General features: G+C 38.7%; 2 protein-coding genes across 2 annotated transcripts; both read left to right on the forward strand.

Moving 5' to 3' along the window:
* Positions 1-51,984: 51,984 nt before the first annotated feature.
* On the forward strand, positions 51,985-87,257 carry HCRTR2 (hypocretin receptor 2; the record flags this gene model as incomplete). Its single annotated transcript, XM_080340918.1, has 8 exons — positions 51,985-52,298; positions 68,712-68,890; positions 70,364-70,607; positions 77,360-77,475; positions 82,753-82,973; positions 84,062-84,183; positions 85,259-85,459; positions 87,064-87,257. Exons 1-8 carry the CDS (start codon positions 52,070-52,072, stop codon positions 87,255-87,257), a joined length of 1,506 nt encoding a protein of 501 aa, XP_080197044.1. The 5' UTR covers positions 51,985-52,069.
* Positions 87,258-92,899: 5,642 nt separating this feature from the next.
* On the forward strand, positions 92,900-120,048 carry GFRAL (GDNF family receptor alpha like; the record flags this gene model as incomplete). The annotated part of the gene is made up of 10 exons (XM_080342149.1): positions 92,900-92,921; positions 95,847-95,978; positions 102,926-103,084; positions 104,558-104,995; positions 105,745-105,801; positions 106,508-106,835; positions 108,960-109,219; positions 111,424-111,522; positions 118,902-118,983; positions 119,961-120,048. The coding sequence occupies 10 exons, from the start codon at positions 92,900-92,902 to the stop codon at positions 120,046-120,048; spliced, it is 1,665 nt and encodes a 554-aa protein (XP_080198275.1).
* Between the last annotated feature and the right edge of the window lie 1,848 nt (positions 120,049-121,896).

The raw sequence follows: 121,896 nt of genomic DNA on the forward strand, positions 1-121,896 counted from the left end.
ATGGTGAACAGCAACAATATTCTTCCAGTGAGAATTTTAGTTTGAATGTTAATCCTACTCCAAGAAATAATAACTGCTGATTCCACACTGATCTGAACATATGATCTGAACATATGACTTTGCAAGTGGTAACAACAGTTTTAATGGGAAAGGGACCTGGGGTTCCTGGTGGACAACAGGATGACCATGAGCCAGCACTGTGCCCTTGTGGCCAGGAAGGCCAATGGCATCCTGGGGTGTATTAGAAGGGGGGTGGTTAGTAGATCAGGAGAGGTCCTCCTTCCCCTCTACTCCGCCCTGGTGAGACCTCATCTGGAATATTGTGTCCAGTTCTGGGCCCCTCAGTTCAAGAAGGACAGGGAACTGCTGGAGAGGGTCCAGCGTAGGGCAACCAAGATGATTAAGGGAATGGAGCACCTCCCTTATGAAGAAAGGCTGAGGGAGTGGGTCTCTTTAGTTTGGAGAAGAGGAGACTGAGGGGTGACCTTATTAATGCTTATAAATATATAAAGGGTGAGTGCCAGGAGGACGGAGCCAGGCTCTTCTCAGTGGCAAACAATGATAAGACAAGGGGTAATGAGATCAAGCTGGAACACAAGAGGTTCCACTTAAATTTGAGAAGAAACTTCTTCTCAGTGAGGGTGACAGAGCACTGGAACAGGCTGTCCAGGGAGGTTGTGGAGTCTCCTTCGCTGGAGACATTCAAAACCTGCCTGGACATGTTCCTGTGCCACCTCACCTAGGCGTTCCTGCTCCAGCAGGGGGATTGGACTAGATGATATTTTGAGGTCCCTTCCAATCCTAAACATACTGTGATACTGTGAAAATATTGCAAATCGTTTTAAGGGTCTAAAAAATGTATTTCATATGAATGTTGACATTTTCCACAATCCATGCAAAAGTTTCCCCATCTTTCAAAAAAATAATTCCTTTATTCCTTAGGGTGTTGTAACAGAGGAGAAAATAACATGGCTTAGATCTTTTTAAGTTTTCCTCATTCCTTTGGCACACAGCTATTGGCGAAGCAGAGATGATGGTGACCACAGATGAAGTGGGAATGAGAAGTTTCCATTGTTCACAGACAGATTGTAACTGGCCCTCATGAAAGAAAGGTTTTACAACAGATCTAGCTAAATTGGGGCCAGGAGATATATAGGTTGGACAAGTTTCTTAATTGTTAATTAAATTTTCCATTACACAATCATGTAAATTGCTAAAACCAATTTCTTTTTAAAACAGACTGAATTGCTTCTAAAGTTTCTGGTTATTTGGTCATGAACCAGCCTCCACAATTCATTATCTGGATATACTGTTTTCTCGGATGTATCTTACTATAATTTCTTTGTACTAGGGTGTTGTTTTTTTTCCATATACTTCTCTGAACTTATAAATGAGCAAATTTAAACATGATAGGTATACAATGAGACAGGAATTACTTGTTCCTCTATCAGAAAGCCTTTGGTAGTGGTTAACTGTCACTGTCCTTGTTGAAAACACATCTCAAATATTTTTAATAAAACATACTGGGAATATAAAAGATCTAATACATCTGCAGATAACTAAATATTCTTCATTAAATACTGATAGAAAAATAGAAGATGTCAGTCTGGAGTTCTGATCTTCTCAGTAGTTTTTTTTTCTAAAATTGCAGATTATTTTCCTTGAATAAGAATGGAAGCAGCTATATTATGTAATAAAGGCAGAATAAACATTCCCATTACAGAGGACATAATTTTAAGCCCACTTCTGTTCCCCAATTGTGGTATGATTCCTTCTTCACTACATGAATTGCTTTAGCTGGTTCTGGAGAGAGTCCAAGACTCAGTGTGTTTTAAATGTTGTTGCTAACAGCTTTTGCTTTTTCTAGTTTCCTCTTTCACTTTTCTAACACCGCATTACTTCTCTGTACCTGCCATCTAATTTCTTGAGAGTAGCTGAATGGGACACCATGTAGTTTTAACTGTGGGGTAAAGATGGAGTCAGGCCTCATGTACTGCTCGCCATACATGACTTGATCTCTTGTGCGGTTGTTGTCATCTCTTGTCCTGAAACAGAAACAAAGTATGCAGATTGACTTTATTAATGACACTTTTCACAAAACTCCTTACATTTGCTGTTGTCTGTGGATATGATTAAATCCTTTCCTTTCTCCTATTTAGCATCTTTAGGACTGCATGCAATGCCTACATGTTTCTGAAAATTAAGTTTTAAGTAACATGCTCAACTGTGCACAGAGTATGTGAGTTCTACCTGGAGTTCTATTCAGTTTGGAACAGATTGCCATGCAGTCTCCATCCCTGAAGGTTTTCCAGACCTGACTGGAATAAGGCCTTGAGCAACATGGTCAGACCTCATAGCCAACCCTGCAGGAGATGAGACCATAGACTCCTGAGATCTCTCCAACTTGAGTTAATCTGCTTAGTTCTACTCCATCAACTCCATTCATTTTATAAGCTTCTGAAGCCTTCTAACACCTAAAATAAAACCTGGGATATGTCCCAAGTAAGACATATATATTTGTAGAATTGCATCTCAGTCTTAATTTTTCTGCTGAAATTATGTAACTATGTAGCAAATAATCTGGTGTACAGCATGTGCTTTTTATCACCTACATAACAGCTCTTGAAGGCAGGTTTCAGTTCAAAACTCCCATTTAGGTATCTAGGTGTGCTGTATGTGTTGAAGTTTCCATTGCAACCAATGGAGTGAATTAGTTGACCAAGCATTACGAGTAGGATTCAGCTGCCTCTACACAGTCCCCTAGTACCAGTTCAGACACACTGGGATGTACAAGACACCTACTGAGGGACGCAGAATATATGTACATCACCTGAAATGGTACTTGACATCAGTGTCTACAGTTGAACTTCTTTGCAGGTCTCTGCTGAAGCATGAGCTGAATTGCTTTCCCTGCACCCATGACAATACCTCCATTGACTGTAATGAGAAATGAGACACTTGATGTGCCTATAGACATTTATTAATTTAGATATCTTCATCACAGACTGAATCCCTGCATAGACAACTTCATCTCAAACTGAATTTCATCTTTATCATAGTTGATGAAGTAAATCTTTGTTTGGGATGAACATATGTAGTATTCATAAGTTGATGAGTCTTTGGGGAAGGTAGGCAGTAGTAACTACAGAGACATGTTAATATATTTCAGTTTTATTTTGTGATTTCTGATCCACAGGAAATTTGTTTCCTGTAATGGGTTTAAAAGGATTAAAAGGGAATTTAAAAGCTGGGAAGTTAGGGAATTCTGAGAAAATGTATTTACATTGACTTATGTTTTAATTCCTTTTTTTTTTCCTTACAAACTTAACAGGAAATTTCTGCATTTCAGCAGTAATCTAGAATCAAACACTGAGATCCTCTCTTTCTCTAGTGAGAGTTTAAGATAGTTACAGCTGTCAAATCCATTCTATTGCATATCCTTTGCATTTGAGTAAACTCTTTGTTTGGAAGGAGGGGTTTGAAAAAATGAAAAACATCCTTGAAGCAATATACATTTGAATTTGACATCTTCAGTAATTTCTTTCATTTTATCATGGCAAATTGTCAAATAATAAGTGGAAATGAGGCAACTATCTCTTCTTTTGGTAACCTATGGGGGAGACTGAGTAAGATGCTTTTCTAACCTCATTACTAGCCATGCATGCAAACTCCCCAAGGGATTCTGATGCTTGTATTTCTGGGTAGATATGATTTGCTCACATCTTCCAGACAGCTACTCACATGCATGGTCTGTGAAAGGCATAACTTCTCCTTCAGAACTGACCAGCTGGTGGCAAGACTCTTATTTTAGCTGAATCCTTTATCCCTTCTCTGCTCATTTAGGCATTCAATTACTTGAAGATTCCAAATCTCCAGTGTCTCAGCATTTATTTTATTTATAAAGCAACCAAACTCAAATAATATTTCCATTTCTTGTTTTAATATAGCAGCATGGACTCTATTTTTATGAAGCCCCTGCTCAACCTTCTGGTTCTTTTTCTTGTTCCTGAGCTTCATCTACTATAAAAAATTGATGTGTTGTCATACTCTTTTAATAACTAGGGTCTTAAGCGATTTCTCTTATATTTTATGATGTTATATTAGTACACAAGCACTCACAGAATGGAAGTCTAAGGCAAAAAGGACAGCTGGGTAGCCTTAAAATTATGTTCACACCTTCTATATCCCTCCCAGTAAGCTTGCTGTCCAGAATAACATTTAAGTTTGGGTCCCCTGCTGTCAACCCGAGAAGTTAAGTCAAAAGCCACACTGGATTTTTTTATAGCACTGTAATTTAGTAGAGCTGTGTTGCTGGTGTTAATGTTTAGCTGCTGAGATACATTGCCTACCTCTATATGTGCATTTAGTTCCTTACACAGGCTAGCACACAGACTCAAGCACCCAGGCACTCTTTTCCTCACTATTAATTACTTAGCATTGGCTCTGGCATAGCTAGACATCATGGCAGGGTCCCAGGCCCAGCTGAGGAGTTAGCACATGCTGTAAATCATTCCTATTGTAGTTCAAATCTGTCTACCTCCTGGTTTTGTGCAGACAAGAACTGAACTTCGTGTGTCAGCTGGGCTTCAGTTTATGTGATGTCAGTCAATCCATGTTATTTATTATTACAGGCAAAACCTCTGAGTTTGCCAAAACCCTTTACTAGGAACCTTGACTAACAGATTGCTAATGGTGTTATGTTCTAGTACAGCCACAATGTGTTGGGGGCTGGTGGGAGGCTTCAGCCTGGATAACCAGAAACATTTATTAGTTCAGGAAGAGATGAGAGAGAACTGGGTTTGGGAATTACATTTTGTAACAACAATCTGCTCTTCAAAGGTCTTCTTAGCAATCATTTAAGTGTTAATTCTAACTCTCCTTTTCACAGCCACAGTAGGGGTATTTTCAGTTGCCTGCCAACAGTCATGAAAAACTCTTCAAAAACATTTGGTTGGTGTTTGGGAGGAGGAGTTGCTGGTTTTTTAACATATGACCGGAGCAGTTATCTTTTGCACATAGATGTGGTAGGAGATAAGCGAGAGCTTCTCAAGCTGAGAAGTCCTTTTGTCCAAAGACTGATGCAAATGACTCTAATAAGAGGAAATTCAAACCAAGCCTGTAATGCTCCAGAACCCAGAGTGTTTGAAACAGGTTAGAATCAGCCCTCTGAAGATTTTCTAGCAGTGTGTGTAGCTTCAAGATGGGAATTGTCTTCCTCTGGTAGCTCCAGAGAGACTGGCTCCTATTAGGCTTCTGGCCAAGATCTGGGCACAGGGCATGACAGGACACACACTGAGGACTCTGACCCAGTTTGATATGTCATGTCATTATACTGGGGCAGCTCAGCACAGAGAAACTCCAAGGTTGCTGTGGGACTACATGGTGATCTTCACAGGCTTGCTCTGAACACTGACTACAGGATTGCTCTCAGGAGATGGATCAATGGCTGGCTTTTAAAATGAAATTCAATATCTCTGTGAGAGCTTAATGTTCACTCACCTCTTTTGATGAACTGTTCCAACGTTTAATTTTCATCCCCAGGGAAGTGGCCTGGCTTCAACTTCTGGCTGTGCTATCTCATGCTCTTGTCTGTAGGACTGAAAAACTTAATTTCCCACACTGGGTAAGTACCCATTACTTGTTATGAACAAATGACCCCCATAGCTTCTCTCAGACTAGCTGGAGTGTCCTTTTCAAGTTTTACATCACAAGGCTCCCTTTTTTTTCCTGAATCTGCCCTCTTTTAAAACAGTCCTTTGAACCTCTTGCAAGGGTTGAAGTGTAAGTATCCAGTGAGTCACGCTGTGCTGGTCACATATGTGCTAAGTCTTTGTTGCTGGCCCTGAATTACCTGTTATGTTATTTAGAAGTGATGATCTGTTTCACCCTTTTTGCTGCATCTAAATATTAGAAATATGTGAGCCGGTCATCTTCCATAATCCTTTTTCATTTTCAAAGATTAATTCCTAATCTATCATTCATTAAACTACATGATGTTCACAGAGATATCTGGCCACTTTCTGTAAGACCTTTAGATGTAGTTTGTCTGGCTGATATGATGTCGTGACCTGAAACCGTTTCATCTTGACAGATCACTTTTGCTTTTCAAAAAATATAAATAAATAAAAAATTATTTTCTACATGAAAATGTAAAGTCTTTTATACTTCAAAGGTGAGGTAGCACTGGCCTACAGACTTTCTTTTGCCTATTTTTTCCAAAGCTTCCTGTTGCCATGTTTCCTACTGGGATTTGTTTTCTTTACTAGGCCTTCTCAGGCATTTTGCTACTTCTATATTAGTAAATTAAGTAGCATACAAAAGGAACAGGCATGGCAACTCAACTGTCTTGCCTATTTAATTGTTATAATGGTACCTGGCAGCCTCGACCAGCCAATATAGCCCCAAGCACTTCCTGAGCACAGTTTGGGATTTAGTCCAGCCCAGACCTCCCCTTCAGAGATATGAAATTTTTAATAAATAGTATGCATATGCTGGCCTTTGAATGTCAAAACTGTTTTGTTTGCTAGTTTAGAGGTATGTTTCAATATGAAAATTAAAAAATTAAAATAATTTCCCATTTTTAATGTGGATATTTAATGCAAAGTTAAAAGTCATGACTATTTTGATAAGAGCTTAATTTTTAAAAATTAATACAAATATTACTGGCTGGTCCAATGACAAGAAAACCTCACAGGAAATTATTTGTCTTTTTTTGCATTTTTTTAATGCAAGATATCAAATTTAAGTGTCTTTCATGTTGAGATCCCCAAGATCATTATCAGTTCTCTTCTATACTTCATGGAGAGAGGTGAAAGACTCATTTTAATCCTAGTATATATGTAGTATGACTATAACACCCAGAAGCCCACATCCACTGTTACCCCCAGGTCCTTTACAGCAGGCTGCTACACTTCCAGCTACTTCTCAACCCATTTTTATTATTATGGGGCTATTCTGTCCCAGGAACAAAATTTTTGCTGAATTTTGTGAGGTTTCTCTTGGCCTAGTCCTCAAGCTTCTCCGCTTCCCTCTGGATTAAAGACCGAGAGCTCAGCCCTCTGCCCAAGTCTCTTAATTTATCATCACCTGCTGATCTACTCACAAGCATGTTGATCAAGCAGGATTTGCAGATGGTAAATTCAGGCTGCCTGTTCCTTATTATATTATTGTCTTTCAAGTATCTGGAAATGGATTTCAAGAAGATGTGCTCCAACACCTTTCCAGGGACTGAGGTGAGGCTGATCAGCCTTTTGTTTCCAAGGTGCTTCCTACTTCTCATGAAGATAAGGATAACATTAAACTTTTTCCAGCTGACAGGGAATTCATCCAGTTGTCATTTAATTCCTGCAGATGATATTCAGTCTCCTCACAGCAGTGTGCTATTTCAACAGCCTGGAATGAATCTCATACAGTTCCATGGATCTCACTACTACCACCTTCTCTGAGTAGTTCTTAATCTGTAACTGCCTCACTGCTAGTTGCCCCTCTCTATCTCAGAAAATTTGCAGGTGACACCAAGCTGAGTGGTGTGGTTGGCACACCTGAGGGATGGGATGCCATCCAAAGGGGCCTGGACAAGCTCCATAAGTGGGCCCAAGTGCACCTCAAAAAGTTCAACAAGACCATGTGCAAGGTCCTGCACCTGTGTCAGGGCAACCCCCAGTATCAATACAGGCTGCGGGATGAAGGGTTTAAGAGCAGCCCCGCAGAGCAGGACTTGGGGGTACTGGTGGATGAAAATCTGGACATGAGCTGCCAATGTGCCCTTGCAGCCCAGAAAGCAAACCATATCTTGGGCTGCATCAAAAGAAGCATGTCCAGCAGGTTGAGGGAGGTGATTCTGCCCCTCTACTTCACTCTGGTGAGACCCCACCTGCAGTTCTGCATCAAGCTCTGGAGCCTTCATCACACAAAAAACATGGATCTGTTGGAGTAGGTCCGGAGGAGATCACCAAGATGACTGGAGGAATGAAACACCTCTGCTGTGAGGACAGGCTGAAAGAGTTGGGGTTCTTCAGCCTGGATAAGTCTCCAAGGAGACCTTTTGAGGCCTTTCAGTACTTAAAAGGGGCCTATAAAGAAGATGGGGACAGACATTTTGGAAGGCCCTGTTGTGACAGGACAAGGGGTAATGGTTTTAAACTAGAAGAGGGGAGATTCAGGCTAGACATGAAGAAGAAATCTTTTACAATGAGGGTGGTGAAATACTGGAACTCAAGTTGCCCAGAGAGGTGGTAGATGCCCCATCCCTGGAGACACTCAAGGCCAGGCTGGACGAGGCTCTAAGGAACCTGGTCTAGTTGAAGATGTCCCTGCTCATTGCCTTTAAAGGCCCCTTCCAACTCTTCTATGATTCTGTGATCTCAGACTGTACTTGACAAGGGCTGCAAGCCAGTTTTGGATGTGAAGACTGAGACAAAAAACAAGTATTGAGCACTTTAGCCTTTTTTGTATCACACATTACTAGTTCTTCTTCCCCATCCAAATCGGTGCCATAGCTTCCCTCAATCTCCTCTAGCACATCTGTGGAGTCTTTTCTTCATACCTTTTATGTATCCAGATAGCTTTCTCTGCAGATGATGTTTGACCTTCCTTTGACCTTCTTTTTGTCCCTAAACATCTGAGTTATGCTTTTGTGACCCACCTTTCATGCCCATCCTTGTTTTCACTTCTTGTATACTCTCTGGGGCTATGTCCAGTGTATACTCTTACTAATGCAGAGTGAAAGATGAATATGTGTTTGGTCATCTTAATGAAGGATGTTGGGAGCTGTGTGACAGACTAGATGCCAGTATCTCAAATAACCTCCAAATTATTAATATTTTTGTGCCTTAAATGGCTGTGGGTGAGTATAAAAGTCCTCCTTTCCATCAAGACTGGATTTGTGAAAACCAATTTATTCGTTCCCTTCTGGAATTGGTGCAGGAGCAATCAGTGCAGGAGATTACATGCCCCTTCTCCAAAGAAAGTTATCAAGAGGCTGGGCATCCAGGGAAAGGTTCAGTAATATGATAGAAATGTGATTAAATGCTGATGCATTTTTTAGCATGGGAAATGTGATAGAAAAATTAACACTAGTTTTCCGATATCCTTCTGAGTTTAGCAGTGATGTTTGTGATATGAGATGCAATATCCTTCACCAAGCAGTCTAATTTTCTTTATGGTTATAACCAGTGCTTTTGTCATTCCACCTCTGTGACCTACTTGCCAAATATCAGCAACTCCAGCCATGATGTTTCTTTTCTTTATTACTGAAGGCCCATATACAATTAAAAATATATTCTGTTGTCATACATTTTCTGTCTTTGTATACAAGTTAAGATTTTTATGGCTATCTTAGTGTATTTTGTAGCTGATGTATTTAGCAGGAGGTAACAGAAAATCAGTTTCTCTGTGTCTGTGAGCAAATGCCATCAGATGGGAAGAGAAAAGGAGTGGCAAAAAGTACATAATGTTCTGCTGTCAATATCTCTTCAAATTGGTTTGGTGAAGGAAAAAACAACAGCAATTTCTGTGCTGATTAATTTCTAGTCAATGGAAGTGGAATTGCTATCAGTGCTTCCACAGAAGGTTAACATAATGATAAGTGCTATGACAGTCATATGTTGTAACATTGTTCACAAAAGGAAAATAGCATTTCAGTTGACCACAGCACTCAACAGACCTTGAGTGAAAATGACAGGCCTGTGTTTTGTTGCTGTTTGTTTTGGTTTTGTTTTGTTTTTAAATTTTTCCATTCTCTGTGAATTCAACTCGACTTATAGACCAAGAGCCTCAGGTTACAGTTACCTTCACATCTGACTCTTTGACTCAACACTCAAGTATACAAACATAAGTGAAAAGTAAGGTAGTCAAACTTATTTCCATCCTTGCTTGCCAAAACAATACTTCCCTCCTTGCCAAGGACAATGAAAGTGGTCTAGACCCTTACCAACTTTCAGTGGCCCAGTCCCCTGAAGGTATTTTAAAAATTTAAAAAAAAAAAAAAAAAGTTAAATCCATAATGATGGTGATAATATAAACAATCTCCCTTTGAACAACCACCTACTTAGGTCCTAATAGAATAATCTACCAGGACAAGTATTGAGTGGGTTATGCCAAATCACCCACCTGGACATGTTCCTGTGCGACCTCACCTAGGCATTCCTGCTCCAGCAGGGGCATTGGACTAGATGATCTTTTGAGGTCCCTTCCAATCCCAAACATACTGTGATACTGTGATCCTTTATGGACACTTATTTGTGGAAAAAAGCCTTTTCAGAAGGGGAAATGAAACTCACTTGTAGAACTCTTTTCTTATGACTACCTTAATGACTGCCTGACAAAGTCATTTCAATAATGCTAAGTGTTTCAGCCTAACCTGAAAATGAAAGCCTTCCAGTAAAAGAGAGTGACAGTGCTGCACCTCAGAATCAATCTTAAGGACACTTCCACAGTAATTCCTTGGGAGATAGGTTATGCTAATTTGAAACAGACTTAAACAGTGGATGAAACTGAACAGAGCTCTTCTGCTTCTTGGAAGAGTGTTCTAAACACTGATCTAACTGCATTAAGGATGACGTTACTACCTCATCCTCTGATGACAGGAACCACATAGATCACATTCAATCCAAATTTGTAAATACTTTCAGAATGTTAGAAACAGCCTTTTTAATAACTTTAACTGTAGAACCACAGAATTACAGAATCACTGAGCTGACAAGAAACCTCTGGAGATCATCAAGTGCAGCTCAGAGCAGGTCATCAGGACTATGTCCAGTCAGGTTTTGAGTTTCCTCTCTGGGCAACCTGTTGCAGTGTTTCACCACCCCCACAGTATTAAAGGTTTTTTCTGTGTTTAAGTGGAATTTCCTATATGTCAATTTGTGCTTATTGCTTCTTGTCCTGAATACCTTCACTGAACAACACTGAAAACAGCCTGGCTCCCTCTTCTTCACACCCTCACATCAAGTTTTTATACACTCCATGATGATGGTGAGACTTCCCTTCTTCACCCAACCTTCTCTTCTTCAGGCTAAACAATCTCAGCTCTCTCAGCCCCCCTCGGATGTTCCTGTCCCTTAAGAATCTTCATGATACTGAACTGGGCCTGTTCCAGTACATCCATGTCTCCCTTGTACTGGAGAGGCCAGAACTGGACACAGTACTTCAGACATGGCCTCACAGAGCTGAGTAGAGAGGAAGGATGGCCTCCTCCACCTGCTGGCAATGCATTTCCCAATGCAGACCAGGATGCCATTGACCTTCTTCGCCACATTGGACACATTGTCAGCTCATGGTCAATTTGTTGTCCTCCAGGATCCCCAGGGCTTTCTCTACAAAACTGCTTTCCAGACAGTTGAACTCCAGCCCTGGTTTTTCTCCTGCTCACGGGTCTCTCCTGCCTCTGCTCCCATGTCTTCTCTTTTCCTTTGGCATCTCTCCTGCTTAGGTATACTTTGGGCCCTGGAATTTCTCCTGTATATCCTAATGGTCACTGGCCTTTCTTAAATCTGTTTTTGGAAAGGCAGTATAAACTAATCTGATAGGTTCTAGTTTTGGCACAAGATGGGTCTATTTTTTCTGTTGCTGAGCTGTCTGGAACCAGCTGACCAGCACAGGACAGTCCTTGACCTCCTCCTACACAGGTCACCCCTGAAAGCCCTCTTCCTATAGCAAACCCCTGCCAATTATGTTCAGTACACTCCCCAACAGCAGGACCCAGCATTTCCCCTTGTTGAACTTCATGAGGTTCCTGTCAGCCTATTTATCTAGCCTGACCAGATCCTTCTGAATGGCAGCATGACTCTCCGGTGTATCAGATGCTACTCTATGTTCCGTATCATTTGCAAACTTGATGAGGTAGCACTCTATCCCATCATCTGTGTCATTAATGACAACACTGAACTATACTGGCCCTGGTACTCACCTCTAGGCTACACCACCAGTGACTGGCCTCCAGCTGGACATCATACTGCTAATCACAATCCTTTGAGCTCAACAGTTCACCTCACTTATGTAGCCCGAACTTCACCAGTTTCTTGAGGAGGATGTCATGGGAGGCAGTGTCAAATATCTTAAAAAGAAGATAAACCACATCCACAGCTCTCCCCTCAGCTACTGAGCTAGTCATTTCATTGTAGAAGGCTACCAGGTGTGCCAGGTGTGACGTCCCCTTTGTAAATACATGCTGACTAGACTTAGGCAGATTCTTGTCCTTCGCATGTTTGAAAGTGCCTGCTTTGTCACCTTCACAAATAACTGAGGTAAGCCTGTCCAGCCCGTAGTTCCCCAAATCTTCCTTCTTGTCCTTCTTGAAGATAGGAGTGACATTTGCTCCCTTCCAGTCCTCAGAATCTTCTCATGATTGACATTTCAAAGGCAATTAAGAGTGATCTTATAATAACATTGGCCAGCTTCCAAGTGCACATAGGTGCATCACATCAGGCCCCACAGACTTATGTATGTTCAGTTTCTTTCAATATTCCCCAGCCCAGTTCTCCTCCTCCAAGGGTAAGTCTTCCTTGTTCCAGATTTCCCCACTGGTCTCGGGGGCCTGGGATTTCCTGGGATTCTTGAAGGCCAGTCCTACCAATGGAGATTGATACATTCAGTAGCACTGCTCAGATTCAGTTGGATAATAGTTTTCTTAAATTATAATAGAATCAAACAATCAAGAGAAAAAAATCTTATCTCTGTGTGATAATTTCTTGCAGTAAAATATTAATAAACCCAGAAGCAACAGTGAATGAATCTTATAAAATGTAGGAACTTTCTGTTTCCTATCCTGTTTTGGTGATAATTTCTTACTATAACTCCTCAGCATACGCTGCATTGAGGGCGTATTTATTTTTGATTAAACAGGCATTTTGGAATTTGAGTCCAACACGATCTTAATTAAAAGTTGACATTTCCATTTTCCATAAAACCTTTTTGTAATTAGATCTATTGTAGAAATAATTACTTTTTCTTTTTACTTACGTATATGAAACTGTATAATTATTTCTAAATATAAAAATTATGTGGACTAATGTTTCTCAGAAAGGTTAAGGACTTTATTCCAAAAGTAATTTTGAACACACGTAATTTATAGACTAGCTTAATATTGGTACTTATTTCTCAACCTAGTTGCAAAAGGGAGGGTAATTATTTCTCATATAGTAACAGAAGATTCAATGATCAAAAGTTTGTCTTACAAAATTTACTGTGGTTATTGTTAAGGGTTGTTAGCAGTGTCCACCGCCTCCAGTGGTGCTGGCCAAGGGCTTCTTCCTGCCCAATTGCTGGAGCCCAACCCAGTGCTCCTGAGATCTGCGGTTCCTGCCCAGGTTGAGGGATGTGGATGCCTCTTTCCCTTTTGCAGGGAAGGTGAACATGTGTCCCAGATGCACAGGACACACACAGGACATGGACATGGACATGGCCAGCTATGCAGAGAGGTCTCTGCTTTCAACACCACCTTTATATAGGACTGACTTCAGAGACAAGCACAGAGCCTTGTCCCCTCCTCCCATTGGGCTGGCAGAGACTAAAGGTCACTTGTGTGGGCACACATACGTCACTTTCTGGGCTCACCAGCAAGTCCCCCTCAGTCCATTTGACACCCCTGCTGGGACCCCATACCCTCTTACCCTGTGAGTCCCCAATGTACCAGGTGGTCTGGCTCAGTGCTGTCTGCAAAAATTCAAATGCACTCATACGCTTGTTGTACAGGCACCCCACACCCACCCATCCCCACAGATCCTCCACTCACATGATATTAATGCTCTAACCCAGGGCATCCTATGTGCTGGTGAGTCCAGCTTGGAGTTTGCTATTGAATGACAGATGCTCACCTGGTTTGGGTGTGATACAGCCACTTATCCCTTGCCTCAAGAGGCACCAGGCACACAGGCTGTGAACTGGGGTCCTGTCTCGTCTGCCAGTACTGAGCCTCTCGCTGTCCTCACTCACACCAGCCCCCCAGTAGCTGGCACTCAGTCCTTGCAGCACTCACCCACATGAGACAGAGAGTGAGATCATGCAGAGAACCAGTTAAAAAAGGATGTAAGAACACAGGACAGGTGCAGGGCTCCATCAAACAAGCATGATGATCAGTCTCATTTTACATGCAACCAACCCCTTTTAAACCCCTTTCTCTCAGTTCCCCACTTTGCTCCTCCTTGCTCCCCCTTCCCCTACACATTCCATCAATAATGTGCATAGCTCCACCGACCAGCCTCCAACATCCTTCACCCTCAGGTTTAGAAAGTCTGGGTTTGCTTGCAGCTTCCTGATAGCCCACTAACTACTGTGACTGATCAGGTTTGTTTCTTATCTTTGTCTCCATTACATGTATTTGTCAAGTTTGTATGTCTGTATGTTCTTATTTATAGCTTCCTTCTTTTCTTATGATCCCCTTTTTGCTTTTTAAAGCTTCTTGACCATACACCCGTAAAGGCGCAGATGCTCTCTCCTTCCACACACTCTTGGACTTTATTCCATGTGTTGGCCAGATCACATGTCTACTCCTTGCAGGCTTCTAAAGGAAAGAGTTCAGAACATTGAGTCAGAGTTTAACTCTGCCACGAGGTATGGTGTTAATTATAAAAGCTATATATGTATTTAATTTACTACTGCCAAGTATTTTTGGTGCTTACAGACATGAAAAGAAGCCCCTGACTTGGAGAGCTCACCATTTTTAAACAGAAAGTAATTAGAAAAAAAGGTCCACTTCATTGAAGTGAGGTTAATCTTTCTAGGGACACGCTATCCTCAGCATGTCTCCAGACAGTAAGTAAGAGTAAGTCTTCAGACTTACTCTTAACTGCCCTAGAGGAAATCCTCTCTCTTTTTGGAGAAGGAGTCTTGAAAGATTAAACCATTGTCAACACTACCAAGCCAGTATCAGTAAATTTTGGCAAAAACATGTTCTGTTTATTCTTCTTTCATATTCTCCATTTGTATGCCTTCCCATATTTGCCATAGCCTGAGTGGAGGGCTGCAAGTCTGGATATGAGGAGGCAAATAATGCACCACAAAGGTGGGAAAGAGGAGCCTTGTGAGAGGAGAAAGGAAATTAAAGGGAAGCATCAAAAATATAAAAAAAAACCCCAAATCCAGAACTAAACAGTACCAGGGAACTACTCTGGATGGGAAGGGCCTGTGTAGACTGATCTCGGAATGTGCATCACCACATAGGCCTAGATAAAGCCTTTATCAGGAGATACTTCCATGTCTGTCAGTCTCCATGACCTGCTGAGGGAGGCAGGATTAGAGCACACTGGTGCGCGCTTCAGTTCTGATCTGTAGAGTAACAGCTGGAAAGTAATCTCAGGCTTCTCCATTTACACACACCCTGACTTGATTTCAGAAGGAACCTCCCTCTTCACTAGGTGGGAAATTAATGTGACTACTCTCCTAAAGTAGTTTCGTAAACTAAAGTCAGATAACATGAAAGTTGCCCTTCATTGCCTAATTAAAAATACATTTTCTATTTAACATGTTTTGAAGCAGATGATGTGTTGTGATTATGTGTTTAAATTTAACATACTGATGATTCTGCAGTATTTGCTCTCGGTCAGTCCTGGGGTCTTGAAATAATTCACACTTCTGATGATATTTCTTGGATTACACCACAGGTTGAGGTGAAACACTGGTTGAACTGCAGAAGTTATACTTGACTACATTTGTTGCTGTTAAGAAATTTCAGTGAAAAAATCAATTGTACCTCCCTGCTTAATTTGGCAAGAAAAGTTCTACTATCAAGCAAAGAAAATTACTTGTTATAAATTAATGCATAATTTTTCATACTAGTCATTTGTTCTCGTATAGGATAACTGTTATACATTTAAACTACAGACCTTTTTCAGAAACAGCCTTTATATACATCTGTCTACAGTCAAAACCAGAGTCCAAAACATTGCTCGATGTACCCAAACCTGGTAGTGCCTGAACTTACTGGAGCCTCTGTCAACCTGGCTATGAAATTTTCAGTGTCTAATTTGGCTGTTTTGGGAAATGCTGTAAGTTTTTACAATTTTAGACACTTAATACCAGAAAAATGGTGAATGAAAACTTATATCCAGTGAGGGATCCCATAGGGCAAGAAATTAAAGAACACTCCTTAATGTACATCTGCAGGATCCAGCTCCTTCAATAATACATTTCCTGACATTTTCTCTTAGGTTGGAACTGAAGAATTGTTTTTACTCACCAAAGAATGGGGAGATCTTGCCCTCTTTAGCATGAAAGTTTTCAACTCTGAGTTTCTCTTTGCCAGGATATTGGCTTAAGGAGGATTTTGCTCTCCCTCAGTAAAATTGGGCCATTGCGGCAAACTAATTTGTATCTGAGTGTATCGGAGAGCAGATGAGCAGATGAGATGTGATGAGCAGAAAAGCATGATGATGTAGCCTACTGCTTCAGGTCATCTAAGAAATGGAAATTGTGCCCTTCACTCTGATAGCAGGCACCATCACCACCATCTATGCAGGCCTTTTTAATAATTAATATGGACAACTTGTCTGAAGAGAAGAGTCTAGACTCTGTGGCTCCTCAGTAGAAAAAGGATGAAACTATATCGGTGCTTTCATTCGTACTGAGAATGCACTTCACAAGAGAATCTCTGAAGCTTCCTCATTGATTGGGCTTTGATTCACATCATGCACACACAAACAGAATTTATTTTGGGTGGAACTGAACCGGAAGGTGCACTTCTGATACGCTTCAGGCACTAGTGAGCATTCAGTCACAGGGACCAAGCCACCCTACTCCTAGGGAAAGACCACATGTAAAGTATCAGGTCCTCAGCACCAACTATTTTTCTTGATAACTTTGGGTCTCAGCAGACTTTCTTACTTGCTCATATAGACAGATTCAGAAAAATTTCTGGCTTGATTGTCAAAATTCCAAAAGGGGTATATTTTAAGACCCTTTCATTTCCATAAATTTCTTTTGGGTAACTTTAGCCACTTCTCAACTGTAGGTTTTTATCAGCTATCCTGAAGCACCTGTATCAGTGTACAAGAGATGCGGTGTTGAATTTTAAGTTCCATGTGATGGGCTTAATTTGTAAGAGCTTGAGTTGACAAGGGAGTCTTGAACAAATTACAGGTCCAAGATCTCAATTCATAACTCCTTAGAATGTATTTCTCCATTTTCTAAATAGATTGGGATTTGAGTTCTGTTTTTCTGGTTGAACTCAGTAACACTGGAGGATGCACTTAAATGCTGTTCTAAGTGACTTCTAAATATGATACATACATACAAAACTTTTTTTTACAAATTTTAGCCTGAGTTAACATGCTAATAGGTAAGACAATAAATCAGTTGACCAGAGATATTAACAACTTCGCATAAAGTTAAATCTGTTCGTTTAGAATTTTTATAATTACCACATTTTGAAGAGAAGTTCATACAAACAATAAAATATTGAGTTCTTGTTTGAATGTCAGAGTGAGGTCAGTGTATTTATATCAGAGCCTGTGCAATGATTCATACATCTTCTGGTTCATTGCTTTCTTGTTCACATATACTGTCAGAGGAGTGGCTTGTCCATTGTATTTATCTTGATATTAATCCAAAAATAATAACTAAAATGCCGATTTCTGTAATTTTCCCAGTCCCATTCTGTTAACACAGGGTGACTTCAGTAAAACTAATTCCTAAATATTCATAATTTAGCATAGATTTGTGTTTATAGTGATTAGATATTTACAGCAAAGTCACACACATTTTCTACGTCTATTTCCATTCATTAGTTATTAGTCAATAAAAATGTATAAGTTACCTTTAAAACTATGGGATTATATTCTCTTTCTGTTATGTAAATCTGGTCTGCAAACTCTCAAACAAAATTACCACTTTCCTCTCCTATCTGCTAGTACATTGGATTAATAAACCTTCATAAAATAGGAATTAATAAACCTTTGTAAAATAAGAATTGTCCCTTAAAAAAAATGCTCTTTCAAGGAAGTAAATTCTGTCTTTCTTTGTATGTGTTCCTTCCCTATTTTAATTTTCTAAATTTCTAATACCAGGAAATCTCACCATAGCTATAGCTATCTATACAGATGCCTGTATCTATATGTGTGTATGTAAATATACATAAACCAAATTTGTTTATGCTGTGTCACCTATACATGCTGCACAATAGTTTATTTAATCACCAAACATCTAAAACTTAACATAGTTTTATCACAACAGACAAAAAGTCCAGTCTTGTGTATAGTGTAATCTTCTTGTCTCACATAGACCTTTGGAATTACGCTGGATACATTCTTTTGTAAAATTAATATCTAAAAATTCACATTTAACCAACAGTTTCCAAGGCTTGGTAGCTATAATGGAATGCACTTCTCCTGTTCAAACAGGAGCCAGACTTGGGCTGGAAGACGTGCAGGATTTAGCTGTGGACATTTCTGAGTTTTACAGTCTCCTTTAAGCCCCTGTTAACTGTCATTCTTGCTGGTAGGATCCCCAACCCTTAGAAAACCTCTCTTTCAAGGTTTCTTCGGCTAAAAATACCTCAGATCTGTATTACTCAGCTTTTTTTGACTTACAGATTATTTAAACTTTAAAAAATATAACCACTTTCTAAAAGTTTTCCTAAGATCTGCAATTTTTAATATTGATTTTTTCTTTTGCCTTAAATATGTTGCAGCACTACATCTCATACAATAACTTCAATAGTACTATGTGGTTTTTGCTGCTCTTTATATTAAATAAGAGCAGTGTTCAGAGTTACGCAGTTGCTAAGTTTGTGAACATGTAGTTGTTGCTTTCTGCCATACTAAATGATGCTGTCATTTGTATCTTTGTACATCCACATGTATTAAACTGAGGTCTGAGTTTCATACTCTGAACTCATTAATCTACCTTGTAATCTACCTAGTAATCTAAACAAGCTGAATAATTCACTATTTTAAATGACAAATGTGTTCTCTGATTACTCAGCATTAAAATCTGAACAGACACAATTCTCCAATGTAGACACAAAGCACGAAAAGCACTATATGTTGCTGATGGATTTTCCACTAATTAACACAATTCTTCTACAACTTGTACAAAGGCAGATTTTTTTTTTTCTAGAAAAACTGTGTATCACCTGTTCATTATTATGCAACAGCTGCTCTCTAAATTATTATCCCATAATGGTAACTTTAAAATAGCTATGATTTATATGATGAAAGAAAAAGACCTAGAGTTTTAGCCTACAGTGACCTAGAGTTTTAGCCTACAGGAAGGAAGAAAACTACTCAAACACCATAATGATAGAAGTTCCAAAGAATATAAATTTTGAAAATATCAAACTATTAAGATGTTGGAAGTGGTGTATGAAACAGTATCATTTTTAAAGAAGGGAGAGAAATGTCTTGCAGTTAAACTAAATTTTGAGATAGGAAACATTTTAAAGGTCTGATAAAATCTGTCTGATAACACTAGTTGAAAGACACAAGTGAAATCTAAGCTATACAATCTGGTGTTGCCTGTATGTTTCCACAATTAAGTACCATTTTCAGGTCTGCCAAGAAACCTACTCCCGGTGAATTTACTGAAATTTAGGAACCACATAGAGACTTAGCAAATCACTAAGTCACCTAAGACAATGAACCAAGCACTCTGCCTGAAGGATTTAGAACAAATATACCAATAATAGTGCCTGCTGTAGTTCACTTTTGGCAAGGACATACTGCAAAAGTGATTCCACTGGGCCAGAACTAAATTATGTCAGCTGAGCTACTTCTTGTTTATTTTACCTCCTGCTCAAGGATGAGAGATCCCATAAAATAAAAGAAAATACTGCACAAAGGAAGATGTGAGGGGTCTCATCCTCCCAGTTTAATAGCAGTCCATACTCAGACAAAACACTTAAAATTCAGAGTGTCTTGGAGAGAAGTTGCGTGTGAATATCAGGCAAGATCAGCCACTGATGCCTTGTGGTAATGAGAACTGAAGCAAATCTTTCACAAAATTTTAAGCTTCATGTGAAAACAGCCTTTGATTCTCTATTCTTTCACTGAAGAATCATCACAGTTTGAGTTATGTCGCCAAAGAAACAGAAGAAAATATGTACTGGCAGCCTGCCACATTGGCATAACTACAAGGACAAATCTGCACAATGAAGACATAAGATTCAGACATTACCCTGGGGCAAGGAGTGCAGTTCACAGAAGCAGAGTTATGCTATTGTTGAGGTTGGAAGGAACCTCTGGAGTTCATCTAGTCCCACCCTCTGCTCAAAGCAGGGTGACCTAGAGCAGGTCACAAGGGACTGTGTTCAATCTGGGTTTGAATGTCTCCAAGGACGGAGACTCCAAAATCTCTCTGGGCAACCTGTTCCAATGCTCAATGATTCTCACAATAAATTTTTTTTTTTCTATGTTTAAGTGAAAATTCATATATTTGAATTTACACCCTTTGCCTCTTCTTCTTTCCCCTCATCCCACCAAGAACTGGATCCATCATCTTTATTAGTCCTGACCTACACATTGATATAGGTGTATAAAGCTTCTGCAGTCTTAAAAATCCCAGCTCTCTCAGCCTTTCCTTGGATGACAGATGCTCCAGTCCCTTAGTCATCTCTGTGGTTCTCACTGGACCCACAGCAGTATACATGTGTCACTCCTGTACTGGGAAGCCTAGGGCTGGACACAGCAATCTGGATCTGTCTCACCACAGCTGAACAATCATCTCTCTAGACCTAATGACAACAGTCTTCCTAATGTAGTTTCAGTTGTCATTGGCTTTCCTTGTCACAAGAAAGCTTTATGGTCAGTGACCTCATGGTCACTTTGCTGTCTGCCAGGAACAACAACCCATTTTTCTGATAAACTGCTTTCCACCTGGTCAGCTTCAAGCCTGTACTGGTCCATGAGATTACTCCTTTCCAAGAGCATTTGACATTTTGACACTCTTTTCCAGCTACCACTACCTCTACCATATTTCTTTCATTTCCTGTATCAGACTAAGGGAAATAAAGAGCGTTTCACTGACACGTCACTCAGTTTCTGGCTTAAGCTTTGTGTGCTCTACTTGCAGATTCAAGCCCAAATAAGAAATATGAGGCTTTTCCAGACTCAGTTCCTGCTCTTGGGAGAAAATCTAGGATCTTCCTTCTTTTGATACTTCTTTCAGAGGAGAGGTCTCTTGCCCACCCTTACTTGGGAAAACATCAGGGAAAAATGATGCAGATGATGTTAAGTGCATATGTAATGCATACATATACTAAATTTAAGGTTTTAATTAAAGTAGAATATGCATTTGCTTCAGCATGAAATTAATTTTGAGATCTGTATACAGAAGGTAGCTTCACACAGCTCATACATTCTTGCCCACTGTTGTACCATTGAGTTTGATGTACAGGAGTGGTGAGTGAGAGGCAGAAGACATTCTGAAAGCTAAAAAGGAACCAAAAGGCTTCCCAAATACAGCATCCACATCACCCTGCCTTTACTGCAGAGTATTAGCCAACGTTGCTGGTGTTCAGGGTGCCTATTGTAAGTATCACAAGAATGCATGTTTACTCCTCCACAGTATATGCTTTCTTTGGTGTATCTTCACATTAGTCTATCATCAGTCTATAAGTCTGCTTTACCTACCGAGAGAGAATATGGTTAGTATATCAGGGAGTAATATAGGTCTTTATTATTCTGGGCAAGTCTTGAATAAGTACAGTGCCTAGAAAATGTAAATATGAACATACCACTGTTGAAATACAAGACCTAAATCCATTCTTAAAAATAAGATAACCTTCTTACAAGATGAAGGAAAGAGAAAGGTGCATAGGATAATGTTATATATTTTCTCTGCAGTTTATTTTACACTGGATTTTTGAACTTAACTTTGTGCAATGGAAATGCACATCTTATGGCTGGTCAGCCAAAAATTAGTGAAAATACCACACTGCACTTATTTTCATTCCCTCCTATTTTTGGTTATTTCACTGGATGAGAGGGAATTGATTTCTGGTCAGCCAAATTAAGTAAGGTCTCCCAGAATGGCATTTACATGGACTGTGATCCCAAGCGTGACCTGAATTGCTGTGGATTTAGAATAGCAGTTTGTATGTGGGAGCAGAAGCAAATACTATAAGAGTGTCCCTCCACTGAATAAGTGCTGTTATCAGATGGAATGCCTTATTGTTCAGGTTTAATTATACACTTCTAATTGATAAAAACATGTGTACAGAGAAGAAGACAAAGTAAGGCCATAAGGGATCTTCAGAGGTTGTCTAGTCCAATATCGCCCATGATCAGTTATCCATCACCCTGCTCAGATAAGATTATTAATCTAATCTGGTTTTATAAAAATTAAGAGATGGAGAATTCATACTCTATAAAAATATCTATCCAAATGCTTCTCTATCCTTACGGTAAGAAAATTTTTCCTACTATCTAAATCTTCCTTGCTATAGCTTAAAGTCAATTTTTATTGCTCTATTCTGAGTAAGAAAGAATAGGATAATAGATGCTTCTCTTATTTTCTTTACAGTAGCTTTTTGTGTACTTGAATGCTGTTATAAGGTCTCCTCTAATCTGCTTTACTTCAGCCAGAAAAACTTGTTCAATCTTCTTTCAGAGGCCACATTTTCTAGACCTTTTAATTATTTTATGGTTCTTCTTTGACTCTTCCCAAATTCATCCATTGTTTCTTAAACTGAAGGACTGGGTGCACTTTTCCAGCTGGCATCTTGCCAATAATGAATGGAACAGGTGGATTATTTTGCATGTGGCTTGTGTTTGTAAAATTAGGCTAAAATTATGCCTTTTCTCAGAGTAAGTGTGGGATATTCATAAATTCTAGACCCTTTTTTGAAGAACTGAGGCCTAGTCAGTTTGCTGTTTATTGTTCCTCTTCTAAGTCATTTGGTTTCAATGAATTGCATTGTGTTTATTTTGGATTATTTCTTTATGTTTTTGAGATTATTTTGAATTTTAATCATCATCGCCAAAGCTCCTGAATCTATTCCAGCTTCACATGACCTACAGCATTGACTTCCATGGGTTTTTAGGGACTCACAGTTTATTTCCAAATAGTCTGCAGGAGCAACAATTACAGGCTAAAATTGTTTATGCAGGGCAGTCTCCAGCTCCCAGGAAAAATTTTGGAAGTTCACCAGCTGATTGAAATTGTTGTAAAGAACATGGCTTATAGTTACATCACATGAATCAGCCTCATGTAGTATTTAACTAGTAAACATTGAAATCAACAAACAGACTTCATTTATCAAACTCTATATTCATAAAACCTTACTGTTACAAGAACTTATGGTAAGCCTATAAATTTAACAGGTTCAAAAATCAGTATTGCTAGCTATTCTAGAGAACAGCTATAATGTTAAGAATGACTATGCAATCACAAGGGGATGAATATTTGTAGATTTTTCAGCTGTGTTCAAATGGAAGATTTTACGATTCACCTAAGTGATCATGAGTTCTGCTATGAAAATGAACCAGCCACAAGTTGTTTTCTAAGGGCAATCTGTAACTATATATGCCAAAGTTTTGGAGAATATAATACATTCTGGTAATTTTAAAAATCATATCACACGTATATATGTTAGAGGTTCCTTTATAGTTGTTTTATATATTTGGGCTATTTATGTTGGAAAAGTTTGGGGGGTTTTTTAGAACACATAATTTTGGAGTATTTATCCAGCTCTGATGACAGCCCACAATAATGGCAATGAGGATTCCACCAGATGTAAAACAGATTGTGGGATAAGTAATTAATTTCCTGTGCTGCTAAAATCTGAAAGCGGGCTTGAAGGCGAGCTGGTAGCCTGACAGACACATGGCTAAACGTTGTACAAAAGAACATGCTGCTACAACAAACACTTGCTCAAACAGGCACATAAGCTGTCTGAGGAATACTCATGTGAGAATAAATAGGAATGTTTCCATGAGATTTGATTTTAATTATTTTCTGCCCATCCCCACTACTCCTCCAGAGTTTTTAGAGCTGGAATTAGTTTAGTAAGTAATTATGTAGTGCGCAGTTTAAAAAACAGATTGCACCTGGATGTGAAATGCAAACATTTGGGACAGTACGGTTGTTGTTCAAGGTGTGCAAAGTGCTTGAACAAGTTCTCTGCTGAAGGCAAATGTGTCAATTGTATGTATCTGTTTGCCATAAACAATAATCGGGAACTCTTAAACTAAGTTTTCCTAATTATTCTTTTACAGTTTTTTGTTGTTTTAGGGTATTGGTGGGTTTTGTTTGTTTGTTTGTTTGTCTGTTAGTTTATTTTTTTGAGGAATACAACTCTGCATTCTTTATAATATCAATTAACTATTATTTAAACAAATCAAGGATGAACAACTGAATCAATAAAGAAGTCTTTTTAAAAGACTACTTTTTTGCCAAAGGTGATTCAAAACTATTTTCCCAGTGTTTTTCATACAATATTTGATGCTTTGTCATTTTACATCCATTTAAAAGTATGCAAAACACGTTTAAAGTGTTGCAGCTCTTAGAACAACACAGTGCAAATAAAGGACCTAGAACCATGTTCAGAATATCTTTTCCAGATTCCCCAGCAGGATGATTCAGAGCTTTAAATTTAACATTTTGGATCTCCATAAAGACAATGGAAAGGGATAAATGAGGATCAGAACACTAATTCTCCAGCTGACGGTGATTGCTCACTGAGCAGGGCTCACTCTTCTCTAAGGCAGTGGAAAAGTAGAGGTAGATGCCGCTGATCCAATTAAGTTTGGTGACTGAAATACCTCTCAAGTGAGAAACTTGCTTCCAGTTTCTGTGTGTTCTAAGGAAGTTCAAATTTGTGTATTTGAACACAAATCCACCTCCAGGGAGATCCTAAATAACCTGCTGCCTACAATCTATCGAAATCGGGTTAACAAGTATCCAAGAGCATTAGCACCAGAATGGGTACCAAAAGAAGGAACTTGACCATGCAATCCAGCAGTTTGATGGGAGGTATGGAAAAATCTGAGGTCTGTTTCTGTTACTGTAATTTTTCTAGTTGTTCTTCAACATAAAATGCAGAATCAGTCTCGGCAGCAAGGACTGGAATTAGAGGCTTCTCCTTTGCTTCCTCTATCTTAAGAATCTTGCTTTCTCTCTTTAGCCCCACAGGACAGCAGAATCAACAGTGTTGATCTCCTAATCTGTCAATCTTATTAGATTACTGACCATGTCTCTCTCCTGGGAGTTGAGAAATACCAGTGGAAACCCCTTCAGACAGAAGGAGGCCTACAATGCAAGTTTACCATTAAATGATTGATACTATTATTTAATAAGGCTGGCTGTGCTCTCACGTCCTTTTCAAAGAATGAGTTTTTCTTTGCTTAAGGCACCTGGAATCAGGAGAACGCTCAATCAGTAAATTGTATTTCACATAAACATGTATCTCAGACCTTCAGGGAGAAAAATAGCTACAAGAGGAGACAAATTTCAGAAGCACTTTTGTGCTGATTTTGGCTGGGTTACAGTCAGTTTTCTTCACGGTAGCTAGTATGGGGCTATGTTTTGGATTTGTATTGGAAACTGCATTGATAACATGTGGATGTTTTAGGTACAGGCAAGCAGTGCTTACACAGAGTCAAGGTTTTTTCTGCTCCTCAGACTACCCCACCAGCGAGTGGGCTGGGGGTATGCAACAAGTTGGGAGAGGACACAACCAGACAGCTGACCCCAACTGACCAAAGGGATATTCCACACCATATGACATTATGCTCAGTATATAAAGCTGGGGGAGGAAGAAGGAAGGAACAGACACCTGGTGTTATGGTGCTTGTCTTCCCAAGTAACTGTTACGTGTGATGGAACCCTGCTGTCCTGTCTGCTGATGGGAAGCAGTGAATTAATCCCTTGTTTCGCTCCACTTTGCTTGCATGCACAGCTTTTGCTTTACCTATTAAACTGCTTTTATCTCATCTTACAAGTTTTCTCACTTTTAGTCTCGTCATTCTCCCCCCATCCCACCAGGGAAGAGTCAGCGAGAGGCTGTGTGGTGCTTAGTTGCCAGCTGGGGTTAAACCATGACAACTTCTGAACATTTTTTATTGTGTAGTTTACGTGTTAACTCGGCTCAGTGTGTGTGCTCTGATTCTTCAACACATAAAGCTCCATGGCACTTTCCACACAATGTACAGGAGCTGTAGGTCTTTGAACTTGTCCTGGGGGTACCACCTCAGGCATTAAGAAAGAACAAAGCTGGTTATGTGCCTTGTGTATCTGCCCATACATAAATTCATTGTACATCATCATCAAACAAAATTCAGCTATCAATCATCCCCTTTCAAAGGAAATCTAGTTTAAAAACTTTAAATTGGTGAAGTAACTTTCTACTTTGAAGAATATGGGGAACATCAGTTATTCATGATATGACAATGCACTCATGAGGACTGATCCTCTTTCAGAAAGTAGTGAGAGCTTCAGTAAAGATTTTATTATAGACACTAAACTTCAATTGAGTAATCACAGGCTGATCCAATTGAATGGAAAATAAATAAACAGAATGCTAAAGTTAAAACTAAAGCTTTGTTTACAAGAAGGAATCTGTAGCTAAGGTTTGAGTCTATGTTATAAAGCTTTAAAAACTGACACACTGCTTTAAGTTACATCCTTTTGCCTACATCAGTCACAGATCCATATCCCCTGTCTCATCACCTCCTCATAGAAGTTGGAGATACTGTCACTTGTGCCTTTTAAGCTGATAATATACTTTGCTCTAAACTGGATCTGTAAAATGTCACAATTGGAAAAAAAAGTCATTTTCTTGTTGTTAGAGGGCTCACTGAAGTCAGCTGGGGTCAGGTTGCTCAGAAGCTTAACTGTAATATGGCATATGGACTTTCTTTTAAGCTGAACACAAAACTTGGTAATGCTTGCAGCTCACATCAAGAGGAAAACACATTGAGGCTCTAAGTCTCCACAAATGAAAAATCATTTCATTCAGAATATCAGAAATAAAAAAGAGCCTAAAAGAACAAAGAAGAAAGCACAATGTAATGAAGAAAGCTAAGCTGCATCTTGCAAACTGAAATAAACCACGAAACGCTAATTCAAAAGCCATAAAAAAAAAAATAAATGAAACAGGAAAGAATTAGAGCTGGTCCTACACCAGGAATGAGGAAAATAATCTGTGTATGATGCTCAAACAAAATCATATGATGACTTGGTTTTCAGCAACACTGTTTTTTCAAAGTATTGGACTATTTCTGGGAATAAAGCTATAGAAAGAGAAACACTGAATTTGAGGAACAAACACAAGAGCAATGCATTCTGTAATCTCTCAACCCTGAAAGAAGTAGCAAGTGAAATTAGTACTCTGATAGTTATGATTTTTGTAAATCACTCATACTGAGATTTATGCTGCATGAACATAATGTAAGTCTCATTTGTCTAATGTCAAGTTTTTACAACAAGGTTTAAAGGAAAGACAGGATTCAGTGGATATAGTTCGAGTTAAGCAAGTCCCTAAGCCAGAAACCTGAACACAGTCTAATCTTTGCCTAATCAAGATACTGATCAGAATTCTGTGTCACAAACCCATCTTTAACCGAAATGGATCTCCACAAGGGTTTAAGAAGGAAGGGGGCAAGAAAGGCCAGTGTGGCTAATTAAGGAGTGTGATGCAATAAATCAATAAGCACAAAATGCTCAAAAACCAAAAACTGTTTGAAAGGAGGCAGTGTAACCACAGTGAAGATAAAAGCAATCTTAGGAACGGAGAAGCAAAAAAATCTTTCAAATGGGTACATCTAAACAAAATTTTGAAGCTTAAAAAGATGTCATCTGTGATTAGTGTCCTCCCTGACAATGGTTTAGAGCCCATTATCTTGTATTTATTTGAAGTGATAAAACACTTCCTAAAATGTGCTGAGTTTTTTTGTTTATGCCTGCTGGTTACTTTTTCAATATTTTAGAATTTATGGCAGGTTCTCAGAACTATTAAACCATTTTCTGAATGCTCTTCAACTAGGTCACAGAAGAGGTTAAAGATGGGATGAGTAACCAGCTCTCCACTGTACTTCTGAGCATGCATGGTGCCTGATTTGGATCCCGTAAGAAACCCTCTGACTGACGGGGAACATACCTGGAGAAGCTGGGAAGCTCTGAACCGCGAGATTTCTAGTTTACAGTTTTGGATATAAATGTCTACATTCTATATTAAAGTTACACAGCAAGGACAGAAAATGCCATTTGTAGTGCTAAACATAGAGTTTGGTTTTAAAACAGCAAGCATCTAATGCTCACTGTGAGCTGATGTAGTAAAAAACTCAGAACTAGTAAATGTATTGATATAAGAAAAATAATGAGTAATATCAATGTTTTCAGATGTTGAATGTATTTCTGTCTCTTTGTTCAAAATTTAAACTCCCCAGGAACTCCTGTAATCCCTCAAACTATGCATTTCAGAGTAGTTTGGCAAACCATATATGTCTGAAAGGGACTTTGAAGCAGTCACTAAATCAACTTCTTTTTATCTAATGATAGCTGACTATATTACAGGTTTTCCAGCATATTTCAAAGCAGGTCTCTGGCAATAATGGTAATTAAGAATGTGCTAAACTATAATGATTTGAATCTAACATTGTGCTATCATTGAATAGTCATGGTTCAATGGACCCCTGACTGCTCTTCCTGCTTTCTTGTTAATGCAGGGAAAATTCTGAGCAACAAAGTAGTCTAGTTTAAAGAAAGTTAAGAGTTGTCCTATGAAATTATCTGCTAGTCAAATTTGCATTTTTATCACCTGCATATGTCAGCTATGCTGATCTTCCATTATTTTATTTTCTAAAATAAATCTTTTTGTAACTAAATGTTAGTATACTCAATACCAGAAATGGCAGCTTTTCCATCTCTTTAGGAAAAAAAGAGTGATTTGCAAGCTTCCTCTTTTCATATATTGCAGAAAACAGTTTAATGGGTAGACTGTTTCTTTGCTGATTCTTATTCTTGATTTCATGTTAACTCTAGTAATTTATTCCATTAAGGAGATATGAGACAAGGATTAAAGAAATTAGTTGAAAATATCCAGATAATACTTTTCCACATATTCTCATGGTTTATCCAATGTCATCCTTATAGTAATAGGTATTAATACACAGAGAGATTGTAATACCTTTGGCAGCCATATTGTATTTATTGTCTAAGTATGTACTGACAGCCTTTCTATAAGGAAATACTGACAGGATTCCCACCTACAGTTCTGTGCACACATGTGGGCATCTGATAGACATAAACAAGATACAAATAGGGCATTTAGATACAATAATTCTCAGAGCAGCTTCAAAATTTTTGTAGTTTTATGGAAGGATATCATTCTACCACTCCCCTCAGAGATGGAGCCAGATCTCCCAGTCAAAGTGATTGCTCTCTTTTTACACTAAGTTTATATGGTTTGGATGTATGTCTCATTAAATCAAGACAATCTTAACTAGAATACTCATTCTTCCTAATTTTGTAATTCACATTCATTTGAACCTTTTGGTGACTAAGGGATGCCAATAAATGTAATCCAATTTGCTGGTCTGAAAGAATTATTCTGTTTAGAAAAGTATCACCTTTTCTATGCTAAATAAAACTGCTGAAATCAACTTATTTTTATAAGTATTAATAAGTCACAAATATAGTTATGCTATGATAGAATCACTTTGGTTGGAAGAGACCATCAAGATCATTAAGCCCAACCATAACCTAACTCTAGCACTAAACCGTGTCCCTAAGAACCTTGTCTATATGCCTTTTAAACATCTCCAGGGATGGTGACTTAAGCACTTCCCTGGGCAGCTTGTTCCAATCCCTGACAACCCTTCCCATGAAGAAAAGGGGTTTTCTACCCAATTTCTTCCTAATAATCTAAACCTGTCCTGGCACAACTTGAGGCCATTTCCTCTTGTCCTATCAGTTGCTACTTGGAAGAGGAGACCAACACCCTCCATGCTACAACCGCCTTTCCAGTAGTTGTAGACAATGACAAGGTCTCCCCTCAACCTTCTTTTCTCCAGGCTAAACAGCCCCAGTTCCCTTAACCGCTCCTCATCAGACTTGTGCCCCAGGCCCCTCACCAGCTTCATCACCCTTCTCTGCACTCTCTAGTACCTCAATGACCTTCTTAAGATGAGGGGCCCAAAACTGAACACGATATTGAAGGTGGGGCCTCAGCAGTGCTGAGTACAGTGGCATAATCAGTTCTCTGGTCTTGCTGGCCACACTATTCCTGATACAAGCCAGGATGCTGTTAGCCTTTTTGGCCACCTGGGCACACTGGTGGCTCATATTCAGCCCGCTGTCAATCAACACCCCCAGATTCCTTTCTGCCAGGCAGCTTTCCAGCCACTCTTCCCTGAACCTGTAGCACTGCCTGGGGTTGTTGTGACCCAAGTGCAGGACCTGGCGCTTGGCCTTGTTAAACCTCAGATAACTGGCTTCAGCCCAGCAATCTGGCAGGTCCAGATCCCTCTGTATGGCCTTCCTACCCTCCAGCAGATCAACACTCCCACCCAATTTGGTGCCATCTACAAATTTACTAAGGGTGCACTAAGTCCACTCATCCATATGCATTACCCAGTGAGCCGAAAAGCATAAGTTTTGTCTTTCAGGTTATTATTGTGGCCAAATGGCAACTACTGAATTAAAAACAGTGTTTTGTTCATTAACTGTCCTCATGACAAAGTTAAAACAATCACAAGACAGTATAATTTCACAAAATAAGTAGTCAAATTTTGGAAATCCTTCTCAGAGCAAGCTGTACATGTTGAAAATATACATAGGATTAAATGACAAAATTATGGGACAAAAAACAATATGCTATTGAATACAAATACTTTAGCTCAAGAATCGCTAGAAGCCAGGAGATTATTAGTGGGAATGATCATTACATGCTTGTTGCATTCTTATGTTCTTCCTGGGTATCTGGTGCCAGCAACTGAGGAAGAATACCACACCTGATGGACCTTTAGCTTGCCTCAGCATCGTTGTTTTGCTTCCACTGTACTGTGTAGACCCTAGGTTTGGCATTTAGGCACGTGTATGTATGCAACTGACTGTTCAAATCACTTTCCAAAGCAAGAACACTTACTAATAGTAGCCACACACACAGCTGTGGTCATGTGAGAGTGGACACATAACAAAGCTTGTTAGTAGCTATGTTCAAGTTGTACAAGAAAGCCTGTAGTATATTGCACATATGTCTAGTCATGCACAGCCAGAGCAGAACCTTCTTCCTGGAGACTGGGGTGTGTGCAGCTTGCTGTGCTAATGCACTGTAACTTGTATAGTGTAATTTGTTGCCATTATTGTCTTCCCACTTTATTACAGTCAACCCAGTGGTATGTTAGCTGTAGGGATCAGCTCCAAAACTTCACAAAATAAATGAGCCTCTATCAACCTAGTTAGAGGACCCATCACCATTAGCTGTATCTGAGAAGGGACCAGCTGTCATCCAGCAAGGTCAGAATGCCATCCTGAAACTATTTGATACTGATAAAATTTGCTTTAACTCATGTAATTCATTCTGTTGGCTTTCCCAGCATGTCTGGATGGAAAAGAAAGCAGAATTTGATTCTTGCTTTCATTTTGTGAGTCAGGTTCCATATCTGTGGTCTTTAAGATATTATACCATAAAAGACAAGCACAAGGTCTAAGTTCCATACACTGGAGAGCTATTTCAAACCACAGAAATAGATTTCACGCTAAGGAGGGCTGATGTATTATTAGTATGGACAAGACTTGCCAAGCTACAGATGAATAAAATAGAAACTTTTGTGTAAAAATACATTTTAAGTATGAAAAAAGGCAAGGAAATTTGAAAGAGAATTCTAACCTTTCTCTTGTGGTGCCCTTAAATCTACACATAGCCACTTCCTCAATTTAAAATATTCAAATAGCATAAGACATGTCAGAAAACATTGGTAAGTTCTCAATAACGGTCAGGTATTTACTGACTTTATATTACATATCATGCTTCTGAATACATCAAAGGAGGCAAATATATATATATATATATAGTGTTGATATTGCTTTTTAAAAAAATTCTGGTTAGTTGGTTGTTTTTGTTGTAGTTTGTTTGTTTGTGTGTGTGTGTGTTTGTTTGTTTGTTTGTTTTATATTATGGGTGTAATTCCCTGCCAGCTACCTCTTGATGTCACCTTTAACTCACTGTGCTAATGACACACTTTTGGGAAGTACACTCTGAAACAAACATTGCAGTTGGCACAGAAGAGATTATTTTTCCTCCAGTATTTCATCTGAACAGTAGCTGTTTCTTGATATGAAAATTTGCATGGCTAAGCACAAAGCATTGCCTGTACTGATAAGGTAAGCAGAAACTGAAAAAAATAAAAACAATCATGGATATGCAGGCATATTGGATATATTATTAGTATTTTTCCAGCTGTTCATTTTGCACCTATTTTGTACTTAATTCCCTGGAGTTCTTCTTTTCTTTTCTTTTCTTATCTTTTCTTTTTTTCTCCTTTTCTTTCCCTTTCCCTTTCCCTTTCCCTTTCCCTTTTCCTTTCCCTTCCCTTCCCTTCCCTTCCCTTTTCTCTTCTTTTAAGAAAGATTTTTTTCACTATACGTATTACTTTATCTTCAGGGAACTAGAAGATCACAGCTCCTTTCAAATGCATTACCAGCCATGGATATGTTTAAATTTGTGTAAAGCGTTCCAATTATTGACCATTTTCTCCACCTTCTTATGGTAAAAACTATTTCATGATTCAAGAGCAGTACAGATTGACTATAGCCAACAAAAAGAATGATGAAAACCTCTCAGATATGTGGATACCCACTTGTGTTCTCTTATGTATTTGTTCTGAGTAATTCTGCACTTATTTTTGCTCAGCTGACATTTCTTTTCCAACAGATTTGTAATCGGAAATATTTGCTAAACAAAACCTAGACAAAATATTGAGAACAGATGGCAAATTATTATCTCAGTAATAAAAATAGCAGTAGACTAATCAGAAAGTAAGAGCATGCAACATATTACAACCTAAGAATACTATTTTTAGCCTCCATATATCAGCAACATAAAGTCAAGGAACAAGTTACCAGCTAGGAGTATGCTGTATATGTTATTTTACATTTTAAAGAATTAATACATATTAAATAATTAAAGTCTATTAAGTTGGTTTGTTAATGAGAAAATATACATTTATTTTGTATGGTATTTTGTCTTGTATGCTAATTAAAATTATTTGAAGTAGCAGAGTTAACTTGCATTTAAAATGCAAAATATACTTGCAATAAACAAGTATGTCTAATGGTGCAATGGGCACAGGCTGAAGCATAGAAGGTTCTATCTGAATATGAGGAGAAACTTCTTTACTTTGAGGGTCCCAGAGCACTGGAACAGGCTGCCCAGAGGGGTTGTGGAGTCTTCTTCTCTGGAGACATTCAAGACCCACATGGACACATTCCTGTGCGATCTGCTCTGGGTGAACCTGCTTTAGCAGATGGGTGGGACTAGATGATCACCAGAGGTCCCTTCCAACCCCAGCCATTCGGTGATTCTGCGAAGAAAAGGGAAAATCCTACATTGGCATCTGTGGATTAAACTGAAGAGAATACAGCTCTCATGCACAGAATAGAAAAAGTAATTTCTAAAGGGGATTCAGACGTACATTCTCTTCTGTACCTTAATAGGAAATCTAATATGTTAGTAAACTTCCCCTAACAAAGAATTCATTTGGTAACACTAGAAAGTTCCACCTTCATTTTTGAGAAGGATCTGAGTTACATGTGTCAAGTCCTGGCTGGAATCTAGTGATTACAGTTCACCAAGTTCAATACATCAGGCACACAACAACGCTTCATGTTTACTTAGTACTCATTCAAGCCTCATGCTAAGGTAAAATCTTCTTTCTGACTATTTTTAAGGAATTAGCAAAGACATGTAGTTCAAAACACAGGTTCTTCAAGTTCCTTGTGTGGTCAGGGAAGGCTCCCAGACAAGCCTGTCTAAGATTTTGGTTCTCTGGAGATTTTCTGCCTTGCTCTCTGTCACGGTCCATTTTTGTTCCCAGGTCGGAGAGACCCATGTAACACAATTACTTTTAGGAGGCGGGGACTAATTTGGCTGAGTCAGCAGGCAGAGTCCATACAGCAGCCATTGTTACCAATAGTTCTCCGAGTCGGAGAGACCTGTGCAACACAGTTGCCCTCAGGCTTCACTCCAACTCATTGTCCATCTGTTCTTTCTGTCAGGGCCTCAGTTCTCTCAGGTCTCAATGATGATGTTTCAGGCAAATACTGCTCCATCTTCAGACTGACTCTAACACTCTCCTCATTCTGACTCTAGGAGGATGATGATCCTGACTCGGATGTCTTAGTTCAGCACCTAAATTATTTTCTATAAATGTGACCATTATGCCATAGGTAATAAAACATACACCAAGATAAGACCATCTATTAAACAAGATTAGCATCTGTGCTCTACCTTTAGAGGCATATAGGATAAATAATTCCACCACACATGCGAAGCTATTCTGCAGGTGTTCTGCATTCAATGTGGAGCCAAAGCTAATCCTTACAAAGTTGGGACCATATAAGTAATGAGCCGTTTTTTGTGCTGCATACAATTTCTGATCACTGGGAATGTTAGTATTATTAACTTTTAAGACAGACGCAAATCAGGAGAGTTCCATGACAGTGAACTCTTCCTAATCTCTATGCTCCAGACATTGTTTTTTTATTCTTACTCTTCCACTAGCAGATGCCTACACAGCCTTCAAGGTCAGATAGTTTCCCCAGGGTTTGTCAGCTGACAGCTTCTGAAGCTGATCTGTAGCTAATGTGGCTATCATGCAAACAACAAAATTAGACATACTTCTCATGGTTTAGGCTCACAATGAGAAGTCTGATTTAGCAGAGATATTTTAGTTGATGTGATTTGTGGCTTGTTAAGTCACTGAGGGTACCATTCAAGTAGTCTAGAGTTGAGTTACCATCAAGTCATTTTAAAATGCTAACTGCTAAACCATCAGAACAATATCACTCTTGAGAAGAACATCTAATGATCAGACAGTGAAAAATTCATTGAAATTTAACTATCATCAAGCTTGCAATGGCTTTTTTGCATCATGACTAATCATAGGAAATAATGATAAGAATATAGATATTTCTTGTACTTGGAGGTTTCATTGGTTGATGTGAATGGGTCTTTGATCAACAGACAAAAACAAAAGCAGCTAGAACAAAACAACATCTACTTCAGCTACCTGCTATCTTAAATACATGCAACAAGTAAAACTCTTTTACAGATTAACATCTATAAAAATTAAGAGGACAACTCCGAAAGAATTTAGCCAAATATCAGAGCCAGGGCAGAGATGAACTATGCTTTATGAGAGGTTTCCCTTTGACTGGTTGCAACTGAAGAGGCATTCAGACTATTCAGAAGAATGTACACCCATGAAGAGAAACAGGATGAAAAACAGTTATGCACCTGGTTCTAAGAAGGGAGCTCTGTGGGTGCAAAACTGGCTGAGAGGATGACCAGAGGAAACTAAAAGCGAGGTCCTGTTCCTCATGCTCCAGGAAAACAGGCTTTGTGTGTAGGATGAAGAATTTAATTTTTATCATCCATTTCTTCCCACAATGGACAGTCATGGGAGTTCCTGTCTACTGACTAACAACTCACAAAAGTAATGAATAATGGAAATCACAGAACCTCTCACTAGGCTGTCTAGGAAATCAGCTCTGTAAAAATTGTGATTGTCAGTCAGTGGAGAAAGTAAATGATTTAGTACATACTAGATGTGCTACTGCTTGATTCCTCTCTTTTAAATACAGTTCTGCTGCAGGTGAGAGAATTACAAGAGTTGATTTTTTTCCTATTTAAATGGCATTAGCTTAATGATGTAGTTAGATCCCCTGACATCAGGAGATCTTTTTTCCTCCAACACTAGCATCTTAACTATCAGCTACTTTAACTACTGTTCTCAGATGCTACTCATATATTCACAGGGAATCTGAAAACTAATTTTTCTGTATGTCAATACAAATGGAAGATAAGGCCAGTTCCTAGACAGAATACTTAAAAATAAATCTATATTGCCAATATGTTCAAAATATTGTCACATTACTTCTGTGTTAGCAAAGTAACAATGTCCAGGTTCATTTTCCAGTCTGAGGAGAACTGGCACGGTTTGGCTACATCTGTATTACTAAAATGTCTCCAAGACAGGAGGTTTCATCATTCATAGACTCCATTGGGAATATTCCCTTGTCTATGCTTCCTCCTGAAGTATTCCCAGGAGTTGTCTGGTGGAAGAATTATTTAGTATGGTTGAAAACCAAGTCAAGAACAATTTTCACAACTTTGTATTGTGAATACTCAAGTTCTAGCACCTGGATTCATGCTTTGGCACAGATGACAGATTGAATAATTTTTGTCATGGAGACTTTAGGAAAGATCTTTCTTTGATTTTTAACCAAAAGTTTGATGTTTTTAGCCTGTATCCTAATGTATAGAATAGTTTTTGTTTTCAAATTAAATGGAGTAGTGTTATGTCTGAGATGTGACTGCCATCAGCATGTTGGAAACCTTCCAAATTACTCTCAAGTAGAAACACTTTGTAAACTTCCCATGAGTTGATGATATTTTGTTAAATCTTGGTCTGTACTCTATCTAAGCATCTATAATCTGGGGGGAGATGTTATTGTCCAACACAGCAACACTGTGAGTTGTGAATTTTTGCTGTCAGCCTAAGTTATAATCATTTTGGGTTCCTCTCCTGGTTTGTTTGGGTTTGGGTTTGGTCTTGGGTTTGGGTTTTGGTTTTTGTTGGTTTGTTGTAGGGGTTTTTTGTTGTTGTTGTGTTGCTTTGTTTTTTTATTTGTTTGTTTGGTTGGTTTTGGTTTTAGGTTTTTTGGTTTTGTTTTTTATTTTTTAACCTCGGTTGTCTCTTTCAGAAATAAAAATTCATAAAATAAAAAAGAAAAATAGAGAGTTTATTTCCTTATTCATTCCACATAATCTAAGATCGTCACTTGTACCCATGCAAACATGCTCATTTTTCAGGCTCTGTAGGCTGTTGTTTTAGGGAAGGTGAAGTGAGGAGGAGTAAATCTCAATGTGCTAAATGTAGTATGTATCTCCTTCTAGTGCCTGGAGCTATCTGTTTTATGTTGAAGGTGTGGCTGCTAGCAGTACTCTCTTGTCTTTCTGGTAATGAAGAATTGTGAGGGAGAAGGCTTTTTTAATGGTTTAAATAAGTCTAAAATTCAGTTATTTTTTTCTCTGATTATGCTGCCTTTTTTTTTTTTTCCCCTCCCTTAACATATGCCCTGGCACTTTTATCACCTAAAGTTTTAGAGCCCAGAAATAAGTACATGACTGGAATCAGCACCATCTCCATCTGTGCCAGTGCTTGATAGGGTGAGACCCCTTTTGGCTGGTTTATTTAGCTCACGTCTTTGAAAGAGGTAAACTAGAATCCTGCAACTAATTCAATAACAGTCTTTCGTTTCCTGGGAGCAATTTAAATGCAGGAAATATATGGGTTATAGCACAGATTAAAGTGTTCATTCCTTATAGCTGAAACTACTGCCAGACTAATTTTTTCAAGTGGCTCCCTAGGAACTTCATGACATCTCTTGTCACTTAAGAAAAATTTCTGGAGTGCTTGGGTAGGATCCAAAACCAAGTGACTTTAAGTCAAGATATTTAGAAGGTTTCCTAATTTTTTAAGAAGCATTTTATGGGCACTGCTGGGAAAAAAGGCAATTCCTTGTACTTAACTAGACCCACTGGCATATTTCTGCAATTATAGTTTCTGGCTTTGAATAAACCTTGAGACTTTGAGCAAGTGGAATAATTTTGAATGGCCCTAAGCTATCTCTTGCTCTAAGAACATCACTAAACTACTCCATAGCAGAAATCCTTGAGTTACAGTAGTAGATCTGTCTACTCATGCTCATGTATCCAAGGAAATATTCATGTGATGTTGTGCCACATGCCCTTCTTCAAACACAAATAATTCCTTAGGTTTCATTGACAATGGCATCAAACTTCCATTGACCACTGACAGACAGCAGTTGTACACGTTCAGACTATGCCTAGGTTTATACTAGTGAATCGAAATACAGCTTGGACATGAGTGCCCCAATTTGAAGAGTAAAAGAGTCAAGTAGCATCAGTGCAATTGCTAGAGAATTGTGTCTGGAATACTAATTTATTAGTATAGACATAGCCTCACTTTCATGATAAATACCACTCATTTACTCAGATGGAAGCTCCCACGAGGGGCTGTGAGCTGTTGGCAATGGTAGCTGGCTGTCTGCCTTGAAGCACAATGGGTTTCTGTACCAGCACTTGTGACATATTACATTTAAACATCACCCATGCAAGCACCTGACCTAGACATAGCAAAGTGACTCCCCTGTGTTCCAGGGAGCCAAACTGAGCCTGGGAAAAGCCTTAATAGGTGCTAGCTAAGAGCAGCATCTGTTCAAGCCTTTCCAACAGCCTCCCTTGTCTGTAACCCTCAATAGATATGCAGTATGGGGAACAAAGACTTTGATTAATGCCTGAAATAACAGGGCACACAGTCATAGCTCTGCTGTGATCCACTACTTCAAGGGTTTGTGGATGCCTCTTTTTTTAATGGGTCGCATGGCCACATTGGTCACATTGCTCTGAGGTGCAAAGGTTTGCTGTGCAAGATACAAGGTTTGGAATCAAAAGGTCTGAGTTTGATTTCCAACAGCATGATTGATTTTCATTGGGTCACTAGAAAGATTTGCATATCTCCATTTTCCTGTTTGCCCTTGCACATTTTTCTTTCTTGTTTATTCCCACAATAAGCTCTTCAAAGACGATCAGCTCTTTTGTGTCTTCTAGGTTAGCGTGGTCTTTCAAATTTCACATTTTGGAATAAGAACAAGGCAGTTTGTTCTAACTTTCACGGGCTTTTATTGATTTATAACTGCTGTGATTTATTACCTGTACTGCCTGATTTCATTTAACTAAATATTCAGTCCAAACATAATGCACAGAGCACTTGTCACAGAAAACATCAAAGACACTTGTCTTCCTAGGAAAATCCATCCTAACTAAGTAAACAAAGTGTGTTCCAACCAAAAATAAATATTGAACACTATGGAATGGGCTGCAGGAGCTGCAGCTGGAATCCACAGGAGAGGGAACTGACAGCTCCCTGCTTCATTTTCGGCTCCATCAGCAAGATGTAGGACACATCGTCAACACAATATCTGGGTGCTACTGGATCAACTAGCACTACCAGCTGCACCCAGATGAAAAATGACATAAATGTAGTTCTGATTACTCAAAGAGAACATATACTTTGTTATTTATTAAAGTTTTATGCTAGCTGTGAAGAATTGATGATTCCTGACCTACCTTAAAAAATCTTCCAAAAATCATGAATGTATTTGTACTACATGTGTTCATACTGGTTAAGCCTTTCACATCAGGTGACCATGATCATTTCTATCTTGTCCAGTCCTGAAAGCAGATTTGCCATTGTGTTGAGCCAAATGAGAAGAAAATACAAAGAAGGTGTAAATGGGGATGAGCTGCTTCAAAGAATGTAGAGATATTGTCTAAGCGTGTCAGATTGGAGCTAGGAAAGCCAGAGGTTAGCTGGAGCTGAAACTAGTGAGGTCCACGAATGAAAATTATAGTTTCTTAATGTATAGCAGCAGTAAAGGAAAGCAAAGGAAAATGTGAACTTACTACTCAATGTGCTCACCAAGCAGCAAAGGACACAGAAAAGGCAAAAGTATTCAATAACATTTTTCTCATAGTCTTCACTGGTGAAGTTTCATCTCAGACCACTTGGGTCTAGTAGCAGGGGTGTGAGAATGAACACTACTATAGCAAAAAAAGATTCAGTTAAGGAACTCCTAAGCAAATTCAGCTCCATGTCATGGGAAGAATCCAGTGGTGCAGAAGGAACTGGCTAATTTAATTGAGAGGCCTTTCTCTGTCATTTTTAAAAAGTCCACGACAATCAGTGAAGATTTCTGCTGACTGCAAAAATGAAAATGTCACATTCTTCTTCAAGAGGGGCAAAAAGGATGATCCACGGACACACAAACAAGCCAGGAACCTTCCTCTGATGACACCAGTTGACATGCAATGGCTCATGTCAGCACAGACAAATGCTTTTCTTGGAAAATGGGTGTTGTCCTGAAAACCGTGTGTTGGAAATTATTCCTTCCCTATTTCAACCTCCAAACCATACTTGGGCATTCCTCAAGTTTTGTGTAGTTTACTGTATGGATATAGTCAGTACCAGTAGAAATGTAGTCTAGGAGACCCAAAGATTAGTGCAAAGTAGTGTTCATCCATCTAGTCTGTGACACATTAAGTAAGGACCAGAGAACAGGCTTTGGTCCTATTTAATTAAAATTGCAGATGTATTCATTACTTCATTTATCAGCTAAACACATGCAGAGGCACTCTGGGGACAAGCATGTAGATAGACAAGCAGATCACAATATTTTGCTCAGAAGTCAACTACCAGTCTAAACAGCAGAACTTTTCTGAAACTGGTCAAAGATTGTTTAACAGAACACATGAAGCAGATGTGAACTGAAAGGGTGCTACCCATTGCTCTGCAGTACATCCCTGTGTGTGTGATATACTTCCCAGAAGCCTGTTCAGAAAGCAATTTATTCTAAAAATAAAATTATTTTATTTGAGTAATGTAGTTTTTACTATTTTGTTAATCTTTGATAACTTGTTCGATCTGTTTGTCTTATTTATTACTGTTATTTCATAAATTTTGTCTTATGATAAAAATGCACACAGAATTCAATAAACGTTATTGTAAGTTTCAAAAAAAAAAAAAGTATAGTATAAAGTGAAATTTCCTCAGTATGCATGCTCAAAATTGTTGCTTAAGTGGGAATAATTTCATTATTCTTTAAAAGCAAACAAATAAGACAAAAACCCCAATCAACCAACCAACACTGCCTATGAATGAATGACTAGCAAAACAATATTCACAAACAAATCTAAAATCTAGGCTCAAAAATTGGTCACTAGGAGAGTTTTAGAGTAATAATCTAGTGTATAAAACATAAAATGCTATAGCTTATAGAACAACAAAGAAACCGTGTTTCTTTGAGCATAGGTATGGGCAACATTTGAAGAAAATAAATTATTATCCTACCATTTATGTAGGAAATTCACATCTTTCACTTCAGGCTGAAAGAAAATGTATCAAGAGTAACCAGATACTACAGTGCAGTATTGCAGCAATACAGTACAACACAATCCAAGGTATTATCAACACTGCACTATAATGCTGCTTGCAATGGTATTAATAGTAAAAGGGGGCATTTGGCTGCCACATAAAGTGTATTCCCTCTGTGGCAGTTGCACATCCCCCAGATGAGATCCAGAGCCTTCAATAGGACAGTTGATATCTCTTTAGCACCTTTTGTGCCTCACTGTGTCTGTTCCCCCTGTACACACCTAGCACAGTGCTGGCTGTCATGTCTTCCCCACTAGGGGCAGGATGATTTCACCTCCACCAGGCTGGGGGGAGGAGGGGTGGAACTCTCAGTCAATTGACAGGGTCTTCAACAAAGGAGGTGCCCAGAGAACCTGAGAAGCTTCTGGACCATATTGTAATGATCACAGCCAGATCTGACCAGGCTATAAAAGAGAGCCCCCACCAAAGACCACCTTTGAGTGGTCTTCTAGGAGCAGCAGGTCTGTGAACTGAAGCCTTCCCCTTAGATTGGGACAGCATCTAAGGAGACTACCTTGGACTGGTTGTGCCTCACCTCCTCATCTGGTGAGTGGTTGTTTTTCTCTACTGGATACATCCTTGAATGAGTCCTTGCCTAACCCAGGCAAATGATTGTTTCTTCTGGGTATCCTTGAGTAAGAGGTTCCTAGGTTTTTTTCTTGTGAGTGTATGAGTGCAGGTTGTGGATCTTCATTATTCTTATGTTCTCATACCCCGATAATCTCCTCAACTGATAACCAAACCTGTATTTTATGTTGTCGGAGTGCTAAATAATTATATAAACCCTGTTTCTAGTTGGTTTATTGACTACATCTTTCTATCTAGAATAAAGTCTGTTGTGGAACTTGTTGTGCACCTAAAATTGACCTTTGGGATGCCTCCATGACACCCTCTTAACTGTATCCTTCCTCACGGAGTGGGAAAATATGACCTGACTGATCTGTCTCTAGGAAAGTGAGGGAATCGTTTTTGGATAATGAATTAGATACTAGTTCCCTAGGAAATGGATCGATGTACAGGAGGCGATGTCAGTCCTCTTCTCTGGAGCATTCTTTGCTCCCAGTGTGCTCTCCACCTACAACATCAAGCTCTGTTAATGGATCTGGGAAAAGGAAGCCTCTTTCTGTGTAAATGTCTTGAATTACTGGAGAGTAATTTAGAATAGTGCCCAGGTTACTTATGCTAGCCTCTCATATTCTCTGTAAAATGAGAGTTGTGTAAGAACCAAGTACAGACTTTAAGAATGTATGTGCTACTAGAAGTCTGTGAGGTTATCTTGCTTGCATACACCATGCAGGCACAATTTGAGAGGGCTTAATCTGCATATTTGAGTTGGAATATCTGTATTCTGAGGTGTACATTTATGCAGCTTTTGCACGGATGCTTCAACAGAAAGTGAGACCTGTTAATTAAGCACAGAGAAGGTTACAGTGTTACATTCAAGAAGGAATATCTTTTAAAAATTGTTTTCTTCTAAACTTTTTTTTTATTTGTAACTGATAATGTAACTTGGAAAACATTCAGTTCACCTGTAATCATCCATCTTTGCTTTTATTTTGTGACAACAGTAGATGTATAGTTTATCTGGGGACAATTTGTTTCCTTACAGTAAGCTAGATTTGAAGAGATAAGAAATCTAGTTGATTTTAAGGTGCAGCTTATCACATTCATTGAGCAGATTTCATAGTGCATTAACCTGTGAGAAACAGGATACCAGGTAGTTTAATTTTCCATTGGAAACTTCAGAAATCTCACCTAATCTCTAACACAGGAAAGCTACATCAAATCTTTTGTTACAGTTAACAGTGACAAGCATGGATATTCTTGTTATCTATATGAATGAGATCTTCAAACAGGTAACTATGCTTTTTTACCTTAATGAGTTCTACAGCCTATTTTTACCTTGTTAGAAGAAAAGCTGTTGGATCCATTCTGTATTTCCCACTACTAATTTCAGTTGGTGATACCTTCTTATTCCTTGAGTTAAAACAGCAATGTGTAGTTTGCTTTCCTCTTGCTGTTCACTTTTTTGGCACATTTCTACTGATATACTTTCTGATTTGTTTCTTGCGGTAAAACATCCCCTTTTTTCAACATCTTTTCAAAGATGTTCTCATTATCTGTATCATTCTCACTACCCTTTTCAAAGATCTTCAAAACCTGCTGTGTGCTATTTGTAACAACAGAATGACTAGCACATCCAACAGTATTATTGATGAGACAGCACCACTGATCTATTTAATGATGATATATTATTGTATAAATCTCCAAACTACCCTTTCTCCCTGCACATATGTATTAATTAGAGGCCTTCAATGAACTTTAACAACAATGTAAGTAATAATTTTGATTGCACTTCTAACAGTTCTTTATCCAGTGTAGATTCTCCATTTCAGGGTCCATCTTACTCTTATTCTCTGGCAAGGAGAATAGAAAATGAAGAAGCAATTTAGAAGTCCTATAATTAAATGCATATATCTTTGCCTAGGTTATAAACAAACTCTATTCAGACATTTGTAGATGTGAGTAGATATTCTCAAGCCAGGGTAATTTGAGGTTATTTTTATACAAAATTATTAAGCAAATTTACAGAAAGGTGACAAAACAGGTAAAGGAAGGGACAGATTTTTCAAGTTCTGACATTTAGTTTGGACTTAGTGAACTTAGTCTGGACTTCAGCCAGTGCAACAGTGCCAGGATTTATGCAAGTCATATAAATTTAAGTGCTCAACTTGTCATCCTTCACCTCCTTCACTTATAGCACCTTAAATTTGTGTTTTTACAGACATTCATAGTAAGGAAGCTCTGTAAATTCAATTTACAGATGAGTAACTAGAAGCTGGGTTTAGGGGATGACAGAGTTTTCTATAAGTCATTGCAAGCAATTTACTATGATGTCTATAAGCATAGTGAATCCTCATGAAGTCCATTAAATATAATCCTGCTTGCAGTGAAAATGGTAAGAGCTCAGCTGTGCTTCACAATAAATGGCTTTTCCACCTAGAGTTTTCACAGAATCATAGAATGGAAGGGATTGGAAGGGACCTCGAAAGACCATCCAGTCCAACCCCCCCACCAGAGCAGGAACACCTAGATGAGGTTACACTGGAAGGCGTCCAGGCGGGTTTTGAATGTCTCGAGAAGGAGACTCCACAACCTCCCTGGGCAGCCTGTTCCAGTGTTCTGTCACCCTCACTAAGGAAAAGAGGGTCATCAACATTTTGAAATCCTGAAGAAAAAGCCACTGAAGAAACAGTGCTGAACATTTGAGGAGGCTTAAGCATTTTAAGAGTCAGGAAATCAGGGTTAAAACTGTGGACATAAACCAGGTCATACCTGGTTTGTCTTGTATCAAGTAGTTCCTAAGCATTATATAGGAATGAATATACCAGTAGTTGCCCTTTACATAAAAAGTTTTCCAAGACCTGGTGATACTCACAACATGTGCTAACGGCATTAAAATACTAAATTGTTATCCTAATGACTAAAATAGGTAACCTCCAGATGAAAACAATACAGGAGACATGAAAGGTGTCAAATCCGTAGCCAGACTTTTACAGTATCTACAGATGGTTTTGCAAAACTGGACTGGTAAGTCCATTGTGTATACTTTGCAATTTGGTGTAATAGAGGTAGTAGACATGAATACACACAGTAGAAAAGAATCATCATGTTTTTTGAAGAAGGAAGGTACACATCGCATGCATTACATTTCCCTTAGATTTTATGAAGTGTACTTGTGTTTTCAGAACATTTTCTACTTTCAGGGTCTTTCAAACTCTCTTTATGAAGCTAAACTATCATCTTATAGGTCCTCTTGTGGTTAATAACAGGTTCAAGATGAGAAGAAAAACAGTAGAAATAAAAATTATTTATTAAAAGGGAAAATTTGCCAGAAGAATTCTATTAGTAGATCCAGGGGCCTACACTGCACTTGTGTTACTCAAGATATTCATGGATAATTTAGGAAAGGGTGTGAACATAAAAGGTAACAAAGTTTTCTGACCATTCTGAGTAACAAAAATAAAATTATTGCTGAAATGGACATCCATTAAAGAAGACTTGACGGAGGAAAAAAGCATCACAAGTGGTATGGAAAGAGTGAAAAGGGAAATATTCTATTTTTCACAATATATGAACAACAAACCAAATAAAATTATCCAGCAACAGTTTTAAAGGTAGAAAAGGAGGAACAATGTAACAAACTGCAGAAAACATTGCCTCTAGTTACAGTGGAAGCCAGAGCTTCAGATGAGTTCAGAAAAATATTAAGCAAAATTGTTAGGGGAAAAAACATAAAGATATATTTATGAACTAGACATAATTATTTGCTTCAGGAAGCTGCTGCCTTGCAGATTGCTTAGAGAGGGGAAGTTGTAATGACAGAAAGTATCCTTGCAGACTTGCCTTACCTTTATGTTCTCTATACATTTATTCCTGGCCACTGTCAGAGGGATCTTTGACCTCATGCAATATGATCTGCTTATCTGAGGGATTAGACAACAAAGTAAGAAAGAATCTGATGAAAGCAATAAGATAATATAGTAATTCTGGTCTGATCTTATGTCAGTGGGTCAGTGAACCTGAACACAGAAAATACAGGTCATAGCCTGTGATACAGGTCGGTGTCATTTAGCTCTCATATACTTGAAGTGATACATCACTTAAAACTATCTTCATCACTCTTTTGCTTCCCACTCTTAATCTAACTTCTCTACTTAAAATTTACATTCTGCAGAAGAGAGATTGTTCTTTGCTGCATGTTGTAAAGGGTAGACCCAGGCCTCTAATTGCCATGAAAACCTTTATTATAAATAATATTATCAGAGAATGGTTTGGGTTGGAGTGGACCTTAGAGATCTTTTAGTTCAATCCCCTCTGCCATAGGCAGGGACACCTTCCACTAGATCAGGTTGCTCAAAGCCCCATCCAACCTTGCCTTGAACAGTTCCAGGGATGGGACACCCACAACTTTTCTGGGCAGCCTGTTTCAATGCCTCACCACCCTCATGGGGAATAATTTCTTTCTTATACCTAATCTAAATCTACCCTCTTTCAGTTTAAAGCCATTACTCCTTGCCCTATTACTACATGCCCTTGTAAAAAGTCCCTCTCCAACTTTCTTGTAGATCCTCTTTTAGCTACCAGAAGGCTGCTATAAGGTGTTCCCGGAGCCTTCTCCAGGCTGAACAACCCCTCAGCCTGTCTTCGTAGGAGATGTTATTCAGCCCTCTGATTATTTTCATGGCCCTCCTCTGATCTTGTTCCAACAGGCCCATGTCCTTCTTACAATGGAATATTTTCTAGAGCATGGGATGTTCATGTTAAGTTCATTTGAAAGGCTTTAACATAACTTTTTTTTTTAATATATTAAAAAAAAAAATGTGTGTCTTCTTTCTTATTATTCAAAATACTTAATTTGAGAATATCCATTTTGTCTCATGTCACACCAAAGATCCTGTCCTGTTTCTAGATGGGTCAGAAGCAGATGCTAGGGAAATTAATTTTAAGAAACAGTTTATATTTGGCGATATATTTTCTCTGTCTTCAGGACTCTTGAGCACAATACTGCATCCAAACTGCTTCATTTAACAGCTTTGATGGACTTGTAATTAATTTGCTTTGGCTTCTACAACAATGAGTTCTGGTATTCTGATAAACATGAAGTTAAGAAGACCTTTTTCTATTATACTGATTTAGATTTGCTGATGGAAATAATAACTGGGAGTGCCTTGTCTTGTTGTTTATTTGTTTTGGTTTTTTTGGTTTTTGTTTGGGGTTTTTTTGTTGGTTTTTTTTTTGTTTTTTAAATAAAGAGTAAACAAGCATCCTTCTTTCAGCTTCCATATACAGTTCAGAGACCTCTTCAGGAGAGGTGTAATTTGTTCTATGAAGGTTGGATCTGTGCCCTCATAATTAAATGTGTTTGCTTTAAAATATTCGTAGACTTAGTGGAGGAGTGAATAGTACAGATGGAACACACTCATTTTCATACGTCAAAACCAATTTTTTTCTGAACTCCCTTTAGTACTTGGCTGTTAATAAGCAAATGGCCCAATATAAGAGTGGAGGAGGGATGTATATTTTTTTAATATATATAAAATTATTGTACCACCCTGGTAATTATGCCTGTGACATACAGGAATGATGCCAAGCAATTCTGTTGCAGGTTGCACAACAGAATTTTTACAAAGACTCGAATTCTCATGTTGCTTTTAGTTCATCTGAATCTGCACAACCATGCAGTGCACAACTATTTTAATTTGTATTACAGCAGCATAACTCTACTGACACGATGTTACTCCACATTTACAATAGTGTGAAGGAGACCAGAATCAGACTTTTTCACGTCAAATATGTTCTGCATTGGTGGATATTAATAATGAAGATGGAATGATCTAATCAAGTGCTGATCTTTATCTGATCACTGCTAGAAACAGAGTTAAGTTCTCTTAGCTCTGCCTCATTTTAATGGTGCTAGTGAGCTAATGAATCAATAGAGCATGGCTGATATTATTGCTATATTCAGGTAACGGTATCTTAGCAAGCTCTTGGATTGTTTAAAACAGGATCCTGCTTTCTACACACAAATAGAAAAGTGTCTGAGGTTGGCTAAACAAGATTAATTGCTGGATGTTTCTTATATCACCATTGGTTCAAAAAAATTCAATGGTAGGTTTGAATAACATCTCTCATGTTTAATTTAGTTTTGCCTGTTTAACCTACAATTCACTGCCAAATTAATGCTAAGACAAGAAGGGCCCTAAAGGAAATGTGGTGTTGCAAAATGCAGTATGCAATGGAGCATCGTTATCTACATCTATAAGATTTGCTGATTAATTCTTTCTTTTTTACAAAAAATACAGTATTCATTTTTCTTTTGTGGCTTTTTACACCTTGCTGCCTGGTATTTGCCACCTTTATTATCCCACTGAATTTTATGTCTGTGTAGATTCTCAAACTTGTTTTTTTCTATCAGTCAACTCTCTTGCTCTTAGCCTCTCTCTGCCTGTTCATTCACTGTCTTCCCTTCTTCACTATTTAGTTAATAATAGCCCATCTGCTTCTCAGGAACTACTTTGAGCTGCTGCCAGAGAAGCATCACTTCACCTTGAAACACCACTATAGGAAGAAAGATACTGGAGGGGCTTCACAGACAAAGTCTGGGTCATGACTGAGCAGTTTTGTTCAGGTAAATAAATGGTAAAGATGGTGGTTTTCTATTGAACTGTCATGTGGCATATTCCTTAAGAAAGAGAAAGGGGTCAGAGAAAAGCTGTTAAATGACAGCAGTGAAGGGAAGATGGGAAGGAAGGACATATTCACACAGTCCGTCTCTGCTGCCAATACTGCATAGCAGCCTATTTCTCTTCAGCAGCTGTGCTTATGTGGTTTGCTTCCTAAGAATGAAAGTGCCTGTTGCAATGTTCGGCAAAGGCTGAAAAGAAACCTTCTGGCTCAGCTGCCTCTAACCCAAGTTTGCAAAAATTTTAAAAATCATTCTGCTTTGATAAAAGGCTCTTAATTTAATATGCTATTAAACTAGTATGGAGCTAATCCTCTGAATCAAATAGATTTTAAATGAAAGGGCTAGTCTCTAAGATATGAAAAAATGCTGCCTATTTGTGTGATTAATAAAAACGGAAGTCTGCAATAGAATTATTATTATGGCAGGGAAAATGTGTTTGACAAAGCAATAAACTTGGATGCTGAAGAAGGGTTCTTTTGTTCTCTATGAATGTCAGTTCCTATGAGCTATCAGATGCAATAAAGCATAAAATTGTGTTTGATTTATATTCACATGGTCTAATATCGTATAATAAGTGACATTGAAAACCACAGAACATACCTTCTAGGGCTGATAATTTCATTTCAGTATTTTTGGATCAGTGATGGAAAGTTATGGATTAGAAGAGTTATCAATGTATGCAAACCTTTTAGCTAAATAAAGTACCAGACAGTACTCTCCTGAGATAAGGTTAATAGACATAACCTTGGATTTATGCTTCTTTTGAGTGCTGGGTAGCTGGTATATTCTTTGATTGTACAAGTTTGTGAATCCACACACTAAACAGGTTTTGAATTTGAAAAACAATTAACAAATTGAGAATTACATACTTCTGAGCATTTGCTCTTCACTTGCATATAAAAGGAACAGTTTTATACTTTTGCACTAGTCTTGATGTAATGAAAAGATAAATCAGCACTAAAATTCATCAATCAAATCTATTTTGCTAACACACTTTCACAAATTAGAAAGCCAGAGGGGAATACTGTAGTCATCTAGTCTGACCTCTTGCATACTACAGACCACGTGACTTTTTCTGCATTAATTCCCATTTCAGCTAGCATTGAATCTTGATTTTAAATATATATATATATAAAATATATTTTTTTTTTTCCTCAGTAGCTGAGTTTGTACATGGTGAATATTTTTGGTCAGTCAAATTTCACTCATACTTGTGTATACCATCTCTTTCCACAGGTATACTTATTTATGCTGTTGAGGATCACATGAAGCTTTCTGACTATGGATTCATGATGAGAGTGTGTGTTTAGCTGATTACCTCTGATCTTTGGATCATCTGCCTTCTTCAACACCATTGAGTGAGAACTGAGAACTGACAGTAAAAATGCACAGACTCAATGATAATTCTATGTCTGCCATTTCATGCTGAGGTCTGTTAGCTATTCCATTTTTAATCTTTATAAAGTGTCACATTGATTTTTTACTGTCCTGTCTTCCTAATTAGAATATGTTGTATTAATCAAAGGAAATGTCTTACAATACTCTAGGAATAGCAAATTTGTGAAGTTTATAAATCTGCATAATCAATTATTTATGTTTTTATCAATCAAACTTGTAATCTTGTTGAAAAAATGAGCCCTGAGATGTATTTTTCATAAAACCATGTTGTTTCTTAATATGTATGCCTTTTTCATTCAAGTCCTTACTACTGGTGAGGGAGGAAGAAGAAAAGCACTCTATGACAAAAAAAAAAAAAAAAAAAAAAGGCATTACCTGTTTCGGACTTTATGACAACTTGGAAACAAATATTGGAATTATGGACCAACATGTTAACACATGAAACAAGTCAGATCATGGATGTCTGTTACTGATCACTAAATGTTCATGCCCTCTTTTCATCACTAGCAAAGACCATGACAAACTCCCTAAATACATCTATTTTTGTGTACCAAGTAGACCTGTATTCCCACATTCTCAGGAGAGTTTAAATCACTTCTCAAAACTCATACCCCAACTAATATAACCTTAGATGTTTTCATTAGTTGCAGTATCTAATCTTTATTTATGATGCTTGCAAAGTCTACCTTTCTAATTTATGTAAGATAGATGCTGATCCTACCTGCATATCCAAGTATATCTCACTCTTTAATGTATTCAGCCTAAAAAGTCCACTCAACTTCCCTGTGGAATAGCAAAGGGATAGGTCCCCAAAAGCAACACCAGGTGTAGATATGCTCTTCTGGACTTCAAAGGCAACAGAGAGGCTGCATACCTATAAAGAACGATTCAGGAACATACAGTACTGTCTAGAGCTAAGCACTACGCTGTTTATGAATATCTGCCTCTCTATTATGCTTATGTGTTGGAAGTAGAGTCCCATCAGAATAGTTCCTCCGTTCCTACAGATGTGCAGATTCTGCATCAAAATGCTTAAATGAGAGAGTTGTGTCATTTCACAGTGGAAGTGGTGCTTATATCAGAGTCATTATTCAGCTAGGAATTGAATGGATTGCGTTAAGGTGGTGGGGGTTGGTTGTTTGTGGTTTTTTGCTTGGTTGGTTGTGTTCTGTTCTGTTTTGGTTTTCAGTCAGGGAGGAACAAGTCCAGACCTACCCCTTCTCTTTTTGGAACTGTACGCTGGACAAAGTATTAAAATAATTCAAGAAGCAATGACCAGAAGCCAGGAATCCTATCACACTTTAACTAGCACTTATAGGCTCTCTTGAATTGTCCTCTGCCAGCTCATCTCAATTCACAATAGCTAAAGGGCAGTTGCTGTCTTGAAATCCCGAGCTGGATGTTCGAAACAACCCCAGTGCGGGGAGTCTGCATGCTAGACTCAAGCCTACAGTGAACTCTCACAGTCTGCAAATCCGAGGAAACCCCGCACTTGTCTATTCAGCAGTCTTAGGGGCTTTCCCGCTGGCACTAATTCCTCTGTTTTAGCCCCATACCGAGCACAGCCTTAAAAGGGGCACTGAAGGGAGGCAGCCTCATTAGCCACTCGTTTTTAATGGCTTCTTTTACCCTGTGCTTCCTTCCACAGCAGCCCTCCCTTGCCTTTAATCCACTAATACCTTGAGTATATGTGGCATTTAATGTAGAAAAGTCTAAAGAGAGAGAGAGAGAGAGAGAGAAAGAGAGAGAGGGAGAGATAGAGAGAAGGTGGGAAACCGAGGGAAATCGGAGCCGGAAGAGGGGTAGACGAGCCCGGAGCAGGGTCCGGGGCAGAGATATAGGGATGGGGAGGGGGGCCTGCCTAGTTGCGGGGGGGGGGAGGGGGGGGCGCGTTCCATGTGCACGGTTTGAAGAACGAAAATCGGCGTAGTCCGAAACGGACGTGACTTTTCCGGCGGGGGCAGGTGAAGCTCAGCACCCGAGACACGCAACCCATCCTGACCAGCCTTTTCCCCGGCCGGGGAAAAGGCTGGTCAGAGCGGGTTGGGGACCGACGCGGATCCCCAGTCTGTTCCCGCATTGGCTCCCGTAAGTTCCCGCGTCATTTTTCTCCCCACACCCCACTTTTCGCAGTGGCAACCACAAGCCTCGATGGACGGTGGAGAGAAAGCTCGGATACTCTGAGAGGGTCTTTCTTGGTTTTCCTCTTTTTTTTTTTTTTTGAATCCACAGCCCCACGGACCAACCACCAGGGATGTCCGGGATTCAACCCGAGGATGGTTCCCCTCCGTGCAGGAATTGGACGGCCGGCTCGGAGCTAAACGAAACGAGGGATGTTCTTTTAACCCCTTCCTCCGACTACGACGATGAGGAGTTTCTGCGATACCTCTGGAAGGAGTATTTGCATCCCAAAGAGTATGAATGGGCGCTGATCGCCGGCTACATTGTCGTCTTCATTGTGGCTCTCGTCGGGAACGTCCTGGGTGAGTCGCGCTCCCCCAAAAACTTCCCGTTCCCCCTTGGCGAGGTGGGCTTTGCACGGATGGTGGCTGGAAACCGGGGGTGGGTTTCGCTTCCCCCGCTGGAAATGTGGGTGTCCCCAGCCGCGGGGGAAAGTTAAGGCTGCGCGGAAGGGGCATTTGCTGCGGGATGGCGTGAAACCGGCTCCCCCTGCGCTTGCGAGGCGCTGCCGGGGCTGGGCAGGAGGAGAGCGGCCGGCGGAGCTCAGCGGAGGACGCGGTGGGTGAGAGCCGGGCGCTGCCGGCCGGGTCCCGTCCCTGTCCGCCGGGCCGAGGTGCTGAAACCCCTCCTGGCCCTGCCCGCCCCGGCCGGCGGCTCCGCCTCTCAGCCCGCCCGGGCGGCTGCTGCTCCTTCTCTCACAGCCCCGACCCGCTCGGCGGAGCCGGCGCCGCGCTGGGAACAACCGCGCGGTGTTTGCTGAAGGACAGAGATGGCGGGTGCGGGCGGGGCGAGGAGCAACGGACCCGGGACGGCGCTCGCGCCACGCGCGGACCGGCGGTTGCTGCCCCTGCGCTGCGCACCCGCCTCGGCGGCTCAACCGACACGCTCGCGAGCCGCGCGCAGCGGGGATGGGGGGGGGGGGGGGGAGGCGGGAGCGGGGCGGCGCCCGCCTGGGCTCTCATTGAGGGAAGCGAGGCGAGGCGGCGCCTGGAGCCCGCCTCCTCCCGCTCCATTCATCCGTGAAGGAGCCGGCGGCAGGGGGGCCACCGGACGGCCGCCTCCGTCGGGAGAGGGAGGGAGAAGGGGGGGCGGGCGGGGGTGGTGGGCAGCTCTCACCCGATTGGGGGAGTGTGGCGGGCAGCGAGAGCAAGCGGAGGAGGGCACGGGTGGGCTGGGGCGGCGGGAAGCAGGAGCTTTTACGGGAACAGGTGGGGGCGGCGTGGGGAGCGGCGAGCGGGTTCTGGCCGTCGGGAGCCCGCTTGCCGCTTCCCCCCTCTCCCTGTCCGTTTCCCCTCTCTCCCCTTCCGATCAGACTTGCTCGTCCGCTCCCCCGAGGTGGCCGCTGCAGCCAGCGGAGCGTGACTGCGGGCGGGGCGGCCCCTCACCGGGGGTTGTCGCCGGGCTGTCGGAACAGGCGCTTGTGCCGGCTGCGGGGGGGCAGACACGCGTGTGCACATGCACACCCCCGGGGCCGCCGTGTCCTCGCCGGGCGCTGCTCCGTCTCGCAGCCCGGCTCTTTCAGTTCGCTGGTAGCCGGGTGAGCGGAGAACACGTTGGCCTTCATCAGTTCCGCGTTATGAATGAGCATGAATGCGCTGGGGCCGCCGGGGAGATGGTTGCGCCGTGAGAGCCCACTTAGCTGTAGTCACGGCCATTTGCATTTCTTATTTACATTAGTGACATTTTCATGAACGGAGCGGCGCACTAGCGCGCCCAGCCCTGCCATACGGGTCTTTCATTCATGTTTTTCAGAAGGATTTGTGCATGTCAGGACTGTTATCTGCAAGCGCCCTAGGCTTTCCGAGGCAAGATGCAAATGATGCAGCCGAAGGCGAGATTTTGCAAGACTCTATTTATTTTTTTTTCTCTTTTCAACTGACTGATGATACTATTTTGTTTTTCTGGAATGGTGTGCTAACTGCCTGTAAACGCACGTTGCCGAAACCAGTGAGTTTTCAGCCAAAGCTATTCAGAAGACTGAGCATGTTTGCTCAGTCCTTTGCTCGGCAGCCAGCTTGACAGGCAGTGTAAAGATAATACTCCTCCCAAAGCAGCTGTACTTTAAGCTAGGAAGAAAAGCGTCCTTCCTTCGTTCTCATCTTGAGCAAAGGCGTTTTTAGGAGAACTACCTGTGCTTGCCATAACCCATTCTATAAACAGACAGTCCCTTCTCACCTTTAAAGAGTCAAGGTCAAATTTTCAGCCCTAGGAGCTCTCGCCCTAGTTACACCTTTATTTTCCCCCTGAACCCATGAGAAGGAAAGCTTTCCCCTCTGTGCACTTGCAAATGCAAGATTGTACTGGTGCTGATGTGGAGCCGTTCCTCCCTGACATTTGTGTACGTTATTGTTTTGCTAAGTATGGAAGCTGGCATTTGGCTGTCCACCCACCTTTTACTGGACTGCTTCTCCCCAAGCCATGTGTTCTTTAAACTGCCTTTGTGCATTACACGGACCTCACCTACCCCAACTGCTGCTTGTGTTTATGGGCAAGTTGTTTGTGGGATCTGCAGGTGCAGGTGCTTGGTAGCTGCACACCATCTCATCTTTATGTAAGAAGCTCATACTGCACTGATTGCAGGCTCACGTGATTTTGAGGAGAGAAATGAAAGTGGTTTAAAGCTTTTTCCAAAGTCATATTTGTGAAACTTGGACTGCCAGTGAAAATGTGATATAGAGCAGTGCACATGCTGAAATGTCTGAGAAGATAATTTTACCCGTTTGAAAAATCCATAGTCAAGGTTAATCTGGGATTTAGTCATGGACCTTCTCACAGAAGAGCAGAAGTGGTTCCACAGAGTTTTACTGCCTAATACTGCTTTATGGTATCATCCTTAACAATGCAGTGTGTTTCTCTGCTTAGGTTTGACCGGTGCTGCTGGACTAGTGTGGCATGTGGAGTCAGTGATTTGCTTATATTTTGTCTGTGTCTTATTCAGATAACACTGAGGTAACCAGGAAAGACTATATGGTACTGAAAAATATATTGCAGTCTCTTATTCTGATTATTGCATTCACAGCAATAACATCTATGCAAGTGGAAGGCACAACACATCCCTCAGATGTTAGTAATAAACTAGATTAAATCATTCTGACAGTTAATTAACAGCTGAGGGTTGAATCAGAAGCTTGAACTTTGATTGACATCTACTGGGCTTTTGAGTGAGCAGGAATTCTGCTTTCAACAGTATACAACAAGGACTACATTGCTATTTAGCTTTCAGTTTAATTAGGAGAGTTGACATACACTGTCCAAGCTGCTGCACAGACCAGCTAAAATGAAAGCCATTAACAAGTCTGTGAATTTGAATGCAAGTTTCATTATTGCATTCAAGTACATCATGTTGATGATTCTCATGTGTGCCCACATTGTCTGCTCACCAGAGATTTCAGTGAAAGCCACTGAGAAGAACAGGTTTTAAGACATTTTTAGGATGTATTTACATGAACATTCACAGAATATGAAATCCAGATGATAGCATCAGTATGCTTTGTCCTATTTTTGTGTTCAATCAGCTACTGTTTATCACTAGAAGCAGAGTAAGTGTCAAGGGTAAGATCTTTCCATTTTGCAGATAAGACCACAAGATTTCTTTACCACTGCACAGCAATTAAACTCTTGCAACTTTTTTGCACAGCTACTGCAAAGCATAGAGCTTAAACAAGAGTGTAAGTTGACTGCAGAGTAAATATAATACCTATTTCTTCTTTATTTGAAAACATGACTTAAAAACATAAAACTAGGTTAATAAAGAATTCAAGACACTTTTAGGATGTATGAAGGTCTCTGGTTACTGACGCAGTCACAGTGTCACAGTATCACAGTATCACAGTATGTTTGGGATTGGAAGGGACCTCAAAAGATCATCTAGTCCAATCCTCCTGCTGGAGCAGGAACGCCTAGGTGAGGTTGCACAGGAACATGTCCAGGTGGGTCTTGAATGTCTCCAGAGAAGGAGACTCCACAACCCCCCTGGGCAGCCTGTTCCAGTGCTCTGTCACCCTTACTGAGAAGAAGTTTTTTCTCAAATTTAAGTGGAACCTCTTGTGTTCCAGCTTGATCCCATTGCCCCTTGTCCTATCATTGTTTGCCAACGAGAAGAGCCTGGCTCCATCCTCATGGCACTCACCTTTTATATATTTATAAACATTAATAAGGTCACCCCTCAGTCTCCTCTTCTCCAAACTAAAGAGACCCAGCTCCCTCAGCCTTTCCTCATAAGGGAGGTGCTCCACTCCCTTAATCATCTTGGTTGCCCTACGCTGGACCCTCTCCAGCAGTTCCCTGTCCTTCTTGAACTGAGGGGCCCAGAACTGGACACAATATTCCAGATGTGGTCTCACCAGGGCAGAGTAGAGGGGAAGGAGGACCTCTACTCAGTCATTCCACAGTAACCAGTTGCAGCAGTTAATAATTGGAATAAGACCACAGGGGATTAAGTAATGTACAATTCCATGTATTGAACTCAATTTATACAGGTAAAGAATGGGAATGGTCCTTGTTTAAGTTACTCATTCGGGTCAGAACTTTTCTAATGAAATGGTTTCTCTCAGGGAACCTGCATCCATCAAAATGAAAATATACAGCATAGATTACATTGTTTGATCAAAGACAATGCAGAAAAAGCACCCTTCTGGTGTCCCACCAGCTGGGCTGCAGGGCCTCTTGGCTGCCCACTCCAGAGCTGACAGGAGCTGAGATCCTGAGCATACACAACCTGCCAGAATCCAGCTTGAAAGTCCTCAGCACTGCTGCCTTCCAAGGCTGAGAGACCATGCCAGACACTAGTGAGAGACTTCAGAAAGTTCCTTTACTCATACAATTTGATGATACTTATTTTTCTTTCCAGTTCAGAATGAAATCAAATTTAATTGTCAGATAATTACTCATCTCTGGATAGCTCTATTATGTATTATCTAGATTTTATAGTATCTGCTAGTTGTACTGAAATCTGTACAGAATCCAAATCTGGTCCTTTCTTCAAAGAGGTCATAGTCTGACTCACAGAACTCAACAGCATTAATTGATATGTTCTTATTGTTGTTTGATTTTTTTAAGACTAGAAAATAAAAAGTTTGTGTATAGTTCTAACATCACAGTCCCAGTCAATGCCTATCAATAGTCAACTGTTTCAAATGCTGCTCTGTATCATTTTAAAGCTATCTGGTGAATACTGAGGTCTAGGCATACATGCATGTGTTGGTAGAATTGAATGAACCATGTATTCTTTTAAATGGTGCCATGATTTTCATGAACCCTATTTGATTGCCATAGATGAGGCATATTACATTCAATCATGTTTTAAATTATTTAGTTTTGTACAGATTACTTGGGGAATCTGGCACTGAAAGGGCTTTACTTTTATAATATCAGTATGAGACTCACCTTTATCTGTTGGATGAATAATAACTAGAGTGGCTTTCTCATTTTTAAAAAGATACCACATAGGAAATGATACAATAATTTCATCTACCTAAGATCTAGAATGTATGAACTCAATTTATGTAAGAGTTCGAGTTATTAGCTGAAGTACTTGGGTGTTTGCATTATGTGGGGATTACTGGCAAAGGGTCATGCACATCCTTGTGAGATACACAAAAAGTAGAAAAGCATTAAAAGATGAAGCTGATATGAAATTATGACCTTTTCTTTCTAGATTCTTATATGCAGATGTGTAACTAGTTCCACTCTATATGCTTTCTGACCAGATAGTCCAGAGGGGGAACAGCTCTACTTTCCTTTACCATTCTTTATGTTGAAAGGCAATTCTGCCTACTGCAAATAGTGAAATCCTACAAACCCAAATCTGGAAAAGGGCAATGCTGAAGAATGAAGGAAGGTGAGATGCCAGAGATGCTCAGTATTCTGAATGTTAATACAAATTATGTTGACTTTCATTTGAGTTCTTCCAAAAGAAAGGGCAGTTGCATCTGGCTGGAGGCTACCCTTATAGTTGAATAAAAAAGAATGTCCTTGGATACTGGTTTGTTGTGTTTTTTTTTTTTTTCCAGAGTGAAATAATAATAAGCAGTTTGGCTACCTGTATTCTAACATCATTCCAAAGGATAGTAGTTCTGCTGTGTATTCACTGGATGATAAAGGAGGAGGACTGGAATCTGAATCAGTAGAAAAGTGCTTGGTCTTAACAGTCCCAACCTATTAAAAGCTATCGAAAGAAAAACAAAAATATATTCCTTCACATACGGAGTCTCATTTTCTGTTACATTTATAACTATTTTTGATAGTGTTATTGTTCTTGCTTCTGAGGCTACATGTACATTTTTGAAAAATAAAAATTTAGGACTGTTCTGCTGTCCAATTTTCTTCCTATACTTCTGTCTGTAGCACTACTGATAAAATACTTCTTACCTGATATATCATAAGCCATGGCTTAAAGGCTGACTATACAGCAGCTCCTACAGAAGACTTGTCATCAGTTAGTCAGAGTTCCCCTGCAATGCCAGAACCTTATGGGATGAAGGCAAGTAAAAGGATACCACCATGTATTTGTCAGATTTCCTAAGAAGTGAATGACAAACTTAGTTGTTGCTGGTTTTGTTTAGATTTCATTTTACTTTGAAGATGTACTCTTGATAATTTTGTGAAACTTTTAAAGAATTTATTCCATTTATTTTTATACATTTTCAAAGCTGCTGGAGTGGTATTTCTGAAGACCAGCTCTGCTATTTAGATCCAAAACAGATGCAGCCTTGACGATGGCAGGATTTTCTACCAGGTATTAATTTTATATTGTGAGTGATGTTTGGAAGGAATCATCTCTTTATGGAAGAAGGAAAGTAACTCAGTGGGGATATTCAGCAATAGCACAACTCCAAGGCCAGTGAAAACAGTAAAGCCCTGTCTGCCAGGAACTGAACAGAGACTAACTCATCTTTCCCCTAGGTCAGTGAAGCACTCTTCAGACAGCAGCATCTTTGGGGCATTACCAAATAAAATGAAAGCTGTTATCACTTCCTGCTTTAACTCACTATCTTTCAAAAAATTGGAATGTTTTGGAATCCTGCTTTATTTTTAAAGTGTTGTTTACTTTCTGAGTTGCATGTTGAGTGAAACTTTTTGACAATAGCTGTTTGTTTACTGTACATCTCACAAGTGGATTTGCCAGAGAAGAGCTGGAATGCACTGTTCCCCAGGGAAAGGAGGGCCAGGAGCTGAGAGCAGCAGCAAGATTGACAGGGCAGCGTACTCACTGGTAGAATCCCACAGTGCCTGAGAGCATGGTAGATCTGGTGATGTTTACCAGGGTTCAGTCACCTCCCAGCAATCGCCAGACAAATCCACAGTCATGAAGCAGGTCTGAAGTAAAGCCAGAAAGTAAAGTCAGTGGGTGAGGATCAAGATCAAAATCAGCAAGGCACATGCATACGGTGGAACATGGTCTTTACCTGAGCTAAGTGTGAGAACCTGAGCTTATATACAGCTCCCAGGCAAAGAGGTGGCCCCTAAAAGAGGTGTCTCACATCTTTCTCCCAAAGCTCAGTTTGTAGCAGCCTTTTCCCAGCTTACATGTTGCCTCATACCACAGGTTATCTCCAGCACAGGCAGCCAAGCCTCTGCATGGGTGGCAGGGGTTGCAGAGCCTGGGGTGCATTCAGCCCTGGCAGAACTGCACTCAGTCGGTCTCCTGGTTCTCAGTGCAGTAAAACTGCAAGGATTTCAACTGAGTTTGGGGAATATTGTATTAGCAATGTGCATTCATGATATAGATTCAGGTGTTATATACTATGCAAGATGTTTGCTGTAACATTTTGCTAGCCTAGTGAATTGTATTTTCTTTGTGAGGTCTAAAGAAAAGGCATTCTTATGTCTATGTCAGAAACAGACATGGACATGGAAGGGTTTTTCCTGATGAAACTCCATTTTACAGTGACTGACAGATGCATTTTGAAGGCTATGGTTTCAAAGTTGCACAGCATTTCAACTGTGAAACATACCATGGTTTTAATGAGTCATGCAGGTTTAAATCAAATCATAGTGAAGTGTGAAACCTTTTTATTGTATTGTCATGTGTGGTATGACAGCTATGTTTATGATCCTTCTGCCTCTAACATGAAGTGAGTATAAGGATTTTGTAGGCTTTTTATTGTTACTATGGATAGAAAAATAATATATCAAATGTGATTATGAAATAACCGGTCATTCAATATAGCCAGCTCTGCAGATATGACCAGGGTTACCAATTAATACTTGTAAATATTTGTGTGTGTATGTGTGTCGTGGCATAATTTAAAACCAATCTGTCTCTGTTAATCAGTACAGTTAGCTCAGGAAACTGTGATGATAGCTTTCACTTCCTCCAGAGCTGAACAAACTTGTCATTTTTGGCAGTCTGTTTTATAGCATAGCTGATCTTCTGGTAATAGCTCACATTTCCATAAGATTGTTAACTGTCTAAGATTATGTAATGTGACTTTGAAAATTAATCCTGTGCCAATTAGATGTCTGTGCTATTACTCCCAATTGTAGTCTGTAGAGATAAGCTTCCAACCAGCAGAATTTAGTTCTTGTATTCCTTTCTAGCACCATGATAATGCGGCAGAAAATAAAATATAGAAGTGGGCTGGAGAACAGGAATGTCACACAACCCCCAATTCATAAGTCCTTTTAAAAGTCTGAATACAACAGAGCACTTGATAGCTAGAAAACATCTCAGAAAATACAGTGCTTCAAGCAAACTAGTTGCTGTGTATCTGTTTTATGTATGTATACTTCCATTGTCTTTTGTGTGAGACAGGTCTGCATTTCAGTAAAGCTGATATTTGACAAAATACTTCAAGATTTCATAATGTCAGTGTTATTCAGCTATATTTCTTACAATTTCATTATTTTTCCTTGAGTTTTACAAGAAAGAAGTGATGGAACCTACATGTATATACTTGTTTATGTGTGATACATAGGGAGCATGACCTAACCACCTACTCCTTTTGTCAGGCTTCCATGATTTTGTTCAAACTTGTTGACACATCTAATGTGTCCTATTTATGAGCTATCACTTCACTGGCAGGCCTTTGTGTGTGTAGCCCAGATTATCCATCTTTTCAACAGTCACATCACATATTCAAGGACAGTTCTTATCTGCTGGGCATTATTACCAGCTGTAAGATGTTTTTTTTAGTATTTCCATTACAATAAACATTGTATAAAAGATGCCTTTGTGTCACTCTATTGTGGTTTAACCCCAGCCAGCAACTAAGCACTACACAGCCTCTTGCTCACTTCCCCCGGAGAGATGGAGAGAATTAGAAAAGTAAGAAAAAATGTGGGTTGAGATAAGGGCAGTTTATAGGTAAAGAAAAAGCCTTGCACACGAGAAAAGCAAAACAAGGAATTAATTGACTGCTTCCCATCAGCAGGCAGGTGTTCAGCCATCTCCAGGACACAGGTCTCCATCACGTATAATGATTACTTGAGAAGACAAACACCATCACTCCGAATGTCCTTCCCTTCCTTCTTCACCCAAAAGACATACCAATCATGATGTAATATGGTGTGGAATATCCCTTTGGCCAGTTTGGGTCAGCTGTCCTGGCTGTGCCCTCTCCTAGCTTCTTGTGCACCTACAGCCTCCAGAAAAGTCCTTTACTTGGTATAAACATTGCTTGGCAACAACCAAAACATAAGTGTATTATCAACATTCATCTCATACTAAATCCAAAACCCAGAGCTATCCCAGCTATTAGGAAGAAAGTTGACTCTATCACTGGACACACTCTGTTACTTCTTCAACATAAACCTGGTCTTAAGTTCGACCTATTTTTTTCAGCTAAGATTAGTTATTAGTTACTTCATTAAAAATGAAGTAATGTGTGGGTTTAAAGCTTAATAGTGGGTAAGAGACAGACAGCCTGGGAAGTAGATATCATCTCCCTGTTCACAGAAGAGATCACTTTGTTTTAAGTCTTTTGTTCTTACTGCTGGTTTCAAAAACTTGTCATTAAATATCCTCTGCAGTTTAGTTGAAGTGCTTCTCACCCCTTAATCAAGATCATCAAAAGTTATTCAAAAACTCATGGGAAGTCTTCCTAAAATTAATAACATAAACTTAGTCTTAGGCACCTAATTTTTAGACTCTTAAGTTAAAGCAGAAGAATCCTTAATCAGGAATTGTTCGTAATGAAAGTAGTTTCAATGACAGCATTTCTCCTTCCAACATTATGCATTGATTCGGTGTTTCCACAGGAGCTTTCCAGAATCCAATTTGATAGCCTATCTACTCAGTCTTCTTTTCAACATGGTTGTGTTTCTTGATACCTCACTACCCAGATCTTGATTGACAGTAAGCAATGTCATCACCAAAAAAGATTAGGGGAGAAAATGCCATAAGAAGAACCAATTCGTTGCTAGGTGGAAACGATTTTTTTTATGAGGATAGGAGGTAGAGAATAAATAATAGGTAACTCAAATCCATTTAACATTTTTTGTATCACTGGTTGAAAAATATTATGATGGAGTAAAAGCTCTTCAGAAGCTTTCTGCCTCATCCATTTGAAGATGTTGGTGACCAGTGCTTATAATCACAGCATTACTTCCAAATGACTGCTGGATGGCCATATTATGAAATTTTAGTCAAGCAGCTGTGATACTGAATTACCAAAGCAAAGTAAAATCATTGAAGTTTAGTATAATGGGAAGTAAAATTATAGTTCTTTGTTTACATCCATCTGGGATTTATTAATGAGATAAGAGTTAGTGTCCCTCATTTGTATAAGGAAATGTCAGCTATTGCTGGTTATGGAAATTCTGTTTTTATTTTAGCCAAGAATTCACACCAGAAATTGACCCATTGAATAAGAGGTTGACAAGACTTCTGGAGTGTTAGGGAAATTATTTCAGATTGACATGTAAAAAACAAATTGACAGCTGAACCAGCAGTCCATCAATGGTGGGACTGAAGTACAAGGTTTAATATGCTCAAGACAGCGTACATCTTCCAGGAAGCAAGCAGCTGCATTTTATACCAGCTGGAGCCTTTGTATTGTTTTGTTGTTCAGCTTGAGATACAATGAGCTATGCTAATTGAATAGATGGTGTTACAGCCTCTAATTAAAATTCCCCAGGACACTAAGCTAACAGAGATTAAATCTGTACATGAAAAATACCAATCTCACCATACCATTGTATTTGAGAGGGTTTTTTTCTTCAAGAATATGAGGTCGAGGTAGGTTCTCCTTCCCCTCTACTCTGCCCTGGTGTGATCACATCTGGAATATTGTGTCCAGTTCTGGGCCCCTCAGTTCCAGAAGGACAGGGAACTGCTGGAGAGAGTCCAGTGCAGGGCAACAAAGATGATGAAGGGAGTGGAGCATCTCCCTTATGAGGAAAGGCTGAGGGAGCTGGGTCTCTTTAGTTTGGAGGAAACTGAGGGATGACCTCATTAATTTTTACAAATATATAAAGGGTGAGAGTCATGAGGGTGGAGCCAGGCTCTTCTCGGTGACAACCAATGGTAAGACACAGGGTAATGGGTTCAAACTGGAACACAAGAGGTTCCACTTAAATCTGAGAAGAAACTTCTCAGTGAGAGTAACAGAACACTGAAACAGGCTGCCCAGGGCGGGTTGTGGAGTCTCCTTCTCTGGAGACATTCAAAACCCATCTGGACACCTTCCTCTGTAACTTCATCTAGGTGTTCGTCCAGCAGGGGGACTGGACTAGATGATCTTTTGAGGTCCCTTCCTATCCCTGACATTCTGTGATTCTATGTGAAGCTTTTTTGATGTACTTCTAATAGCATTAGTCTTAATTTTTTAACTTTGTTTTGAATATGTTATGGTTAGTCCTTCCTCGGACTTCTTCGGGAGTGGGAGATCACGAATGTTTGGAAGATGGGTTCAGAAACCAGCTTCATTTATCGCGGAACTGTCCTCGCTTGGGGAAAGCCTGCCCAAGTTTTTATCAACACTCAACCGGGGAGTTGAAGCTGGTTTCCAAGCCTTCACTGACACCGTGTGGCAGAAATAGGAATAGCAACCGGGTTGCTGAAAGCTCTTGGTTCTCTGGGAGAGGAAAATAAAAACACTAGGGGTGACACGGAGTTGTGGGAGTCCAATTACTCAATAACCATTAGAAAAAAATAACTGCTCTCTGTGAAAGCTGGTCTGCATGCTTTCATTTGCAGCAAATTCTTAACTGTAACTTCGAGACATTTTATAAAATAAAAAATAAAAGACAGGAAATTATAAAATACACTGGGCAGGTAATTAGGTTGCAGTAGAGTCCTAGCAGTCAGGAAAACCATGCATAGTAGGAACAGGTTTCTCAGTTTAATTTCTCTCACTTTTTCCTCTTACCTTTTTTCTTTTTATTTCTTTTTGTGTGTGTATGTGTGTGTTTTTGTGTTTTTTTGTTTGTTTGGTTGGTTTTGGTTTTGTTTTTTTTTTTTCCCAAAATTCTGATCCTCTTTTCTTCAACACCTGTGTTAGTACTGTTTTTCTCACTTTCTTCCTCACTCCCATTTATATCTGGGAACATCAAAGGTTGCATTAAAGATTTGTATATAATGTCATATCAAGGTTTTATTCAGATCTGGTTTTACTGTTACATAGATTTTCAGCGGAGGTCTGTCTGAAGAGTGCAGTTTGGGCTGCTACATTGTGTCCTAACTGAACAGGCATTCTGTTAACTCTCTGATGTCTCCCAAGGCTTTTAGAAGGCTGGTGCTGGCCTCATCTCCTGTTTTTATGATTTTTGAGTACTTTTTGGTAAAATACATTCCCAGTTGAGAATCTTTACTACATTTTTCATCCTTGCTTCTCTTTTCCAAGCTGAGCAGAAAGCCACAACACTCTGCTATTTCACTCTGGGTAGGCAGGTGGCATTTCCCACTGCCCTGAGCTTCCTTGCTCTAGCAGGTTTCTTCAGGGTTTATACAGGACCTGAGTGCCTCTGCTTCTTTATAGAACTGCCTGAGATTCAACTGCATATTTAAAGGAGAGTGGAGAGTACACAAAATTATTTTCTCATGATACTTAACTAGTTGTATATATTCAGTGGCATAGTCAAACTACTTTGCACAGCTATAAAACAATAGTTTTTGAACACAGGCTAGAGCATCCTTCTTGATGATCTGCAAGATCACTGGAATATCAATTAAGCTGTTGTCCAAGACTACTGAATAACCCCATGCTGTAGCAGACTCAGAAAGACATGGAGTCTGGAACTAACTTTCTGTCATTTATACCATTCTGCCTTATTCAAAGAAGTCATAGCAAATACTCACAGCTCAGTTTAGCCTTGCACTGAATGAAAACATTACCCATGCTAGGGCAGGCTGAAAATAATACTGCAGCCAGCAGAGGGCAATGCGGGGGGGGGGGGGGGGGGGCGGGGAGGGGCGGCGGGGAAGCTGGTTTTGGAATACTTTACCCTCAGAGGCTTTTTTACACAAACTGTTTTTTTTGTATACATTAATGGAAAAATTTCCTGGTATAATTAATTATTATGTTAGCATGTAAAACCACTAATTAAGATGATCTTGTGCTACGTACTGTATAAAGAATGGAAAATGGTCTGTGCTGCAAAGAAGGGATGAGGTCCAAAGAGGAAACACACAAGCATAAAGAGAAGTTTAAAGTAACATCTTGCACTTCTGTGCTTGTAAATTATTATTTTTTCCACCTTTCAGGTGCCTCCTGCCCCTATATATTAGAATTCAAAGGAATTCAGAGCTACTTTCTGTACCTTGGCTTTCCTGCATACTGCTACTCTCTGAGTAGCACAGGGCATAGTGTTTTGTATTTCTCTGAGGAACAGCAGGTATTGGAGTTCACCTGAACTCCATCCATGTAAAGCCAGTGTGATCTGGAAGGCTTAGTACAGAGCTGAGAATCAGGAATCCATGTTTCTTATTTTGTGTCTGATTTACTGTATGGCCTTTAGCAACTTATATTCTGCACTTCACTTTCCTTGCATCAGAAAAGAAGACGGCTGAAAATGATGCACTTGTCTGAATCAGGTAGAATGCAGGACTGATGGAACTATAACATGAGAACAAAGTAGTCAAACTCTGAGCTTTTAAAACAACATTTTATTTAACCTTTACCTGTTGATGAAACAAATAAGAAGTACAGAAAAAATATTGCCACTTTAAAAACTTTTGCTTAAGTACAAGAGAGGACCATACTTTCAATACAAATTGTACTCAAGACAAAGAACAAGCCAGAAGTAAAAGCTCAAATCTTCAAATTTTTAGTGTTAAAATTATTGAAAGTGAAATGGTGATTGAAATTTTTTTCCCCAGCATTGCATTTCCGACTGTGAACAACATTCCAGAGGGGCAGCAATGTATTATCTTCCCTGTTAGGTGCTGCCTCTGCTTTGTCAGACTATAACTGTAGTAATCCCATGCACCAAGTGACAATAATAAAGATCTGGATAATTTTGTTGTAATTATGCAATGCTATAGAAAAAGTTACTTTAGTAGGTAACTTAAAGAACCCAAATGGGAAGCAAATACAATTAATACGATGTTTCCTTTAAACTTTTGGTTTGTAAGCCTTGCCTTTCAGGTGTCTGAGGCCACAGCTAAGAGAGCCTGAAATTCTGCATTCAGGAAGAAAACACTAGAAGAAATGGATACTGTGGGATATTTTCTCCAAAAACATCACAAGATCAATGAAGAGCTTTGCAGAGGGTTGTCCACTTGTGTTTACAAGACCATGATAGATATATAGCAAAGATTATATTCCTACAAGCTATAGAATCTGGAACCATATCTGCAACACACTAATAGATACGAAGAACAACTTTTGTGTCACAACAGCAGTTTTAGTGAAACTTGGGAGTCTTTATCCAAAAATGGTAGTTGATAAAATCACCTTCTTTTGGAGAAACTGGAGGCCACCTACCCTCTTGCCTCTCTCTTTGTCATAAATTACCCCTAAACGTCTAAACATAACCCTCACAGAGAAGTGCTTCAGTCTCAGCTCCTGGTAGGGAGCTCCTGGTAGCTCTAGTAGGGGTCTTGAATGAGTTTTCCAAAGATTTTGATCATTACATTCTGATCACAAAGACGCTATCTGGTCTAAAGAGTGTCCAGAGAACAACAATGAGGATGGTTGCAGAGATTCTAAAAATGACTAGGAGTAAAAGTTAAAGAGTTCTGAAGTTGTACAGTCTGAAAAGAAAACTAAGGATAGATCTAACAACTGTCTTTACATACGTGGAGCATTGCTGCAGGGAAAAATTCTTCTTCATTTCTGCCTGTGTGCATGAAAAAAAAAATGTTATATAAATAACAGCAAAAGAAAAGTAGATTAGACTTTGCAAGATAGTTAGACATTGCAACACATTTTAAAGCGGCGTGTTATCTTCAAATGTAACATTTTAAAATGCAAATTTGCCAACAATGGTGTAGTGGTAGTCTTGCTGTCATTGTGTTAGTCTAAAGACTTAAAAAATAAAAGATTTGTGAAATAAAGTTATATATTTTATTAGATCCACCAATGCAGCTGGAAGATGGATGCAAGCTTTCAGGTACATCCTCCTTCTTGGGATCTAAAGAAACATCTGAGTATTTTTTCCAGCTGTTTTAGCTAGTTTAGTAAGAGAATGGCTTAACTCTTATTGATTCCATTTTAGACTTAGACAAGCTCTTGAGGACCCCTTGTTAGCATTCTGTGATCTGTTTAGTATATCTAAATTAAGCATAGTGCTATATCCTGACAGATAAAGAAGACTCTGAATCTTCATCTGGATTTTCATGATAGATTAATTGTTGTTTGCAGAAGAACCTTTCATGTGCAGTGGGTTGTGCTGTTGTCTTAAAAGAAGTATTGTGGTGTTTCTGGAAAATTTTGTGCACCAGTTTTTAAAGAGCTTTTGATGACTGAATCTGAATCAAAAGCTATTGACTGCTACTGTATCTCAGGGGTTTACTTCCAAAGTTATTGAAAAACTTACTTTTAGGATAGTTTCTCAGACTCAGTTTTGGCATTTTTAATGCATTAGTGTATGAATTTAGTGCAACCATGTTAAAGAACTGATTTGCCTCATTTCTAAAAGCCTTTCAAATTGGAAAAAAAAGGAAAATATACAAAACAAACTTTAAAGACACATGGCACATCTTATAAGGTGTCTGCCACATGCAGCTTTTGATCACAATAACCATCATCAGAAATATATCACATTTAAAATGAGTAGCGCTTAATACTACAAAAATTGCCTTTATTTACTTACTTCACATCAGTTACCCAGACAACTGTTACAGATTCTCTGCAGATGCAATAGTTATATTATGTCCGGCAAATTATTTTATAAAGTGATTGTTGTCTTGGTATAATTTGCAAGATTGGAATTAGGCATCATGCTATCATAAGAAAAAGATAAGCTTTTACAAATGTACGTGCGGATTGCCATAGACTAGAGCCAATGGATTAAAATAGACATGAGGAAAGTTGTGTGAATAGTTGGTGAAGATAAATTAGCAGAAAAATAAGCTGCTTTATATATCAGGTTATTTCTTGTGCTGTGGTCTGTGGAAAACTATTATTTGTGTACTAAGATTCTCTCTACATGTAGTCTCTTGTTTCCACTCTGAAAGAAAGCACATGGTTCTTATGCTGAACTAAAAACTTAAATATTCTGTGTTAAACAAAGGATACAAACATTTCCTTAATTCTGCAAAGCCAAATGTTTTTCTGTTTAAGTGTTCCCTAAGTCATGTCCATCTCTCTAACTTGTCTTTCCAAATTCAGTTTGCGTTGCAGTGTGGAAGAATCATCACATGCGGACAGTTACCAACTATTTCATAGTGAATCTTTCTCTGGCTGACATTCTGGTCACAATTACTTGTCTTCCAGCAACTTTAGTAGTGGACATCACAGAAACGTGGTTCTTTGGGCAGCCCCTCTGCAAAGTGATTCCCTACCTACAGGTATTATTTTACTGTGTTTGTGTACACATTACCCATTTTATGAAAAAGAGAAAGAACAATAGTGTCTTCTTAATAGTGATAATCTGATGGAAGTCTATCCGTGCTGCTGGAATAGATATCACAGAGTACATTCTAAGAATTAAAGGACTGTTCCACTTGTGAATATGTTTACACTTACACAAATATTTATCTTGGTCCACCTGATTGTTAGACTTGGGCAATACACTTTCTGGAACATTTTTCTGATGCTCTTCACTTTTTTTTTTAATTTATTTTTTAGTAATTCAGAAGGGATATAAAGCAATTAAAATATCCACAAATAGAATTGCAGTCACTTATACTCTTCGTGTGTGGACTTAAAGAGCTACACAAGTGTTCAGGACAGACAATCTGAACTTCTGAAGGGAGCTTGAGATTTCAGATGTGTTTAGTGATTTACTTTGCATATTTTAGAAATAGTCAAAGCATTCCGGTTCACTGGGGGTTGATCAGATTTTCTGCCTTAAGCAATAATTGCCGCCACTCATTTACCAGTCAAGTTAATTAATTAAGAGGTTGTTTGCATCAAAATTATTGACAAATACCTTTTCTAATAGCAGCTGGTTAGACGAACTGACTGGACATACCAGAATGACAAGTGCTTGGCCTTTCAGTCATTATAAATCAAAGCAATTAAGCAGAATTCCGAATCTATGCAGGTGATCAGCTCTGTGCCTCCAGCACAATTTATGTTTTCAGCAGATACCTGTATGGCTGAAAAGCCGCATTGTCAAGGGCAGTCTTTCTCCAGCAGGTATGTCCTCTACTTGATGCAATCAAAAGCACTTTTTTTTTTCCAAGCCTCCACTTTAGTGGAAGAAAAATGGAAGAGAAAGTGAAATTATCACCTAGTATACAGAATGGAAAGATAAAACCAAAGTGAGAGGTTATTTTCTATAGCAAGTAAAATGATGACTTAGTTTGCCTTAAGCTGATTGTTGTCGTCTTTTTTTTTTCATGAGACCTTAATTTCCATTCTTCCTGTGAAAACTGAAAAGGCAAAATGATGGTACTGGTACCCAAATATAATACAGAAAACAAACAAACAGAATTTTTCTACAAAGAAGAAAATATCTAATGAGTTGTCTAATATTTTTAAAGTAGTTTTTCAGATAAAGTTTTGCGAATTCTAAGTTACATAAATTTGCTCCTTCAGAATCTGAACATTCTACACCTACTCAGCTCGGGTAACACCCTAATCTGTGAATTGTCCTGTTGATTCTAGTGAGACTATAGCAAATGAGGATATCTGTTGTAATTCTGTAATAAGTGATTTTAAAAGGAGTCTTTTTCTGGGAATAATTTTTCTTTAGCAATTGCAGATAAAGGGTGGTTAGAAATTGAAATGACTTTTAAAACTCTGGAAAAAATACAATAAATAAATTTTAAATCTCTGAAAAAAATCACATTTACATAATATTTCCTTTTCTTTAGACAGTTTCAGTCTCTGTGTCTGTACTAACACTCAGCTGCATAGCTTTGGATCGATGGTATGCAATTTGTCACCCTTTGATGTTTAAAAGCACAGCCAAGCGAGCAAGGAACAGCATTATAATTATCTGGATTGTGTCCTGCATCATAATGATTCCTCAGGCTATTGTTATGGAGTGCAGCAGTGTGTTCCCAGGATTAGCCAATAAAACCACCTTGTTCACAGTGTGTGATGAGCGCTGGGGAGGTGAGTGTGTCATTGACCATAAAGACTGAATTTGTACTGCTGTGAAGTAATAAAAAGATCAGGTCATATTAATATGCAGTCAAGTTGAATAAACATATCACAAAATGTTCTTAATTACATAAGCTTTCCTAGAACTACCATTTTTCAAATACTGTGAAATCCTATTTTCGTTTCTATTGCTAAGACTTAAAGTCCATTTGAAACCAAGTCTAAACGAATGAGGCTGGCTTGTGCCTTGACCGTGTTAATGTTTCCCACAGGGTAGAAATGTTCCCACCCTTAAATGCTTATGCTTATATAATTTTGTGATCGATGGACATTGCAGGCTTACAAAGACTTCAGTATTTAGCCTTAAGAAATAACTACAGGAGAAGTTCTGTTCACCTGTTATATTGCTTTTGCTAATTGCTGATATTTGACTAGTCTCTATAGATATCTCCTGGGACTTCAGTGCCAATTGGATGCCGTTAAAGAACCTACAGAGATATCATCGATATGGGGTAGCGAGTTAGTCTATGATTTGAAATTTGTCATGGACAAGATCATTTAAATAACTTTGTAAATGTAGTCAGTTGCAAAAGATCGGTAATTCTGCATTTCCAGATTAAATTTGGATCTAACTTGTTCTGTATTTGAGTGCAGCTGTAAGAAGCCAAAAGGGTTGTCAGGGAGTAACTACTTTTTTTGTCTCTGCTCACAGCAAGTGGCGTTAGCCACCCACCCCAGTGGTTGAGACTCAACTCTGGTGGGCCCTGGCATAACTCCAACACTAATAGAGTGTATGAGTTACATGCTGTGACTCTCACACTAGATATAATGACCATCAGTAATACCATTATTCACACACAGGAAAAATAAAGCCAAGTTTGCCAAAACGTATAACTAAAAGGTGCCTGTTTAATAGCCTCAAATCACACTAAAGCACAATCACATTCTCTCCCAGAGCTATCTCTCTAGATGAAGATTCCAGTCCTGTGAACAATTAAGATAAAATACAACTGGATCACTTGTACTAAATTATCATGATAAATTAGCTTCAGCAGCTTGAACTTCTGAGGGCTCTTCTGTGGTCTGTTTTGGAAGTTCTTCCCCTGTTGGTGGCCTCCGCAGGGACACCAGGGGATTAATGAGAAGACACTGGCTGCCGCATTCCCTGTTCTTTATCGCCTCCATTCCAGTTAGTCCTCTGGGATAAGGCCAGGGGCAAAGATGGCCATCAGCTGGCTGGCACTCATTGGAGACAGAGATGTGCAGAAGATTAGAGGAAGCTATGAGTGCTGTGCTAGCTGTTTCACTGGAGAGGACACATCCGCTCGTTACTTATAGAGTTCTTTATTCATCTGGGAACAATTTTGTACCCCAGTCTCCTGCTGGATGCTGCAGTGTTTATGTAACTACTTTCTTTCACAGCGTTCACTCCTAGTACAATTTGTGTCCACTCATGTTGGCTGCAGAACTAATTATCCATTCCTTCATCACTTCAAGGTTAGATCTGCAGCAAAGACTTTTAGCCAATCCAGGAAATGAAAATCATATAATTAATTAAGGAGTCAGGAGAGCATTTTGTCAGGGAAAAAATCTTAAAATTTCAGGAAAATGTTGCTTTTGAGCTTCAGAGTCCGAAGTAGCCTTGGGACTATTTTAAAGAGTACCTTTCATTCAGTGCTGCAATGAATTAGTTGCAGCCCACAGATATGCCTGAGCTGAAGCACCCAGTATACAAAAGAAAAAAAAAGCTCCCCCATGTTTGCAAGGCTATACTCCTATGGAGTGTATTTGTCCAGAATGAAATCTATTGATCTTCAGGTTATGCTGTGAGTCTTCACTTGCATGTTTAGAGCAGTAGAAAGGGGTATAACAAAGGCAAGTACTTGTGCATAGAATTCAGTTCTTTTTGTGTGTGACTTTAGAAATGAAGTGCAAACACTACAACATGATTTTTTAAAAATTCATATTCATCATGAAATGAAAATAATTTTACATTAAAAAGAGTTAAAATTTTCTGAAACAGGAAGCTTTAAATTCCACTGAAAGATAACAATCCTATTTTTATCCTACTGCCTTTTTAATGAATTATTCTTCTAATGATAATGCCCCATCATTGAAAGTTATTCTGCTGGTGCATTTCAGCTTATCCATAAAAAATAATCCTCTCCACTTTCTAATAATAGCTTATCATAGTAACTTGACAGCAGGACCTCTCTATGCATTGTTGCAAGTAGGCTGCTCAAATCATGGAATGACTTAGCAAATGTAGAGTTAATCACATATAAATGAGGATAAAATATAAAACATATATATCTACTATAACGTCCCTTTCAGACTACGGAGAATAGAGTGTCATTAGCTACCAATAATTCTTGTTCAATTGAAAATGTCTGAGGACACTGAACTGGGCCAAAGCATAGAAGATGCAATTTTTCTACTGAAAACTAACATTGGACAATTTTAAGATTCAGCTGGACAGGGTGCTGGGCCATCCTGTCTTTATGATGCTCTTGCCAAGAAAGATTGGACCAGATGCTACTTGTGGTCTCTTCCAACCTGGTATTCTATGGTTTTATGATTCTATGAAATCACAAGGGCCCCCAAACAGAATACCAAAAGAATATGGATAACACAGCAGCAGTTTGAATAGACTGGTGAGCCTTGAGGCCAGAAGAAGAAACAAAAAGCTAATATTTTTGAAGAAAATAATTGCATTTTTATTGGATTTTGTTTTGCCTTTTTTGACTATGGGAATATCAAGAGTCAAATAAAGCTAATTAGGAGGATGTCGAAGGAAAAAGATATTCATGTTCCTACAAATAACCTATATTTTCAAAGAGAAAGTGGAGATGTAGATACTGCACACACTCAAGACACCCAAGCAAATCCTATAGGATAGCCAATTTAGAGGAAAGGGATTATATTTGGGTGCTTACTGCCTTGTGTAGAACTGCATTTAATTTATGCCATCTAAAATTAGGGTACATCTGATGAAATGTTTGCAGAGCATCATGTACACCATATGTCCCAAGGATGTTAAACGGTGCATTGTCAAGGTTGGGACTGCAAAATAAGGGGTGCTTAATGACACTTTCCAAAGTGTTTTGGAAGTCTATTCTAATTCTGGGAACTCAGGCCCGCTGAAACATGAGGTGCCATGAAGAACTAACAGGGAGCCATGTGCAAGAAAGTGTCAGAGATGCCAAAGCAGGAGACAGGACTGTACCCTACCCAGACTTGGGTCCAGCTGCTGAAATCCATACAAGTCTGATGAGTGTCTGGAGGGAAGGTCTGATCAACACCGTGACACTCGGGCTTCTTAATGGTGAACAAATAGTGGCCACCCTGACTAATAAGGTTTAAAGCATGCTGTTGGAGAGCTGCCAGTGACTGCAAATGGAGCAATAGTTCAGCCTAAGTAGGGCTCAATTTCTTTTTAATTGCTTCTGGCATTCCTGACTATAAAATTCATTGCCAATTCTAGGCTGAGGGATTTTCATTTCAAGTACTGTCTAATAACAATATTTTATTTGGGAAAGCAGAAGGATCCAACATGTGACCTATGCAGACTCACTTAAGGAGCCAGTGTTGGCCACAGTTCTATAATAGTCTGTAATTGCTATGTGCTGAATTTGATGATAAAGTGCCAAAATAAAAGAAATGTATATTAAAATGAATTCACCATGTGTCCAAGTCAGCTAAATATATTTTCTTAGAGCTGTTCACAAAAAGAATGTTAGCCAAAGTGTGTTAGCCAACCCCTTTGCAAATGATAAAAAGAATATGGAGATAATCCTTTCCCAAAACTGCATGGCTGAATGGAAACAAAGGGAAGACTTTGTGTTCTATTTCCTCTTAGACTACCCCTAAAATAGTATAAAAACATACTGTCTTAATTCTGGAAAACAAATATCTGGAAATTGTATTATTACATGAAGGTTTATACATCATATTTATCAAAGTATTCAGAATTTAAGGAAAAACTTGTGGGACATTTTAACACAGAAAGAAGTCAAAATATTGTTAATACTAAAATTATGCTTGGTGTTACTATGAATTGATAACACCAGCATAATATGTCAGATTTGAAAATGTTAGTATTAGCTAACCGTAAGTCTGACATATGACCATAGTTTGGAAAGGACCACGTTGTGTGGTCAAATTTGTCTGCTATGAGCACCCGCTTCCTAACATCCTTATTTATTTAGCTTTTTTTTCTATAATTATACTCTTTTAGCTGCATTGCTTCTTTATATTTGTAACTCCAAAACCTCATAGGTATCTTATTGAGACTGGGGAGCCTGGGAACTCTATACTGATGCTCAACAAATTTGATAGCCTTGTTGTTTTTCACTACTCTTAGGGAAGCTGTTGAGAGTACCAAATTCTTTACGCACCAATGGCTCAAGGGGATATTTTCTTTGTGAGACATATCAAAACCTTTTGAATCTGGGTTCTTTTCAGTTTGTATACATATGTATATATATACATTTATGTATATATATTTTTACATAAATATAGGAAAAATCTGGCAAAACCCCAGAAACTGTAGTTTCAGTCTTTTACCTCCTTGCCTCATTGAACAACAGTCTGGGACTGGAACATAGTGCCAAGAAGGAAGGTTTAGGAAAGTTTAACAGTTGTTCAATAAACCCTGCAGCAGACAGAAGAATGCTTGTTGCAGCACACTGATCCTTTACCAGGTGGAGTAATTGTACTGTATGACTGGTGCAGAGTAGGAATGCTGATCTCATCCCAGTCCAATCCCCATGACCACCTGTTTGTTTTTTATCCATTTCCCTCTTTTCAGTAAAATGGTGTCCAGTGATGTGAAAATCATTAATTTATTCTTAAAGAGACGGTTACTCCAGCTAAGAATGATCTCCATCCCAAAGCCCATTAAGTGACCATAGAAGGCAAAGACACTTTACTCCACTTCTGCTTGACAGTAAGAGGTTCAGCAGTTGCAGTCAGGCAGCTGATTTATCACCAGGACCACAGATAGATTGATGCTTTCATTCAAGGAGCCTGGAACTCACCCACTTGATAAATTAACAGTATCCCAAACCAGCCCTTCCTCCTTCTTGCTGCTGTGATTGTCAAACAGCTTTAAAGCTTTTCTTTGGCTTGAGAAGCTAAACAGAGTCATGCTTCTTAGGGAAAAGTTCTACAAAGGGCTTTGCCCTGGGTGGAGGAGGGACAGGTTTCCTTTGATGTTTAGCAGCTGGCACTTTCCAGGTGGCTAAACTTCAAAGGCAAGTGTTAGGATCTTCCTCCAACCTGGTCCGTCAGTTCTTTGTAGATAGCTAGGCTCATTTAATGTTTCACTTTACTTGGAATGCTAAATTGGAAGCCATAAACTCCAGATGGCCTTTTAAATATGTACTGTCCTTCTACCTGAAAGGGGCCTGGCTGCCTGCGGAGCATTGATGAGGCAGGTGGCACCTCCTTCTGAGCAGAAAGAATGTACTTTCAGCTCTGACCTCCCGTGATCCCAGTAAGTCACATTACTCCAGTTTCTCCTTAATCTCTCCACCTGTGAGGCATGCACGTCAGTATTTCCCTGGCTGACAGGACTGCTGTGAGGTTGCATTTTTATGCAATGTAAAAAAAATTCTGAGATTGTCAAACAACATACAAGCCAATTTATCACTATTAATACAAAACCTGCTCCAGATGGGACACTGGCAAGAGCTAGTACCTGCAGCTGCTCAGTTAAGTGTTGGTAAACTGGTTTGCTACAGCATCTTAGAGCAAGTAAGGAGCCAAATGCTGCTTATCTGAATTTTTTGAACCCTGATCCATCGAAGCTGTCAAATGTTAATGGCAATGTCTGTATTTCCTTTGCTGGTGATGACTGTGGGCTGCTGAGCTGTAATTGATACCAACATTTGGTATCACCAAACTATGTTTAATGTTACAAATGTGAAAGCATGTTTTCCAGGCACCCGCTGCACATTCTGTTATAATCTAATGATGAAGCTTATGATACAACATTCTTAGAAACACAATACACTCACAACACTTGTAAGATGTTTATCTCTAAACAAGTAACATTCATAAATTGTCTTTTGAAAAAAGATACACAGAAAACAAGAACACAACAGTAGCAAAGTCATTCTTGTTAAAGTCAAAAATAATCTTGCAAATTTCTTAAGTTTAGGGCATTTTACTGAATTAATTCTACTTTTTTTTTTTTTTTTACTGTAGTTGTAATAATAAATCACTAGGTATACCTTGAAGACACATTTATTTTGCCACCAAAAAGTAATTTAAGAAATGTCTGTCTTTCCTCCCATTAGTATCCCGTGTGCTATAGTCCCATTTTCTGTTTAGAGGTGAGAGACTGTGCAATTTACTGAGGGAATTAATTGCAGAATTAAAACAGTTACACAACCTATTAAATATGTTAAAGGTAGGTTGAATAATTAATTAGCTTTTGTTAGATAGTGAAATGTTCTTTCACTGATTTAATAAAAGCAAAACAAGATTCTTAAGACTTCGTACCTCAAGTAGTAATGTAATATGAAAGCAATAGTGTGATATAAGAGATGCTTGAGATAAAAGCATGTTATAATAGAAACAGAATATATATAGAAGTGATTAAAAATCCATCCTGACCATAGAATTATTAGATACGTCTTCCATTATAACCTATTACATTTGTAAAACATGTACCTGGATATATTAATGATTTGGTTTAAAGTAATTATGAAATATATGTATATTTAAATGCACTTTTCCTAATTGAATTCTCTTTCCAGCTGAGGTTTACCCCAAAATGTATCACACATGCTTTTTTCTTGTGACATACATGGCACCACTGTGTCTTATGGTGTTGGCCTACTTGCAAATATTTCGAAAGCTGTGGTGTCGCCAGGTAAGTCACTTAAAACTAGCTCTGTTTGTTTGCCATTGTGACCGTGTGCAGATTCCTATGTACAACTTTCTTCTCTCAATGCTCCATGTTGACACTTAGGACTTGGAATTTTATATCCAGCACTGTCACCAGGTTCAGTGATACTTCTGGTTTACAGCCACCTTGGATGGGAGCTGTGATGCATTAAAAAATGAATGCAGTCAGGTTCAATGTAAACCCCTTCTTGCTCAGGGCTATGAAATGCTTAAAGGGAGAGAAAGAGAAAAAAGGCAACAGGAAGGTTTATTATAGGGATAAGAAAGATCTCTCTCACCATATCTGAAATGCTTACTGAAATACCTTATTTATACTGCTAAAATCTCCTATAGCAGTCAAAATTGAGGACTGACATTCACATTTTGTTATTAGTCTGTATAATTTTTTATTTTGATGTTTCATTCTGCAAAATCAGGTTCATAGCCAGTCTGATCGGAACAAAAGTCAGACTATTATAGAAAGTCCAATTGTCAGAACTGTGATTCTGGAATTGAAGCTGCCTGTTATCAGTAACATTTCATGTGAATTATTGACAAGTAATTGGCATGATTTCTAAGTGAATATCTGCTTTTTCAAGTTTCAAATTAAAAATACAGGAAAGAAAACAAAAATGCTAAATAAAAGCCACAAGCAGCCAAGCACACAAAGAACATTTGAGTTACAGTGGCAAAAATGATGTGAATTCTTTCAGAAACATTTTCTCCCCTTCCAGTAATTTGAAGTGGTGTCAGCTGGTGAATAATTTTCTGGGTGCAAGCTTTCATCTGTCATGCATCAGTCTATGGTTCCCTCTGCTGTCTTCTGCTTTGTCTGGAATTTATCTGCTATGAGTTTAGTCCCCTGCCGTCCCCTACCCTGTCATTCTGTAAAGGACAATAAACTCATCCTGCTGAAAGCATAATGGAAGATATTCTCGCTCCTGTCCTTTAAAATGGCTCCAAGAATGGCTGACATTTCCATCAAGATACGGGCATGAATCATTTCTCTCTCACCATTGTCTGACACCATCCAAAGTTGAGGTTGTCCTATCTGCCACGTCATGAGCATTTTCCATGCAGTTCAAATTGATCATCGGAGAAATCACAAGTAGATTTCTGATTTTAGATTTCTGAACATACATATGTTAAAAGCAAAAATCAAATCTTAGACTGACAAAACTTCTCTCTTGCAAACAGCTAAAATATAGGGAAAACCAAATCTGCTTTAAGACATTTTTTTATCACTCATTCATCATAATAGCACTTGTTCTCACATCTAATCATATTAAGGTTGAACCAGAGCTGCTGTTGGTCTCACCATTTGTCTTTAAACTATCATTTTTTCTTTTAATTTCTTATATTCATTAGATTAAATAACAAGACAGTTTGAAAGTAAAATATAATCTTTATAATTTGAGGGGACTTTTGACCAGCACAAAGGCTTTGCTCAGTTAGTTTTGAAATTAAGTTTAGCCTAACATAGCTCTAAGATGCTCTGCATTGCTGAATCTGTCCTCTAGCACCCAATGATGCTATCACCATATTCCACCTTAACCTTCTCTTCTGTACTTTCTTTACAATCTACCTAGTGTGTCAAACTGTCCATTAATTAAGCGATTTCTTTTAACCTGCATGTGGCTTGAAAATGCTGGTTCAGATTCAGAGCAGAAGTTGAATGACTGGAAACCAGCCTGGTTTGGGGGCGGGGAGGGAGGTGTGGATTTTTTTCCCCTATTGCATTAGCTAGCCTATTTCTTCTTCACAATGTTTCTTCTCCCTGTACATCTTGCATGCTGTCACGGTTAAAATGATCCTTTTTTTTCAGTGGCAAAAAGAGAAATACTGCCACAGGCTTAGTGCTATCACTGATGTGAAATTACAGATGTCTCTTTTCCTAGCGTAGGTGATAGCACTATGTATAAGAAACTGCACCAAGTGGACCACTGCACATCTATTATCAACTGTGATTTGGCTGCAGACATCAGGCGTTTTTCTATGTGCAGCAGGTGTGCCATAGTCAGTCATGTAGAGTGAATGAATGTAGTGTTCTAAGTGTATTAGTTGATAATAGTTTCAATTAAGAAATCATGCTGCTTATCAGAACTTTGGTTAAATATAGTGATCTTACTGCAGGGTACAATGAGCCTTCCAGATATACATGACAGAAAAAAAAATCCAGCAAACAGTAGAAGCTCTCTATGCCTTACACTTTTTCTAAAGGTTCTTTTTTAAAATGGAGTGTGATGTGCCTGCAAATTTTCAGATGACTAAGACAGATTTACAAGCTATCCTTACTGTACTTTGTGCAACAGCTCTCAAAGTTACTGAGTGTGCCTTTCAAGCAGATCTTTGAGTGTGTGTGAGCTTTACACTCTTTGAATTAGTGATTCATCTTTGTAAAGACAAGAACAATCCTGCCACAAATACCAGGGATTTTGAGCAATTTATTTTAATTATTAGCAAGAAAGTAGTGACTAAGAAGGCTATATTATCTTGCAGAGTTTAAGTTGATTAAAAATAACTTCTGAACAACTAAATAGGACTGAATGGGCTTAGGATAAAAGTGTTGGTACATCATTTGTATTATCAAGTTCCATACTGTATGCTTTGATTTACTGATATCTAAATGCATTGACAGTAGAACCTACTCGTATTAATAACTAGGAACACTATCCATTTTTATTTTGGCAGCTGGAGTATACCCTTCCAATCTTTGCAAGTTATTATTATATTTGGAAATATTTTCTCTGTTTGTAAACCCCTTGATAATAATTTGAGGGGATAGGAAAAAAATAGATAAGAAAATAGCTATGCAGTTTTCAGTACCCGTATGGACACAGCTAGTGGGCTTTTAGTGAATTACATACAGATTTTCCACAATTATCTCTATAACTGACTCATTACTGAAAAGCAAATATATGCATCATGCTGGCATCTGTGTACTTGTACGTATATAATATATGTGTGTGCTTACATAAATGTATATTTGCAAATGTTTCTGTATATACGCACACTTCTGTGGTGTTATGCTCCTTAGACGGTACTAGTTCAGCTCTGCGAGTATACATCTCTTCTTCATCTGTTGTTTTTGTTGTTTTGTTTAGTGTGGTTTTGTTGTTGTTTGTTTTGGTTTTGTTTTCTGATAAAATTCTTGCTGTATTATTGCTTATTGGTGTTACAGTAACAAAGCCCAGGGGTATGCCAGGTAAAAACTGGGGTAAAGACTGTTAAAATAGGGCTCTGTAGAAAGGTTCTCAATACAAACTCCTGAAAATTTATCAATTTAATATATAGTACAGTGAGGCTGTACATTGTATACAATCCCTACCTTTTATCACCTCTTGCTATTGAAGACTGCTTAAATACCAAAAAAACCCTTCTACCTGCACAGATAGGTAAGCCATGTACAAAACCAGTTGTGTCTAACTTTCCTGTAGAAATAGCTGTTCACAACTGTGGTCCCAGGTACTGTTTCTCTTCCTCTAAATTGCATCTACCTACCAAGAAACCTGGTCAAAGAATTCTTCAAGTGAACCTGTGGCCTGATCAGGAGGGAGAGTTTTGAGTTTCTCTGCTTCCATCTCCACTTTCTGATCAGTTCTTGCTACAAATATGGTAATTTAGGATGACTGAAAAGAAAGGAAAACCTTCTTCTTCCAAGTTAGAAGAATGGCATATCAAAGTACCCCTGATAAACCAAAATCAGAATCTTTGATAGTGAAGTATCTCAGTAGTGTGTGGCAAAGGCAGTACTACACCCCTCAACTAAGAAGGGTTAAATTCCTTGCAACAAGACAGATGTGTCCAGGTATGAAACTGATACTACAGATTTCAGCTGAATGAGTGGGAATCCTCAGTAGAAATAAGTGCAAGGGTCTGGGGTTTTTTTTGCTTCGTGTCTGTAGAAACATTAGTAAAAAATAAATGTTATAATGTATCCCTTGTTCTGCTTCATTGATTTCCTGTTCATTACAACACGACTTTGCCAAAATGTTTCAATAGCTGTAAATCAGGTTTGATGCTGCACAGCAATGCTGAGTTAAGGGCTTTTCTGTGCAAGGAAGTTATTCACAAAAGAAATTAAAAACAAAACCAAAAAACACACAATCAAACAAAAACCACCAAAACAAACGAAACACACAAAAAAAACAAACCACAAAAAACACAGCATAGTAGCTATTCTAGAACAAGTCTGCATATGCATGCTTTCATCATAGAACAAATATTTCTATTTTAGCTTACTTTTTATGGAAATAAATATTCAAAAATTTAATTCCCTTCTGGTCAACTTGTTTAGATAAGCCCTGATTTTCAAATTGTTAAAATAGACAATATGAATTCTGCAGATACTTTTAAAAACACATCATTTTACACTCATGAGACTAGTCACCCTGCACACAATTCCTTTATGCATGAATAAAACTATATTTCTACCCAGAAGGTTTTCACAATGTGTAGCACTTTAAATATTATAAATGTCATTGTAATAGACTGCTCTGAGAAAGTCCTTGCCACCTGTAGTCTTTCACATTTGGCAGCAAGCAGGAAATAATTTTGAAGCACTGAAGCGAATTTGCTTTATTTGACTTTGCTTATGTGTGAGCACAGAAAACAAACACACAGATTTTTTTTAATACCAAGGTGCTATATCTACCCATTGCAAAGTGTCTTTGGCTAACCTAATTCTTGGCAATCTTCCATGATCCCTCTCTATTCATCACTGTATATACACTCACTTTAAAGAGCTTTGCAGGGAGATCTACATTTCAGCTGTGATTTCTCTAGATGCTTTATTGTCATCTAGATTGCACATTTGGCAATTTTAGGGCACTTACAGCTATGTAGGCTTTAAATCCTAGTTTTCCAATGCCGAAAAGCTGTTTAGTATCTTAAATTAGCAGCATATTAATGGGATAAACTACTCTGCCATACAAGAAAACATTTAAGGTAGAACTTTACAGCAACATAATTGCAGCAGTAGGATTGCTAAGTGTGATAGTCTGAAGACACAAGCAAGGTACGGTATGTGGGAAGTAAAGATATTTTTAATACATCAGTTGATACTTTTGGGTAAAACACAAATTTTTATTCAGTGCTTCAAGTGTGTCTGAAATCAGGTTTGTTTCTTGCAGTTACATCAATTAATTTAATAGAAAACTTCTCCCTGCAAGCTTACATTTTGTATGTTAACATGTCTATTTTTCATAGTATAGCAATCCACAGTGCTAGGTTTTCAAAGTGCCCCTTATTTTGTCTTTTTTAGATCCCAGGAACTTCTTCTGTTGTTCAGAAAAAATGGAAGCCTCTGCAGTCCTCAGCACAGCCCCGAGGGCTGGGACAATCAACAAAGTCAAAGATTAGTGCTGTGGCAGCTGAAATAAAACAGATTCGTGCAAGAAGGAAAACAGCACGTATGCTAATGGTCGTCCTTCTGGTTTTTGCACTTTGCTATCTACCAATTAGCATCCTCAATGTCTTGAAAAGGTAAAGTTTATCCCAAGATGTAAACACTTGGTAAAGTTTTCTGTCTAAAAACAATTCTCTGCTGGGAGATTCCTCTTATTCTGACAGATACTTTTGAAGGTTAAGCTTACTTATTTCATGATAAAGAAATGGAAAATAAAAATACAGTTTCAAGAAAAAAAATGTATCTAACCTATGTGTAATATCAAAACTAAAGGCCAGATTCTAGAGCCCTTATCAGCAAGCTCTTGCTCATGAAAGTGATCTAGCCTATCTTCTCATTAAAACCTGCAATTTACGTGGGATTACAGCTTGTTTGCTGTAAATGCACCTGTGGAAGTGCAGTTACCTAAAGCAGCAACTGAAGATTAACAGGAGAGTGTTGTGTTGTGTTGTGGCTTGGCCCCCAGGACTCTGAAATGCTGGATTCAAACCCAAGCTCCATCAGATACCCTTTTGAGACCTTAGGTTAACCCTTCCATTTGCCTGTGTAGCTCTGTTTTACTTTTTTGCCTTTTTCTGTCCTGTTCATTTGATTCATAATTGTTTAGACTCTGTTTTTTCATACAGTGCCTGACAAGTAAGGCTTTGATATAGTCAATATCTCTTGAGACCTCTGGAATACCAATAAATAATGGCACGTAGCAGAATATTTGAATGTCCTAAAAAACGGCCAGCCTTTTGTTGGTGCTTGAGGAACATTTCAGGTTTTAAGGAATGTTTTCAAGATGGATATGAAAGCTTAAATACATCCTACTCAATTCTGACACTTCCTTGAGGCTTAACTTAAGTACTTTTCATCCTCAGGCCCCTTGGAACGCAATGTGTAGAAGCAGATCTAACACTTGTTAACTTTGATACTTAGCAGTAAAGTCAGGCATGTGCATCATTGCGAAGTAAAATACTGATGTGATAATAAACCACCAAGAAAGGAGCCTGAGGGATGGGGAGAGGACTTCATTAGCTCAAGAAATTGATGAGTGTTAAATCAGCTTTTCCATGATAGTGAAAATAGATCATCAGGGATAAAATGAGACTAGAAGTTGGCAAATCTTTTTATATGATTTCTAATTTTGCCATCTTTCAGGTTTGCTTTTCTTTTTCTGTAGGGTTTTTGGGATGTTTAATCATGCTGATGACAGAGAAACTGTATACGCCTGGTTCACGTTCTCACACTGGCTTGTATATGCAAACAGTGCAGCCAATCCTATTATTTATAACTTCCTCAGTGGTAAGTTACAGTTACCCAGAATTCAAGTGTAATGTATAGTTTGAATGTAATGAGCCATAGCAAATAAGATTAATGACTGTGTAACATCAGCCCAGCTCCTCCAGTGGGAACTAGATCCTCTTCTTGGAACAAGTCACCTGATGTATTCCATTGCCTTCAGGCTATCTACCTATAACTAAACCAAACAGTGCCAGGGCCTGAGTCCAAGTGCTTGAATTTGACTGTCCATGCCATTAATTTGGTAGAGAAGTCCCTGATACGACTTTGGTCTGAAACAATTACCACTCCCCTGACACTGCCTGGGTAATGTCTGGGGGTTAGCAGAGGTCACGGGCTGTCCCCACTTCTCATTTTATATGCGAGTACTGGGTTTTGGAGGCTGTGAGTCTTTAATAATACTTGTATGACCAGGCTGTACCAACTAGGTTCAAGGCCGAGGACTCGATCAGGATGCTGCTTAATTACTAGTACAGATTTTTCTTGGTTTATATTTGTCTTATTTGGCTATGGACAGCAGAATCAGGACCTAAACTGGAGGTATTACTGGTAAATACAGGGAGGCAGAAGTCTATTCATCCTCACTACACATTTTCCCACTGTACATTTCTTGGTAGCATTTAGTGTGAAGATGATCCGAACAATTTGCTCTGAGCCCCAATAGTGGGCTAATGGGCTGTTGAACACTTTGAATCTTCTCTTAAGATGCATTCAAGATGAAATTCAAATTAGCCATTGGTTCATTTAAGACTACTTATTCACTTGGTTTTGTTAGATATGTTATTAATCAACAGACTATCCACAACATGATTTCATAAATCATTCTAGTTTGTCCATTCTGTCTAGCCAAGAATAATTTAGGTTTCATACCATACTTCATATATCATCTTACAAAAGTTTTATTTTTTCCATCTTTCTCCAAGACATTGAAATTGTGATTTCCTGCTTCTGCATTAGAAGAACATCTGGGTGTTTTGGGTTAATTTTGGTTTAGGTAGCTGCTTTTTTTCTAATCTATAAAGTTTGCAACATGGTTTATAGTACAATTTTTTCATGAGTCTATTTTTGTGGTTGACAGGGAAATTTAGAGAAGAATTTAAAGCAGCATTTTCTTGTTGCATCTTTGGCATTCGCAGTCATCATGATGAACGGCTCACCAGAGGTCGTGCCAGTACAGAGAGTCGGAAATCCTTGACCACCCAGATCAGCAATTTTGATAACATTTCAAAACTTTCAGAACACGTTGTACTGAACAACATCAACACACTGCCAGCAAATGGTACTGCACCTGTTACCCATTGGTAGTATACTTGCCCCTATGTCTTTTAATGCTGTGGAAGTAAAATTTAATTGTGCATACAACAATATTTGAATTTGAGCACAATGCAATGAGAGAAAAGTGTTCACAATTAGGAACTGACTGTAAGAAAAAGAACTTAGAATAAATATTTTCTAGAATAAGCTACATATTTGGTTATATATTGATGAAGCAAAATTTCATCTCATTTATTTTAAAAGTTGAGTGGCTGTTGGGGAGAGAGTAAGGTAATAATATTTAATATAAATATTTTCTTTGTATTCCTACTTCCTTTAGACTACTAAGTCTACATATACATGAAAGCATGAAAATTCACCCTAAAGTTACAATGTGTTTATAAACACCTATATTCTACTCAGAGCTAATTCTCTGAAGTTGTGGTCTATTTTATACCAAATACTATAACAAAAATGGAGTGTACAGATTGTACTACCTGAATGTCCTTGACTATTTCAAATTATCTGCTTACCATGCATTCTGGTGTGAGTTGGGCTGATCAAATAAGAAATTCACATTAGTTTCTTCTCTCACAATTTTAGTTCTTTTTTCTGTTGGGTGGGTTATTGTGTGTATTCAGGAACAGCTGGGAAGCCACTCTTGATTTTTCTCCAATATAGATAGGTTGATAAAAAAAATGAACACAAACTGACATGAAAGACAGAAGTTGTTCAAGCTTTCCCAGTTCTGGGTGAATGCTGAAATGATTGTGCAATTCCCTTACTTTGTGAAAAATGGCATATAGTTTATTATTTTATATTTATCATTACATTATATTAATATGTTATATCCCAGTGAGACTTTGCAAGGGACTGCAAATACAGAATTCATCCATCCTCTCCTTGGGATATGAAAACTGGTTGTCTGGAAGTTATCTCAGACACTAGGACTATATAAGCTGCCTATTCATAATAGAGAAACTGGTATCTCCAAAGACAGCTAATCTGTTTCTAAAATTTATACCCCCAAAGAATTAAATAAATTATCTCTGAAGAAGCCCGTTCTTTTCACTTACTACAGAAGGTATGAATTAATCTTGCTCTTCTCCAGCAGTGTTGCCCTGTATAGCTCAAGCAAGATACAGACATGAAATCCAGATGACAGTGTGGCTGTAGATGATGTTTTACTCTATATCTATTATTTGTCACCATTCTCTTCCCCCTGCCTTATGGCATTGGGGTGGACTAGATGATCTTTGTAAGTCTCTTCCAACCCAAACCATTCCATGATTCTGTGACTGACCTGTGCACAGGCAGCTGTAGTGCTCTACTGGTCACAGTGCCATCTGGGTAAGGAACCACAGGGCAATTTTCCAAATAGTGCATATCGAATAAGCAGTAGAAAACAGTGAAAATATTTAAAAGTAAGAAGATCAATGTTTATGCATCATAAAACCCCTTAGACTTCAGTCAGGAATTCTTCACTTAAAATTTGCAAGTGTAATTTGGAACATTTTCTGGCAGACCATTGCCTACATAGGGTTCAGAGAATGACAATCACAGGGTGAGCCAGTCAACTACCTGCTACAAACAGTAAAATAATCTTAAAAGCTCTAATTTATCTTACAGGTATCCCAGCTACACTCAGCCCATTGAAATCAGTAGAACTGCATCTCCACATACCAGGGATGAATATGACTTCAAATTTAGATGAAGCTGTGAGTGTTTCTGCAGAAGACACTGGCAACACAGAGAATGCAGAGTGGGACAAATTCGTCCCTAGCATAACTAAACTTACCTCGATGGAGTTACAGCAAGGATGACTTTGGCTCAATACATGTAAGACCATCAGAGTATGGCACATGCTTCTAGCTGTTACAGACTACAACTGGACAAAGGGATCCCTTCAAAATGACTGCCTCTCCTATTTCTTCTCAGTCTTACAGAAACCTACTTACCTCAGAATGAGCTAAAGAACATGTCTTTACAAGTCTTTTTAAAGATAGGATTGTATCATACTTTGTAAATACTGTAGATATTTATTTTTATATATTTTAGATGCTGTGGAATGTTCTAAAATGTAACATATAAAGAGCTCTAAGTATTTGAAAGAAGTCTTAAACATCATTTATTTATATCCTGTTTCTATAAATGAGTGAATTATTTACAAGGAATGCTTACTTATGCACTTACTTTGCACCTCTCTTTTTGCTAGTTCACTTGTAGTAATTCTCTGTTCATTATGAAACTTCCAGTTCAGACTGATCTGGGGAGAATCCAGCACAGACGTGCTGGATTTTTTCTAAGCACAGACTTGCTTCTAAGATGTGAACCCGAAGTGCTGCAAGTCACACGTTTTCATAAGATTACACTAAATAGCCAATTCTTTTTTTTTTTTTTTTCAGACTCGAGTGCCTAAAAAGTAAGTAATTAAAAACAAACTACATGATGCTCAAAGGTGCTATAAGTTCAAAATTCCTACTCAGGCCAATAGGAATAACAAGTGTCAGCACCCCTGAAGGACCAGACGTATTAACTACTTTGGCTCATTTTAGTGCATAATGTCTGCAAGTGTTGCTCTGGAAGATCTCTGAGGATCTTTAAAATAGAAAAAAATTGTTATCTTGCTTACTTTTATGATTTCTCTCTCAGCTGCCACTTAATACTAATGATACAAACAACAGATTTATATGCCAAGAAAATGCTGACTTTTCAACAACTAAAATAAAATGTTTCTCTCTGGAAATTATAGAGGTGATATTATCTCATTGGACCAGTAGATCAAGTACTCAGCCTTTTCCATTCATGGGATAAGCTCCCTGGCCTGGGGCTTCATACCATGTGTTGCAATTTTTCTCCTTAAAGAACAAACATGATGCATCACTAGAGACTTAGGCTACTAGGGGAATGTGGCCTCTTGGTTAGAAAGAGGCAGATCTATTAGAACCTGAGCTACAATCCCCCTGTGACATTATTCTTGCATCTCAATTTAGATTTTTCAAAAGAAAGGGTGACATGGGAGGGAATATTTAGTTTTCAGTAAAAAGCATTTGACATATAAAGAAGATATTCTCACACATTCAAATATTTCTGAAAAGCCAATTATTCATAGACAAGGTAGTATTTGGTTAACTTATGTAAATATTTTTTTCTAGGTTTTACCTACTGTTGTGAGATGTACTGTCTACCAGGACAGCTATGGTTTTATCAAGTGTTTTATCACTTTATGCTTTAGCCTTCCCCAAAAATTGTTTTACTTGACATTGTTGCAATTACTCCTAGTTTACACTAGTGTAAAGTGAGAGAAAAAAAATGCATTTGTTTGTATATTAAAGTTTTCTATTAAAAGAGAAAAAGGAGAATATTCTTTTTTCTATTAAAAAATAAAGATAAATACCTAAATGAAAAGGATGTTTAAACATCAAATAAAATCATAGGAATTTCTATATTCCTATGCATAAGCTTAACTTTTAAGTATAGCTATTATTTCATTGTTCTTTCAATAAATTGTTTTACTTTGTGTCTTCTAAGAAAATAAAACCTGAATAGTTGTGGAAAACATGGCAGGATTTGACTTCATAGATGTTGCAATTCCTTTGCCATTAGAATGTTATTTTTGTTCTTCAGCCACAGAAAATGTAGTATTCTTAAACTATATGGAACAAGATGTAATTTGAAAATATTTCTAATGTTTTGATATTAGTAAACAAAAAGTCAGAAAGTTAAAAACTAGTATAGTAATCTGGCTGCAAAATAATTATCAGTAGTAATTTTGTTGTGCCATAAAATGTTGCCTCAACCCACTGCTAAAAAAATGTCAATTATGACAGCATTTTGAAAAACTATACTTTCAGAAAATGTATTTTTAACTTTTTCTTGAAGAGACAGAGCAAGATCATAGAAAGTAAATGGTTATCTAAGAACACTTTGTCAGTATGAAAGGGGAGTATTTATACTTTTCAAATATAAAAGTTTCAGGGTGTCTGTGGGAAAGCAGCAAAATTCAGGTGTGTTGCCCAGATCCCTGTGAGACAAATGGGGAGGGAAAGGGTGCAGTATTTCTAGCACAGGCTAGCTAACAAAGAACTAAAATCTCATTGTTAGTGATGCTCATGGAGAAACTGTAAGTAGCATCTTTCTAAAGGGGGGTTGCATACCGTCTGCAAACATGATTTGACTTCTTTTTGCTGCTACCTTAATGACAGTGGGATAAATTGTGTTAGTTAATCTGAGATGGGAATATCACTAAGGATCATCGGCAGTTTTTAGCTCCTGCAGGCCTCTTGTGACATGTTAGAAATGGAGTTTCTGGCCTTAATTTTCTCTTTTGTTCTCTTTTCTTATTTTCACTTAGATCTCCATAATTAAAATATTCCAGCATTCCTAGGAATTTCTTTTAGCCATAATTTTAACAGTACTTTTTGTGTGGAGAATATAAATAAAAGATGAGACATTCATTGACAAATAATTCTGGGTTTTTCTCTGGCCAGGTTTTTGTTGAGTAAATAGCATATATTTCAGAAACAAGCGATATGATCAGAGCTTATCTAAGATTTGATAGAAAGTGTTAACCAATTCTTTCCAGAGAATATGGTTATCAAGCTAAAGACTGGTTAAATATAGTTATCAAGCTAAAGACTTCATCATTTCGATGAAAAGGTTTTTCATTCAAAAATGTCTGTGTTTTTTTAAATAAATATTTTCATGCAAATATTAATATGTATTTCTTTAGGTTTACAAAATTTGAGAAATACATAGACATTTTCTTCTTTAGCTCAGGTATATTTTCAGGCACAGTTTTATCAGAAAAACTTCAAAGGCCTTTAGAAATCTGTTGGCTACCTGTGTAAAGTAGTGGCAAGGCTTTTGCCAGTTCTAGGGCCTTTTACTCCAGAAAGATCCAAATATTTGGATACATTCAAAATTTTATCCAGCTGGATTTATTTCTGAATGAAAAAATCAATGGGAGTTTTCAGTAAATATAAATCCAATAATGAGCAGTGTCTATTAGTGGGTATAGAAATGGCTGTGAAAAGACAGGGCAAGATTTTAAGGGCAATATCAAATTTAACACCTTTTGCATATGACAGAAAATAAAGAATCTTATAGAAACTTCTGGGCTTCTTATCTATCACAAAAGGTCAGGTGAGGAATGAGCGTTTTTTATCCAGTCTATAAATCTTGAAAATTATCTGAAAGCTGAGCTTTAATTGGGTTTTGTTACCTCTAGCTGCTTTGGTATTCTAATATTTACACTAGCAACACAGGAGCATAGACATGGAGTTCTCATGCCATCATTTCTGCTTGATCACAGTGTCATTAGACATAGAGTTTAAATCACAACAGATTTGTTCCTGCAGATACAAGTTATTGTGACACTATCATTGTGGTACTTTATCTCTGAACACATTTCACAGCCTTGAAGGTCTGATATCTGACCTCTTTCTCCTTTCTTGTTGCTGTAGTGATAAGGTTGTGCTCTGCAGTCACAATGACTGCAAGATAATTTCTCCCCCTCTCCACCTCGAGAAAGGCAAGTCTTTGCTTTTCTTCCAGACTGCATAGAAGGCACTATCTCATTCTCTGATATTAGCAAGACTGATGGATGTCATTAACCTGGACAGTACTTTATGGGAAGGAGAATACACTAAATATTAGCTTAACTTAGCTCTTGCTGTAAGATGCATCACAACCTGCTGCCACATGTTCTAATGGATGAAGGACAAGGCAAATTTAGCCTTCCAACCTGAAATTTGTCTCACAGAGAAAATTATATTAATCTCCCATGCTATTCCTTTTCCCTGACAATAAGGTTTTTCTCTGGCTGTTGGATATATTGGATGAAAGAGTATTATATTATATTTTATTTTATTTTATTTTATTTTATTTTATTGAATACACTTTCAAAAAAAAACCCACCACAACTAGTCAGTAATGTTGGCATAAATGTTCTGAATAAACAATGTAATAAATTAACTAAGTTGAAATCCAAGTCACAAAAAAAAAAAAAATAGTTTAGAGGCAGGCAACAAGGCTGCTGAGGGGCCTGGAGCACAAGTCTGATGAGGAGCAGCTGAGGGGACTGGGGCTGTTTAGCCTGGGGAAAAGGAGGCTGGGGGGAGACTTTATCAGTCTATAACTAACTTTGGAGGTTGTAGCATGGAGGGTGTTGGTCTCTTCTCCCAAGCAACAAGTGATAGGACAAGAGGAAATGGCCTCAAGTTGCACCAGGGAAGGTTCATATTGGATATTAGGAGGAAGTTCTTCATGATTTTCTGGCATTGGAACAGGCTGCCCAGGGAAGTGGAGTCACCATCCCTGGAGCTGTTTAAAAGACGTATAGATGATGTTCTTAGGGACATAGTTTAGTGCTAGATTTACTCTCTTCCAAGAAAAATGATTCTATGATTCCATGATTTTAAGACCGAATTTTCCTGAGCTAAACAAAATATATGCAAAGTCTGGATTTGCCTCAAGTTTTGCTTTGCCAATAGGGACAAGATTTCAACCGCTATATCTCTATCTCTGCTAGCTATACTGGAAGTTCCATGTTCTCTTTTTTTTTAAAGTATTCAAGAACAAAATCCAATTAAAATATTCAGTATGGGATACGCAATTTGTGAAAACAAGTCTCACAAGTAGTGTGGAGAAATCAATAGGGATCTGTTCTTTCCTCCTGCTCCCAATGCAAAAGCAAAGAGCATCCAGTGAAGCCAGGAGTTGTGCGATTGTAGGATTTAAGGTTGATTTTTTTTAAAATTAAATACCCGAGTCAGCTGCTAACTTTTGTATGCCAAATTGTTTTTTGATATATTTTAGTGAAACTCCTGAAGTTGGACCCACAGTTCAGTATTGATCTAGATTATAGACTAGCTATTTGTTCTTCTGGTCTGATATCCAACATGCACCTCTCCCTCCTTAATAGATTGTGATCTTAAACATCTGAGAACAAAAGAAATTAATTTCTAGAATGCACGGGAAGTGCTAACAGGTGATCAGACATAGCAACAGGCGTCTTCTGGAGATGTTACAGGCAGCACTTGCACTGTTAGTTTCTCCGGAAATTGAGTAGGAACTGAATGCAGAGACGATGCCAGGTCGCCGATAAGAAGAGCGTCTCACCTCCACACGGTCCGCCTGAGCCATTACGGCAAATTGAGTAATGCCGGTAAAGGGTAGAGCAAAGACAGCAGAGGAAGGTCGCGGTGGTGCGGGGAGAAACTTCATCCGCTGCTCTGACGGAAGGAGGTGGGCAGAGAAAGACACAATATTTACACCGGGAGTGGACAGACCTGCCCCCGCCCGCCCTTCCCCGACACCCCCCGGTCCGCGCCGAGTGGCCGCGCTGCCGGGGGCGGGGCGGGCGGGGCGCTGTCCCCGCGGCGGGTGCTGAAGGGGCGGTACCGGACCGGCACCTGCCGCCCGGCGCCCCCCGCTCGGCGCGGAGCTGCAGCCGCCAGCGGCCATGGTCGCGCTCCTCTGCCTCGGTAAGTGCCGCGGGTGCGGGGAGGGAGGAACCCCCAGCCTTGCCAGGACCGTCGCCTCGCCCCGGGCCTCCTGGCCTCTCCACGGGGTCCTTTTACAGCTCCATCCCTAGCTCCTTCTCCTGGGGAACCACAAGTAGGGGGCCAGCAGCTGGGGGTTCACACCAGCGTGCAATGTCCGAGCCCTGTGGCTTGGCCCAGACTTCTTCAACCCGGTGCGGGTAGTTTGTCTGAAAAGGGAGGTAAGTCAGGGTAGCAGGTTCAGCCCTGATAAGAAGTTGAGACCCACAGGTGGGATGTCTTGTCTAAATGAGCAGCCACTTGTTTGGTAAGTGGCAAGTATTTAGTGCTGGCAGTGCTACACAGGGGGCTATTGACATTTCCAATCGGGTTTGAATGGAGAAAAAGGGAAAACAGAGAAAGCTGGTCCAGAGGGTAAAAAATATTATGTTGAGACAGGTATGTTAATCATTTTTCAACTATATTCAAACTATATTCACCTATGGTTTGTCTTTCTCCTTCGGAGACAGCTGTCTTGGTGCTCTTTCAGTTGGATAGAAACTGCAGCTTGGTTTCTCACTATTCATTATTATCTGCCAGATAATAATTGTGTAATATTGGAAATACACTGTGATCCTTTCGTTCCTCAGTTCCCAATCTGCAAAGTGAAGGTGCTAAAATGTCCTTTCCCCCCGCTTTTTTCACTTTAGACACCAAATTCTTCAGAACAGTGAATTTTACACCTACCCAGTGAATCAACAGACACCTACACAAAAATGCAGACACCTGTAGAAATATAAATTTATTTGTCTTCCTATCAAAATGGTTGCCTCTAAAGGTTTTAGCTACAAGCTAGCTCTTAGATGCCCTGAACTTTTCTAAGTAGAAAAAAGTCTCTGAGTATTCCAAACATTAGAGTAAATAACTAAAATGAACAACTAAAGTAAAAACTGTTCATTTAAGCAATTGTAAAAGCTACAGTGGACTGGATTCTAAATTAATATAGAACAGTTGTTTCATGTAGGCTTGTCACAGTATGACCTCTGTGTCCTGCTAAGGAAACAAAAGATCCATCCATAATATGTCATTAGCCTTTCTTAGACTGAATTAGCTTCAATCATAGATTATGCCACTGTGCTCTTTAAATATATATATATATATATATATATATATATAAAAAATAAAATAAAAATAAACCTCCTCCTTTTTGTTGGCCCAGTTTCCAGGTGGGTTTGAAATAAACACATGGTGAAATAATCCTAACAAACGAGCAGGAACTGCTAATTGGCTGCTCAATCCTACTTTGACTATTCATTTTCAGCCACTGGTTCTGAAAAGCTGTCTTAAAAGTAGGGGCACAACACAGTGTTTTTGTGCTGCAGTTCCTAATCAGATGTGTGATGTACTTACAAACTAGGTAAACGATCATCCAGCAAAATACCCTTTCTTAAAAAACTTCCTGGGTTTATAATTTTGTATTGTTTTCTATATACAGTCAGATTCACCTATAAAGTATTTGGCAACTTATTTTTTTCTCTGTCATCTGAATAAATAGACAGTAATTTCACAATTAGAAAGAACTTTTGGAGACAGTACAAGGAATAATATCTTTATATAATGAGACAAAATTGTCACTTTGGATGGGCCAGCTGCACATTCCTCAATGTCAAGTGGCACAAGCCATTTCTATCGATCAGTCTCCCAGGCTGACTGACAGAAGCAGCCTAAAAAGGTGCTTCAGGCTGGAAAACACTGATCTTGCAACCTGCCCTGCACAGATCAGAGAACTGGCAGGAATAAGCACAATTGGGGAAGGATTAGCACCAGCTATGGTAAACCCATGTGACCTCTTATGTGTCTCTGAGGCACACTAGATGCTATTGCACCTGCCAGTTATAAAGTATTGAATGTTGATTCTTCTTTAATGACATGTCTTCAGAAAGTACTCCCCATGGCAGCACTATTATATCACAGATAAGCATAATTTCCAGAAGGGATGGCATCACCTCTAAACAATAGTGGCTCTTTAGGATTATTGAAAGTAATATTTGATATTTGATATTGTCCCTGCTCATTGCAGAGGGGTAGGACTAGATGACCTTTGAAGGTCCCTTCCAACCCAAACTGTTTTATGATTTCTTATTTCTTAAATATATCATCGAAAACATTTAATTTCTGTGGATGGGATCTTGAGAAGTCCTGAGGGAGTATTTCATGCCTCTTACAGATTGTGTTTAAGGAATTAAACAGTGATGGAAATTCCTCAGATTCCACACGAACTTGCCTGAAAAAAAGACTTGGTCTGGGAGATGCTGTGTTCTTCAATACCTAAGGAAAACATGCCCATCAGGTGTTCACCAGCTAGTTTGCTAAGGCCTGGAATCAGTGTCTGATACATAATCTAATAGAAAATTAAGACACATGGTTACAAATTAGAGGTTGTGTTACCATGGGAATGTTGATCAAAGAGCTAAACCCCAACTGATTTGTCTTTTCTTAGCAATGCAATTTAATTTTCTACTGATAAGACAGAGGCGGTGCTGATTTAAAATTCTTTACCCTGAAATCTCCATATCAGTCTTCAGTTTCAGGACTTTTTCATGCAGTTAAAATGACCTTTAAGTTCAATGCACTCAGGGAAACAGATTAAGACATATATTGTGGGGTTGCTTTCAAGAAATGATGCCTCTGAAATAAAAACAAAGAGGGTGAAGAGTCTTGTATTATGAAATATAATCTCATTTATTATCTAACAGTTGTGTATCTATCGAAAGTCTTTCATATGGTCTATTCATAGGAATTCCTGTGTGATCTCTAGCTTGACAAAATTGCAGTCCTCTGAATTATATTGTTATAATCTAAATATAAATGAAAAAGGTCAGTACAATATCTGTTGTATTAGATAGTCATTATGTTCTGTTTTTACAGTGTTGTTCATGTACTTCACAAGTATCTCTACTGCCCAGATTGACTGTCTGCACTTGAGAGAGCAATGTGTAAATGCTGCAAATGGATGTGAAAGTGTCTGGAGCATTGTTGAAAATGTCTGCAATATTTCAGGTAATTCTTTATGGTGTACACAGGTTTATTTTGAATTGCTGAATGGTTGCATATTCATAGGTTATCATAATATTGCTGTGGTAACTGAATTAATTCAGTGAGATTTCAAACAGAAAATGACAACAGAGGACAGTCAACTTCTGAAATCCTTGACAGTGGCCAATATTGTTTTCTGTAACAGTCGTACTGTCTCTTCAATAAGGTGATAATGAAATTGCTGGACTATGAACAAAGTCAGTCTAAACCAACTCAAGAATTCTGAATTCAGCAGAAATTAGCTTTTGTGGGATCCTGCTAAACAAAGCCAGCATGCAGCTGGAAAAATGTTACAACCTTGCTTTCCATAATTCGGAGGAGTTTATCTACCACCTCCTTGGAAGTTTTCAAGATCAGGCTGGATGGTGCTTTGGGCAACCTGATCTAGTGGAAGGTGTCCCTGTCCGTGGTAGGGCACTTGGTACTAGATGATCTTTAAAGCCCCTTCCAACCCAAAGTGTTCTATGATTGTATGGTCACACAGGATATGCAAAACAATGTAGTAGTTGCTTAGAGTAATTTTCAAGTATTGTATTAGAATAAGAAACAAATCAAATCAAGCATGCCTCAACGTAAGTTTTGCTGTAGGGAGACACATCATATTTATTCAGTGAATAATGCATACGTGTCAGAGTGATTCACTTGCAGGGAGCGATGGTACAAAAAGTGCAGGTTACATTGTGACTAAGCCTCCTTGACCTGTTAAACAGATTCTCACATAAATGAAAGCAGAAAATCTGTCTCTGTCCCTTGTACTTCCAATACATGGTGCATCATTTCCAAGTAAAGTGTTTTAAGTGGAGGAAGACCAGGTATTACAGGTTTGACCTGAAGCTCATCCTAATCTCTGTTGGTGTTCAGATGAAAATATTCCTTTCTCTGAAGGTCTATTATCTTCTTGAACAAATCTTGGGTGTCAGGCATCATCTCTTTCTTTCTTTAAATCCCTTCAAGACTTTGCTGTTAAATGTTGAGTATTCACTTGCCATGTGCTGTGAATATGGAAGGAAGAAGAGTGGCAGTACAATGTGGTAGTGTCATTAGAACAAGCTAGTAATGATGCCTTTGTTGACTGATAAATGCCAAGGCCCTTGATCTGTCAGGGATACATCAGTACTAGCAAATAAAATGGGCCAGTGACTGTGTTCTAGCCCTGAGTTCAACTGTCATGGGGCAGCATGTATCCATGCAACTAAATTGCCTTACCCCCATGCTGGCTGCAGAAAACTGCCTTTTTGGAGTGACTCCAGCTTCACAGCCTAGCTCGATCATGTACCATGCAAAAGTGGAGCAATATAGACACAGTCCCTTGCCATTAGCCTAGCTCATGCCTTGGTCCTGTTCAGAAATGCAGCCAAGGGTATTTAGGTACATGACTGCCATTTCTAGCAACTTAATTATTAATACATAAGGCAGGTTCTCTGTCACTGGGAACCAGAGGTATCTATATCTTCATGGCAGCCTCCCTTCTCCTTATATTGACATTATTTGAACAAAACCAGCCATGTCCTGATGTCATAATCTGTTCTGAGCCTCAGCTACTGAAGAGTCGATAAACTGAATGTCCCTCTGTCTTGGTATCAGGACTCAGCCTCACGTTTGGTCTGTAATGCTGCCTGACTTCATCCTCAGTAGGCCATTGCTAGAATATTCCCCTGCAGCATGAGCTACCTCAATACCTTTGTCTGTCTGATTTGTTGTAGAGATTTGAATCAAGGTGTTCCAAGTCACAAGGCAGTATTTAAAATACTTAGAACAGAAAATTCTCAGAGGGGTCCTTCCTAGTGTATCCTGTTCCAGAGATGTATCTGCTTTGTATAGAGTGGCTGAATACTTTCAAGAACAGACAGAGTAAATGAAAAATACGTGATAACCTAATGGTTGCAACAGTCCCCAAAGGACCTGGGTTTCAGCTCATGTTCTATTGAGCTTTTAAATATTTTATGTGAAGTGGAACAGTTTCAAAAGAGAAGACTGATTTTTTTAAAAAAAAAAAGTATCAGAATATGTAGTACTTTCAGGCTCAAGACAGTGACCTAAAGATGATGTCTCCAGAACCAAACCTCTTCCCTAAATCAGAAGTTGTTGAATCTGCTTCTCTGACATCATTCACAAAGGTATTTACACCAAGATTACTTGACATAAATATCAGGACTTGTACTCTAGCCTATTCTTTATCGTACCCTGCAACCAGATGAAGTGGGCCAGCATGATGACCTCTGCGATCTCCCCTTTGAATTTGTTGCATTGTCCCATAATATGCAATTTCTCTCACTTTTTGTCCTATGTGCTTATCCACTGATAGTAATAGTATTTGTTACTGGGTCACAGAAACCTTCTGCAAATAGATTATTCTTGTGATTGCTTGTTTGGTTTTGCTACTTGGGAGAAGAGACCAACACCCTCCATGCTACAACCTCCAAAGTTAGTTGTAGACAGTGATAAGGTCTCCCCTCAGCTAAACAGCCCCCGTTCCCTCAACCGCTCCTCATCAGACTTGTGCTCCTGACTCCTCACCAGCTTCATTGCCCTCCTCTGCACTCTCTCTAGTACTTCAATGTCCTTTTCATGATGAGGGTCCCAAAACTGAACACAGTATTCAAGGTGGGGCCTCACCAGTGCTGAGTACAGTGGCACAATGACTTGCCAGGACCTTCCAGGACTTATCAGGACTTTTCTAGTCCTGCTGGCCACACTATTCCTGATAGAGCCAGGATGCTGTTGGCCTTTTTGGCCACCTGGGCACACTGTTTGCTCATGTTCCATGGGCTATCAGTCAACACTTGGCCTTGTTGATCCTCATACAATTGACCTCAGCCCAATGATCCAGCTGGTCCAGATTCCTCTCTACGGCCTTCCTACCCTCCAGTAGATCAACACTCTTACCCAATTTGGTGTCATCTGCAAGCTTACTAAGGGTACACTCAATCCCTTCATCCAGATCATTAATAAAGAGATTATTAGTAAGATTAACATTATACTGTATGTCAAGACTACATGTGCAGGACTAAACACTTGATGGATGAGATGTATAAGTGGAAAAGGTGCTGAACATGAGCATGCTAGTTGGAGGCCATAAGCAGTGAGGCAAATACTTCTTTTGCTAGTTTCTTTATGAAAAACCTAACTACAAATGAGAATTAAACTCAGACTCTGTGTAAGAGTCCAATAACTCAGTCTCTCAGGCTGTGACCTTCAAGTTAAATGTGTGTGTTATCAAGACCTTCATCTTTTGTTCTTCAGAGCATGTCTGGGGGCACTCTCCAGACTTCACCTAAGTCACTTCTTTCTCTGTTGAACTGTCCATCACTGCTTCACTACTACTACAACAATATTTTCAGAGTCTACCTTCGTAGCCCTCTGAGTCCAAGCCTCCTTCTCCTGTGCCAAGACATGGTGGGGAAAAAAAAAAAATAAGGCAGGGAGGGAAAATGTCCATGAGTCAGTTTCCAGATCAGGATGGAAAAGACTGAAATATCTTGATGGAAGCGGAAGTTTTCACAGTTCAAGAATAAAAACATAGCACCCTAGGGCAGAGTTAATGTTTTCTTCCAGTAGCTTTCAAATATTTGGGATTTGGTATGAAAGAACGTACAAACTCACTGATATCTTGGCTGCTGACAGGGGAAGGAAGGACATTCCTCAGTTTTCCATGTTTTGCAAGTAAGCAGGTGTGTGAGGAATGGAATCAGGACAGCACTTAGATTGACATCAAGTTTGGTCAATGAAGTATTCATAGAATCGTAGAATCATTTTGGTTGGAAAATCTTAAGATCTTTGAGTCCAACAATTAACCTAACACTGCCAAGTCCACTTCTAAAACATGTCCCCAAGAACCTCATCTACACATACCATGAATGACATGCTCCATATAAAAGTGAGATGTTGCCAAGGACCACCCTATTTCTTCAATGGCTGCCATTCATGAGGGGTCCCACTCCCATCCTTCTTCCCACTCCTGCTCCCATTGCCTGATCCATGACTTCCCTACACCTGTTTGCGATATTCATGTTTCACTGGACTCACTGTATTCACAGTGTCCACCCCCTGGCATCCATTGCTGCGATCAAGCATTCCAGCAGCTAAATATTGCTCTATATAGCTTTATATATTTTATGATATTCACATTATTATTCACTCTTTCTTTCTTATTATTCTATTAAATCTGTTTTCATTTCAACCCACTAGTCAGTCTTTCCTCCATTTCCTTTCCTTCCCCTGGGGGAGGAAAAGCAAGAGATAGCAGCTGTTTACTATTTAGATACCACCCAGGGTTAAACAATAACAATTATGTACATATAAATAAATCAGATAATGAACAATGGCTTCCAAGCATTAGGTCAGAGAGCAATTTTTGTGAATGCCTTGGAAGCATATGTATTAAGTTAAAATATATTACATAGAACTAATCATTGATAAAGCAACAATAATTGAAAACCAGCAATAAAATATTTTCTGCTGCTCATCACAGCTGAATCAACACAGTGTACAAACAAACCAACACTGATAATAAGGTATTTCTATCCAGCTTTCAGGAGTCCAGGCAAGGGAACCCCATAAATCTGATGTGCTTCCTGACTCTGTCCATGCCCGTTGAATGTTCATAACCCCACAACTTACCTCTCATCCTTGGTTCTCAGCTGCTGTGATTCAACACAGTGTTCACAGTGTGTAGGGCCCCTCTGAACACACCCTCTGTACCTGACTCCTAACTTGCAACTTGTTATTGCCATGAAGATAGACAAGCTAAGTGAGGCTGGAGTGGTTCATAAAATATACTGGCATTTGTGTTTCTTATTCTCCTATCTCTATTCCCCTCCACCCTTCAAGTGTTCAGAGGAACTTGAAGCAGACAGTCATAAATCTTGTAAATTAGTTAATTTCCACACAAGCCCCAGCTGATCTTTGTTGTTCTCTTTCTACCCCTGGAATTTGTCCTCCTGAAATTTTTGCCTGAAATACCTTTATTATCCCTTTTTCACCTGACTCCATGGACCCCATAGTTTCCATGTCATCACGTACTTTCCACTCTATATTTATGGTGAGGGAGTGTCCTGTGTCCATATCCTTTGGTAGCTCCTATTTAGATATCCTGAGATCCTTGGCTACTGGGAAAAGAAAGAAATGTGAGAGCTAAGAGTCAGGGTCATGCTCTACTTCTAAAAACACAGAAGACAAGCTGGAGATGGGGTGGAAAGATATAGGCAAGCCTGGGCACCATGAACTCCCCCTTTGCTGATACAAAATAATAAGTGGGAGCAGAGTATGGGAGCTGTAGCTCTACCTGGACTGCAACTTGTTCCTGTAGCAGTGTACATTTTAATACAGCCCCAAACCCTCCTTCATCAGCAACTGGAGTAGGGGCAACACACATGCTGTATGAAAAAGGATTTGGGGGTGACAGGATGGGGATGAGCACTCTGAAACAGCTAATACTCATTCCTTCAGGCACAGGCAAAATGCACTCTCTTCTTGTTGGCCTTCACCTAGATTGCCTTCCACTGCTATTTGTGTCAACCGTATATAAATGACATTAAAGCTCTGATCACATTAGAGCTTGCCTTTGGCAGCAGTGACACATGGCTGATAGCTTTTCAGTTTTACTAAAGTACACAATATCTGCTGCTCCATGCTTGTCACCGGGGAAGTAGCAAGGCAGGAAGCCAGACATCACTGTTGACAGGGAACAGACAATAGCCTATGTCCTCAGTAGACTAAAACTGATCCTTGTACTGCACTGTGACCAGCCTGGATCTTGTGAACCACACACTCCTTAACCTACATATTGTGAGATACTTAATATCCATGAAGCAAAGAGAGAAAATGTGCTGTTTTGAGGACCTGCATGCCTGTTTTGAGAAGGTAAAGCATGGCTTTCACAAAATCAAACTCTATTAACATGGTATTAAACCACTTCTGATGTGTCTGTGTTAAGTATCTTGTAAGTTTCATAGGCAATATTAAGTAAGGAAGTACTTTTAAAACTATTTAGTCTATAAAGTATATAGTTGATTGATTTATCTTTGGACCACAAAGTATATGCTCTTTATTTTTGCTGCACATACAAAGAAAATATGATCTGACAGCCTGTGTGTGTGTCTTTGTCATTGAGTACAAGTGCACTTGCAAGCAACTAGCTTGAAATTGGGCCAGCAAACTAAGGCTCCTGCATGTTCTTTTTTATGTTAGATTCTCCCTTATTTTTATCATAAAGAAATTAAAGATCTGAATATTCTTGGACTACTTTATATTCGTTATCATTGCCAAACTTAGGGAGTGAAGTTGTTCTCCAGAGTAGCAGTCCAACGGCATGTCCAAATGGCTAGAGGCCATAGGCTCATGTCATCCTCATGTGAGTGAGGGATCTGAACCAGAGCAGACATCTCTCAGCGTTGGGTGAGCATCATCATCACCACAGGACTGTGCCCGCACTCCTCCGTCCCCTCTCATACTCCATTACGTGGCAATACCTGAGCCTGCACTGTGAATTCCCATCCCTGTACCTGGCACCTCATTTCTACACAGGGTGAAGACAAATGTCTCGTTGTCTCAGTTCAGGATCTGTCCCTCGACCCCTGTGCACCTTTTTAGTTTGTCCTCTGTACCTTCTCTACCTAGTATAAAATGTATAAATTTATGATTTTTTTTGTACTTTGGAAATGAGAACAGAAACTGACATTCGGGCAATAGGTCAGACTGAATAAAAAAAGAAGGCAATATTGTACCTACAATTTTATTATATCACTCTGAATATGATTTAAAGATTGTAAATTGTGACAGGTTTTCAAGAAAAACAAGGTTCGAAACATCTATTCTTGGCAAAGCATATTATTTTTTGCTTCAATTGTTTTATGTAACCATATCCCTTAAGCATTCATAAACATTAACAACATTATAATTTTAATGATGAGTTCTAGGTAATAGATGCAAGGCAGAAGACGCTATTGGATGTAATAGAATCATCCAGGTCCTGGCTGATGAATACCCAGAATTTAAAAACTGTCTCTGCACTGCAGATGATTTCTGTAGCATCACGACTTTGCTTGGGAAACAGTGCAGCATTAATAAAGGTAACTAAACAAAAAGTTCCAATTATGAAGAGCAAAAGGAAATATGTAACTTTGTAACGCTCATTTTAACTGGATTGAAATTTCTTTGCATATTTCTCAAATCTGATAATTAGTTTTGTCTCTTCTATTATATTCACACAGCAACACACATACAAAAGCAATGTCATATCTGCTTCAAAATAAACAAAACCGATAAAATGTGTGTGAGAAATTCAAATGTTTCTAAAATGCTTGCTCAATCCAGTGGCAAGTAAGAGTGAAAATATGATGCATGTTGGTGGCTACTTATTGCTCAAGGAAGCTTGAGCACCACTGGATCTATGTTGTGTATAGAGAGCCACATCCAGCCACTTTGTGAATGGGGATGCGCAGTTATACAGTTGTGTCACACTGTGTTACAGAAGCATCTTTACTACATCTAGGAGAGGTTACGAGGTGTGGGGAAACACAGATCCTGCCTTTGTAAAGCTGTACTTTATATATAAAGTGCATCCTTTTTATAATTATGTTGTAATCAATGGGCCCAGCTCCTTTAAATTTATTTTTTATTATCCTGAGAATCCTTTTCCCTATAGAAAACCTATTTATATAATTGAGAATTACTCTATGCATGAAAGGCTTGCAGTTTCTGTCTTCTGGAGTAATGACTAGCAAAGCTGACATAAGAAAGGTGAAATCAGCCAGTGAATGAGAGTCTAGAAAGTGAGCCCCAAGGTTGATTCCCAGCTCTGATCCATCACTACCTGATGACATCAGTCAGTGTACATTTATGGTACGGGAATATAAAGCGTTATTGCAGAGGAAATAATAGCATCCTGATTCATTACTCCTTGCCTCAAACAAGAAGAGTGGGTTATCTAAAACCTGATGTTGATGTCATTGGAATAGTTGCTTTTGCTTCTAACAAAATGAAGTAATTGTATATTTTTTGTTGATTGACATTACATTTCTCACCAGTGTAGCAAAACTTCTGCATGGAGTTATACTAGTATAGGTGATGATATCTTATGGTGTTCCTAGATACATTCAGGAGTAATTCTCCTGTCTATCTTAAATCATTATTTTAGGCAATGAATGAACGGTTCAGGAATTGCCATTCTCTCTTTACAAATTATGCAGTGAATTAAGATAATAATCCATGATATGTCCAACATGTAGGTAGTTAAAATTATGTGAGATTAATCCCTTTATACAGTAATTTTAGTGAGGGTTTCTCATATTACTGTCAGCAGCTGAATTGTTAAAGTAGACCGTATTACGTAGCTACCAGGACACAGTAAGCATGATGAAGATTCATTAGTTTGCAAGAATCTGAAATTATTATGCATTTACATACATCTCAGAATGAAACTAGGACTTTCATTCATTTTGTTGCATTAAGACAATTATGCTTTTACTGAGTTTCTTCTGAGCTGACCAGTGATGTTACCTGTTCCATTTGATTTATATCTCTGTTTATAACTAATTGTACAGAGTATTTGGAAACTTCCTCAAGATCAGATACTGGACTGAGTTTTAGGCAACACAGAAACCCTGAAGACCAAAGACACCCAGAAGAATTAGGAAATGACTGCAGTATTGCACAGCAACGCTGCCAGGAGGACCCTTACTGTTTTCTCATGTACAAGAGCTTCCAGCAAGCGTGCCAGGCAGACACAGCAAAATGCAGGTTCCCGATGGTCAACCAGGAGTGTTCATCAGCGTGGAAAGAACTGAGGAAAACAGTGCTGGGAGAGTGCAAGTGCCCAGAGCCACTTCAAATGAGATGCATTAAAATATGGAAGGGAATATTTAACAATCCTTGTTTACAATACTCTCAAGAGAACGTAGCTTCAGCAGCTACTGAAAATTATGATGATGGTGACAATGATGACGATGTTGATGATGAGACAAATCAGGACACTGACACAGGTTAGTGGTATTCCAGCAGTCTGAATGCTTTTGTATGTGACAGTAATGTGCACAGATCCAGGTCTATGAAAAAGGTTTTCTTAATCATTTGCAGTTAAACATTGGTAACAGGATAGTTTTAAGAAGTTTATTTAGATGCAAATGAATAATCTGACAGTAAAATGATAGCCTGAGTGCAAATACTGTTGTCCTTTACTGTGTTTATTTGATACAATCTGATCCAAATCAGTCCCTTTCAGTATGACACTATAACTAGAAACAATGTAAGACCAATAACAATGATTTCCTAATAGCAAGAATTGTCTGTTTGTCTTGACTTTAGAGCATAACAAGCAGTTAGTTGAGCTTGAAAACTGGGTGCACTGATGAACACATTGGGGCATCTGGCCTTTATTTATTCACAAGAAATCCGACTGCTGCTGTTAAGCAGATCTAAAAATTCTTTTTGAGCTCAGAGGATTTGTAATTATGTAGATAATGTTATCAGCAGACACTGATAAACTGTGCTTTCACCCTGAAACTTATGAATATATGTAACAGTGATTTTAGAGTTTGTTAACAAGCTGACAGGTCCTATTTGGTCAAGCTATTTTTTGTTGTTGTTGATGGTTTGTTTGTTGTTTGTTTATTTGGTTGGTTGGTTTGTTTTCACTAATGGCACTATGCCAGCAACACAGCCAATACTTTAAAGTTAAAAATGAAGCTAAGACATGATTTATAACATGTCCATACATATCTTTTTGTTCTAGACAACATTAGTAAGGAAGCAAGATTACAATGGCGTTTATCTTCTCTCTCCAAACAAGGTAAGTCTAAATTTACTTATGAATCCTAGTAACTGGTTTTAGCTCTGGTTTTATCTGTTTTCAGATAGTGAACAATGTATCAGGAGATTAAAATGAATACATTTTAGTCAATTTACTGAAGAGCAGGGAGTCAATGGATTCAACATATTTTCAGTTAAGCTATTGGGCAGATAAGAATCCAAAATGTTAGGTAACAATACTGATCTTGTTAAATTTACGGAGGCAAATCCCATCCCGTAAACATTTTAGGGTCAGAATTATCTAAATCTTTTTGGAAGGCTTCTAGCATAGGTTAGAAATACCTAAACTAGCCTTAAAAGCACAGAAGTCACATTTTATTATCTTCTCTATTACTTATTATGTAGCCTACCATAAGAGTGCATGCTGGAGATTTCAACAGTTTCAGGCAGCCACTAGCTCCCAGAAACTATCACACTGAAGAAACTTCCATCTTGCCAGTTTTCACTTACTGATTTGTCAGAGGCAGAAACTTGCAGAAGGGTTGTCTATGAGGGCCAAGCTGTTTAAGGGAGAAGTATGATGACCATACAATGGGCTTAAAAGAGGCAATGCTGGCAGAGATGAATCAGAAGTTTTGGAAGTCAAACTTGTTTTTAATGGGAATGTTGCAGGCAGGATGACTACTAGTCATTGCTTGAAAAAGGTTTTCTTGTGATTTCTTTTTAAAAACTCTTGTTCTTTTTAGCATACACAGCAAACAGAACCTGTTTGGATGTGAACAAGGAGTGTGTTGAAGATGAAGTATGTAACAAACAGTTGTCCCTGTACCTTAAGGTTTGTTCAGTAAATAAGAAGTGCAACATGGAAGAATGTCAAGCAGCCATAAGGTTCTTCTATCAAAACATGCCTTTTGAAGTTGCCCAAATGATGACATTTTGTGATTGTATCCAGCCTGATGAATCCTGCTACAGAGCCAAAGAACTTCTTCATGGCAAGCCCTGTGCAGTTATTGCAGTTCCACCTCCATCATGTCTGAATGTAATCCATGTGTGTAAAGAGAATGAATTGTGCAGGTAAGTAGAAGAAAGATTTTGTCCAGTAATGTGCTTTTGAATAATGATTTGATCAAACAATTTATATAAAATATATGCCATATAACTCATCTACAATTTCTTTTCTCACTGTATCCACTGTATATCGTCACTTTTGTTTGACATCTTCACAGATGTCCGCATCAACTGTGCTAACTCCTCAAGTAATTCCACAAACATACTGAAAAGGTTAATTTTCAAAAAAGTCTGGAATCTAGTATGGGCTTTTCTTCTGCCTATTTCATGACACTTGACACAATTTCCTCTGAACAAACTATGCTGTTGCCTTTTTTCATTACCATTTTCTTCAGATAACACCTGCCAGTCTGCACCTTTGCCCTCTAGCAGTTTGCACAAATTGTGCAGCAGACCAGACAAAGTTTGTTTGGTTTAAGTAATTACCTCTTCCACTGCAGTCTGACCCTTTGTACCCAATGGCCGTACAGCCAACTTGGCCCATTCAGAAAACTGTCATCTCATTCTTTTCATCTCAAGCATACTGATACTTGAAAAAAGCTGCCCTGAAACATGCACAAACCACTAGACACATGAAGAATAACAGAGTTTTCAGATTTTATTTTATTTTAGAAAACACACAACAAGATCAACCCATGTTCGTAGTTCTACCTAATTGCCACCGTTTGTAATGGTCAATGGGTTCACTTCAGTTTTCAGTGTAGTTGCCAGTTCCCTTGTGGATTAGACCTGAATTTTACCTTAAAGCTGTGCTCAAATTAACCATCAGTCAACAAAACAGGAGGTCAACAGATGCTTTCAGGTCTGTGCAGGCTCTTCAGATTGACGTCAGTGAGAATTGCCCCTTTTTGTGTCAAGAAGAATTGGACTACAAACGTATGTCTGTGCATGTGCATGTGTACACATCTAATATCATAATGGAGACTTGCTGAATTACCCATTATTTTGGGACCATTAATGTTTCCTAGTACTGACAATAAGTGGATGTAATTAGCAAAATTAGTTTGTGAATTGTGGCTAGCCATATCTATACATCAGGAGGTGGATAAAAATAATTCCATTAGCACGGAGGTGGCATCTGCTTCAAAACCTTTGCTTGTGTAATGAAAATATTTACAATAATGTCCTGGCTGATGTTGTAACAGTCCATGTTTTTACATGTGACTTGCTTGTTACAGCCACGCAATATCAATAGTAAATTAATAGCCTAATTTTATGATGAAGGAAACAATGTCTTAATAAGTAATGTACAATATACAACACTTTAGCTTTATCATCCCCTAACATTTAATATAATGATAAATTGGTTTCTAATTAATATCTACAGTATCTTGGTTAACTTTTAATAGATGTTTACTATTGTCATACATAGTGCATTAAAGAACATGTTTTTCTATCCTAAGAGCAAATAAATGGAAATAATTTGAGATTATTGAGCTAGGAAACAAGTTAATTATTCTCTTATCTCTGCTATCAATTAATCTTTAAGGTCAAATGAATTACTTCAACTTTTCCCTGAGCTGTGGACATTTTGTATTTTGTTAGCATTTGGGGGAAGGAGGTGTTGGCATTGGATATAGATTGGATATAGATTACTTTATGTAAAATAAATTCAATACTCCTTCTTCATTCACACTGCCCAACAAACTGATCCACTAGAATGGCATGTATTTTGGTTTCATTGTGATGACTAGACTAATTCCTCTATCTGCATTTCTTCTGTGAGGATCTGAGACAGTTGGTATTCATGCTGTTTTTTGCTGGACCCTAGGAAAATCTCCACGGGTACTGATTAGAAGAGCACCTGCATCTGTGAAGATGTCAAACACAAGTACAGTTGCTTTTTCTCAAAAACTTCCTCAGTAAAAACAGGTTTTTCCACAAATTATGATTTTCTAGATTTCACTGAAACCAATTGGGTGCAAATTAGAGTGGCATTTAGGCCAGCTATCATGGAATATTGTGATTTTTAAAGCTTAAATGGTGCCTTGGGAATACACTGTCTTTTCATTGTGATCCTTAATTGACTTTCTGTGAAATCACAGAGTTTTTAAACTGTCATAGAATCATAGAATCATTCTGGTTGGAAGAGAACCTATCATTGTATACTTCCACCCCGCCTCCCACCAGGAAAAAATACACAACTTTTCAGTCAAAGTGTTGGAGACATGTGACAAAAAAATGCTACGATGATGAAGCTTGTCTTGAAACTTTAATCAAGGATGACATGCCCTGTTCTGCAAACGCTGATTGCAAAGCCGCCTACATTAGCAACTGGGGCACGATGCTGCGTGTGGAGTGCACCTGCCAGAATTTACCTCCCATGGAGCAGGCTTTGTGCAAGCTCTTCCATCACATGCTTCACAGCAAATCTTGCTTCAGTGAATTACGTGAGTAACACATAAAACTTTAAATAATAATTAGTTTTACAGAGTATTAAAATGCTGATTTACACTAAATCTTTACTTTGCTATGACTGATTTAAGCAAGATCCAAATAAAAATACAAATTGCATGCACACTTTTTCACTTGGTTTTGGGAAATATTTTATATGAGTAGTGAATCAATACAGTTGCCTACATGTCTCATTATATGAATATGTTGGAATAACAATAAAATAATAATTTCTAGGATCCATACCATTATGCAGGTTAAAAAAGTCCAAAGCCTTCCTTTCATTGGCTTATTGTTATATTTTAATACACTATTTTTACAAATAATATGACATACTGCTTTTTCTTTCTTTTCTTCTTGGAGTCTAAATATTAGTATAGCTTATACACATTTAACAACAGACTTCATTCCACAGAAAATAACTTCAATGATTTCAATAGGACCTATCAAAGAAAAAGCTGCTGTAAATGGAGGCTTCCAAGTTTTGCCCTTCAGTAAAAACACTGAGGTTAACTCAGATTAAATGTAGGAACTTTCCCAAACCAGTAAAGCCTTTCATGTGTAAATGACTACTTATTTTTGTTAAATATAAATGTCCTTGCCAAGTCTTTGTTTAAGAGAGATTTGTTAGTGCAATGAATGGCAATATGGGAGCAAATATTAATGTTTTAATCTAAATCAGGAGTGTGCCTTCAAAGCAAATCCTGTGTTTGTCCCTGCTTATTGTCCTGTGGGTCACATCAAAATGGTAGTTCCACATCACAGGGTGGCTCCTGGACTCCTGCAGCCAAAAACTAAACCTGAAGGTTCATCTGCTGCCTCTGCAACACTTCAGCTACATCCAGGCATCTGGTCCACAGACCAGATCAAAGAGCAAAGTACCCACTTCACCTCACATCTTTGATCTATCACACCAGCTATCTTGCTATATAAATCCTCTTAGGATAAACTACTTCCTAGTGCCTCATATCCTACACCAGCCATCTTCTATATGTAATTAAATATGTTCTCAGCCTAGCTTGGGACAGCTAAATATATATATAGATAGATTTGAGAATATTGGCAGTGATTTTGCTACTGAATGTTATTTATTTGTTTGCTTGTTTTATGGCTGTATTTAATGATCCAAATGAGCGATCACATCATTGCGTTAGTTATGCTTAGAGCTACAAAGATGACCCTCATATCAAAATAATTAAATAATTGTTCATGAGCTTTTGCCATTCCCTGAAGCAGTCGCAGGATAAAATATTGTTGTGGTTTATTTTTGGTTGTTTGCAGTTGTTGTTTTTTGGTTGGTTGGTTTTTTTGGTTTGGTTTGGTTTGGTTTGGTTTTTAATTGAGTTTGTTTGCTTGTTTGTTTGTTTTGTGGCTTTTGCTTGGTTGGTTTAGTTTGGTTTTGGGTTTTTTTGTTTTGCTTTTGTTGGTTGGTTTTTGGTGGTGGTGTTGTGATGTTGTTGTTTTGTTGTATTTTTGGTTTGGGTTTGTTTTTTTCTGATGGAAAATTCCCTAACCTAGGTGGGATTGAAGAACAGAAGCATGCTCACTCCTGTAGTGCAATGAATTCCTGCTAACTAAACAAAAACTATTTGGGGATCCAGAAGCCAAAGCTTCTGGCTGAGCAAAGGATTGGCATCTCTTCTACAGAACATTTGCAGAATCTTGTGAATCTTAACTTTTGGTTTTTCCTACCTAGCTGTGACGCAGCTAAACTGAAAAGAGAGATGATTATGAGCTTGATTGTAAGACACAGTGTTAAATACCATTAGAACTGGTGTGAACAGACCCACAAGTGGTGTTTACACCATCACATCTTCCTGCTCTTGTATGGCACTGCCTTGCTACAAGTGTTTGCTTTTGGGGCTGTGCTTACAGGGTTAAAGATTGCTGCAGACTGACTCAGTAAAAGGCAAGAACTGTGAGTAACTGGCTGCTATATGAGACAGAAGCACAGTGTGGATCAGTGCCAATGTCAGATAAGTGTCACAATGGAATAATCAAAAATGCCAGGGACAGAAAGTAAAAAGTTATGTTTCTTATTCACTCATTCACTTTGTTCATCAACTATCGGTAAACAGTATTTTTAAATAGCTGCCTTTATAAATTCTGTGACTGTTATCAAAACACCAAACAGCATTATTCACTGAAACTATTATTTTGAAGTAATATTTTGAATAGATATTTTCTTTCCAATATTCAGGTCAAATTTCCATTACGAAGAAAGATTTTCATTGGGTAAATACAGAAGTACCAGAAGAAAAGCTTTCTAGAGCACAGCTCCATTCTTCTTCAATTAATGGTGAGTCTGGGCAAGCCACTCCATAATTTTAATAGAAGTACTCTTGAAATTTCCCTTGTGTATGACAGGGAAGACTAAAGTTTGGGTCCCTTGGGTGGGTTCAGGCAAGCAAGCACTACCTGTTGGTCTCTTATTCAACAGAATGTGGAATAATCTCTCTACCTTTTTGGCTTAGTTTATATAACCACAAAATAAACATGATGACACTGAACCAACTTCTCTGATAAGTGGTTTTGAGATAGATGTCTCACAATCACTTTATTATAATTTGGGGAAATGAAGCTATTAAATCCACCAGAGCCTGATTCTCCATACAATCATTAGAGAGTAGTAGTCATAATGTGTAATACAAATTATTAGCTTTGATGTCACACCTACATCTCTCCTATCCCGACTGTTTGTGCCATAGTAGTTACAACAATGAAGCCACAGTAAGTGGTCTGAGAAGGGGGTTGTGTTACACTACAACAGACTCCACCTTCTCATGCAACAGAAGGAGACACAATTTCAGATCATCGTATTCCAGGGGCTGAAGAGCTACGTCTGGTTTAATTACCATGCATTTACAGTGAGCAATGAACTGACATAAAGCTAAAGGATATTGAATTAATATACACATTTTCTCATGGTTTAAATAATATTAATTTTCTTTTTCCTTTTGAAAGACCCAATTACAGAGTGAGAACACTAAAGAGCTTAATGCACAAATATCGACTCTAATGAGAATGACCTGTTTTACCTTGAGAGGTACAGATTACAATACTCCAGACATTACTACAAATTAGTTCCCAGAACTGTGCATGGTGAACACCTTTAACAGTGAAAAAATAATTCAAAGTATACATGCAGTACAAAGTGAAGGGATTTTTGTGATCTTCATCCTTCTACTGTTGTTGAAGTAGGCAACCTGGAAAGCATAAAATTAGATTCATGGGAATGGGTTTCTTGAGATCTGTATGTGGATAATTAAGCATTCAGGTGTAATTTTAGCATTAAAATTACTTAAGAATCATGCATGTCATCCAAGTGCTCTCTGTAGCCAAAGAAGAAAGTCAGGGACCCTCTTAGTAATATTAATCCCACTTTGTCAGGCTGCCTTTGCTGGAAGTGTTGGCGTCCGTTTGCTAAGAACAGGGAGAGAATGAACCTCTAGTGGGAACCAGACTCTCGTGGTTAAATAATGCAAGTTACAACGCAAGAAGTCCTGCTCTAAGTGGGAAAATGTAAAATATGAGATATTTCACCCTTGTGACTAGTTCTAACTGCAGACCCTTTCAGTGGGTAAAATGTATTATACATTTCTCTCAGAGATTCAGATAAATGTTTGCAAAAAGCAGCCTGCACCCTGTTGATTCTGTTCCCATTGAAGCCTGAATACTTTCCAAAAACCTGTCCTTGAACTCTTAACAGAATTTTGGATGGCCTTAGAAAAATAAAAAGAATGCTGACCAGCCTAAACCATACAATAAAATATTCCTTCTATTCGAGCTGTCTTGTACACTAGCTGGGAACTCCCTAAGATATAAATGTCTCATAGGAAGCCAGATTAAGGAGAAGAATCTGATTCAGAATATCTACCTGATGATAAAAACCATACTGCAAAATTTTTTCATAAATCCCACTGCCAAAAATCTAACGCAGTATCCTAGATTCATACGCTAGTAAATGTGCATTACTGAGGTTGCAAAGGGAGTTATCATCTTTACAAAATATTTATCTTTACTGAAATCAAACCCCGAGAAGAATTCCAGGGTGCAGAGGCAAAACAGTTAAGTTGTCAAATATGGCCTTGTGTGTGTGGAGATGTTTTAAGATATTTGCTTCCTAGCTGTTTTCTGCTTAGAGATCAGAAGATACAATTTGCCGATATCCTGTCCCTGCATCAGAATCCCAGGAGAATCCTTTAGTTAGCATGTCATTGAAAGATACAAGGATGTCTTTCACCACTGTTCACTAATGATCATCTACAGATGAACACGCTCTGAAGAAACTCTGTATTTCTTCAGCATTTCTTAATTTAATAATTAAAAAAACACTTACTGTGCAAAAACGAGTAATATTTCTCCTTCCTATTCAGTGGCATTGCAAATCATTGGATAAGATTAGTTTTAGTAAAAGGTGTCTTTCATAATAAATAATAAATCTAAACATATATAAACATATTCCTATATATTTGAAAACAAATATAACCCTGTTTGGTTGGAAGAATACTATGTTTGGTGTGACAACAGGATTGTTTAAAAATCTTGACTGGATTTACAGTCATCCACATACCCCTGAGGGTACAGGACAATCCAGTCGTCTGTGGTCTGTTATATCCCTGGTAACAAGATGTGATGTGGACAGTCTTAACCATATAAAAGTTAATGAGAGTTTTGCTGTGAGCTTAGATGGGGCCAGAATTTTATGTCATTTTGGAAAAAGCATCAAAAACTGCTAAATCAAACAAAAATTCTCCAAACTTCAAAAGTGTTATTGCCTACCTAGTCATGCATTTTCAGCCTGGTTTTGACTTTATCTTATGCAAATTCTCTCAATGATTTTACAGATCCACATAATTTAAAAGATTACTTCCCACACTTTAATTTGAAAAATGATTCATGTGTGAAGATAAGCATTTACTTTCATAAGCATAGAGCTTTGGAGCTAAAGTATTTTTTGACTGGAAGACAAAGCTAGAAATATGGAACTCTTATCCTGTTCTTGTGAGATATAAAAAATGGGGCTTGACCCAAAACTGTTGAAATTAATCTTATTTCATCTTAAATTGTAGAGTTACCACGTATTTCCTACTGAGGTGTTTTGCTGTGTTGATAATATAGATAAACAAGTAATTGGCAGGGTTTATCTATAATTATACCAGCTGCTGTGGGAACTGAGATTAGTTCAGCTCCAGCAACTTTAATTTGTAAGATATGAAACATTGTCAATCTGATTGATTTATAAATGTAGAAAAAAGCTTGTGACAAGATGAGGATAGCCAAGAAACCTCTGAGCACCAGCCGGAACTAGTCTGTGCAATGACCATTCACAGGCATTTCACTAGGTATACATAAGCAGGTAGACTTACACGAGAGTTTAATCCTACTAATTGTTCCAGCTGCTGAGCTATCCTCTACCAAACTTCTTCACTGGAAATGTCCGTGTATCTACACAGACAGCTCCAGCTTCAGTGATCCCTGCAGACACAGCCATTGTGTCCTTGAGATTTGCAGCCTATCCTAAGGAGGACAAGACATGCATCATGCAGCCGAGATAGCCCTTCTGTAGACCTGTCCTGAGGCAAAGAGGTTCATGAGCTTCTCACCACAATAGGCCACGTCCACAGGACAGAACAGCCCACCTAGTGTCTCACAACCCTTCCCCTTGCAGTGGAAACGACTGCTGTCCACTTGTGTTGATTCAGTCTCTGCAGGACCGAGCTGAAAACATCTCTTATTTTGGCCACCTCTTATTATGTCTTCAGACACTGCATGTGCCTTTATTTCTCCATGGTACATGTAGAACTTTGTATAGTTTTCTCTACCTAGTCAGAGAACCCAAACTACATTTGCTGTTCTGCACCTCAGCCAGTTGAGGTACTGAAACAGGAACAGCTGTTTCTTAGAAGAGTAATGGCATAGGTGTGTTACGTACACGACATGTTTTACCATTTCTGCCAATAATAGGAAAGTATCCTAACTTTTAATCATGGTTTTAATTCTTGTGACAAATTTGTCTGCTCTTCAGTGAACTGTGAATGAGCACACAGCGTGAGCACTAAGGTTGTTTACAGATCCATCACTACAAATGTGCCCAATTTCAGTCAATGTATTTATTGTTTGCTTAGAGCACTGGTTTTTTAAGCCTTAACTCGTTGTTATTTAGATCTTGTTCAGATGATCAATACCATGTATACAGAGACCAAAACAAGATAATACAGCCTGGTATGTCGTACAGAAATTTAAATGTAGATTCTGGTAGACAGGATTTGGGATAAACAGAGACTAAATTTCATATCTATACTTCTTAACGCCCCTAGTGCTATTTCACCTTTCAAGAACTGGTTGGATATAGATTAATAGAGAAAATTATATAAAATATTCCTTCAGATTTTTAAAGAGGAACAGAGTGTCTATCAAGAAACACACACCCCAATAACATTTTTAAGGGAAGATGAACAAGAAGATTCAAGTAGTCAAACCACAAAGAATATATGAAGTGAAAAATTAGCTCTTCAGCCACAAGATTGTGCCCTCTCCTAGCCTTACCAATTCCCTTGCTCCTCAGAAGGCAGGATAAAATATATGGCTTCTAGTATGATCTCATCATTAACATCATTCTTGTATTCCCCATAGAACTGAAAATGCTATAATCAACATCTTCTATCAGCAGTTACTTCACTAAAACCATAGCATTTTATAAAGTTTAGACAATAAGTAGAATATATTGATTTCATTTGATCATTTTGATATGGTTTCCCACAGCCTTCCCCTAGGGTAACTGACACTTTATGGTCGAGACAAGTGGTCTCTATGGTGGGTGGGCTGACAAGCCATACCCAGAGGGTGGGGGTAAATGGCTCCTTTTCAAACTGGCAACCTGTCATGAGTGGGGTTCTCCAGCGATTGATATTGGTCGCAATGATATTTAACATCTTCATAAGTGATCTGGAGGATGGGATCTAGTGTGTTCTGATGAAGTTTACTGTTGACACCAAACTGAGTAAGTGGACACTTCTGGAGGGAGAGCCACCCTGCAGGATGACCTGGATAGCCTGGAAGAGTGGGCTAACAAGTACTTCGTCGAATTCAATAAGGACAAGTGTAAGGTCTTGCACTTGGGAAAACTTAATCCAGTATTGCAGCACAGGTTGGGATCTACCTGGCTGGGGAGTAGCTCTGTGGAAAGGGACCTGGGAGTCCTGGTGGACAACGGGCTCAATATGAGTGAGGAGTGTGCTGCTGCGGCAAAGAAAGCCAACAGATGCTGGGCTGCATCAACAAGGGCATCACCAGCAGAGACAAAGTCATTATCCCACTGTACTCAGTGCTCATCAGGCCACAGCTGGAACACTGCGTTCAGTTTGGTCCCTGCTGTACAAAAAAGATGTGAATGGGCAGGAGAGGCTCTGAAGAAGGGCAACAAAGAGGATCAAAGGACTGGGAAGCCATCATATGAGAAAGGGCTGAGACAACTGGGCTTGTTCAACCTTGAGAAAAGAAAGCTTAGGGGAGACCTCATCGCCATGTTCCAGTATTTAAAGGGTGGCTGCAAAGAAGATGGAGACTCCCTTTTTACATGGAAAAGATGAGGGGTAATGGTTACAAGTTGTTCCTGGAGAGATTCTGACTGGACACGAGGGAAATTTTTAATTTATGAGAACAATCAGCTATTGGAATAATCTTCCCAAGGAAGTGGTGGATTTCCCAACACTGAACACTTAAGATTCAGCTGGACAGGGATGCTGGGTCATCTTGTCTAGACTGTGCTTTTGCTGAGACAGGTTGGACTAGATGACCCCTGTGGTCCCTTCCAACCTAGTATTCTAAGATTCTATGATTTCAGAGTGTTTTGTTTTATCAAAATGAAACATTTTTTCAACTTTTTAAATGAGAATATTGCAATATTTTGGTAAAATTATATTAGCCCATTTTAACCATCCATAACTGTTGCTCCTAATAATTTTCCTAGTTTTGTGGTAAGTGATGTACTTTAAAAACTTCCATTTGCCTTAAATGTGTGAACCTCACTTTCCACGTAAAAGAGTAGGAAACGTTTACCCTTACAACTGCCCCTGCAGTTGTAGAAAGTTTTAGAAACTGAGTGTACAATAAAGATTCAAAACTGGAAAAAAAAAAAAAATCCTAAAAATTATTATTTTCCTAAAACTCATCATCTTAAAGAAATGTTGTAACTTGAGAGGAGGTCCAACTGATCATCTATTTTTTAACATACAATGTTAGCAGTCCTGCACTGATAACAAGAGAGGCATCACCGCTCTTCAAAAATTCACCCCATTAAATGTTTTTCAGTAGCTTGCTGCATTAAGTGTAATAATGTTCATTCCATGCAACTTGTGATGGTTCAAACATTGTTTTCCTTTTTCTTTTACTGGAAAGCTTGACTTTCAGATAGCTTTTTGAGAAAAAAAAATGAGTATCATCCTGCAATAAACACCAGGCAAGTCCAATGGCCTACTCAGTTCTTGCCCATTGCTTGACTTGTTGTATAGTGGAATATATATCCACAGTCTCTTACTGGAGCTGCTCCAGTATCCATACTGCCTGTGTTTGTATTACACTATATGCTACATCTGTTGCTTATATATAGTGCATACAGAAATATGTCATTTAGAGTCTGTGTGTGCATAGGCACAAACACACACAACATATAAAATCTGGTAACTGATTTAGGGAACAGAGTTTGGCTTTCTCACAGCCCAGGTAAGTGGCCCAGTGATGGGGCCAGGACTCCATCTCTCAGTGAATATTTCACTGACTACATAAAGTGGAGCAGCTTGGGAACAGCTAAAAGGTCCTCTGCATTTTAGTTTCTATATAAACAAAACTTACATAATTGTATAAATGTGACAGAATCAAGGCAACAGGAAAGTAACAGAAATCTCTCATGTTTTATGCTTGTGGCTCTTGATTTGTGTCCTCTCATCAAGTTGTCTAACCTCTCCATCCCAGATTCAGGGCTTACATTACATTCTCAACTGAAACTTTTCCTTCAGAATATTTGATCAAAACTGATAGATTCATTTCTCCAGGAAAAATAAGTTTCTTCTCATTTGGAAAACCAAAGCTGAAACAACGCCCAGTTTTTCAAGAGTTGGAATTTTTAGCATATAAGCTGCTTAAGTGACTTTTTGGTGAGAAGCCGAAGAGGAAACTCCATGGGCACAGAGCCCAGAAACACGGTGTTAGATCCCATTTTTCATTAATTTGATTCTAGATCAAGTATTATTGCACACTGCAGTTATGGTAATAGGTGAAAAAAGAAAAGAGGTCTAGCAGGTAAGTAAAAGCCAGGTCTCCTCTGATACACAGAATAAAATTAATACCTTAAAATCAATGGGGATAATACTCCAAAACACAAATCAGAGTAACAAGTTATTCCCCTGGAGAAGAGTAAAAGGTAGCTCTACACATATGAAGTGCTATTGGAGCTGGTATTTACAAAAAGGAGTCTGAAAATGATTTTGCATCAACTGCTAAAGGAAGAGTAATTCCTACCATTGGCATACAATCAAGGTCTTTTTTCCTCCTTTTAATTATTAATGTCAGAATTGATAGCTAATTTAGCTTACATATGTATGTATTCCAATTCAGATCTGATTCTTATTACTGAAGAAGGAAATGTTTCATGTCTGCTTTCTGTTTTTTTACCTATAGGTGAAACAGTCTATGTTATTGCCTATTCCTCCTGCATAGTTCTCATCCTAGGAATAGTCCTGTTGACTCTCCTAAAGATCAGGTAATTTGATATGGATATTAATCATTGGTTCTAGGAAACTGGAAAAGCATAAAATAAAATGTTTTGACTTAGTTAAGAGGTTCGCACTATGATTGTCTTTAAAAACAGTCCAGCATGCCTAAGTGATGGAAAGAACTGACATTGCGGGTGTCAGCAGGAAGGAGTGAAATACGATGCGTATCTACAATGCCCTCCATTCATACAGAGATCCCAGGCTTCAGGAGGTTTCATTTCCTGTCCCATGGCAGGGGAAGGTGAAATCTGAATTCAAAAATTCTGCAAGGCTACCTTCCTAGCTCTGCAGCAGGCAGAGGTAATGCAGAAAGGAAATGAGAATATTCAGTATTATAACATATTTAGAAACTGAACTGTGAATGCTGCTATTGTAGTTAATATTCTTGCCAAATGCCATTTCTGTTGATAGGATTCTGTAAACATTCCCACACACACAGCATGAGAAACTGCCCATACACCAATGCTTGGTAAGAAAACAGAAATGTGCATTCACTTAGGCAAATGAACACGGCCTTTTCTTAAATGATACATTTTCTTGGACCAAATTAAATGGCCAGATTTCAAGACTTACACTGTCAGATGATAAGTAACAGAATATGATGTAGCAGGAGCTATATATAGTGAGAGGGATATTGAGTCAATTTTCATTATTAAATTCAGAGGCAGATCAAAGAGGAATCATGCAGAAAAATGCAAAAGTCAAGTCAAGGATATATGGGAACAGAGGCTTTCTCTTTACGTTTGCATTTACAGGAATATCAGCATATAAATAAAACTCAGATTTAAAGAATACAGGGGATGGAAGAAAGAACAGTACATTAATAACAGTGAAAGGAATTATTTTATACCACAGTGTTCATCATAAAAACAGGGGAATTTTGCCACTGATTTCAATTAAGCCAAAGTTCAAACCAAAAGCTGTATAGTTTATTGCTAAATACATGCACATTCTTTGTTTTCAGAGCCTGCAGAGCAAAACATGAGTCAAGAAGTCCCTCGCCAGACCATTCTTCTGAAACATTTATGGTCCATTATAAAAGTAACAGATGAACTATGCTGTTGCTTAGGCCTTTTAAGGCTAGTCTTGAAAGCCAGTCTGTTGTACATATGCTATAATAAAATATATATTAGAAAACCTACTATAAATTATGGATTTTTGTAGCTGAGCATACAAAAGATTTTTATATTTATTAATGCATATTAAACCTTTCACAAGGTAAAAAGAAGTAGAACTGTACTCTCTTTCATTTGCATAGATTCGCAGTTATATACTGAGCCGCATGTTTCCTACATTTTCAGATGCACAGGACAAAATGCTGTATGAGCATGAAACTGCTCAGCATTGGCAGTCTTTGCAACCCACCCTTCTGATCTGAACTCTGCCAGAAAAGGAAATAAATCCACTCAGAAACATTGTAGAGAGCTGTTAAAAAGTACATATGTGATAGTTTTGTACACTAGGTTCCCAAGTACCTAATGCCATATTTATAAGGCTGCACTCACAGGTAGGCTGTCCATAGTTTGATGGTGGAACCCCTGGTGGGGTATGAGGAGATCAGGATTACAATCATTTTCAATATGAAATGGAGGTAAACTCTGAATGAGCTAATGCTTTGACTCCAGTATGCTGTTGCTGAAACTGGTTATTCTTTCTTCTACTTCAAGAAGAAATAAGTGAGCCTTGCCAAATCAAATACAGTAATTTTAGAAAGCATTTTGTGGTTTGAATGTCCAGTGGAGAAAGTTGCTCGGAACTGAAGTGCCTACTTCTTGAGAGAGAAGTTACAACCCGTCTCATCATCTGTTTTTCCCATTCATTGTCTCTAGGCAATATCCAAAGTGCCTAATTCTCCCCATGCACTGTACTGGGAGTCATGGTCCCTAACACACCACTCTGGATCCCACTTTCTGGCTATGAGTTCTGGATTTCTCCCCATAGCTGAGTTGTTTCACTAGATTTAAGCTTCTATTTACTAGCAATTGTTTGTCTTTGTTATGTCTTTGTAACGATCTGGTTCTGGTTAGCACAAGACAACGGCCTGGCATTTCTTAGACAAGTGTTACCATAAGTAGCGAATGTATTGTCTCGTTGTGCTAGCATCTGATGTTTAATTTGAATCTTTTCTGTATTCCCACTAAATGTAAGTCACACAATAAATGGTATTATCAGGAATGAAATACTGGTTCCACTGAATTCAGCTCCAGTTTTGACCATGACTGATGTAGATCTAGGGCTAGAAATCTATGATGTGATCAGAAGAGCAGGAATCTCTGTTCTTCAAAGTGACTTTTGCTTCTAGCTTTGGTAGCTTGTGAAATGATTTAGGTGTGCAATTCTATTGAACAGTTTTAGAAATTTTTAACAATTATTACAACATGCATTTTTTTTCTTTAGGATCTGCATAAAACCAGAAACTCCTTGTTTCGCAATCAAATGCTATCTCTTTACTAAATCAGCCTATGGACAAAAATACAACAAAAAATTGGAAAGCTGATTAGTTTGTTAATCAAAACAATCTCTTTTATCAGTCCAGCCATTTGCAGTTTACCTCCCACCATGTAGGTTTTTTGAAAGTAATGTATTAATATTCTTCATCTCAAAACTCCGAAGAGGAAAAAGTTCAAACTGAAAATACTGTTGAGCTGTTCTCACCTGTGTTGAATAAGAGCATTCCTTTATATAGGAAATATACATATGAAGTGAATGCCATGTTGGTTTTCAGTCTAACTTTAAAAAACAATGATGCAATGCTGAACCCTCTGTGTCAAAAAATCTGAAGAGCTCCATTTCTATTCAGGTTAAACTAAACCTCAGTCATAAAGGCATCTCTTGTAACTTTCTGTCTTATAAACTTTTTGTTTTCTTTTAATCTTATATACAGTGGTTAGGAATTCTCT

Source organism: Nesoenas mayeri (assembly GCF_963082525.1).
Source record: "Nesoenas mayeri genome assembly, chromosome: 3".
Classification (NCBI taxonomy): domain Eukaryota; kingdom Metazoa; phylum Chordata; class Aves; order Columbiformes; family Columbidae; genus Nesoenas; species Nesoenas mayeri.